This window comes from Scyliorhinus torazame, chromosome 8 (assembly GCF_047496885.1).
Source record: "Scyliorhinus torazame isolate Kashiwa2021f chromosome 8, sScyTor2.1, whole genome shotgun sequence".
NCBI lineage: Eukaryota > Metazoa > Chordata > Chondrichthyes > Carcharhiniformes > Scyliorhinidae > Scyliorhinus > Scyliorhinus torazame.
This window is the reverse complement of record NC_092714.1, coordinates 267209410-267325244: the sequence shown is the minus strand read 5'-3', so window position 1 is coordinate 267325244 and position 115835 is coordinate 267209410. Positions and strand designations below refer to the sequence as shown.

General features: G+C 46.1%; 1 protein-coding gene across 1 annotated transcript; it reads right to left on the bottom strand.

The window, feature by feature from the left end:
* Positions 1–13062: 13062 nt before the first annotated feature.
* uqcc1 (ubiquinol-cytochrome c reductase complex assembly factor 1) lies at positions 13063–109147 on the bottom strand. The gene is made up of 8 exons (XM_072515561.1): positions 108932–109147; positions 106889–106996; positions 100809–100881; positions 94434–94491; positions 75367–75475; positions 33812–33889; positions 29513–29626; positions 13063–14828 (listed from the first exon to the last, which is right to left on the bottom strand). The coding sequence occupies exons 1-8, from the start codon at positions 109145–109147 to the stop codon at positions 14694–14696; spliced, it is 891 nt and encodes a 296-aa protein (XP_072371662.1). The 3' UTR covers positions 13063–14693.
* Between the last annotated feature and the right edge of the window lie 6688 nt (positions 109148–115835).

Genomic DNA, 115835 nt, shown 5'->3' with positions numbered 1-115835 from the left:
CCTAGCCTTTTAGCCCTGACAAATGCCTCCTTTTTCTTTTTCATAGAATTTACAGTGCAGAAGGAGGCCATTCGGCCCATCGAGTCTGCACTGGCTCTTGGAAAGAGCACCCTACCCAAGGTCAACACCTCCACCCTATCCCCATAACCCAGTAACCCCACCCAACCCTAAGGGCAATTTTGGACACTAAGGGCAAGTTATCATGGCCAATCCACCTAACCTGCACATCTTTGGACTGTGGGAGGAAACCGGAGCACCCGGAGGAAACCCACGCACACACGGGGAGGATGTGCAGGCTCCGCACAGACAGTGACCCAAGCCGGAATCGAACCTGGGACCCTGGAGCTGTGAAGCAATTGTGCTATCCACAATGCTACCGCGCTGACCATTTTTGACAAGGCCCACAATATCTCTCGTTATCCAAGGTTCCTGAAAATTGCCGTATTTATCTTTCTTCCTGACAGGAACATGCCGGTCCTGAATTCCTTTCAACTGACATTTGAAAGCCTCCCACATGTCAGATGTTGATTTACCCTCAAACATCCGCCCCCAATTTAGGTTCTTCAGTTCCCGCCTAATATTGTTATAATTAGCCTTCCCCCAATTTAGCACATTCACCCGAGGACCACTCTTATCCTTGTCCACCAGCACTTTAAAACTTACTGAATTGTGGTCACTGTTCCCGAATTGCTCCCCTACTGAAACTTCTACCACCTGGCCGGGCTCATTCCCCAATACCAGGTCCAGTACAGCCCCTTCCCTAGTTGGACTGTCTACATATTGTTTTAAGAAGCCCTCCTGGATGCTCCTTACAAACTCTGCCCCGTCTAAGCCCCTGGCACTAAGTGAGCCCCAGTCAATATTGGGGAAGTTGAAGTCTCCCATCACAACAACCCTGTTGTTTTTACTCTTTTCCAAAATCTGTCTACCTATCTTCATCCTTTATCTCCTGCTGGCTGTTGGGAGGACCGTAGTAAACCCTCAACATTGTGACTGCACCCTTCTTTTTCCTGATCTCTACCCATATAGCCTCACTGCCCTCTGAGGTTCCTCCCGTAGTACAGCTGTGATATTCTCCCTAACCAGTAGCGCAACTCCGCTACCCCTTTTACATCCCCCTCTATCCCACCTGAAACATCTAAATCCTGGAACGTTTAGCTGCCAATCCTGCCCTTCCCTCAACCAGGTCTCTGTAATGGCAACATCATAGTTCCAAGTACTAATCCAAGCTCTAAGTTCATCTGCCTTACCCGTAATACTTCTTGCATTAAAACATATGCACTTCAGGCCACCAGACCCGCTGTGTTCAGCAACTTCTCCCTGTCTGCTCTGCCTCATAGCCATACTGGTCCTATTCCCTAGTTTTCACTGTACCTCGGTACACGTGACAATAAACAAATCCTGTTTTCCCCTGATAGGCTATCCCCCCGATAGTATCCAAAGGGGTATACCTGTTCGAGAGGGGGACAACCACAGGGGATTCCTGCACTGACTGCCTGCCCTTTCTGGTGGTCACCCATTTCTCTGCCTGCACCTTGGGTGTGACCACATTTATATAAATGCTATCTATGACGCTTTCTTCCACCTGCATTCTCCTAACTGCATCCAACTGCTGCTCCAACCGAACCATGCGGTCTGTGAGGAGCTCCAGTTGGATGCACTTTCTGCAGATGAAGCCACCCAGGACGCTGGAAGCCTCCCGGACCTGCCACATCTCACAGTCAGAGCACTGCACCCCTCTAATTGACACTGCGTCAATTCATTAATAAATTAAATTTAAACGTTTTTAGAAAAAAGTTACTGTTAACTATATGTTTCCTAGCACTAGATTTCTACTATAAATGTGAAAGCTAAATACAGTACTCTCTGATCTCTGGCTTTGATACCCCTCTGAATTATAATAAAGTAATTATGTTTAATTAGTTTAACAATGCTTAATTTTTTTAATTTAGTGTAGATTCCCAACCAGCCAATCAAGTCACAGCTTTTCTGTGATGTCACTTCAGTTTCCCCCCCCCACCCCCTACACACAATTTGTAAAGGTAATAAAAGTAAAAATGAATAAAAATCACTTACTTACCTTCCGAGGGTCTCAGATGCTCTCTGGTTCTCTCCCTGTAGATTAAAAGTTACAGGCCAGAAGAAAGAGAGAGAACAAAACAGTAGGGAAAAAGCACCTTCTCCCACTGCACCGAATTACCTCACTGCACCAAATTACCAAGTTCCAAATTCCCACTCTGGATATGTCTCACTCCGGCTGTGTCTCCTTCACTTGCGCAAAGCTAGTTCGAGGGCGTACCTGCCCCGTGTTCCGTTTACTTCTGTGCGACAAGTCCCCATCCTCAGCACGCACTACAAAATCTTCACTAAGGTGATGTCTTCACGCCTTGGCACCATGCTGGGCCACATAATCCACCCTGACCAGTCCCACACAGCCCTGGGACAAACAATCCATGACAACATCCATCTGGTCCGGGACCTGGTCCATCATTCCCAGAGGGCTGGTCTGTCGAGCATTTCCTGTCCCTTGATCAGGAGAAGGCGTTCGACAGGGTGGATCACAAATATTTATTCAGGACTGGACAAGCATTCGGGTTCGGGACGCATTTCGTTACCCAGATCCGACTTCTGTACACTGCCGCATAGTGTTTCGTTAAGGTTAATGGGTCCCTGATGATGCCCCTACGCTTTGGGAGAGGAGTTCATCAGGGCTGCTCCTTGTCTGGCCAACTCTATTCCACTTGCATGGAGCCTTTCTTGCGCCTCCTGCAGAGGAGCAATGAAGGTTTACCAGATTAATTCCTGGGCTGGTGGGATTATCCTATGAGGAGAGATTGACGAGACTGGGCCTATATTCTCTAGAGTTTACAAGAATGAGAGATGATCTCAATGAAACATAAAACATTCTTATCGTGCTCAACAAAGAGGTGGCGCGGTGGCACAGTGGTTAGCACTGCTGCCTCACAGCGACAGGGACCTGGGTTCAATTCCAGCCTTGGGTGACTGTCTGCGTGGGATCCCTCTGGGTGCTCCGGTATCCTCCCCTGGTCCATAGATGTGCAGGTTATGTGGATTGACCATGACCTATGCATGGGGTGATAGGCTGGAGAAAGGGGCTCAGTGCTCTTTCGGAGGGTCAATGGGCCAATTGATCTCCTTCTGCACTGTAGATATTCTGTGGAGAGATGATGTAGGAAGGATGTGTTCCTGACTGGGGGTGGGTGGGAAGTCTACAAGATTATGAGGGAGCATGGACAGAGGTGGATAGTCAGAAGCTTTTTCTCAGGGTGGAAAAATCCATTACTAGGGGACATAGGTTTAAGGTGCGAGGGCCAAAGTTTAGAGGAGATGTGCGAGGGAAGTTTTTTTTACACAGAGGGTGGTGGGTGCCTGGAACTCGCTGCCGCAGGAGGTGGTGAAGTAGGTACGATAGCGACGTTTAAGAGGCATCTTGACAAATACATGAACAGGATGGGAATACAGCGATACCGACCCCGGAAGTGTAGGTTTTAGGTTAGACGGGCAGCATGGTCGGCACAGGCTAGGAGGGCCGAAGGGCCTGTTCCTGTGCTGCACCTTTCTTTGTAAGTTTTCCCCCCTTTTCCCTTTGAGTTCGCAAATAAGCTCATTGAATATGTTCAAGGCAGAGATCACTAGATATTAAAGGCACCAAAGGATTAATGGATTGTGTGGGAGGTAGGTCAGCCATGATCTAATTGAACAGCAGAGCAGCTGTGAGGGGCTGAATGGCCTACTCCTATTCGGATGTAATTCAATCCAAACATTCTCTCAGTTTCTCTTTTCAGTACAAGCCGGTCCCTTCTAGATTATCTATGTCAGTGGTGTAATTAGCATTTATGCCAATTGAATATCAAGAATTTAGAAGGATTCCATCAGTTCTTCACTGAGCCTCTCTACTGCTCGTCCCCACCTCCATTATGAACATCTCCAGCCTCTCCTTATAGTTAAATTACCAACTCCAAGTAAATATCTGCTGAAACAGGAGGATCACCAGACGTAATGTGACCATCGACTGCGCTCATTGTGCGCCTCCCTGGTGGAAGACGAGGAAGAGAAAGCTGACCAAGTATCGCCATCCTGTACAATAGTTAACTAACCTCCCACCCTGGTGACCAGTCACACATCATGTTCACTGTTATTTTTTCGCAAGTTCGGTTAAGATGGGGCAGTAATGATACCTCTCGATGATACTATCTGCGTTCCTCCAACTCCTAACTCTTGACCGTCCTACTGTTCCTTGCTCCAACACTGGTGGTCATGTTTGTCGCCTTCTTGGCCCTAAACTCTAGAATTCCCTCAATGCCTCCTCTTAAAGATAGTCTCGAGGCACTGAATTGGGAACGAGAGGCACATTTCTGACCGCTTCTGAATTCATTTCTTTGTTGATTAAGTCTGGTGCATGAAATACAGAATAAATTTTTCCGAAGGGGTTAGCTGACAAATGGGAGTGTGATTGTTGCGCAATCAGCTTTTTTCCCCCTAAGTGTTTAAGTTGCTTTGTGAAACTGATGGGGATTTATGGAAGCCCACTAGCCCATTCTGCTGGCAGAAAACGTGTACTTCATCACTTACGGTGAGGAAGATAATTTGCCTGTTTTAGATATTATGTTAGTCCAAAACCTTTTCCATTCCTGTAAGTAAAAGGCAGAATAGAATGCAGACAAATTACATTTTCAGATTCCTGGGGCAGCACGGTGGTTAGCACTGTTGCTTCACAGCTCCAGGGATTCGGGTTCGATTCCCGGCTTGGGTCACTGTCTGTGCGGAGTCTGCACGTTCTCCCCGTGTCTGTGTGGGTTTCCTCCGGGTGCTCCGGTTTCCTCCCACAATCCAAAGATGTGCAGGTTAGGTGGATCGGTCACGCTAAATTGCCCTGTAATGTCCAAATGTTAGGTGGAATTTCTGGGTTACGGGGATAGGGTGGAGGTGTGGGCTTGGGTAGGGTGCTCTTTCAAGAGCCAGTCTACACTCAGTGGGCCGAATGGCTGCCTTCTGCAGTATAAATTCAATGAAGTGGAACAAAGTTGGAATTTTAAAAATCCTAAGAGTTAAAATTTTGGCAAAATATCCAGAAAGGAGCACAGGGTTGGAAGATTTGGGCCATAGTTTTATTCATGAAGGATTTGGAACATTTTTATTTGAATAGGTGGTGGAAGATTATTGCATTAATATTTTTAAGATGTGTTTCGACCGTTGCTTGAGGATGATGAACAAAAAGCCCTTTTCCCCTGCTGCAGGTTTATACGAATCTAGAACCCTACAGACATTTTCTGAGGATGAGTTGGTTTCTACCGTATTGGAGAATGCCTTTTTTTTTTGCAATGGTGAATCCGGAGGTCAATTCATTGCACTGTCTAAATTTTCAAAATTAAAAATCTACAGGATCTGAGGATCATTTTGTTCTCAAACAGGTTGCTGGATGGAGTTTACAACAGAAGAGGAACAAAGTATTGAGTTTCATTCTGCAGCAGGAGCTCAGCAGAGTACTGAGCCACACTGTTGCAGTGCTGTCTTTCGCCTAGACATTAAACAGGGTTCGGTGGATTGGCTATGCTAAATTGCCCTTAGTGTCCAAAAAGATTAAATGGGGTTGCTGGGCTAGGGTGCAGGTGTGGGCTTGGGTGGGGTGCTCTTTCCAAGGGCCAGTGCAGACTCGATGGGCCGAATGGCCTCCTTCAGCACTGTAAATTCTATGACATCTATGATCAACAGATGACCCTTTGATAGTCCACCCTCCCAGGTGTATGTAAAAGACCTCCCGGCCATTATTTTGAAGAACAAAAATCTGGCAATTATCATGTTTTTGACACACACCTGGCTGTGTGCACTTGTTGCAATGGCGAAGACACTTCCAAGTACTTAATGGGCTGTTGAGCATTTTGGGACACCCTGATGTTGTGATAGAAATGCAAGTTACTTCTTACAATCGACCAGGTATGACATGCAAAACACCCACCAACATTTAAAGCAACTTCCTCTCATTGCTACATAAGTATGTTTCCTGCCCACATTGTTGTGACTCCTCAAAACTCCTGCATTTCCACACCAACTGCTGACTGACGGGGAACCTGTCTAGCTTCATTACTCTCTGGAATCCCCCTGGGTGTGTCTAAATCATACAACATGGGGCATGCAGCCCATTCAACAAAAGTTAAATATGGTAATAACAGAATGCGCAGGCTGGTCAACAGAGTCTAAAAATTAGACTTGTGTTTATATATCCTCAAAACATTCCCCTTTATCCAAGATTTTTGTCATCTGTTCTAATATCCCTTGTATGTGCTTTGGTGTCAAATTCTGTCTGTCTATGCATCTGTGATGCAGTCTGGGACATTTTACATTAAAGTTGCCGGGTCCTTAAGGGGGAGGGGGAGCAGCCCCAAGTCGTGGTCCACATTGGCACTAACGACATAGGTAGGAAAGGGGATAAGGATGTCAGGCAGGCTTTCAGGGAGCTAGGATGGAAGCTCAGAACTAGAACAAACAGAGTTGTTATCTCTGGGTTGTTGCCCGTGCCACGTGATAGTGAGATGAGGAATAGGGAGAGAGAGCAATTAAACACGTGGCTACAGGGATGGTGCAGGTGGGAGGGATTCAGATTTCTGGATAACTGGGGCGCTTTCTGGGGAAGGTGGGACCTCTACAGACAGGATGGTCTACATCTGAACCTGCGGGGCACAAATATCCTGGGGGGGAGATTTGTTAGTGCTCTTTGGGGGGGTTTAAACTAATGCAGCAGGGGCATGGGAACCTGGATTGTAGTTTTAGGGTAAGGGAGAATGAGAGTATAGAGGTCAGGAGCACAGATTTGACGTCGGAGGAGGGGGCCAGTGTTCAGGTAGGTGGTTTGAAGTGTGTCTACTTCAATGCCAGGAGTATACGAAATAAGGTAGGGGAACTGGCAGCATGGGTTGGTACCTGGGACTTCGATGTTGTGGCCATTTCGGAGACGTGGATAGAGCAGGGACAGGAATGGATGTTGCAGGTTCCGGGGTTTAGGTGTTTTAGTAAGCTCAGGGAAGGAGGCAAAAGAGGGGGAGGTGTGGCGCTGCTAGTCAAGAGCAGTATTACGGTGGCGGAGAGGATGCTAGATGGGGACTCGTCTTCCGAGGTAGTATGGGCTGAGGTTAGAAACAGGAAAGGAGAGGTCACCCTGTTGGGAGTTTTCTATAGGCCTCCAAATAGTTCTAGGGATGTAGAGGAAAGGATGGCGAAGATGATCCTGGATATGAGCGAAAGTAACAGGGTAGTTATTATGGGAGACTTTAACTTTCCAAATATTGACTGGAAAAGATATAGTTCGAGTACATTAGATGGGTCGTTTTTTGTTCAGTGTGTGCAGGAGGGTTTCCTGACACAGTTTGTTGACAGGCCAACAAGAGGTGAGGCCACATTGGATTTGGTTTTGGGTAATGAACCAGGCCAGGTGTTGGATTTGGAGGTAGGTGAGCACTTTGGGGACAGTGACCACAATTCGGTGACGTTTACGTTAAGGATGGAAAGGGATAAGTATACACCGCAGGGCAAGAGTTATAGCTGGGGGAAGGGAAATTATGATGCCATTAGACGTGACTTGGGGGGGATAAGGTGGAGAAGTAGGCTGCAAGTTTTGGACACACTGGATAAGTGGAGCTTGTTCAAGGATCAGCTATTGCGTGTTCTTGATAAGTATGTACCGGTCAGGCAGGGAGGAAGGTGCCGAGCGAGGGAACCGTGGTTTACCAAAGAAGTGGAATCTCTTGTTAAGAGGAAGAAGGAGGCCTATGTGAAGATGAGGTGTGAAGTTTCAGTTGGGGCGATGGATAGTTACAAGGTAGCGAGGAAGGATCTAAAGAGAGAGCTAAGACGAGCAAGGAGGGGACATGAGAAGTATTTGGCAGGAAGGATCAAGGAAAACCCAAAAGCTTTCTATAGGTATGTCAGGAATAAGCGAATGACTAGGGACAGAGTAGGACCAGTCAAGGACAGGGATGGGAAGTTGTGTGTAGAGTCTGAAGAGATAGGCGAGATACTAAATGAATATTTTTCGTCAGTATTCACTCAGGAAAAAGATAATGTTGTGGAGGAGAATGCTGAGCTCCAGGTAAATAGATTAGATGGCATTGAGGTAAGTAGGGAAGAGGTGTTGGCAATTCTGGACAGGCTGAAAATAGATAAGTCCCCGGGGCCTGATGGGATTTATCCTAGGATTCTCTGGGAGGCCAGGGAAGAGATTGCTGGACCATTGGCTTTGATTTTTATGTCATCATTGGATACAGGAATAGTGCCAGAGGACTGGAGGATAGCAAATGTGGTCCCTTTGTTCAAAAAGGGGAGCAGAGACAACCCCGGCAACTATAGACCGGTGAGCCTCACGTCTGTAGTGGGTAAAGTCTTGGAGGGCATTATAAGAGACAAGATTTATAATCATCTAGATAGGAATAATATGATCAGGGATAGTCAGCATGGCTTTGTGAAGGGTAGGTCATGCCTCACAAACCTTATCGAGTTCTTTGAGAAGGTGACTGAACAGGTAGACGAGGGTAGATCAGTTGATGTGGTGTATATGGATTTCAGCAAAGCGTTTGATAAGGTTCCCCACGGTAGGCTCTTGCAGAAAATACGGAGGCTGGGGATTGAGGGTGATTTAGAGATGTGGATCAGAAATTGGCTAGCTGAAAGAAGACAGAGGGTGGTGGTTGATGGGAAATGTTCAGAATGGAGTTCTGTCACAAGTGGAGTACCACAAGGATCTGTTCTGGGGCCGTTGCTGTTTGTCATTTTTATCAATGACCTAGAGGAAGGCGCAGAAGGGTGGGTGAGTAAATTTGCAGACGATACTAAAGTCGGTGGTGTTGTCGATAGTGAGGAAGGAAGTAGCAGGTTACAGAGGGATATAGATAAGCTGCAGTGCTGGGCTGAGAGGTGGCAAATGGAGTTTAATGTAGAGAAGTGTGAGGTGATTCACTTTGGAAGGAAAAACAGGAATGTGGAATATGTGGCTAATGGAAAAGTTCTTGAAAGTGTGGATGAGCAGAGGGATCTAGGTGTCCATGTACATAGATCCCTGAAAGTTGCCACCCAGGTTGATAGGGTGGTGAAGAAGGCCTATGGAGTGTTGGCCTTTATTGGTAGAGGGATTGAGTTCCGGAGTCAGGAGGTCATGTTGCAGCTGTACAGAACTCTGGTACGGCCGCATTTGGAGTATTGCGTACAGTTCTGGTCACCGCATTATAGGAAGGACGTGGAGGCTTTGGAACGGGTGCAGAGGAGATTTACCAGGATGTTGCCTGGTATGGAGGGAAAATCTTATGAGGAAAGGCTGATGGACTTGAGGTTGTTTTCGTTAGAGAGAAGAAGGTTAAGAGGAGACTTAATAGAGGCATACAAAATGATCAGGGGGTTAGATAGGGTGGACAGTGAGAGCCTTCTCCCGCGGATGGAAATGGCTAGCACGAGGGGACATAGCCTTAAACTGAGGGGTAATAGATATAGGACAGAGGTCAGGGGTAGGTTCTTTACGCAAAGAGTAGTGAGGCCGTGGAATGCCCTACCTGCTACAGTAGTGAACTCGCCAACATTAAGGGCATTTAAAAGTTTATTGGATAAACATATGGATGATAATGGTATAGTGTAGGTTAGATGGCTTTTGTTTCGGTGCAACATCGTGGGCCGAAGGGCCTGTACTGCGCTGTATTGTTCTATGTTCTATGTTCTATAAGTGCAAGTTGTTGTTGCTGCTTGTCGCACCTTTCCGAAACTCCTCAAGGCACTTCATTAGTTACTGAGTGGTGACTCATGTCACAAAGAAAGTAGTAAACAGCAAAGAGGTAAGTGGCCAGTTACGTTCCGGGTGTTTGAGGGAAGAATGTTGGCCAGGAAAAGTGCCAAAAGATTGGCACTCTCGTCAGTTCCAGGCAATTCAATTCACAAAGGATATATTTGCATTGAGCGTAGTTTCGTCAGAATACACCTGCAATAAAAGATTAGTTATGAGGACAGGCTGTATGGGCAAGGTTTCGATTCCGTTGAAACAGAAGATTAAAGGGCGCCCTAATTATACTTCTTTTAATGCTCCTCTCCTAGCTGATCTTGTCCATGAGGCCCACCTCCTGTTCCCTTGATCTATTCCCACTAAACTGATCAGCAAACATCCCCTCCTGACCTCCATGTTACCTGATATTTTGAACTGTTCTCTCTCTTCAGGTGTTGTTGCTCTCTCTAAAATTCCTGAAACAAATGAATCCTCGACTCCACCCGTCCTTGCAAATTACCTTCCCATCTTTAACCTCCCTTTGTCCTTGAGTGTGTTCCGCCTCCCAAATCCATTCTCATCTTTCCTGGTACTCCATGTTTGAATCCCTCCAATCAGATTTCCTGTCCCTACCACAACACTCAAATGGTTCTTATCGGAGTCACTGAAATCCTACGTGACTCATCTATCCCCACTAGTCTGTCGCCTTTGGCACAGTTGACCACACTATCCTCCTCTAATGTTGTCCTAGTAGTGAGACCCTATAAAAGGTCTAATGTTGTCTTGATGGGTGGGAGTACTCTTGTGATATCCAATCGTAGCCAGAGAATCACTTGCAATGACCTCCCATTCCAAATTGTTATCCTTGGCCCCTCCTTTATCTGACAACAAAGACTTGGCATTCATTTTCACACACACTGAGAAGACCAGGCTCTACCTCACCATCATTCTCAGCAGCTCCTCTCTTGTTGCTAAATTATCAGACTGTTTATTCAACATCCAGGACTGGGTGAACAGAAATCTCCTCTGAACTTCCGAGCTACCGACTCCATGCTTCTGAGATTAAGCGGGTCTGTTTGCAACCTTCCGGTCACATTTAATCCCAGGAAGAGCCCCCGACCTCAAATTCATACCGTCAGAATGTGCACCTATTTCCACCCATGCAGCTTTGTCCTATTTCAGCTCAACTGCTGTCAAAACCCTCACCAATGCCTTCATAACCTCTCGATTTGACTGTTCCAATGTCCTCCTGGCTGGTCTCTCACATTCTACGCTACGTGAACTTGGTCATCCAAACCTCTGCTGCCCTTGTCTTAACACACAAGTCCCCTTCTCCTGTCATCCCGGTGCTCACTGACATACATTGAATCCCAGTCAAGGAACATTTTGATTTTTAAATTCTCACCCTGGCTTTTAAATGCCTCCATGGCCTCGCCCCTTCCCATCTCTGCAATCTGGGAGGGGCAGCACGGTGGCGCAGTGGGCTAGCCCTGCTGCCTCACGGCGCCGAGGTCCCAGGTTCGATCCCGGCTCTTGGTCACTATCCGTGTGGAGGTTGCACATTCTCCCAGTGTTTGCGTGGGTTTCGCCCCCACAACCCAAAGATGTGCATGCTAGGTGGATTGGCTACACTAAATTGCCCCTTAATTGGAAAAAATGAATTGGGTACTCTAAATTTATTTTAAAAAAGAAAATAAATAAATCTCTGCAATCTGCCCCAACCCCACAGCCCTCAGAGATATCTGCACCCTCTAATTCTGGCCTCTTGTATCCCCAATTTTAATTGCCCCATCCTTAAGTTGCCTTGGCCCCAAACTCTTGAATCCCTCCCTTCTCGACTCTGGGTCTTCACCTCACTTTCCTCTTGTAAGATGGTTCGTTGAAGCCTATTCTTTTGACCAAGCTTTTGGAGATATGACATCAAGTCGGGCTCAGTTAGCATGGCGCCATACTTTGTTTCAGGACAACAATCCTGTGAAGCACCTTGGGGGAAACGCAATTGTTAAAAGACATTACAAATATAAGCTGTTGTTGAGGCTCTTAATCAAATGGATCTGACAAGGTAGAGCAAAACTATTTTCTCTCAATGGTTGAGCATGGGGGGGGGGGGGGGGGAGATAATCTTCAACTTCGAGTCAGGCTGTTCAGGAAGCATTTCATCACAGAAAGAACGGTGGAAAATTAGAACTCTCTCCCCCAAAGAAACTGTGTGCATGTGTGTGTGTGCATGTTGGGGAGGGGCAGGGAGATTGGGGGGGGGGGGGGGGGGGGGAATTGAAAATGTCAAAACTAAGATTGACAGATTTCAGTTATGTAAGAGAGTTAAGGAACCAAGGTGGTACACATGGAATGAAGTTACAGATCAGTCATAATCTCATTGAATGGAAAAAGGCTTGAAGAGCTGTATGGCCTTTTCTTGACTCTACACTCAAAACTGTTAAAGCTCTCAACTTCTTCCAGTGAAAGGATATCAACTTCAAGCGTTAACTGCTCCTCTCTCCATAGACACTATCCTGCTTGCTGAGTATTCCCACCATTTTCTGTTTCCCTGCAGCTTCACATTATAAAAGTTTGCTGGTCACATGGTAAATTGTATGGCTCAGTAGAAGTGAAGTGCATTTATGTAGCACCTCTCAGGACGTCCCAAAGTGCTTTACAACTAGTCAATGGTGCAGTCCAAGTAATTCAGCGGCCAACTGCGCACAGCAAGTTCTCACAAACAGCATTGTGGTCACGAGCAGAAATCCTTTTTAGCAATGTTGATTTGAGGGACAAATATTGGCTAGGTCACAGAGGAGAATTGTCTTTTCTTGACAAGAGTGCCATGGGATTTTCTGTGCTACCTGATAAGGGAGGGGGGCCTTGGTTAAACACCTCATCAGAAAGACAGCACCCTGACAGCGCGGCACTCCCTCAGTACTGCACCAATATTGTCAGCCTTGATTCAGTGCTCAGGTCCCTGGAGTGGGGCTTCTGAGTTTCCACACTCTACTGAGCCAAAGCTGATACCAAATGTTGGCAGCAACAGGTTAACCTGCACACAAAGTGATCACTTCACTTTAAAATGTACACCTGCTTCCGAATTTGAGCTCCAGAAATTTCCGAGGCAAATCTGGCTACTGAATTTTCAACACAAATTGGACACCTCCATTCTCAAAAGCAGCCGTGTGGAGTGAATTGTGGAGACAGAGAGAGAGGAGGGCGCAGGTACACACGGGCAGTTTTACAACTTCAATTAGCACAGGGTACGGTCCAAACTGCAAACAAATTGAAAATGGGAATGGAAAACTTACATTTAAAACAGCAAGCATGTTGAAAACCGCAACAGGAATCACTTTAATTTGAAGAATGCGACAGGTGTCAAAACATATCTTTTTAAACATACAGGATTCCCAGTCAGGAAAGAAACATTCCACAGCTAACTCAGTACAGATCAGGGGTAGAACCTGCATGGCCTTCTCCTCAGTTCGTGGCAATGTCTCATACGGGTCATCAGTCAACCCTGTTCTATTGGTTCACAGAGATTCACCCCTTCTGCACTATGAAGTTAAAAGTGGATAAAGTATCGTACAACCCAATGAAACAGCAAGAAAGAAATAGCAAGTGTGAAATCAAGGACCAACAGTCAACAGACTGCAATTAAAATGCAGTAAAGCATGCAAGGGGTTTGGACAAACCCCAAGTACAAGGCCTGAAAGACTTGTAATCTGAGGTACTCGAGTACGTCTTGGTAGTTGGTCCCAAAATATGTATTTAATTCAACTTCAGGCTCTTTTGCTTCATGTCACAGGCCTCCCACTTGCTAAGAGAATTTGTGTTTCTGTGGGACCTTTCATGACCTCAAGGGGATCAGGGGTTATGGGGAGAAGACAGGAGAATGGGGATGAGAAAATATCAGCCATGATTGAATGGCGGAGCAGATTCGATGGGCCGAGTGGCCTAATTCTGCTCCAATGTCTTATAATATCCCAAAGTGCTTTTCAGCCATTGAAGTACTTTAGGAACGTTGTTGAATGACTGCTGCTTGCAATGGCAGATTAGAAAGGGAAGATCCCCGTGGCCATTGTACAACAGACTGACATACATCGATCGCGTGACTGGGGAGGGGGACCAACATGAGAAATAAAACATTACTGATATGTCTGTTGAGTAAAAAGACTACTGTGTTCTTGCTGAAACAATGGATTTCTCTCACACATGTCCCTTTTGACTTTCTTCCTGGGATTTAAGGTTGCACACATGTACACAGAAATAATACAAATTACAGGACCTCCCACGGGTGTGTTGTATTAATACTCTTTGTTCTATTCGCATTGGAAGTCAATTGTCCCACTTCAGATTGTTCTTTTTGTTGCTCAGATTTCACAATACATTTGAACCTCGGGCCCATTCACAAAGTCCCACTGAGGCCAGGCCACCTGATTAGGTTATCAATTCTATGGAAAAAGATTAACAGACTTCATTTCAATTCATCCGCCAATGACTATCCGCAGTCATCGGCAAATGCTCGAGGTATCTTTCCTCTGAAGCCTGACTGCTACGATACCCAGAGCTTGTGCAGTTTTGTTGGTCAAATGTGCCCATAATGCTGCAAACACCACACAAAGCCTTTATGGAAGGTCCCGTCAGTAAACCTGACAACACCATCGAAGACCCATCGACCCTCAGGCAGGGAACTATTTTGGCTTCGACCTATAGGTAAGTTTACCTGAAATTGGAAAATGCTGAAAATGGAGACTATTTCCGCCGAGGCAAATCAAGATTATATTGCTAACAGAAAGTGAGAGGGGGTATGAAGAAACAAACAAAAACTACAAAATGGGATCCATTAAGGTCTTGAGATGTCCTGCTCAAGCGTACGATTGTCATCAAACTCTTCTGCGCCCCTGGCCTGTGCACATCTGGGAATTTTGGCTCTGTCTTCACATCTGGTCTTTGCTCAGAGCCCCTCATCATTGTAAGCCGGGGAGATGGGCTTCACAATACTCTGTGGGTTGTCCTCCAGCAGTGGTCGCCAATTCACCTCCCCAGTCAGCAGCAAGTCCTCTCCACTCAGCGAGTCCAGGTACTGGATCTGAATGGAAAAACAGACAAGAGCTTCAATCAAAGCAGAAGCCACTGCTCAAACCCCATACCCACTTTTACTGGGAGAAGAACGGATGAAGCAGTATGAAGTCACCAGAACCGAGAAGGTATATCCATCAGGAAAGATCAAAGAGGCTGGGATTCTCCGCTCTCGAGAAGGCCGACCTGGCAGAGGTCTTTTAAGGTTATGAATGGGTTTGATAAGGGTGGATGTTGAGAAGATTTTGCACTTGTGGGGGAGAACAAAACTAAGGGTCATAAATACAATAAATAGAATAAGAAATACACAGGCCAACAAATGTGGGATTTTCTACAAGAAGTATTTGAGGCAAATAGCACAGGTGCATTTAAACCTCTCACAAATATAACTTGCGACAAGTGTTTAAAACTATGACGAGATACATAATTAGTAAGAAGTCTTACAACACCAGGTTAAAGTCCAACAGGTTTGTTTCGATGTCACTAGCTTTCGGAGCGCTGCTCCTTCCTCAGGTGAATGAAGAGGTCTGTTCCAGAAACATATATATAGACAGAATCAAAGATGCCAGACAATGCTTGGAATGCGAGCATTAGCAGGTGATTAAATCTTTACAGATCCATACAGATTGGAGCAGCGCTCCGAAAGCTAGTGACATCGAAACAAACCTGTTGGACTTTAACCTGGTGTTGTAAGACTTCTTACTGTGCTCACCCCAGTCCAACGCCGGCATCTCCACATCATACATAATTAGAGTATGCATTTTTTAGACCAGAAGCTAATGTGGATCAGTGCACAGAGGAGTGATGAGTGAATAAGGATTTGGTACAAGCACTGCAGAGTTTTGTATGGCATTGAGTTTATAGAGGGTAGAATGTAGAGGCCACCCTGGAGTACTTTGGAATAGCCAAGTCTCAAGGTAACAATGGCATATAGGAGGGTTACACCAGCTGATAAACTGAAACAGGGGCAGAGTCACATAAAGATAAAACTCATCACAATACTCAAATGTACAAACAGCACCTTGTTCCAGCAATGTACAATGCTCTTGGACTGACTGAAACTTACTTCACGACAGTATACCACTGCTCCTCTCATGGAGACAGTATAAAGTGAACTCTTTGCAATAAAACTGTCTTATTGATGTCTGAAAATAGACTGATGTGAATTAAATCTGAACCCTTTGCTGCATTAAAGTGCCCATGCCTCAATGCAATGGAGCATGGTCCACTGTTGATGAAAGGTATGATTATTGAGCAATCCAAATAGTTATTCCTGGCACTCAACAGTGAGCGATAATTGACAGACTCTTTATATTGTGCATAATGTAGGAAATCAAATGGACTTGATCTTGGCAGCCTTGCCAAATTCATATTTATCAACCCAGTGACAATAGAATGCATCAAATTCAGGAATTAAAGGTGAAAAATAGCAATGCTTGCGTTGAAAATGTTCGAGAATCCAGATGACAGTGATGGAAAATGCTCATTCCAAGGCAGCTCCAAACTGGATGGAGGCACGTCGGTAACCACATCATTGGCTAAAACTGGAGCACCAGTTGGTTCAACATTCTTCAGTGTAGGGGGCTACTGGATTGGATTATTGTCACGTGTACCGAGGTAGAGTGAAAAGTATTGTTCTGCGAGCAGCTCCAACAGATCATTTAGTACATAAAAATAAAATAAAATAAGAAAATATACAATAGGGCAGCACAAGACAAGGTACACAATGTAAATATATAGACACCGGCAGCGGGTGAAGCATACAGGGTGTAGTGTTAATAAGGTCAGTCCATAAGACGGTCGTTTAGGAGTCTGATGACAGTGGGGAAGAAGCTGTTTTTGAGTCTGTTCGTGCGTGTTCTCAGACTTCTGTATCTCCTGCCCGATGGAAGAAGTTGGAAGAGTGAGTAAGCCAGGAGGGAGGGGTCTTTGATTATGCTGCCCGCTTTCCCCAGGCAGCGGGAGGTGTAGATGGAGTCAATGGATGGGAGGCAGGTTTGTGTGATGGACTGGGCTGTGGTCATGACTTTGCACTGTAGATTCTATGACTCTCTGAAGTTTCAGTCGGACATAACACTGCAGCTGAACATGTGGAAAATCAAGGAAGGAATCGACAGCAATCTGCCAGGAGTAAATGTCTGAGTGATTTGAAATGGAATATCCCACTTGATTCTGACTTCACATTAACCAACGTTACACAGCTGTCAGGTGCAAATCAGTTGTGGGGAGTGAAGGGGACTCTCGCATCTTTCTCAGACACTCCAGAAGCTTTAGGAAAACGGGAAGCTACATTGTCAGTGGTGGTGTTGTTTTTGGGTGAGATGTTAAACCAAGACACAGACAGACAGGGGCAGAGACAGAGGCAGAGAGGGGCAGAGACAGAGGCAGAGGGGCAGAGACAGAGGCAGAGGGGCAGAGACAGAGGCAGAGGGGCAGAGACAGAGGCAGAGGGGCAGAGACAGAGGCAGAGGGGCAGAGACGGGCAGAGACGGGCAGAGGACGGGCGGGGGGCGGAGACGGGCGGGGGGCGGAGACGGGCGGGGGGCGGAGACGGGCAGGGGGCGGAGACGGGCAGGGGGCGGAGACGGGCAGGGGGCGGAGACGGGCAGGGGGGCGGAGACGGGCAGGGGGGCGGAGACGGGCAGGGGGGCGGAGACGGGCAGGGGGCGGAGACGGGCAGGGGGCGGAGACGGGCAGGGGGCGGAGACGGGCAGGGGGCGGAGACGGGCAGGGGGCGGAGACGGGCAGGGGGGCGGAGACGGGCAGGGGGGCGGAGACGGGCAGGGGGGCGGAGACGGGCAGGGGGGCGGAGACGGGCAGGGGGGCGGAGACAGGCAGGGGGGCGGAGACAGGCAGGGGGGCGGGCAGGCAGGGGGGCGGGCAGGCAGGGGGGCGGGCAGGCAGGGGGGCGGGCAGGCAGGGGGGCGGGCAGGCAGGGGGGCGGGCAGGCAGGGGGGCGGGCAGGCAGGGGGGCGGGCAGGCAGGGGGGCGGGCAGGCAGGGGGGCGGGCAGGCAGGGGGGCGGGCAGGCAGGGGGGCGGGCAGGCAGGGGGGCGGGCAGGCAGGGGGCGGGCAGGCAGGGGGCGGGCAGGCAGAGGGGCGGGCAGGCAGAGGGGCGGGCAGGCAGAGGGGCGGGCAGGCAGAGGGGCGGGCAGGCAGAGGGGCGGGCAGGCAGAGGGGCGGGCAGGCAGAGGGGCGGGCAGGCAGAGGGGCGGGCAGGCAGAGGGGCGGGCAGGCAGAGGGGCGGGCAGGCAGAGGGGCGGGCAGGCAGAGGGGCGGGCAGGCAGAGGGGCGGGCAGGCAGAGGGGCGGGCAGGCAGAGGGGCGGGCAGGCAGAGGGGCGGGCAGGCAGAGGGGCGGGCAGGCAGAGGGGCGGGCAGGCAGAGGGGCGGGCAGGCAGAGGGGCGGGCAGGCAGAGGGGCGGGCAGGCAGAGGGGCGGGCAGGCAGAGGGGCGGGCAGGCAGAGGGGCGGGCAGGCAGAGAGGCGCACAGACAGAGAGGCGCACAGACAGAGAGGCGCACAGACAGAGAGGCGCACAGACAGAGAGGCGCACAGACAGAGAGGCGCACACACAGAGAGGCGCACACACAGAGAGGCGCACACACAGAGAGGCGCACACACAGAGAGGCGCACACACAGAGAGGCGCACACACAGAGAGGCGCACACACAGAGAGGCGCACACACAGAGAGGCGCACACACAGAGAGGCGCACACACAGAGAGGCGCACACACAGAGAGGCGCACACACAGAGAGGCGCACACACAGAGAGGCGCACACACAGAGAGGCGCACACACAGAGAGGCGCACACACAGAGAGGCGCACACACAGAGAGGCGCACACACAGAGAGGCGCACACACAGAGAGGCGCACACACAGAGAGGCGCACACACAGAGAGGCGCACACACAGAGAGGCGCACACACAGAGAGGCGCACACACAGAGAGGCGCACACACAGAGAGGCGCACAGACAGAGAGGCGCACAGACAGAGAGGCGCACACACAGAGAGGCGCACACACAGAGAGGCGCACAGACAGAGAGGCGCACAGGCAGAGAGGCGCACAGGCAGAGAGGCGCACAGGCAGAGAGGCGCACAGGCAGAGAGGCGCACAGGCAGAGAGGCGCACAGGCAGAGAGGCGCACAGGCAGAGAGGCGCACAGGCAGAGAGGCGCACAGGCAGAGAGGCGCACAGGCAGAGAGGCGCACAGGCAGAGAGGCGCACAGGCAGAGAGGCGCACAGGCAGAGAGGCGCACAGGCAGAGAGGCGCACAGGCAGAGAGGCGCACAGGCAGAGAGGCGCACAGACAGAGAGGCGCACAGACAGAGAGGCGCACAGACAGAGAGGCGCACAGACAGAGAGGCGCACAGACAGAGAGGCGCACAGACAGAGAGGCGCACAGACAGAGAGGCGCACAGACAGAGAGGCGCACAGACAGAGAGGCGCACAGACAGAGAGGCGCACAGACAGAGAGGCGCACAGACAGAGAGGCGCACAGACAGAGAGGCGCACAGACACAGATACAGACACACAGACAGACAAATCTAAAGCAGTGCCTCAGGATAAAAGGCCAATCACTTAGGGCTGAGCTGTGGAGAAAGCTTTTCACTCAAAGGGCTGTGAATCCCTGGAATGCCCGACCCCAGAGGGTTGTGGATGCTCCATTGTTGAATAGATTTAAGGCTGCTATCGACAGATATTTGATATCTCTGGGAATCAGGGAGAATCAGGCAGGAAAATGGAGTTGAAGGCCAAGATCAACAATGATCTTATGGAATTGTGAAGCAGGCTCGATAGGCCACATGGTTGATTTCTGCTCCTTTTACTTGTGTTATCGAACCTCAGGTGTTGCTGTTTCAGAGAAGAGGGGAGTTGTCCTCAGTTTCCTCACCAATATTTATTCCTCAACCATGATCACAGGTTACCTGGTCATTTATTTCACTGTTTGCGGGAGCTTGCTCTCATGCTTCATACATTAGAACAGTGACCGACTAAAATTGTAAAGCCTATTTGGACATCCGAGGATTGTAAAAGGTGCAGGATCTCAGGATCGCTCAGTTAAATGTACGCTGTGGAAACTTCATAAATCATACGACCGAAGTTAAGCTTACTGGCCTATAAGTACCCGCTTTCTGCCGACCTTTTTTAAACAGTGGTGTCAGGTTTGCTACTTTCCAATCCTCTGGAACCACCCCAGAGTCTAGTAAATTTTGATAAATTATCACTAGTGCGTTTACAATTTCCCTAGCCATCTCTTTTAACACTCTGGGATGCATCCCATCAGGGCCAGGAGACTTGTCTACCTTTAGCCCCATTAGCTTGCCCAATACTGCCTCCTTAGTGCTTACAATCATCTCAAGGTCCTCACCTATCATATCTTTATTTCCATCAGTCACTGGCATGTTATGTGTCCTCCACTGTGAAGACTGACCCAAAAAACCTGTTCAGCTCCTCAGCCATTTCCCCGTCTCCTATTATTAAATCTCCCTTCTCATCTTCCAAAGGACCAATATTTACCTTAGCCACTCTTTTTTGTCTTATATATTTGTAGAAGCTTTTCCTATCTGCTTTTATGTTCTGAGCCAGTTTACTTTCATAGTCTACCTTACTCTTCTTTATGGCTTTTTTAGTAGCTTTCTGTTGTCCCCTAAAGACTTCCCAGTCCTCTAGTCTCCCACTAATTTTTGCCACTTTGTATGTTTTTTCCTTCAATTTGATACTCTCCCTCACCTCCTTAGATATCCACGGTCGATTTTCCCCCTTTCTACCGTCTTTCTTTTTTGTCGGTATGAACCTTTTCTGAACACTGTGAAAGATCGCTCGGAAGGTTCTCCACTGTTCCTCAACTGCTTCACCATGAAGTCTTTGCTCCCAGTCTACCTTAGCTAGTTCTTCTCTCATCCCATTGTAATCACCTTTGTTTAAGCACAAAACACTAGTGTTTGATTTTACCTTGTCATCCTCCAACTGTATTTAAAATTCCACCATATTGTGGTCGCTCCTTCCAAGAGGATCCCGAACTATGAGATCATTAATCAATCCTGCCTCATTACACAGGACCAGATCTAGGACCGCTTGTTCCCTTGTAGGTTCCATTACATACTGTTCCAGGAAATTATCCCAGGCACATTCTATAAACTCCTCCTCAAGGCTGCCTTTACCAACCTGGTTAAACCAATCGATATGCAGATTAAAATCTCCCATAATAACTGCTGTACCATTTCTACATGCATCCGTTATTTCTTTGCTTATTGCCTGCCCTACCATCCTGTTACTATTTGGTGGCCTATAGACTACTCCAACAGTGACCTTTTCGCCTTACTATTCCTGATTTCCACCCAAATTGATTCAACCTTGTCCTCCATAGCAATATCATCCCTTACTATTGCCCGGATGCCATCCTTAAACAACAAAGCTACACCACCGCCCTTACCATCCATTCTATCCTTTCATATAGTCTGATACCCTTGGATATTTAACTCCCAGTCGTGACCAGCTTTTAACCATGTTTCAGTAATTGCCACTAAATCATAGTCATTCACGATGATTTGCGCCATCAACTCATTTACCTTATTTCGTATACTACGAGCATTCAGGTAAAGTACACTTATGCTGTTTTTTATGTCTTTGTTATGAATCCTAACACCTTGATCAGTAACTTTTCGCAATTTATTTTTCCTCTTACCCTTTCTCCTAATTTTCCTCGTCTTTGAACCCATATCTCTACATAATAACCTGTCACGTAACCTGCTGCCTTGATCTCCATTAACCATTATACTGTCCATAGCTTTACACTTCCCTTCCCCCATCTTACTAGTTTAAAGTCCTTGTGACCAACCTATTTATCCTATTCGCTAGAACACTGGTCCCAGAATGGTTCAGGTGAAGACCGTCCCAACGGTACAGGTCCCTCCTGCCCCAGTACTGATGCCAATGCCCCATGAAATGGAATCCCTCTTTCCCGCACCACTCCTTTAGCCACGTGTTAACTTCCCTAATTTTCTCAATCCTATGCCAATTGGCACGTGGCTCGGGTAGTAATCCAGAGATTATAACCCTGGAGGACCTGTTCTTTAATTTAGTCCCTAGTGTTTGATAATCCCCAAACAGGTCCCCTTTCCTAGTCTTACCTATGTTGTTAGTCCCAACGTGGACCACAACAACTGGATCCTTCCCCTCCCTCTCCAAAATCCTTTCAAGCCGATCAGAGATGTCCCTCACCCAGGCACCGGGCAGGCAACATACCATGCGGGACTCTCGATCTGGCTTACAAAGGATGCCATCAATCCCCCTAATTATAGAATCCCCTACAACTACCACTTGTCTTTTTGCTCCCCCCTCTTGAATGGCTTCCTGTACCACGGTGCAGTGGTCAGTCAATGCATCCTCCCTACAGCCTTCTTCCTCATTCACACAGGGAGCAAGTACCTCATACCTGTTGGACAAGGTCAAGGGCTGAGGCTCCTCAACTCAGGATCCCCCTACCTGCCTCCCTTGCAGTCACACCACTCTGTCCCTGACCACTGTCCGAATTAACAGTACTTATTCTACCGTGTGTGACTGCCTCCTGAAAAAAAGCATCCAGGTAATCTTCCCCCTCCCTGATGTGCCGCAGTGTGTGCAGCTCGGTCTCCAGCTCATCAATTCTGAGCCGAAGTTCCTCGAGCAGCCAACACTTGCTGCAGATGTGGTCACTGGCGGTCTCAATGGGATTCACCAGTTCCATCATCATACAGCAACAGCACATCACCTGTCCAGCCATATTCAACCAGTTAATTAATTTAAATAATTAAAAAACATTTAAAAAAAATATATAACCTCAAGGATAAACCCGAACACCAACAAAAACACAGCCCTCTCTCGCCACTACACTACACTTACCCACATTTATGCAATTAGATAATTGGTGATTAGACTCATTTGTAAAGCATTTTCTAATTGGGGACATTGCCACAGCGTTTAATGGAAGGTTAATGATCAGTTATATCATGTTAGTATAATCAAAATATGTGATGACAGGTTTATCACAATCCTTTGCTTTGTGCAGTAAAGATATAGCAGATTGAATTATTCCAATTGGTCAATTATTAGAATACCGTTATATTGAATTAATGCCAGTACAAGTTCACAGAGGAATAGCACAACATCAGGATGATATTGTGGATGTAGAAAGGATACAGACACTGTATGGGTGCTATGATTTAACAAATACTTGATAGAATTTAAGAGGATAACAGTGAGCATAAACTGAAAATAGAATGGAGAGGGAGACTTGCATTTATCAAATGGCTCTCACAGCCTCAAGATGTCCCAAAGAACAAAGAAAAATTACAGCACAGGAACAGGCCCTTCAGCCCTCCAAGCCTGCGCCGATTCAGATCCTCTATCTAAAACTGTTGCCCATTTTCTAAGGATCTGTATCCCTCTGCTCCCTGCCCATTCATGTATCTGTCTAGATACCTCTTAAATGACGCTATCGTGCCCGCCTCTACCACCTCTGCCGGCAATGCGTTCCAGGAACCCACCACCCTCTGCGTAAAGAACTTTCCATGCATATCTCCCTTAAACTTTTCCCCTCTCACCTTGAACTCGTAACCCCTAGTAATTGAGTCCCCCACTCTGGGAAAAAGTTTCTTGCTATCCATCCTGTCTATACCTCTCATGATCTTGTAGACCTCAATGAGGTCCCCCCTCAACCTTCGTCTTTCTAATGAAAATAATCCTAATCTACTCAACCTTTCTTCATAGCTAGCGCCCACCATACCAGGCAACATCCTGGTGAACCTCCTCTGCACCTTCTCCAAAGCATCCACATCCTTTTGGTAATGTGGCGACCAGAACTGTACGCAGTATTCTAAATGTGGCCGAACCAAAGTCTTATACAACTGTAACATGACCTGCCAACTCTTGTACTCAATACCCCTTCCGATGAAGGAAAGCATGCCATATGCCTCCCTGACCACTGTATCGACCTGCGCAGCCACCTTCAGGGTACAATGGACCTGAACACCCAGATCTCTCTGTACATCAATTTTCCCCAGGGCTTTTTCATTTACCGTATAGTTCGCTCTTGAATTGGATCTTCCAAAATGCATCACCTCGCATTTGCTCGGATTGAACTCCATCTGCCATTTCTCCGCCCAACTCTCCAATCTATCTATATTCTGCTGTATTCTCTGACAGTCCCCTTCACTATCTGCTACTCCACCAATCTTAGTGTCATCTGCAAACTTGCTAATCAGACCACCTGCACCTTCCTCCAGATCATTTGTGTATATCACAAACAACAGTGGTCCCAGCACGGATCCCTGTGGAACACCACTGGTCACAGTTCTCCATTTTGAGAAACTCCCTTCCACTACTACTCTCCGTCTCCTGTTGCCCAGCCAGTTCTTTATCCATCTAGCTAGTACACCCTGGACCCCATGGACTTTCTCCATCAGCCTACCATGGGGAACCTTATCAAATGCCTTACTGAAGTCCATGTATATGACATCTACAGCCCTTCCCTCATTAATCAGCTTTGTCATTTCCTCAAAGAATTCTATTAAGTTGGTAAGACATGAACTTCGCTGCACAAAACCATGTTGCCTATCACTGATAAGCCCATTTTCTTCCAAATGGGAATAGATCCTATCCCTCAGCATCTTCTCCAGCAGCTTCCATACCACTGACGTCAGGCTCACCGGTCTATAATTACCTGGATTTTCCCTGCTACCCTTCTTAAACAAGGGGACAACATTAGCAATTCTCCAGTCCTCCGGTACCTTACCCGTGTTCAAGGATGCTGCAAAGAGATCTGTTAAGGCCACAGCTATTTCATCTCTCACTTCCCTCAGTCACCTGGGATAGATCCCATCCGGACCTGGGGACTTGTCCATCTTAATGCCTTTTAGAATACCCAACACATCCTCCCTCCTTATGCCGACTTGACCTAGAGTAATCATACATCTATCCCTAACCTCAACATCCGTCATGTCCCTCTCCTTGGTGAATACCGATGCAAAGTACTCGTTAAGAATCTCACCCATTTTCTGACTCCACGCATAACTTTCCTCCTTTGTCCTTGAGCGGGCCAACACTTTCTCTAGTTACCCTCTTGCTCCTTATATATGAATAAAAGGCTTTGGGATTTTCCTTAACCCTGTTTGCTAAAGATATTTCATGATCTCTTTTAGCCCTCTTGATTCCTCGTTTCAGATTGGTCCTACATTCCCGATATTCTTCAGAAGCTTCGTCTGTCTTCAGTCGCCTAGACCTTATGTATGCTTCCTTTTTCCTCTTAGCTAGTCTCACAATTTCACCTGTCATCCATGGTTCCCTAATCTTTCCATTTCTATCCCTCATTTTCACAGGGACATGTCTGTCCTGCACTCTAATCAACCTCTCTTTAAAAGCCTCCCACTTATCAAATGTGGTCTCAAAGTGCTTCATGAAGTACTTCTGAAGTGCCGTCACTGCTGTAATGTAGGAAACACAGCAGCCAACTGGCACACAGTAACCTCCCACAAACAGCAATCTCACACTGACTAGTGTATGATCCCTGTTGCGGATTCCCTTATTTTCCATTGCTTTTATTTTGTCGTTATAATTTTTGATCCATGGATGTTTAATGGACATATGCCTTAAGTCGAGCAGAGGAACTGAAAAAGTTACAAAGTAGTACACCGTGCCGACTTCCGAACAGCAGAACCCAAGACCTTTTGGCACCCGAGCGATTGAAGGGAGTTGGTTCGATTGGTTAGCTGGCGGCCAACGAATTGGCCAAAAGAGTATTCTGCCCGGTAACAGGCATTGATTGGGTCCTACCCAAGTGAGATGGTTTTCAGAGAACCAAGGAAAGGACAGTCGGGTCCTGGATGCTCAGAGAAGCTGTGCGAATCTCTCTCTCTCTTTCTCCAGAGAATGTACAGAAAACCTAGATGAATCTACAGTTTTTTGAGGGTGGGGGTATGTTAAAGAGGGGGGTTAGAAATTAGATAATACTTAACCAGCTGTATTTGCTGCCTATTTAATTATAGTAAGAAGTTTTACAACACCAGGTTAAAGTCCAACAGGTTTGTTTCAAATCACTAGCTTTCGGAGCACTGCTCCTGCCTCGGGTGAATCACCAGGTGGATTCACCCTGAGGAAGGAGCAGCGCTCCGAAAGCTAGTGATTTTAAACAAACCTGTTGGACTTTAACCTGGTGTTGTAAGACTTTTTACTGTGCTCACCCCAGTCCAACGCCGGCATCGCCACATCAAATTTAATTATAGTTACACTGGCTAATAAAATTGTTTAAATTGACAAATTTGGTGACTGTGTTTATTGGGCAGCCAAGGGCCAAAGACTCTGGGTTTATTTCTGAGAACTATTTGTCAATTTCAATTGTGTTGTGACTCCGGTCAAGTGGGTCTGGGATTGACCGTGCATTAGCCCAGGGGCTGTAACACCAGATGATGTGTTTCCTTTGTGTGATGTTGATTGAGAGGTAAATATTGGCTAGGACACTGTTCCACTTCAAAAGAGAGCCAATGGAGCTCTCTCATCCATCAGCGGGGCAGAGGGCACCTCAGTTTAATATTTCATCTGAAAGACGGCACCACCAACAGTGCAGCTTTAGTACTGCACTGGAATGCCAGCCTAGATTTTGATGTTCAGGTTCCCGGAGTAGGACTTAAACCCACAATCCTCTGACTCAGGAGGTGAAAAAGCTAACACAATGCCACTAACAGAAATATCCTGTGTTTCTGTTCTCTCCAGTGCATTTATGTTGGGCTCTGTGGGGCAGCTCATGTCGGGCTTCAACCCTTACAAGTGAAGTACCCCAGTGAGTGAGCATTGTGTCAAGGTCTTAGCTCTTGCTCGTTTGCTGACTGGGCTATCCTAAGCCACAGATCAGCATAATCGCAATTTAAAGCTTACAGTTGCGTTGGCCTGTTCTCCGCTGAATCAACAGCAACAAATCATTGGTTAGGGCAATTAGAATAGCGTGTCCAGATAGGCACAACTTACTTTAGGATATGAACACCATGTCAGGAGAGCAGAAGAGAATAACTTAGATAATACCAGGGAGGAAATGCTTTAGTTGTAATAAGGGAAATTGTGGCTCTTTTTGTTTAGGGGTATGGCAGTACAGTGGTTATGTTGTTGGGCTCGCAAACCAGAGACCTAGCCGCATGATCTAGAGGTACGAGTTCAAATCCCACCATTGTAGTTACAAAATTAAATGAATCCAGCATAAAAAAAACTAGCATCAGCAATGGTAACCATGAAACTATTGGATTAAAAAACAAACATCTGTTTGACTAATGTTCTTCAGTTATGTTCATAAAGGTAGTTCACCACCATCTTCCCAAGGGCAACTCGCGATGGGCAATGAATGATGACCTTCCCAGCATTGCCCATATTCCATCAATGAACTTAAAAATTAGAGTAAAGAAGGTTGAGAGGAGATCGGATAAAGAAATTAAGGGGTTTTGATAAAAAATAAACCAAGAGCCATTTTCATTGGCCGTGAAATGGTAACTAGAGGGCATCAATTTAAGATTACCCCTAAAAGAATATTAGAAGAGGTCGAGAACTTGGCTTTCATATACAGCAGGCTGTTAAGACCTGAAGCAGAATCGATAATGGCTATTGAAAAAAAAGAAAACAAAAGATTTTACGAGTTTGGGGCAAGGACAGGGAAGTGGGGCTATGCAGATAACTCTTTCAGGAAGTTTGCACAGGAGCAATATGTCGAATGAACTCCTCCCATGAAGCAGGAGGAGTAAACCCCACAGCGTCTCAAGCCTGCTCCACCATTCAATACAATCACTCGCTCATCTTCTGCCTCAATTGCCTTTCTTGCCTGCTCCCCATATCCTACACCAAAAATCTCGCTGAATACAAAATTAATTTAGACTACCCAATTATTTTTCTTCCCAATTAAGGGGCAATTTAGCGTGGCCAATCCACCCAACCAGCACATCTTTGGGTTGTGGGGGTGAAACCCACACAGACAAGGGGAGAATGTGCAAACTCCACACGGACAGGGACCCAGGGCCGGGATCGAATCCAGATCTTCAGTGCAGTAGGCAGCAGTGCTAACCGCTGCGCCACCGTGCTGGCCTACCCTGAATATATTTCATGATGGAGCACACACAATCATCTGGGCCAGATAATTCCAAACCTTCTTAGTGAAGAAATTTCCCCTCATTTCAGTCCTAGGTGATTGCCCCTTACCCTGTGACTGCACCTCTATGTTCTGGATTCCCCAGCTAGCAGAAACAAATTCTCAGCATCTATCCTGTCAAGCCTCTGCACAATCTTGTATGTTTTGTTGCAAACGTGAAACTTTATAAAATGGTCAGGTTTTTAAAATGCTTCCTTTAATTTAAAGTGGAATAGAATGTCCTACGTAAGGGGATGCAAGGTTATATTAAACACTGCCCAGAGACTGGCCTCTGTGATTTGGTTGACATGGGGAAAGCGACTCAGGTTGAAACCTATTGAAAATCAAGGGCCAATTTTCACAACTTGACACAAAAGAGGGGAGGTTGGCTTTCTGGAGACAGGCACAGAGACTAGGCGAGGGAGACCAAAACAATTGCTGCTGCGAAAAGCAGAAGAAAAGACTGCTTAGTGTTAACCACCAAGCAGAATGCTGGTGGGAGCTGGTTCTCTGTTCAAAGAGAAGGGTCTTGGGGAGACTTAAGAAACAAGGAGTCATCCGAGTGGGAAGCTGGTTCGGGGATACTCAGAAGACTGAGAAAACCAACTTTCAAAAGGGACATTTGAAGACTCGCCCTGATGTGGGCTGAAAAGTCAGAGAAGTGTAGGAGAAAATCTTCAAGACTGTAATGCTGTTGGGAGCATATCGTAACATACAAATGGCTCGTACAGTATTTCAGTTGTGTTAGTAATGGGGCATACCTTTTCTTTAGTTTGATGTATCAGTTCATAGAATCATAGAATTTACAGAGCAGAAGGAGACCATTCGGCTATCGAGTCTGCACCGGCTCTTGGAAAGAGCACCCCATTTAAGCCCACACTTCTAACCTATCCCCGTAACCCCACCTAACCTTTTTGGACTCTAAGGGCAATTTAGCATGGCCAATCCACCTAACCTGCACATCTTTGCACTGTGGGAGGAAACCAACGCAGACATGGGGAGGACGTGCAGACTCCGCACAGACAGTGACCCAAGCCGGGAGTCGAACCTGGGATTCTGGAGCTGTGGAGCAACTGCGCTAACCACTGTGCTACCGTGCCGCTAGTTGTTTGTTAAGTAATTTTTAGTTTGTTGTTTTTGACTTGTAAAATCTCACGTGATTCTTTCTGTCGTTCCTGGGAAACATACGTCTCTTTTAAAAATATGGGGATCGTATTAGTTTCAAACAGATCACCTCTCATTCTGCTAAACACCAGAGAATACAGGCCCAATTTACTCAGCCCTAACCATAAACTATCCTTTCATCTCAGTAACCAATCTAAGTGAGCCTTTGCTGTATCGCCAGCAAGGCCATAAGACCTTAAGGCACAGGAGCAGAATTGGGCCACTTGGCCCATCGAGGCTAGTATAGCCTTCCTTAGATCTGGGGACCGAAACCGTGCACGTATTCCAGCTGCGGTTTCATCAACACCCGATAAAGTTACACGAGCAGTGTAAAATTCGGATTCTGTAAAAAGTCCAGGTTACTAGATCAATTTTGTTTCACTATTGCTGACCTGTTTGCGTACATATTCCACCATCATCTCCAACTGTCCCGGTTCCTCGCACTGTTTATTGAAGAGGTGTCGCCATAGTGATGCAGCTAACACATGGTCATCTGATAGAATTCCCTGAAAAGGAACAAAACCAAAAGAATGTCTCTCAGTGACAACATACGGCAGGGAAAACAATTCAGCGACTTTTTCTTTCAACCAATAAACATTTGAGAAAGGGATGACTATTGGCTGATAGGATATTGCAGCCATGCTTGGGCCCCCATCTCTGGAATATAATTTATATCAGAGCACATATAACCTAATAAACCTCAATATTTGCATACCATCTCATCACTTTTCTTGAAATATCTCAAATTGTTTCATGCAATGTGGTTGACTCTTAACTGCTCTCAAGGGCGATTGAGAGATGGGAAACAAATGCTGGCCTTGCCAGTGACGCCCACGTAACATTTTGAATGTTGTAATCGTTACCTCAACAAAGAGCAAGGAAACGAATGATGAATGGTCGGTTTTTTGGGTAGGATTCATTGAGGCTGGAATGTTGGTTGGATGTATCCCATCCAAGCACTGATTCTTCCAATAAGTGTTTCAGAGGGTGGATTATCATGGAGGGAATCAGTCAGCCCATCAAGTCTGCTCCACCATTCAATGAGATCATGACCGATCTGATATAATCCTCAAACCCACTTTCCTGCCTCATCCCCATACCCCTCGATTCCCTATCTGATTGAAAATCTGTCTATCTCAGCCTTGAACATAGTGAACGACCCAGCCTCTACAGCTCTCTGCGGTAAAGAATTCCACTGATTCACAACCCTCTGTTATGGGCCAGGGTTTAAGAGGACCCCAAAGTGTATCATGGAGTTCACCTGACCCACGACTTTTACTAGATTGTCGTATGGGGAGCACACGGCCCACTCTACAGGTGTGGTACAGCAGAAATCGAAAAGTTTTTTTTTTTAAAGCAGAACTCAAGTTAACATTTTTCAAACATACAGTGAACATCTTAGCAACCATCAATTCAAATACAACCCCCAAAGAATACAACACTAAGTAATCCTTACTTTCCCTTTAACATCCATAAGACATTTAAAAAAAACTTTTAACAGAAGCACATCAGGTTTAAATTCACTACTGAGAGCAGTTATCACTCTGGATTCACCAAATGATCAAGAGATAGTCTTTACATGGCAGAGAGATCAACATTACACCTTCTCTGGCTGGCTGCAGCTCCAACACTGAAACGAAACAAAAAAAAAAACAGACACACCCAAGCTTTTCTCCAAGTGAAACTAAAAAACAGAGCCAGAGCTCAGCTCCACCCAGACTCTGACATCACTGCAGTAACATGAGCAGACAAACATTTCTTAAAGTGACATTCTCATGACACCTCAGAGAATAAATTCCTCCTTTTCTCTGTCTTAAATGGGTGACCCTTTACTCTGAGATGATGCCCTCTGGTCCTAGACTCTCCCACAAGAGGAAACATCCTCTCAGCATCCACCCTGTCAAACCCCCTGAGAATCCACATGTCTCAATGAGGTCGCCTCACATTCTTCTAAACTCCAATGAGTACATAAACAATTTACTCAACCTCGCATATGAAAATCCCTCCATACGCGGGATCAGCCTAATGAACCTTCTCTGGACAGCCTCCAATGCCAGGATATATTTCCTTAGATATGGGGACCAAAACTGTTCACAGTATTCCAGGTCTGGTCTAACGACAGCCTTATATAGTTTTAGCAGGATTTAGCTATTTTTATATTCCATTCCCTTTGAAATAAAGGTCAATATTCCATTTGCCTTGCCAATGACCTGCTGAACTTGCACGTTAGCTTTTTGAGATTTATGCACGAGGGCCGGACTCGAAGAATACCCTAGTTTTCAAATACTGCCTCACGAATAACATTAATTTTTCTTTTTTTACTAAATTAAATTAGAGTACCCAATTCTCTTCCACCCACCCCCCCCCCCAATAATTAAGGGGCAATATCGTGTGGCCGATCCACCTACCCTGCACATCTTTGGGTTGTGGGAGTGAGACCCGCACAGACACGGGGAGAATGTGCAAACTCCGCACGGACAGTGACCCGGGGCCGGGATCGAACCCGGGTCCTCAGTGCCGCGAGGCGGCAGTGCTATCCGCTGCGCCACCTTGCCATCCTACGAATAACATTCATTTAAGGCATGAGCTGTGACACAAACACAAGTCTGAAGATTGTAGATCTAAGGGTATGTTGAGCACAGAGTTAGTCTTGATACTTCCAGTGCAGCACTGAGGGAGGTGAAACGTTAAACTATAGCCCCATCTGCCTTCTCAAGATTCCCAGGAAGTGCAGGGGAGTTCTCCGCAGTGCCATGGCCAACACTGATCCCTCAACCAACCTTTAAAACAGACCAACTGGCCATTATCTATTTGTTGTTACTGCAGGCTTGTGGGTGTCCACTGACTACTGCATCATCTCCATTACAACACCAAAAAAATACTTAATTGACTGATAAGCGCCCCACGATACCCTGAGACTATGAACCCGCAGCCGTCTCACTCAGACAGAGCCATCGCTGAGCCAAGGCTGACATATAAATAATGAAAAAAGGAATTGAAAAATATATTCCACGCATAAAAATGGAGAAATACACTCAATGTCCAGCAGATGGCATAAGCTCCATTGCACCATCCTAATCCTGAGAAAGATTATCATGTGCATAATATTTCCATTGATAGAACAAAATAACTGGCCCAAAGCCCAAAATGATACCATTTTGTGCAGCGAAGCCGTCCGACGGGGAAGTCAGAACACCTCTCAAACACATTCAGTGGCCACAAAGAGAATAGGACCCACGGAATGGGATCAGGATCCACTCAATTTTTCTCCGCATTTCTTGGCTCAGTGAAGCAATAAAAAAAGTGTAAAGAAAGCAAGGAAATGTATAAGTGGTATTTCATGAGATTACTTCCAAATAAGACAAACCCATGCCAAATGATTTTGGTTTAGAAACACAGTGTAGGTTTGTTCTGACTCGAGCTTTTTGATGGGGGCTGTATTATTTTAGTACTTTGCAGTGAAAGCACACATGAAGATTAGAGGGCGAGAGAGAGAGGAGGTCATACAGGTCACATCAGGAGTGAACATCCATAGTCGCCAGGGCATAAACCGAACCAGGGGCCATCAGTACAAGATAGTTATTAATACATCCAATAGGCAGTTTAACAGAGACATCTTTACCCAGGGAGTGGTTATAATATAGAATTCTACACACTGAATAGTTCAGATGTATTAAGAAACAGATGAGGGAGGAAGTACTAGAAGGATGTGCTGATAGGATGAGATGAGGGAAGGTTGAAGGAGGTTTGCATAGAGCATAAAGACCTGCTGTTAAATTTCTACACTGTGAATACTTTGTAGCCAGCCATATTATAGCAGCTCATTGCACTGTGCAATAAATCCTGCAAAGCATAAAAAGCAACCGCAGCATCTCAACCTCTAGAGTGATGGGGGTTCGGCTGTGCCGATATGACAGGCCAAGTGGCCTCCTTCTGCGCCAAAAGCTTTCTCTGATTTTTAAATAAACTAGATATGAAGTCTATACGCCACAGACATTTCCAATCCACCACTTGCCTTGCCTCCTTCATAGGAGCTCTAACTTGCTGGTTAAAATATATTCGCACTGGGTATCTCATTTAGGGGCTGGTTTAGCACACTGGGCTAAATCAGACCAAGGCAGGCCAGCAGCACGGTTCAATTCCCGTACCAGCCTCCCCGAACAGGCGCCGGAATGTGGCGACTAGGGGCTTTTCACAGTAACTTCATTTGAAGTCTACTTGTGACAATAAGCGATTTTCATTTTCATTTAATTTAATTTAAGTGGCTCCTCTTCAGTTGAGAGTTTGGGCAGAACGTTACGTAGGAACAGGAGGTTTATAAGCCTCTCAGGCCTGTTAAGAGTATTCAATTGGATTTATGATGATCTGCATCTCAACTCCATTTATCCACTTTGGTTCCATAACACAATACCCCTCCTTGCCCATCAAACATCTGCCAATCTCAACTGTGACATTTTCAATTGACTTCTCCTAACCTCAGCAGCATTTTGGAAGCGAGAATTCGACATTCCCACTAACCTTTGTATAAGGAAGTGCTTCCCGGTATCAGCCCTCAAATTATCCAGCTCGAATATTAAGGTGAGAAACATACTGTCACCACCTGATGCACGCAGTGAACTTACAAATCTTCATCTTAAAAAGTCTTTCCACCTTTCCAGGAGGCGAGAACTTCAAGGAAATTCAACACTCACCTCATCATATCCAAAAATAGCTGCGTAGAAGTTTTCAGTCATAACTCTCATATTCTCCTTCAGCACAACAGATTCGATCTGAGGGACATAAATGGTACCATGGATGAATGTTTGGCAAGTCATTAATTACACTTCAAAGATGATCAGGTTAGAAGTAAATAGACATCAGGATATTGCCAAATCCAGTGTCACTCAAGAGTAGACAACAGCAGCTTCTAAGCGTGTCCCTCATGGCAGACTGGTACAGAAGGTGAAGTCACACAGGATCAGAGGTGAGCTGGCAAGGTGGATACAGAACTGGCTAGGTTATAGAAGCCAGAGGGTAGCAATGGAAGGGTGCCTTTTTTGAATGGCGGGCTGTGACTAATGGTGTTCCGCAGGGATCAGTGCTGGGACCATTGCTGTTTGTAGTTATATATAAATGATTTGGAGGGAAATGTAGCCGGTCTGATTAGTAATTTGCGGACGACACAAAGGTTGGTGGAATTGCGGATAGCGATGACTGTCAGAGGATACAACAGCATATAGATCGGTTAGAGACTTGGGCGGAGAGATGGCAGATGGAGTTTATTACCGGACAAATGTGAGGTAACGCATTTGGGAAGGTCTAATACAGGTGGGAAATAAACCGTAAATGGCAGAATCCGTAAGAATTTGTCAGGCAGAGGGATCTGGGTGTACAGGTCCACAGGTCATTGAAAGGGGCAACACAGGTGGAGACTGTACTGAAGAAGACAAACGGCATTCTTTCCTTCATCGGACGGGACACTGAGTATAAAAATTGGCAAGTCATGCTGCAGCTGTACAGAACCTTAGTTAGGCTGCACTTGAAATATAGTGTTCCAAGGAATATAGTCGCCACACTACCAGAAGAATGTGGAGGTTTTGGACAGGGTACAGAAGAGGTTTACTAAGATGTTGCCTGGTATGGAGGCCATTAGCTATGAGGAGAGGTTGGATAAACTAGATTTGTTCTCACTGAAACTTCGGAGGTTGAGGGGCGACCTGATAGAGGTCTACAAAATTATGAGGGCATGGACAGAGTGGATAGTCAGAAGCCTTTTCCCAGGGTGGAAGAGTCAATTACTAGCGGACATCGGTTTAAGGTGAGAGTGGTAAAGTTTAGAGATGTGCGAGGGGAATTTTTTATTTATTTTTTAAACACATTAGAGGGTAGTGGGTGCCTGGAAATCACTGCCAGAGGAGGTGGTGGAAACAGATACGATTGTGACGGCTAAGGGGCCTCTTGACAAATACATGAATAACATGCGAGTAGAGGGATATGGGCCCCAGAAGTGTAAAAGGTTTTAGGTTAGATGGGCAGCATGTTTGGCGCAGGCTTGGAGTGCTGAAGGGCCTGTTTGTGTGCATGTGCTGTTCTTTGTTGTTCTTTGAAATGCGTATCAATAACTAGTTGGCTTACCCTAAGTACTGCTCGAGTGTAGGATTAATGCCGGCAAGGAGTGGAGGGTCTGAATAGCCTGTTTCTATCCTGCATATTCTGTATAATACATTTTCCTCTTAATTGCAGCTTTGCAGCATTCACCAGTCTCTCGATTTTATCCTGCCCTCTTCTCCATAAGTATTAACAAAGGCACGCTGCATTTTACTGGGTGAAGTGGAGTGGTAACTCAGAGGGTCAGATGCATAGGAATATGGAGTAAACCCAGCTTGCAGTTATTTCAGATATGGGCAGATGTTCTTCCCTGAAAGGTGATATTCATAGATGAGGATTAACATCTTCACAGTGAACGACCAGACCAACACTACTGTGATGGGTCAGGGTTTAGAGAATCCCAAAGTGTATCATGGAGTTCAACTGACCCACAACTTTTAATAGATTGTGGTATGGGGAGCACACGGCCCACACTACAGGTATGGTACAGCAGAAAATACACCAGGGGTTTTTAAAACAAAACAATATTTATTCCACGAACTCAAGTTAACCTTTTTAAAACAAAGTGAATATCTTAGCAACCAGTAAATCAAATACACCCCCCCCCCAAAGAATACAACACTAAGTAACCTGTATGCTGTCCTTTTATCATCCAAAATACTTAACAAACCTTCAAACAGGAACACATTAGGTTTGCATTTAATACCGAGACCGTTTTACAATTTTGAGTTTGCCAAATGATCCATAGATAGTCTTTGGATGGCAGAGATCAACAGCAGTGCAGCTCACTGAAAAAACACCAGACGCACCCAAACTTTTCTCAAACTGAAAACTAAAAAGCAGAAATAGAGCTCAGCTCCACCCACACTCTGACATCACTCCAGTAACATGAGCAGCTCCATTTCTTAAAGGTACATTTCTTAAACACCCATTTCTTAAAGGGTACTCTCACATGACACTACTGCAAGGTGATGCGCCTAACCAAATTGCCTCGTGTACAGAAAAATAATGTCAATCCTCTTACTCCCCACATCAGTTCCAAATCTGACCAACCGCATTTCTCAACTTTAGCTACAGACCTTCCATTTTACATTTCTTTCACATTTGAAGCATTGTATGGTTGGGACAATGCTCAGGGAAAGGGATTAACAATGCTGGTAGCTTTAGAATGTTGGCTGCTCATTTCTGCAAATATGACCAGGCGATCTTCGCTACCTAATTCCTCTCTTCTAAATGTATCAACTCCCGCTAGGGAGTGTGCCAGGGTGGAAGAGTCAATTATGCAGTGAGTGGAGGCACATCAGAGCTGGACCTGACCAATGTTTTACTCAATGTTAGTTTCCAACCCCAGGCATCACTGAGGCCTTTCTGTCTATTTTTATTAAGGGGTTTTGATCCCTACCCACTGTGCAAAGGAGGGATGATCCCTACCCACTGGGCAAATGGAGGGGTGATCCCTACCCACTGGGCAAATGGAGGGGTGATCCCTACCCACTGGGCAAATGGGGGGTTGATCACTACCCACTGGACAAATGGGGGGTTGATCCCTACCCACTGGGCAAATGGGGGGGGGTGATCATTACCCACTGGGCAAATGGGGGGTTGATCATTACCCACTGGGCAAATGGGGGGTTGATCATTACCCACTGGGCAAATGGGGGGTTGATCCCTACCCACTGGGCAAATGGGGGGGGGGGGTGATCACTACCCACTGGGCAAATGGAGGGGTGATCACTACCCACTGGGCAAATGGGGGGTTGATCTCTACCCACTGGGCAAATGGGGGGGGTGATCCCTACCCACTGGGCAAATGGGGGGTTGATCACTACCCACTGGGCAAATGGGGGGTTGATCACTACCCACTGGGCAAATGGGGGGGGGGGGGTGATCACTACCCACTGGGCAAATGGAGGGGTGATCACTACACACTGGGCAAATGGAGGGGTGATCACTACCCACTGGGCAAATGGGGGGTTGATCCCTACCCACTGGGCAAATGGGGGGTTGATCACTACCCACTGGGCAAATGGGGGGGTGATCACTACCCACTGGGCAAATGGAGGGGTGATCACTACCCACTGGGCAAATGGGGGGGGGGGGTGATCACTACCCACTGGGCAAATGAGGGGTTGATCCCTACCCACTGGGCAAATGGGGGGTTGATCACTACCCACTGGGCAAATGGGGGGGGTGATCACTACCCACTGGGCAAATGGAGGGTTGATCACTACCCACTGGGCAAATGGAGGGGTGATCACTACCCACTGGGCAAATGGAGGGGTGATCACTACCCACTGGGCAAATGGGGGGTTGATCCCTACCCACTGGGCAAATGGGGGGTTGATCACTACCCACTGGGCAAATGGGGGGGTGATCACTACCCACTGGGCAAATGGAGGGGTGATCACTACCCACTGGGCAAATGGGGGGGGGGTGATCACTACCCACTGGGCAAATGGGGGGTTGATCCCTACCCACTGGGCAAATGGGGGGTTGATCACTACCCACTGGGCAAATGGGGGGGGGGTGATCACTACCCACTGGGCAAATGGAGGGTTGATCACTACCCACTGGGCAAATGGGGGGTGATCACTACCCACTGGGCAAATGGAGGGTTGATCACTACCCACTGGGCAAATGGAGGGGTGATCACTACCCACTGGGCAAATGGAGGGGTGATCACTACCCACTGGGCAAATGGGGGGTTGATCCCTACCCACTGGGCAAATGGGGGGTTGATCACTACCCACTGGGCAAATGGGGGGGTGATCACTACCCACTGGGCAAATGGAGGGGTGATCACTACCCACTGGGCAAATGGGGGGGGGGTGATCACTACCCACTGGGCAAATGGGGGGTTGATCCCTACCCACTGGGCAAATGGGGGGTTGATCACTACCCACTGGGCAAATGGGGGGGGTGATCACTACCCACTGGGCAAATGGAGGGTTGATCACTACCCACTGGGCAAATGGAGGGGTGATCACTACCCACTGGGCAAATGGAGGGGTGATCACTACCCACTGGGCAAATGGGGGGGGGGTTGATCCCTACCCACTGGGCAAATGGGGGGTTGATCCCTACCCACTGGGCAAATGGGGGGGGGGTGATCCCTACCCACTGGGCAAATGGGGGGTTGATCACTACCCACTGGGCAAATGGAGGGTTGATCCCTACCCATTGGGCAAATGGAGGATTACCACCCACTGGGCAAATGGGGGGGTTGATCCCTACCCACTGGGCAAATGGAGGATTACCACCCACTGGGCAAATGGGGGGTTGATCACTACCCATTGGGCAAATGGGGGGTTGATCCCTACCCACTGGGCAAATGGGGGGGGGGGGGTGATCACTACCCATTGGGCAAATGGAGGATTGATTACCACCCACTGGGCAAATGGGGGGTTGATCCCTACCCACTGGGCAAATGGAGGGTTGATTACCCACTGGGCAAATGGGGGGGGGGGGTGATCACTACCCATTGGGCAAATGGAGGATTGATTACCACCCACTGGGCAAATGGGGGGTTGATCCCTACCCACTGGGCAAATGGAGGGTTGATTACCCACTGGGCAAATGGGGGGGGGGTGATCACTACCCATTGGGCAAATGGAGGATTGATTACCACCCACTGGGCAAATGGGGGGTTGATCCCTACCCACTGGGCAAATGGGGGGTTGATCCCTACCCACTGGGCAAATGGAGGGTTGATCACTACCCATTGGGCAAATAGGGGGGTTGATCACTACCCACTGGGCAAAGGGAGTTTTTCCAACCACAGAACAAATGCAGTGCCCCCAGCTACTGTAAAACAGCGAGGAGGTGGGACCCTGCCTTGCGGTGAGAGGGAAAGCTGGTAAAAAGAATGTAGATTTTCAAGTGCAATATTCAGAGGTTCCACTTTACTCATTTAACAAATCCTTAATATTGTTTGTGAGGTCCAGGTAGAGAAAGGCTACAGCCACTGGTAGCTAAAAAGATAGACACAAAAATCTGAAACCCGGGGAAACATTTGCTAGTCACCTTAAGGCAAATGCAGCAAAGCCATAGAACACAGTGAGTTCCCTGATAAGTTAATATTTCTGCTACATTAATATTCACGGAAAAGCCAAACCATTTGCTATCTAAACTGGTTCTATTCCTTCCTGTTAACTCAGTACTATCCTTGTGTAAATTTCTAGTGCAGTTAAACAAACAGCTCAGCAGTGGATTACACATCATACCACTGTTTCATGTCTGACTGTTTGTCCTAGAACATATCCCGCGTGGCTGTTGAAATATGTATATTTCTGGCATCCCACCAATACATGACAAGTTAAAATTTTACATAAAAAGATGTCGGAAATTGGACTTTTCATTGGACTTTAAAAATGTGTACCAGAGTTAGCCGTGGACGGATTGCAAACTTAGCGCTTCAGCGTAATCACACCGGTAAATCTCTTTGCCCTGAAATGGTGGCTTTGCTCATTGGCTTACAGGAACAGCGCAGGCAACTTGTGTTACTGTAAGTCCGCAGCAGCCTGCCTGAAATACACCAGAGTTTAAAAACTCCATGGGCCAGCGCCTTAAACGAGCACAAGCAGCTGCCAATTAAAAGATATCCCAAACATCCAAGGAGCCTTAAAACCCCCCTGGCCTTCTTGATGGCTGCCATGCCCTCCGACGCTAATAGCAGCAGCTTTATTGGTGCAGCCTTTCTCCTTTGTGAGTGAAACAGACTCTCTCCCCCCCCCCGATGTCCCTTGGAGCAAGGGGCGAGTGGTGCAGAAGGCAGGCTGGAATACATTAAGTGTTGAATCCTAGTGTAGCTGGAGTGCCAATCCCCAACAAGGAGGGAAAACATTGCCTCATTAAATAAACTGACAAAATAAAAGAGCAGAAATAAAACACAGAGCACCAGCTCTGAAAGAAAGCACAATTAAGTGCAAGAGAGAGAAAAAAAAATGAAACGAAAATCGCTTGTCACAAGTAGGCTTCAAATGAAGTTACTATGGAATGCCCATAGTCGCCACATTCCGGCGCCTGTTCGGGGAGGCTGATACGGCCTTTTAACCCTGTGATAATTTGTTCAAACGGTTTACTCTTGTGGAACATTCCACAGAAACATTGGGCAGGATCTTCAAATGCCCCTGTCGGTGAGGTCAGGTGCGCTTTAAAAATAACACTCCCGGAAGGCACGTCAGGAAGGGGGATGTGCGGAGGAGCCAGCAATCTGTTGGTTAACTGTCCGTTAAACCCGCGGAAGAGCTCGTTAATGGGCTGAAGATGAGAATCTTTTTTTCAAATCAGTGAACAGGAAGAGCAAACGGTCAGGTCCACATCGAGAGCCATCATGTCAAATAAAAACAGAAAGTGTAAAGGTTCAGTCGGTCTGTCAGCATCTGTGAAGGGAGAAAGAGAGTGGACGTTTCAATGGCAATATGATTCTCTTCTGGAAGATCTTGGTCTCCTAAAACTTGCAAAGATCCTCAATGAAATAGGTTCAGATTCATTAGAATCGCATGTTGCCAGACCCGCTGAGATTTTCCAGCACTTTTTATTTCACGGCTCCAGCATCCTCAGCCTTTTCTTTAATTTTAGTGCCATTATGTGGTGTTGCTGCTGGATTAAAGTGCTAGGAATAAAACAGGGTTGTTCAAACTGCTCAAGCAGTGGCACTAAGTTGCCACTGCTTGAGCAGAGAGTGTCAAGTACCTTCTGATTAACCATTTAACTACTTGTATGCACCATGAGGCTGCTGTCTTTGAGCATTGAGCTCCAGCTCCAGACCCTTCTTCCAGGCGGAGACCCCTCCTCCGGGCCCAGGCCCTTCCTCCGGACCCAGGCCCTTCCTCCGGACCCAGGCCCTTCCTCCGGACCCAGGCCCTTCCTCCGGACCCAGGCCCTTCCTCCGGACCCAGGCCCTTCCTCCGGACCCAGGCCAAGATCATTCCCTCCAGGCCCAGACCCTTCCTCCAGGCCCAGACCCTTCCTCCAGGCCCAGACCCTTCCTCCAGGCCCAGACCCTTCCTCCAGGCCCAGGTCCTTCCTCCAGGCCCAGGTCCTTCCTCCAGGCCCAGGTCCTTCCTCCAGGCCCAGGTCCTTCCTCCAGGCCCAGGTCCTTCCTCCAGGCCCAGGTCCTTCCTCCAGGCCCAGGTCCTTCCTCCAGGCCCAGGTCCTTCCTCCAGGCCCAGGTCCTTCCTCCAGGCCCAGGTCCTTCCTCCAGGCCCAGGTCCTTCCTCCAGGCCCAGGCAATGCCATGGCACTAACTAGCTACCAGGACAATTAAAGGCTTTGCATATTGAAATAGCATCACAGCGCCGAACCAGACAAGGGGCGTGGATCGGGACCTGAAAATAATCAGGCCCCAGATTGAAAATTCAGTCCATTGTCTAAATTGTGACGTTTGCACGTTCTCCCAGTGTCTGCCTGGGTTTCCTCCGGGTGCTCCGCTTTCCTCCCACCATCCAAAGATGTGCCGGTTAGGTGGATTGGCCATGCTAAATTTCCCTTTAGTGTCCAAGAGTTAGATAGGCTTATGGGGATAGAGTGGGGAAATGGGCCTGGATAGGGCAGAGGGTTGGTGCCGATGGACTGAATGACCTCCTTCTGCACTGTAGGGATTTGATTACCCAAAGGGAAACATCAATAACAATTCATCACCCACAGAATTGTTACAATTTTGAGCTCTTTAGACTTTGTAGGAGAATGAAGGGGTAAAACACATCTTTGTTCAGATGAGTTTTGTTGGAAAAGAAACACTGTAAACTTGCAAGTTTAACCCTTTACTGGCAGAATTCTTGGAGAAGAAACTTGCATTCATATAGCACCTATCCAGATTTCACGAGGCACTCTAGAGCCAGTGAATTGTTTGAACGTGCGGTTAAAGAGTTATAGTCACACACAGAATTATCCCTCAACAACACAGGTCAAGAGGGACTTCAGTTATATGGCGAGATTGGAGAAGTTGGCATCGTTTGTCTTAAAACAGCGAACGTTAAGGGGAGATTTAATAGAGGTATTCAAAAACCATGAGGAGCTTTGAAAGAGTAAACAGGGTGACCTTTTTCTATTGGCAAGAGCATTGGCAACTATAGGATACAGATTTAAATCAATTAGAACATAGAAAAATACAGCACAGAACAGGCCCTTCGGCCCACGATGTTGTGCCGAACTTTTGTCCTAGATTAAGAACAGATTAATCTACACCCCATCATTCTACCGTGATCCATGTACCTATCCAATAGCCTCTTGAAGGTCCCTAATGTTTCCGACTCAACTACTTCCACAGGCAGTGCATTCCATGCCCCCACTACTCTCTGGGTAAAGAACCTACCTCTGACATCCCTCCTATATCTTCCACCATTCACCTTAAATTTATGTCCCCTTGTAATGGTTTGTTCCACCCGGGGAAAAAGTCTCTGACTGTCTACTCTATCTATTCCCCTGATCATCTTATAAACCTCTATCAAGTCGCCCCTCATCCTTCTCCGTTCTGATGAGAAAAGGCCTAGCACCCTCAACCTTTCCTCGTAAGACCTACTCTCCATTCCAGGCAACATCCTGGTAAATCTCCTTTGCACCTTTTCCAAAGCTTCCACATCCTTCCTAAAATGAGACAACCAGAACTGCACACACTACTCCAAATGCGGCCGTACAGCTGCATCATCACCTCACGGCTCTTAAATTCAATCCCTCTGCTAATGAACGCTAGCACACCATAGGCCTTCTTCACAGCTCTATCCACTTGAGTGGCAACTTTCAAAGATCTATGAACATAGACCCCAAGATCTCTCTGCTCCTCCACATTGCCAAGAACCCTACCGTTAACCCTGTATTCCGCATTCATACTTGTCCTTCCAAAATGGACAACCTCACACTTTTCAGGGTTAAACTCCATCTGCCACTTCTCAGCCCAGCTCTGCATCCTATCTATGTCTCTTTGCAGCCAACAACAGCCCTCCTCACTATCCAAAACTCCACCAATCTTCGTATCGTCTGCAAATTTACTGACCCACTCTTCAACTCCCTCATCCAAGTCATTAATGAAAATCACAAACAGCAGAAGACCCAGAACTGATCCCTGCGGTACACCACTGGTAACTGGGCTCCAGGCTGAATATTTGCCATCCACCACCACTCTGACTTCTATCGGTTAGCCAGTTTGTTATCCAACTGGCCAGATTTCCCACTATCCCATGCCTCCTTACTTCCTGCATAAGCCTACCATGGGGAACCTTATCAAATGCCTTACTAAAATCCATGTACACTACATCCACTGCTTTACCTTCATCCACATGCTTGGTCACCTCCTCAAAGAATTCAATAAGACTTGTGAGGCAAGTCCTACCCCTCAGAAATCTGTGCTGACTATCCCTAATCAAGCAGTGTCTTTCCTGATGCTCAGAAATCCTATCCCTCAGTACCCTTTCCATTACTTTGCCTACCACCGAAGTAAGACTAACTGGCCTGTAATTCCCAGGGTTATCCCTATTCCCTTTTTTGAACAGAGGCACGACATTCGCCACTCTCCAATCCCCTTGTACCACCCTTGTTGACAGTGAGGACGAAACGATCATTGCCAACGGCTCTGCAATTTCATCTCTTGCTTCCCATAGAATCCTTGGTATCCCGTCAGGCCCGGGGACTTGTCTATCCTCAAGTTTTTCAAAATGCCCAACACATCTTCCTTCCTAACAAGTATCTCCTCGGGCTTACCAGTCTGTTTCACACTGTCCTCTCCAACAATATGGCCCCTCTCATTCGTAAATACTGAAGAAAAGTACTCATTCAAGACCTCGCCTATCTCTTCAGACTCAATACACAATCTCCTGCTCCTTGATCGGACCTACCCTCGCTCTAGTCATTCTCATATTTCTCACATATGTGTAAAAGGCCTTGGGGTTTTCCTTGATCCTACCCGCCAAAGATTGTTCATGCCCTCTCTTAGCTCTCCTAATCCCTTTCTTCAGTTCCCTCCTGGCTATCTTGTATCCCTCCAATGCCCTGTCTGAACCTTGTTTCCTCAGCCTTACGTAAGTCTCCTTTTTCCTCTTAACAAGACATTCAACCTCTCTTGTCAACCATGGTTCCCTCACTCGACCATCTCTTCCCTGCCTGACAGGGACATACATATCAAGGACAAAAGATTCAGAGTGGATGGGAGTAGGATATTTTTTAAGTAGTGAGTTATGATGATTTGCCTGAAACGGCGGTGATTTCAGATTCAACAGCAACTTTGTGGAGAAAATATGCTGAGCTATGGGGGCAGAGCAGGGGAGTGGGACTAATTGGGTAGCACTTTCTAAGAGCCAACACAGGCATGATGGGAAGAATGGCCTCCCATCTGTGCAGTGTGATCCTATAAATAAGAGAAGTGACAATTAATCTGTTTTGGCGATAGACATTTGGGGGGGGGGGGGGAAATGTTGGTCAAGGCTTTGGAGAACATCGCACTCTTTCAGCGTGGCTTTTACATCCACCTGCACAGCGAATCCAACACCCCCTGCACCAGATACTCCAACCATGTACACGCACTGAAACATCAGCCTATTTATGTGCTCAAGTTGAACTTGAACCTACTGCCTTCTGGTTCAGTGTGTGTGACGTTACCAATAAGCCATTCAACATGGATGGGAAGTACACATCGAGCTTGAACGGTACACGATAAAGCAATCTGATAGGACTGAGCAGCGATGACGAGGACTCTGCAGGAGGTTGAGAAGTGCAAAAGACGGGGGGTATCTATAGATCAACAATCAATCTTCCAGGAGGCAAAATGGTGGATTGGGCTGACAGGTCCTTGTGGAAGCGATGCACTGTATAGGAAGTTCTAGTTAGAGGTTTGAAACAGAATCACACATTGGAGGCTGGCGGACCCAACAACTGAATGTATTAAAAAGATTTTAAGCCCGAGGAGTTAAAATAATCATGACAAGTTTACAAGGGAGTGTTAGAAACAAAAGCCTCTATAAAAACAATCTAGATAAATGACATGCAGTTATTCTCAAGTCTTGATCAATCTATCAGCTGTAAAAAAAAATTCTACTTATGAAACTTGACTAGAACAGTTGAAAGCGCTGAGGTCAGGAGCTCTTTGTGTTGTTTATACAGCTGTGTCAATTTTTGATTCCCTAACTTTGCCGACAAGTTTGGCTGAAGCCTTCTTGATTAACTAAGAGACGGGCTTGAAAAAGAGGGGTGCCTCTCACTAACAGCTTTGCTAAGAGTTTAGTTCGCGCCTCAAATCTCAGAATTCGATGACCTAAATTCAAACAAACATTAGACATCTAATAATGGTTGCCATGTGTCTACACTTGCGCTGCCATCTGTATCGGGACGAGGGCTTATTACCAGAACGTTTTAGAAAAAAAGCAATATGGAATTTTTCTTCTGACTTGCTTTTACTGAACTCCATGCTGAGCCTTGACGAGAGTTCCTTGCGCATTTGCCATTCTGCTCTGCCACCCAGAAATGGAGTCAGACAACAATCATTTGCATTCATATAGTGCCTTTAATGTTGCAAAAATCCCAAGGCAATTCACAGGAGAGTTGACAAATACTTGCATGAGGAGATATTCGGGCAGGTGACCAAACTCTTATTGGTCAAAGAGACCGGTTTTAAGAAGGAGCTTAAAGGAGGAGAGAGGGCTAAAGAGATGGAACGGTTTAGGGAGGTAATTTCAGTGTTTAATAATATAATAATAATATTTATTATTGTCGCAGGTAGACTGCAATGAAGTTAATGTGAAAATCCCCTAGTCCCCACACTCCGGCGCCTGTTCGGGTATAGAGGGAGAATTTAGAATGTCCAATTCACCTAACAAGCATGACTTTCGGGAGGAAACTGGAGCACCCGGAGGAAACCCACGCAGACACGGGGAGAACATGCAGACTCTGCATAGACAGTGACCCAGGCGGGAATCGAGCCTGGGACCCTGGCGCTGTGAAGCCACAGTGATAACCACTGTGCTACCGTGATGCTGCGCGACAAATGAAAGCATGGTTGCCAACAATGGAATGATGAAAATCGGGAAGCTCAAGAGGCCAGAATTGGAATGGTGCTGAGATGGAGAGCTCTGTGGTTAGGTGAGGAAAATACTTGCATTTATTGTGTGGAACCTTTCTAAACTAAAGGATGCTCCAAAATGCTTAACTAACAAAGTACTTTTTGTTTTTTAAGTGTAGTCATTTATGCAATATTAAAAAAGTGGCAACTGATTTGTGTAGTGAGCTCTCACAAACAAAGTGATAACAGCGAGATAATCTGTTTCAAGAATAAGTATTGGCCAGGATGACGCGGAGGTTAGGAAAACCAACGGATTTGTATTTGTATTGGTAAACATTAGAAATAAGGTATAGTTTTAAGCGGGTTTAATTTAATGTTTTTGTGCCTGGCAGGATAAAACCTGTGGGGAATTCATACTAGACAAAGGTGTATCTATATTTGGGGGTTGGTCAAGTTCCAACTGTCTTTCTATTGTGGTTAGAGAGGGCTGCAGCATGAAGTAAAAATAGTGGCAACAGGGGCGTTGCTTGGCAACAGGAGGCCACCTTCCTTTGTTATTCATTTTAACTAGAAGCCAGAGCAGTCGGAGACAGGATCTCAGGGACATCTCTCAACTCTGCCAGAAGACTGGATAGAACTGGAGCTGCAAAGAGGCAGGATTCCTAAAGTACAAGTCACAGTCCAGATAACCAGGGAATTGGGACAGAAAGTGTGTTTAAGGCGGCTGGAGTTAACTGAACAGAAACCAAGATATTGTTCAGAAGAATTCAAGGAAGAATAAACAAAGTGTTCTGAGTTAGAGACACAATTGCAGCAACTTGATTTAAATGGGACAGCAGATTTCAGGGGTAGATGAAACGTTTGGTGTCATTTAAATACCGTCTGGGAATCGTAAAAGCATTTTGAGCAGTTTGCACAGCAGTCAAGACAAAGAAATCCTGGACTGGATTCTCTGCTAGCAGAGTGGAAGCTTTGTTTGAAAGTGCCATCTGTAAAATCGGGACTGGAGTTCAGAATGCAAACCTCCAAGGGAAAACATTATTTTGAGAGAAGGGATTAAAGCTTGCTTTTGAGAGTGGAGTATGGAAACCCTCACGTGACAATCATCTGGAAGGATACGGAGGAGAAACCCACGGACTGTAACTTGGGTTCAGAGCAGAGTGTGTACTTGGCCACCGTCATCCCGTGTGCTCAAAAGGGACTTTTTGAATTAATGAGACCACTGTAGCTTAAGATGTACTTTGTAATCCATGTTAATCTTTAAATCTGTGTGTATTTGTTAAACTAAGGGGGAGTAAAGGAGTATTGCATTATAATCCAATTATTCATGTTATTAAAAGAGAAATTACTGCGGATGCTGGAATCTGAAACGAAAGAGAAAATGCTGGAAAATCTCAGCAAGTCTGGCAGCATCTATAGGGAGAGAAAAGAGCTAACGTTTCGAGTCCGATGACTCTTTGTCAAAGCTTTGACAAAGAGTCATCGGACTCGAAACGTTAGCTCTTTTCTATCCCTACAGATGCTGCCAGACTTGCTGAGATTTTCCAGCATTTTCTCTTTCGTTTTCATGTTATTATTTTTGTTAAAACTAATTGGTGGTTCTGTGACTCCATTCCTCCACGTTTTATAAAAAAAAAAGGTAAAAGTTACGATCTATTGAGTCAGGATTCCATTCTAGAATCTTCCCGTCCAATTATAACACCAACTACGATTGTAACTCAGGAAAATTCCCTTGCTCTTCTTCTTCAGAATAAATGGAAATCTTTACCAGCAACCAAAGAAGGCAGATGCGGTCTTAATATAAAGTATCCTCTGAAAGACGGCACCTCCAACCCTCCAGCACTCCCTCAGTACTGCACTGGAGGGTGAGCTTTGATTTTCATGTTCAAGTCCTGGAGCAGAACTTGAACTCACAACTTTAGTTAAGAGTGCGAGTAACTGGGCTGACACTGGAGGTAGGAAGGGTGAAGGCATGGGGGGGGGATTCTGAAAAAGAGGATAAGAATTTTCAAATGGTGTTGTCACCAGACTGGGAGCCAATGTAGGTCAGTGGGCATTGGAGTGATGAGGACATGGCATTTGCTGCAACGTGGGCTGAGTTTTTGACGTGCCCATGTTTGCAAAGGTCAGCCAGGAGATCATTGCTTTGAATCATCCATCACCCCCTCCACTGAGATGCAGCTGACCAGTTATGTTTAACTTTACAGAGAATGGGCCAGACTGAGGACATAACCCACAGTAGGAGAGCGCTTACTTGGAAATGCTTAGAAGCTGACTGGGTTTGTCTTAATAACAAATGTTCCTCCAGGAGCTGACACAAGCAGCAGAAATGTGTGTTTTCAGGGGCCAATTAGCACAACAAGTGAAAACATTCCTTTCGCGTTTGAGACAATGACTCATAACCAGCCCAGACCAGGATTGAAAATACCCCTCTGGGAACCACAGGAAATTGAATTGAAAGGAGCTGGAAAGGCAATCCTCAATCCAGCTCCTGTTGGGCATCAGTCCACAAGCCTAACTTGCCCGCAATTTGGCACCAATTGGCGGATTCGCTTAGTGAGGAGATAAGACATTCGCTGTGGGACCTGGAAATTTTCAGCATCTTCTTTTGCATTAGGTGCATTGCTGAGGAGTGGAGGGAACTTGCAATCTTAAGCTAACTTGTACTTGAGCAGCGCTGGGAAATGCTCGCTCTGAAAATGGAAAAGTATTCCACTCTGCAACACTAGGCTGAATGGTACCAAAAATAAATCCTAACAGGTTCACTGCCATTCTGCAGTAAGGTCCATTGCCAAGTTGGCAGTGCAAACATAAACTGCCACGTTAATGTGGTCATAAATACTCCCATTTTAAAACAAAGCCACACTGTTTAGTGTGCTACAGGCAAGCAACTCTGGAATATCTTGGTCTATATACAGTTAATGGCAGGGATGTTATAACTGGTCTCTGTTATTTTCTGACCAACATCATACCATGATTTTGAGCATATCCAGCCTTTGTAAATGTATATGATACACTTCCTGCTCAACACCCATGGATATGTTTGGTATATATTACCCAGATTTCATTTCTCCAATATCATTGGTGTGACTTCATAGAATTTACAGTGCAGAAGGAGGCAATTCGGCCCATCGAGTCTGCACCGGCTCTTGGAAAGAGCACCCTACCCAAGGTCCACACCTCCACCCTATCCCCATATCCCAGTAACCCCACCCAACACTAAGAGGCTGGTTTAGCACAAGGCTAAATCTCTGGCTTTGAAAGCAGACCAAGGCAGGCCAGCAGCGCGGTTCAATTCCCGTACCAGCCTCCCCGAACAGGCGCCGGAATGTGGCGACTAGGGGCTTCTCACAGTAACTTCATTGGAAGCCTACTTGTGACAATAAGCAATTTTCATTTCATTCATTTCATTAGGGCAATTTTGGACACTAAGGGCAATTTATCATGGCCAATCCACCTAACCTGCACATCTTTGGATTGTGGGAGGAAACCGGAGCACCCGGAGGAAACCCACGCACACACGGGGAGGATGTGCAGACTCCGCACAGACAGTGACCCAAGCCGGAATCGAACCTGGGACCCTGGAGCTGTGAAACAATTGTGCTATCCACAATGCTACTGTGCTGCCCAAAGAGAGGAAGACTTGCATTTACATAGCATCTTTCACACTCAAGTCCTTTACAACCAATGATCTACTTTTTGAGGAACAGTCACTGTCGCAGCGTAGACAACACTGCACCCAATTTGCACACATCAAACTTCCATAAACCTCAATGTGACATCGACGAGGTAATCTAGGAATGAAATATTGTCCAGGATGCAGGGGGGGAATGCCCTGCTCTTTCTCGAAATAGTATCATGGCATCTTTTACAACCACTTGCCTTGGTTTCAGCCTCACCTGAAAGGCAGCACACCTTCAGCCGCTTCCCACTCCCTCAGATCGGCTCTGGAACGTGAGCCTTGGTTATTGTGGAGTGGGAGGAACTCACAACCTTCTAATTCAGAGTCTTATCCATTGAGCTGCGGCTGGTGCAAGCAATTCTCATTCATCAGTCTTTGATTCTTAACCTATAAAGACTCCCAATTCATTACTTCAGAGGGATAGGTGCGTGCAACAGGGCAAGGTTTACAATTGGGGGAAGGGTAAATACGATGTTGTCAGACAAGAATTGAAGTGCATAAGTTGGGAACATAGGCCGTCAGGGAAGGACACAAGTGAAATGTGGAACTTGTTCAAGGAACAGGTACTACGTGTCCTTGATATGTATGTCCCTGTCAGGCAGGGAAGAGATGGTCGAGTGAGGGAACCATGGTTGACAAGAGAGGTTGAATGTCTTGGTAAGAGGAAAAAGGAGACTTATGTAAGGCTGAGGAAACAAGGTTCAGACAGGGCGCTGGAGGGATACAAGATAGCCAGGAGGGAACTGAAGAAAGGGATTAGGAGAGCTAAGAGAGGGCATGAACAATCTTTGGCGGGTAGGATCAAGGAAAACCCCAAGGCCTTTTACACATATGTGAGAAATATGAGAATGACTAGAGCGAGGGTACGTCCGACAAAGGACAGTAGCGGGAGATTGTGTATTGAGTCTGAAGAGATAGGCGAGGTCTTGAATGAGTACTTTTCTTCTGTATTTACAAATGAGAGGGGCCATATTGTTGGAGAGGACAGTGTGAAACAGACTGGTAAGCTTGAGGAAATACTTGTTAGGAAGGAAGATGTATTGGGCATTTTGAAAAACTTGAGGATAGATAAATCCCCCGGGCCTGACGGGATATATCCAAGGATTCTATGGGAAGCAAGAGATGAAATTGCAGAGCCGTTGGCAATGATCTTTTCGTCCTCACTGTCACCAGGGGTGGTACCAGGGGATTGGAGAGTGGCGAATGTCATGCCCCTGTTCAAAAAAGGGATTAAGGATAACCCTGGGAATTACAGGCCAGTTAGTCTTACTTCAGTGGTAGGCAAAGTAACGGAAAGGGTACTGAGGGATAGGATTTCTGAGCATCTGGAAAGACACTGCTTGATTAGGAATAGTTAGCACGGATTTGTGAGGGGTAGGTCTTGCCTCACAAGTCTTATTGAATTCTTTGAGGAGGTGACCAAGCATGTGGATGAAGGTAAAGCAGTGGATGTAGTGCACATGGATTTTAGTAAGGCATTTGATAAGGTTCCCCATGGTAGGCTTATGCAGAAAGTAAGGAGGCATGGGATAGTGGCAAATTTGGCCAGTTGGATAACGAACTGGCTAACCGATAGAAGTCAGAGAGTGGTGGTGGATGGCAAATATTCAGCCTGGATCCCAGTTACCAGTGGCGTACCGCAGGGATCATTTCTGGGTCCTCTGCTGTTTGTGATTTTCATGAATGACTTGGATGAGGGAGTTGAAGGGTGGGTCAGTAGATTTGCAGATGATACGAAGATTGGTGGAGTTGTGGATAGTGAGGAGGGCTGTTGTCGGCTGCAACGAGACATAGATAGGATGCAGAGCTGGGCTGAGAAGTGGCAGATGGAGTTTAACCCTGAAAAGTGTGAGGTTGTCCATTTTGGAAGGACAAATATGAATGCGGAATACAGGGTTAACGGTAGAGTTCTTGGCAATGTGGAGGAGCAGAGAGATCTTGGGGTCTATGTTCATACATCTTTGAAAGTTGCCACTCAAGTGTATAGAGCTGTGAAGAAGGCCTATGGTATGCTAGCGTTCATTAACAGAGGGATTGAACAGAACAGAGACAAATCATTACAAGGGGACATAAATTTAAGGCGAATGGTGGTAGATATAGGGGGGATGTCAGAGGTAGGTTCTTTACCCAGAGAGTAGTGGGGGCATGGAATGCACTGCCTGTGGAAGTAGTTGAGTCAGAAACATTAGGGACCTTCAAGCAGCTATTGGATAGGTACATGGATTACGGTAGAATGATATAGTGTAGATTAATTTGTTCTTAAGGGCAGCACGGAAGCATTGTGGATAGCCCAATTGCTTCACAGCTCCAGGGTCCCAGGTTCGATTCCGGCTTTGGTCACTGTCTTTGCGGAGTCTGCACATCCCCCCGTGTGTGCGTGGGTTTCCTCCGGGTGCTCCGGTTTCCTCCCACAGTCCAAAGATGGGCAGGTTAGGTGGACTGGTCATGATAAATTGCCCTTGGTGTCCAAAATTGCCCTTAGTGTTGGGTGGAGGTGCTGACCTTGGGTAGGGTTCTCTTTCCAAGAGCCGGTGCAGACTCAATGGGCCGAATGGCACTGTAAATTCTATGATAATCTATGATAATCTATGATTAATCTAGGACAAAGGTTCGGCACAACATCGTGGGCCGAAGGGCCTGTTCTGTGCTGTATTTTTCTATGTTCTATGTTCACGCCGGCAGTGACCAGGTGTGGACGGCGCCGCCGGGACAAGGCCGTTTACGCGCGGCCGCTTGGCCCATCCGGGCCGGAGAATCGGCGCTCGCCGTTTGCGGCGATTCTCCGAGCGGCCTGGCACGATTCGCGTGGCGCTGGTTTCGGGGGTTGGGAGAATCGCGTGCGGGGGTCGGGGCGGCGTGGCGCGATTCGCGCAGCTCCCAGGCGATTCTCCCACCCGGCGGGGGAGAGAGAATACCGCCCTATAAATATTACTATGATAAGAGCAAACAAAGGAGAAAATAATTCAATCCTGTGACCTGGATTAGATAAAAGAAATGTCAAGCCAGCAACAATTATCATCTCATTCATTTAGCTTAATATCTGTGCGATGGCAAGAATTAGGAGCAGACTACATGACCGCATTCTCGGTCATTCAATAAGATCATGCTGGATCTTTTATCTCAAATACACTTTGCTGCATGATGCACATATCCCTCGTCTCGAAAGGTCCATCAATCTCTATCTTAAATATAACCAATGACTGAGCATTCACACCTCTCTGGGGTAGAGAATCCCAATGGTTCACAATCCTCAAAGTGACTAAATTTCTCACCTTGGTCCGAAATGTCTGACTCCTTATTCTGAAGCCACAACTCCTAGTTCCAGATTTCCCGGGAAGGGGAGGCTGCCCCTTCAACACCTACCTCATCAAGCCCTCTCAGACTTTATGTTTCACTGAGACCATCTCACTCTGCAAACGGCTAGGGAATAAAGGCCTAGAATATCTTTGAGGGACAGCCTTTTCATCGAAAATAAAGAAACTTACCCAGATGAGTGGTTTTCCTTGGCTTCAACAAAACGACTTCCAATTATCCTCAAACATTGGTGTTAAAACATCTTTCTTGCTATGCCCTTCAACAGAAGCTAGTACGTTTACAGCCTTCCTGTTTCAAGAAGACTGTCTTTCTAAATCACTTCAAAAACTGGCTCTTGCAGCATAATGGGTGGCCAATTAAATAAACTAAATCAACTGTTTTTTCCAATTAAGGGGCAATTTAGTGTGGCCAATTCACCCATCATAGAATTTACAGTGGAGGCCATTCGGCCCATCGAGTCTGCACCGGCCCTTACAATGGGCACCCTACTGAACCCACGTATCTACCCTATCTCTATAACCCATTAACCCCCACTTAACATGTTTTGGACACTAAGGGCAATTTATCATGGCCAATCCACCTAACCCGCAGGTTTGGACTGTGGGAAGAAACAGGAGCACCCTGAAGAAACCCACGCAGACACGGTGAGAACGTGCAGACTCCACACAGACAGTGGTCCAGCCTGGAATCGAACCTGGGACCCTGGAGCAGTGAAGCAACTGTGCTAACCATTATGCTACTGTGCTGCCCACCTATCTGGCACATCTTTTTGGGGTTGAGGGGGTGAGACCCACCCAGACACGGGGAGAATGTGCAAACTCCACATAGACAGTAACCCAGGGCCAGGATTGAACCGGAGTCCTTGGCGTCGTGAGACAGCAGTGCTAACCACTGCGCCGCCGTGCTGTTCCAGGATGTCTTTTTTTTACTAAAAGGTATGACAACACACACTGCTTTAAGAATACCAACACCAAAGTAACCCGTTATCCTAATTATATCCTTCATCAATCTCAGTTTTAACATTTTCAATTAACCCCCAACAACGTTTGGGTGGGGAGGTGGGTGTTTGAGATTTCCATCATCCTTTGTGTGAAGAAGTGCTTCCTGTCATCACCCAGTTTTAATCTTCGGATTATTCCTCCCCCCCCCCCCCCCCCCCTTTCTGCAAAATACCTGGCTCCAGGCAGGCAGAAAGTGATGATCTCATAAACCCTAGGGAATCTGCTGAACATTCATGAGCCAAGGTTTAAAAAAAAAAGCAAATCCTATTAAGGCAGCCAGGCACACTTGCTCCTGGTCCCTGGCAATGAACGCTAAAATCCAAGAGGTGTACTTTATTCTCAGAGCGAATGTCAGTTAACGACAAGGTGTGCAACTGCCTTTATAAGCATTTGCAAACAAGTGCTTAAAGTAGAATGCCATAATCAGTGTGTGCAAAGATATATCTGATAAAGGTACCGGCAAGTGAATTCTGCCTGGTCTGTATTACAAAGTAATTACAGCAGAGAAACAGGTCGTTCAACACAACTGGTCCATACTGGTGTCTATGCTCGACAATCGCCTCCTCACTTTATCCCATATCTTATTTCATTCTCTTTCATTCATACGTTTATCTACCTTCCCCTTTCATGCATCAATGCTATTCACCTTAACTACTCCACATGATGACGAGGCCCTCATCCTAGCCACTCTCAGGCTTTTCTACTTAATTCCCGATTGGATTTATTGATTATTTTATATTTATACCCCTAATTCTGGGCTCACCCACAAGTGGAAAAATCTTCTCAATCTTTTATAATTTAGATGACACCTTGGCATCTCTGTTCAAGCTTTCTTCATGGACATAAGTTTGTAGTTTTTTTGGATCACTCTAGTATATTTTTTTCAACATTGTGTCTCTCTATCCTTTTTATAATATGGAGACCAGTTCAGAGCACTCCCGGTGGGCTACTCAAGGTTCTTTACAAGTTTAACCTAACTTCTCTGCTTTTCAATTATATCCCTCTTCATAAATCAGTCCCGCCATCTGAGGAATCTCTGCACTCCCTCCAAAGCAAGAACATCCTTCCCTCAGATAAGGAGACCAAAACACCACACACAATATCCCAGGCAAGAAATCCCTGTTCCTGTACTCTAAGCCTCTCGCTATGAAGGCCAACACACCATTTGCTTTCTTTACCGCCTGCTGTACCTGCATGCTTACTTTCAGATACTGGTATTCAAGGACACCCAGGTCTCATTTCTCAATCTATCGCCATTCAGATAATAATCTACTTTCCTGTTTTTGCTATCAAAGTGGATAGCTTCACATTTATCCACATTATACTGCATCTGCCATGCACTGTCCCAGTCACTCAACTTGTCCAAATCACACCGAAGCATCTCTGTATCCTCCTCACAGCTCAACCTCCCACCCAGCTTTGCGTCATCTGGAAATTTAGAAATATTGCATTTAGTACCCTCATCTAAATCATGAATATACATGGTGGATAGCTGGGGTCCAGGCACTGAACCCTGCAGTATCCCACTGGTCACTGCTTGCCATTTGTAAATTCCTACTCTTGGGTTTCCTGTCTGCCAACTAGTTTTCTATCCATCTCCATCCCAATCCCAATCCCACGTGCTTAAATTTTACACGTTAATCTCGTGTGGGATATTGTCGAAAGCCTTCTGAAAGTCCAAATAAACCACATCCACTGGCTTCCTCTCATCAACTCTACTAATTACATCCTCAAAAAATTGCAGTAGATTTTGCAAGCATGCTTTCCCTTTTATAAATCCATGCTGACTCAGTCCGATCCTGCCACTGTTTTCCAAGTGCTCTGCTATTAAATCTTTTATAATGGAGTCTAGAATTTTCCACACGAGCTAGAATTCCATTCCTTTGACATTCCCCGTACTTGGTTGGGTGGGGTGACAACTGAATGCTTTTCCTGTGCAATTACCAGGTTATAAAGGTTATGTGCACTGTGATTGTCCACAATGGCATTCCAAATACTTAGCTCATGGACTGGAAACGCAGAAGCAAATCTCGGTTAGAGGAGAAAATGCGTTTATTGCACAATCAACTAAATTGCTATGCAGTTAGGAAAACAGCAGCACGGTCATGAAGAATCTCCGAGTCAGATGTAAAGCTGAACATCACGTACTGGCATGGCTGCGTGAGGTTACTGGCAAACCAGGCAGCAACGGTGAAAGAAATCACTAAAACAAGGTTTAGTTTGCACTGGCCGATTTGGTTTGAGTTTTACAGACCACACTTCAGAACGCTTGTGTTAGTGAAGGATGCCTATTGTGCTGCCATTTTTTGGAAACACACACTTTAAAGAAAGCAGATTGGACGAGGCGACCTGGATTGAGTAATCATTGGGAATGGTTTCATGGAAAACTGGCTTCCAATTTATAACTGCTCTTTTCAGTCCAGTATGAACCAATGGCAATTGAGACTTTAAGCCGATATCAGTTTAAAAATTCTACTTTTGAAACAAATACCTAAATATTAAGCGGAGAGCGAAAAATGTGGAACATGCCACCTGAAATGATGGTGGAAGCGGATTCCTGTAATCATTTTGAAAGAGATTTGGGCACGGTTGAGGAACTTAGCAGGGATACAAGGCAGATAAAAAGTGAGACTAAGCCCGACTGCTCTTTCAAAGAGATAGTATGGGGTGATAGGTTGAGTGACCTTCTGTCAAGTTGTAAGTTTCTACACTCAGACAAAGCGAGCAGGAAGCTGAGGTTTTTAAAAAAAAAAAACATTTTATTGAGGTATTTTCGGTATTGTAACAACAACAAAATAAACAATGTGCATGAAACTATAAACATAGCACAAAAGCCGTCTCCCTTCCTTACAGGTCCCACCTTTATTAACCCCCTATTCTAAGCTGAACTAACTTTCTGCTGCTGATTAATTTTCCGCGGAGAAGTGGACGAACGGTTGCCACCTCCGGGCACATCCTAACAGTGACCCTCTCAAAGCGAACTTGATTTTCTCTAAACAGAGAAAGCTAGTTATGTCCAATAGCCAGGTCTCCGACTTCAGGGGCTTTGAGTCCCTCCAAGCTAATAGTATCCGTCTCCTGGCTACCAGGGAAGCAAAGGCTAGAACGTCTGCCGCTTTCTCCTCCTGGATTCCCGGGTCTTCCGACACCCCGAAAATCGCCATCTCTGGACTCCGTGCCACCCTTGTTTTTAACACCGTGGACGTGACATCTGCAAACCCCTGCCAAAATCCCCTAAGCTTCAGACATGCCCAGAATATGTGGACATGGTTCGCTGGTCCTCGCGCACATTTTGCACACCAGTCTACCACCCCAAAGAATCTGCTCATCCGGGCCACTGTCATGTGAGCTCGATGAACGACCTTGAATTGTATTAGGCTGAGCCTGGCACATGTTGCGGACGCATCGACTCTACTCAACGCGTCCGCCCATAGACCATCCTCTATCTCTCCTCCCAGTTCCTCCTCCCACTTGCGCTTCAGCACCTCGGTCTGCGTCTCCTCCAACCCCATAAGTTCCTTGTAAATGTCAGAGACACTCCCTTCTCCTACCCACCCTCTGAAAACTACCCCGTCCTGAATTCCCCTTAGTGCTAGGAGCGGGAAGGTTGACACCTGTTTACGTAGGAAGTCCAGCACTTGCCGATACCTGATTTTGTTTCCCCTCGCCAACCCTAACTTCTCCTCCAGCACCCTCATACTCAGAAAGCTCCCCTCTATAAACATATCCCCCATCCTCTCAATCCCTGCTCTCCGCCATATCCGGAACCCCCCGTCCATACTTCCTGGGGCAAACCGGTGATTATTACGGATTGGGGGCCAGACCTCTGCTCCCTCTGCTCCCACATGTCTCCTCCATTCCCCCCAGACTCTCAGGGCCCCCACCACCACGGGGTTGGTGGAGTACCGTGCCGGCGGGAACGGCAGAGGTGCAGTTACCAACGCCCCCAGATTGGTGCCCTTGCATGAAGCCGCCTCCATACGCTCCCATGCCGACCCCTCCCCCATCACCCACTTCCTGATCATGGCTATATCCGCCGCCCAGTAATAGTTACTAAAATTTGGCAGCGCCAGTCCGCCCTCTCCCCGATTCCGCTCATGCATCACGTTCCTTATCCACGGGGTCTTGCCCGTCCAAACGAAGCCAGTGATCACTTTGTTGACCCGTTTAAAAAAGGACCGCGGAATAAAGATGGGGAGACATTGAAATACAACCAGGAACCTCGGGAGGACCGTCATCTCCACCGTCTGCACCCTCCCAGCCAGTGACAACGGAAGCGTGTCCCATCTCCGAAAATAGTCCTTCACTTGGTCTTCTAGTCGGGCCAAATTTAATTTATGCAGCCGGTCCCATTCCCACGCCACTTGAATGCCTAGGTACCTAAAACTTCACCCTACTAATCTAAACGGCAGCTCCCCCAATCGCCTCTCCTGTCCCCTCGCCTGGACCGCAAACATCTCACTTTTCCCCATATTTAGTTTATATCCCGAAAACCGGCCAAATTCCCTTAGAATCCTCATGATTTCTTCCATCCCCTCTATTGGGTCCGATACATACAGAAGCAGGTCGTCTGCATAGAGCGAGACTCTGTGCTCTCCCCCCCCTTCCCCAGACCAGACCCTTGAGGCTCTCCGAGCAATTGCCAATGGCTCTATAGCTAGTGCGAATAACAGTGGGGCGAGGGGGCATCCCTGTCTCGTTCCCGGTGCAGCCTAAAATAGCCCGATGTTGTCCTAATCGTCCGTACAGGAGCCTGATACAGCAAACTGACCCAGTCAATAAAGCCCCGCCCAAATCCGAACCATCCCAGTACCGCCCAGAGATAATCCCATTCTACCCGATCAAAAGCCTTTTCTGCATCCATTGCGATCACTACCTCCACCTCCCTACCTTCCGGGGGCATCATGATCACGTTTAACAACCTTCTTACATTGGCCACCAACTGCCTACCCTCAACAACTCCCGTCTGGTCCTCCCCAATAATGTCCGGAACACAATCGTCAATCCTGGAGGACAAATTTTTGGCCAGCAATTTGGCATCTACATTCAACAGGGATATCGGCCTGTAGGACCTTGTCCCGCTTCAGAATCAGCAAAATCGAGGCCTGAGACATCGTCGGGGGCAGCACCCCTCTTTCCCTTGCCTCATTGAATATCCTCATCAACACCGGCCCCAATATCCTAGAGAACTTTTTATAAAACTCCAGTGGGTACCCATCCGGCCCCGGGGTTTTACCCGACTGCATGGCCTTCAGACCCCCCACTATCTCTTCCAGCCTGATTGGGGCATCCAGCCCTTCTACCAGCTCCCCGTCCACCTTTGGGAAATTCAGCCCCTCCAAAAAGTGCCTCATCCCCTCCGGCCCCGTAGGGTTCCGACCTGTACAGCCTACTGTAGAAATCCCGAAACTCCTTATTCACTCCTGCTGAATTTCCAACCAGGTTCCCATCTCCGTCATTTACTTTCCCCATCTCCCTGGCTGCCTCCCTCTTTCTAAGCTGCTGTGCAAGCATTCTGCTGGCCTTCTCTCCATGCTCACAGATCACCCCCCCTCACCTTTCTCAGCTGCTCCACCACCCTCCCTGTGGTTAACAAGCCAAACTCCGCCTGTAGCCTCCGCCGTTGGAAGCTGTAGAGTTGGCATAAACCCCAACTGGTCCACTACTGAGCTTTAGGGAAGGAAAACAGCCATTCTTTACCTGCTCCAGCCTACATCTGAGTCAGCTGCCACACAATGTAGTTGACTCTTAACTGCCTGATATGAGCGATCAAGCTGTTCTGAATTGCCACTTTCTCTGGGTAATAAATCCAGCATTTCAACACTGCATTTTTTCATTTCACCACAACAAGCACTAGCATTTGTGCTGCACCTGTATACACAATGTTACAAGACACTTCACTGGATTATTAAACAAAAAAAACAGATGCCGAATTATGCATGGCGAAGTTAGGTGACGGAAAGGTTTGGAGGTCGGTTTTAATGGAGAAGGCTGTAAGAGAGACAAAAGATGTAGGGATAAGGCTCAAAGGTTAGGGCCTAAGAAACTGAAGGCACAGTCACCATTGATGGGACGATTAAAATGTGGGGGGGGGCAAGGGGCCAGAATTAGAGCACCGAATCCCGTCGAGGTAGGGAGGCGTCGGATGCGAGCTTTGAAAACAGGGATGAGAATTTTTAAATGGAGACATTGCAGGACCAGCAGCTAATGTGAGTACACAGATGATGGACGAATGAGACTTGGAGCAAATTAGGAAATGGGCAGAATTCTGGATGAGTTCAGCAGGACAGAGGGTGCAAGGAGTACAGGACAGAGGGTGCAAGGAGTGAGGCTGGCTTGAGAACTTTGAAACCGTGATTTCAAATAAGGAACAATACAGTATGATGTTCGGCAGTCTGGGCTAAAGGCAACAGCTTCCTCGTGGCAGGAAAGGACATGTTTAACTGCCATGCACAGAAACTGTGTTTTGCTGAGTGACCTCCTGGCTGCAAAGATATGGCGGTGGTACCAAACAGACATTGTGTTATCAAAGTCCTCGGATAATTATTTCCTCTTCTTTTCTTAAAATCATCAATACAAATATTGGCACCTGACCTGAACAGCAGAGATAACACCAAAGGGTGGCACGGCGGCACAGTGGTTGGCACTGCTGTCTCAGCTCCAGGGACCTAGGTTCAATTCCGGCCTCAGGTGACTGTCTGCGTGGAGTTTGCACGTTCTCCCCGTGTGTGCGTGGGTTTCCTCCGGGTGCTCCGGTTTCCTCCCACAGTCCAAAGATGTGCAGGTTAGGTGGATTCGCCGTGATAAATTGCCCTTTAAGTGTCCAAAAGGTTAGATGGGGTTACTGGGATAGGGTGGAGGCGTGGGTTTAAGTAGGGTGCTCTTTCCAAGGGCCGGTGCAGACTTGACGGGCAGGATGGCCTCCTTCTGCAATGTAAATTGTATGATTCTAATGAACTGGAAGCCGGCATACCAGAGGACTGAGGAAGCTCAATCACCGAATATGTTCAGGACTGAAATTGATAAGATTTTTGGACATTAAGGGAATCGAAGGACATGCTGGGAGTGCAACTTGAGGTTGAAGATCAGCCTTGATCCTAGCGAATGGCCAAACAGGCTTGAGGGGCTGTGTAGCTTAAGCTAGTTTCAATTTCTAATGCAAGAGGTTTTAGCTAAATCCGAGCCTCAATAAGACTGAAACATGGATTTTTGAATTTTCATTGCTAACATTCCACCCTCCCAGGCTTGCTAAAAGTAGTTGGACATCACAAAAAGCTCCAACACAATCATCTTAATTTCCCTCTCTGTATAATCACCTAATTATTGCAAATGGATTACAGTCGACCTGCGTTGTACAATAATGGGTAACACACGATTGCCGTTACTGTGTTAGAATAGATCGACCATAACACCACTTGGCCCAATTTCTTTTATTCGTTTGCTCATGGGATGTGGTACATATTTTATATTTTTTATTTTCTTGTGAAAATAGATCATTTGGCAGAGTTCCTGCAATTTCACAAGAAACCTCTCCAAAACCTCCTCTCACCTTCCTGGGCTGGTCACCGCTTCCCCCAAACACTGCAGAAACTTCCCCCAAACACTGCAGAAACTTCCCCCAAACACTGCAGAAACTTCCCCCAAACACTGCAGAAACTTTCCCCAAACACTGCAGAAACTTTCCCCAAACACTGCAGAAACTTTCCCCAAACACTGCAGAAACTTCCCCCAAACACTGCAGAAACTTCCCCCAAACACTGCAGAAACTTCCCCCAAACACTGCAGAAACTTCCCCCAAACACTGCAGAAACTTCCCCCAAACACTGCAGAAACTTCCCCCAAACACTGCAGAAACTTCCCCCAAACACTGCAGAAACTTCCCACAAACACTGCAGAAACTTCCCCCAAACTCTGCAGAAACTTCCCCCAAACTCTGCAGAAACTTCCCCCAAACACTGCAGAAACAAGTGGAAATATGGCAGACTACTGCAATCCTCGGACATGCGCCAACAAAACTCCGGGAAAAAAATCTACTCGGTTTTTGGCCGCTCAAAGCCACAGAAAAACATGGGCTGCAAGCTAATTTATATTGTATGAACATCCTCCACTCTCTGCATTTTGCTGAAGAAATCAACCTCTTTATAATTGGAAGACTTTGCTGTAGATTTTGTCATTAAGTTCCATTTCCTGTTGAGCATCATTTCCGCCCCGTCTCTATCACAGTGATGTTCATACCCACGTTGAGTGTTTCCCATGACAGAATGGTCAATATAATGATGTTTGTCGTTTGTAATGTGTGTTAAGCCACACGCTGAAATGAAAGGTCAGACAGCACCATTTGAACCAGTATTCACACATACTATAGCCAGAAAGGGAGGTTGCTCTCAACTCGCTGTAAACCAATTTGGAATAAACAAGTGAACTGGGCTAGTAAATTAGTTTTAAATGATGAGTTTTAACTCCGGCCATACCCTGCTGCAAATAAATCCCCAGGCTCATTCAGAAGTACATGCAGGATAGGCAGAAACGCCAATTTTCTTTTTAAATGCATTGAGTATACATGAAGTGCAGAAGAGTGAGCTTTTGTGCAAAGTATGTGATGCGGTGGAGTGCTCACCCTTCGCGTTCACTAGGGTTTTATGCTGCTGTGCTTGCCAGTCCACGATGACTCTCTCTGCCTCCATTCAAGTCACTGGGCAGAAACTAAGAGTCCAGAAACAGAAAGCTCCAGCCAGTAGCTTTCTGACTGGCTGATAAATAACTCACTGACAGATGACAAATCTCAGCTACGAACTATGAACCAGAAAAAATAAACACAGAAAATGAACAGATGCAGAAGTCAAACAACAAAAATAAATCATGGTAGTTTACTGCACTTACAAATCGCGCTTCCTAAACTAAACGGCTTGAAACTTGGGCACGTAATCGAGTGGAACAGCTTCCAGATGAAATTGGACTTATTTGAGAATTTCCACTTACCCAGCCAGTCAATCAACTATCAGAGCAGAAATGACCCACATAAACCTTAATAAAAGATCCCAATTATACCCCGGGATTACACTGACAGCTGAACTTGTATACAAGATCAAGTAGAGGCATTTAAAATTGTTCAGGGGTTTGATGGGGTAGATGTAAAGGCGTTTCTATATGTTGGTTGGTGGCTGGGTGGGGCGGTGAAGTACAATACTTCGGGCTATCAATAAAGAGTAATCACTGATAAATCGATCATAGAATCCCTACAGTGCAGAAGGGCCATAGAGTCTGCACCGACCCTCTGAAAGAGCCAATCCCCGTAACCCATCTAACCTGCACATCTTTGGGCTGTGGGAGGAAACTGGAGCACCCGGAGGAAACCCACGCAGACACGGGGAGAAAGTGCAGAGTATCCGCACAGTCACCTCAGGCCCGAATTGAACCCGGGCCCCTGGCACCATGAGGCAGCAGTGCTAACCACTGTGCCAACATGCCGCCCGATACGGAACTCAGGAGAAATGTCTTTACCCGGAGTGCTTAGAATGCAGAATTGGCTACCATGAATAGTTGGGGTGAATAACTTAAGGAGTCTGAAAGGGGAAGCTGCACAAGCACAAGGTAGAGAAAGGAACAGTAAAATTACACCTCCAGGGTTTGATGAAATAAGGTGGGAGGAGGCTCATTTAGAATACCAACACCAGCGTGGACATGACAGGGTTGACACAGATGCTGCTTCCCCTGCTGGGGAATCTACAACATGGGCCACAATTTCAGAGATTGGGGTCGATCAATTAAGACCGAGATAAGGAGAAATTTCTTCAAGCAAAGGGTTGTGAAACTTTGGAATTCCCAACTAGCCAAACAACTTCTTCCATCTAGGACAAGAGCAACCGATACCTGGGAACCCCACCATCTTGAGGTTACCCTCCAAGTCACTCACCACCCTGACTTGGAAATATATCGCTGTTCCTTCACTGTCACTCTGTCAAAATACTGGAACTCCATCCTTAACAGCAGTGTGTGTACCTACACCTCATGGACTGCAGCGGTCCAAGGTGACAGCTCACCACCATCTTCTCAAGGGTCTACTAGGGATGAGCAATAAATTCTGGCTTAGTTAGCGATGCCCACATCCCGTAAATACATTTTTAAAAAAATCCCAGTAGGCTATGGCTGCTCCATGTTGAGTTGTATTTAAAGTTGAGATGGACAGAACTCGGAACTCTCCACAGAATTCAGGGATCCGGACAGCGGGTGAGGAAATGGAGCTGAAGCAAACGATCAGCAATTATCGTACTGAATGTCAGAACAAGTTAGAGAGGCTGAATCCATAGAATCCCTGCAGTGCAGGAGGAGGCCATTTGGCACATGGAGTCTGCACCAACCTTCCGAAAGAGCATGCTATCTCGGCCCGCTCCCCAGCCCTAGCCCGGTAACCGTCAATGCATGGTGCATTGACCATGGCCAATCCAGCTCACCTGCACACCTACCCCAGCTCCTATTTATGTTCTTATGGGCCTGATAGGTGCAGTAAATTCTATCTAATTCTATATAAAAGGATTACATTGTAGGAATTGCTCACAATAGGTTCAAATAGAGGCAAAACAAAGCCAGTCTGAAGAGTTATGTTGACACTTATGTTTGTGCATTCAATACAAAGCAACTCCCATGTTACATTTTTTCCTGACAGTCTGACAATCCCAAAGTTCTCCCAGTGGCTGGAGGGTCACTAACCAGAGGACACAGATTGAAGGTAATTGCCAAAAGAACCAGAAGAAACAGTTCTTTACACAGTGGGTTGTGATTTGGACCATGCTGAGGGTGTAACGCAGATTCAACGGTGACTAACAAAAGGAAATTGGATAAATCCGTTTGAAGGTGAAAAATTTTAGAGCAATGGAGAAACCAAATATGCTTCCAGGGATGAGGAGATTTAGCTACATTGGCTCGGTTGCAGAAGCAGACGTTGTTCTCCTTGGAGTGAAGGAGATTCAAGGGAGATTTGATAAAGGTGCACAAGATTAGGGCAGATTTGGATCAGGTTGACAAAAAAATGTTGCACCAATTAGCTGATAGTACAGGGACTGGGGAGACTAGGATTACAGTTTTGAGCAAGAGATGCCAGGGTTTATGCAGTAAGTGGTAATGGCCTGGAACTCGCTACTTACAAGGTAGGTAGAAGTGGAAATAATTAATGATGTCGAAAGGGAATAGAATGAGCAATTGATGTAGTGCTATAGGGATAGGGTGGGAGAAAGGCATGGATACGATTGCTCTTGGGAGCCGGCTTGGATCAGAGGCCGGAATTTCCCAGCCGTTCTCTCTGGCGGGATCTTAGAATTATAGAATCACGACAATGCAGGAAGCGGCCATTCGGCCCACTGAGTCTGCACCGACCTTTCAAATGAGCACGCTACCCATGTTCACACCCAGTCCACTCCACCGTAACCCCATAACCTAACCTGCGCATCCCTGGGCACTAAGGGGCAAGTTAGCATGGCCGATCCATCTAACATGCACAGCTTTGGACTGTGGGAGGAAACCGGAGCACCCGGAGGAAACTCACGCAGACACAGGGAGCGCTTCCAAACTTCACACAGTCACCCAAGGCCGGAATTGAACCCAGGTCTCTGGAGCTGTGCGACAGCAATGCTAACCACCGTGCCACCACAATCCCGTGGTCTTCTGGTTCCTCAGATGGCGAACCCCCGCTACAGGTTTCCCGGCGGCAGGAAGGGGTGCACTGGACCGGGGTGGGCCCCTTCCACCGCCACAAAATATGCCATGGGGGCGCACAGAAAATCCTACCCAATGAGCTGAATGTCCTCCGTCCGTGCTTGAAGGACTCGATGAGGGACAGGGTGGGATTAATTTGATGTCCCCACCAAGGAGGAATGGGACTAATGGCTTCCCCTTATGCTTTATTTATCATTCTATGATTCCAATTAGCTGTGCCCAACTTGACCCTCCAACCTTTTATTTTTTGTGCGCGCAGCTGATCTATTTAAATGCATGGCCCTTTATTTTGTTTTTGCGTGACCCTGCAAAAGCAGTAATATAACAAGGCTGCCTTTGCAGGGACGCTAAAGGTGGATGCGTCCAGGTAGCTTAAATATAAAGAAAAAAGACTGACACTTTTCAAGGCCAACAAGTCTCATGGCGCCTTAGTGCCAGCGAACGTCAGCAAGCTGCCACAAACAGCAATTTTATGACCACCAGATAATCTGTGACACTGACTGAGGGATAAGTATTGCCCAGGACACAGAGGTGAATTCCCTGTCCTTCAGAACAGTATCAAGAATCTTTTATCTCCACCACAGCAGGCAAATTGGTTTAAATTGTCATCTGAACGACAGCATCTCTGACTGACAGTGCAGCACTCCCTCAGTTTCAACCTCGATTTTTGCGCTCCAGTCCTAGATTGAGAATTGGACCCAGAATGTAGTGATTCAGCAGCGAAAGTGCGAACAGCTGAGCCATGGCCGACAATGCAGCTTGAACATTGCTTGAAAACCAACATTAGTTTGTTTGTCCAACTGGACAAAAGTGACTTACAATTTGAAGGGACGTTAACACAGGATACGAATGAGACTGCAATTGGAAGCTGATAGCAATATGTAGGAGTGGTTGAGTGATTTTAATTGTGCACGATCACTCTTCCTCCTAGATTAAGAAACGCATAGCTTTCCTTACCCACATCAGCACTTGATAGACACTTAATAAAAATGTTAATTTCTTTTTTTAAACCAGGGACCACAGAAGAACAAGAATCAGAAGATCGAGGAGCCACTAAAACAGCATGAAGTTTGTGTTCAGAAATGGACATCGGAGAATATGATTTTTAGTGGTTGCTGCCTTGAACCCCAGGATATGTCGTCAAAGACTGCAAATTTTATGGGGTTAGTTCGATCACTTTTTTCAGTGTGCAAACGTTCTTTGAGGTGAATGCCAACTGCGAGTATATTCTGGGTACACGGCACCTGATCACTGGATTAATGATTGTATGCCATCACGAGATTGAGCATTTTTGTTGTTTTTTCAAAATTGTACGACACACTGTACAACGCCATTATTTGCGATGAATGTATGCTCCACAATTCCAATGGTGGACGGGTGTCTTCCACTGCTTCCCACAATAATCTCTAATTCCAGGTCTGCCTTCACCACTCAATTTCTTTCTTATTCGCTCTCATCTCTGCACTCCAATCTGCATTTCTCCCTATCCTTCCCTTCCTGATCTCTCTTGCGGTCATTCCCTTTCTGTCCTTCCCCCTCAAAGTCTCTGTCCTACTGATGGCTGTCTTTCTGGAAACATGCAGCCACACCAGTCAGTCAGTCATACTGGAGTAGCTTGGATGTATATTGCTACATTACAATACTGACTACACTGCAACAGTGCTTCATCAGCTGTAAAGCACTTTGGCACTTCCTCAGGCTTTTCGATTGCACACTTTGTTCCCTCAATACAGTTAAGGGGAAGTTACAAGGAGAAAAAGGAGTGGAAGGATGTGCTGATAGGGTGAGATGAAGGAAGATGGGAAGAGGTTTGTGTGGAGCATAGACCAGTTTGGCCAAAAGGCTATTTCTGTGCTGTCTAATTTGAAACCCTGGGTTTCCTGCCTAACATTTTGGGAGCACCATCATCCAAGGGCTGCAGCAGTACACGGTGAAAGCCAATTACTACCATCTCAGGGTGGCTCAGGATGGGTAATAAATCATCAGGTCTTTGAGAGAGAGTAAACAGTGAACTACAAGCCAGTTAGGCTAACAATAGTTGTTGGGAAAATACTGGAATCTATTAAGGAAGTCTCAACAATGGACCTAGAAAAACATAGTATTATGAGAACAAGTCAATATGATTTTACTAGATAGAAATCTTGTTTGACAAATTTATTAGTTTTTGTGGATGTAACAAGATAATGTAACAAAGAGGGTGGATAAAGAGGAACCAGTAGATATAGTATATCTGGATTTCCAAAAGGTTAATAGGCAAGATAAAGGCTCATGGAGTTGAAAACAATATATTAGCAAGGCTAGAGGATTAGTTAATGGATAGAAAGAAAAATGGGCAAAAATGGGGCTTTTTCAAGTTAGCAGGTCGCAAATAGTGGAGTGCTGCAAGGATCACTGCTGGGGCCTCAGCTATTTACAATCTATATTAATAACTTAGATGAAGAGACAGAGAGTAATATAACTATGTTGCTGATGATACCAAGATAGGTAGAAAGGTACGCTGTGGGGAGGACACAGAGAGGCTGCAAAGAGATTTGGACAAGTTAAGTGAGTGGAGAACAAGGTGGCAGATCAGATACTTTAGCACGTGTGAAGTTATTCACTTTGGTCGTAATAATAAAAAAGAATATTTTTTTTTAAAGGTGAGCAACTTAGAAGTGTTGATATTCAAAAAGGCTTTGGTGTGCTTGTACAAGGAATGGAGAAAGTTTGTGCTGTAGATGGAGGCAAAAACTCCACGAGAGGCCAGGCTGACAGGGTACAACTCACTTTATTCCACACTCGTCACAATAATCTCTCCTCTCCACATTCCACTCCCCGCAGCGTCTCCTTCCCCGAACTGCTGCCAGGTTGGTATTCTGTGGGGAGATCCTCCAATTAGGAGGGAGCTTCGCCCCGTAGTCACCCGAGTAGCTCATTCTCAGGTGTGTAGGAGGGGGAAGCAGATGTTTTACAGTGCTGTCCCTGTAGGGGGTCGTAACAGTTAGCAAGTAGGTGCAGCAAGCATTTAGGAAGGCAAATTGCATGTTGGTCTTTATTGCAAGACAATTGTATACAAAAATAAAGAAGTCTTGCTACAGTTGTACAGGTTTTGGTTGGTATGCACCTGGAATATTCGTTATTCAAGAAGGGAGGAAGGGATAAACCAGGAAACTACAGGCCAGTTAGTCTAACCTCAAGTGGTGGGGAAAGTATTGGAAGCAATTCTGAGACACAGAATTAATCGGCATTCAGAGAGGCAGGGATTAATCAAGAACAGTCAGCATGGTTTTGTTAAGGAGAGGTTACTTGATTGAATTTTTCAAAGAGGTGACCAGGTGTGTAGATGAGGGAAGTGCACTTGACGTAGTCTACTTGGACTTCGGCAAGCCTTTTGATAACGTCCCACATGGGAGGCTGAAAGCAAAGATAAGAGCCCATGGGATTCAAGGAAATTTGGCAAATTGGATCCAGAATGGCAGGTAGGGTGATGTTCGAGGGGTATTTTTCTGACTGAAGGCCTGTGACCAGTGGAGTCCCGCTGCAAATGGTGTTGGGACCCTTGCTGTTTGTGATTTATTTAAAATGATTTAGACATGAATGAAAGAGGGTTAATCAGTAAGTTTGCCGGGATACGAAAATTGGTGGAGAGATCAATAGCGAGGAGGATAGCCTGATTACAGGAGAGAAATGGGCTGATCAGTAGCAAATGGAATTTAATCCGGATAAGCGTGAGATGATGCACTTGGGCAGGACAAACAAGGCAAGGGAATGCATGATAAATGGCAGGACCCTGGAAGCACCGAGGATCAGAGGGACCTTGGTGTGCATGTACGCTGGTCCCTTTAGGTAGTAGAGCAGGTGGATACAGTGATTAAGGAGGCATATGGTACACATCCCTTTAGTAGCCTAGTTTTAAGCGTAGTGTGGTTATGCTGGAACTGTATAAAACGTTGGTTAGACTACGCTTGGAGTGTTGTGTGCAGTTCGGGAATCCACATTATAGGAGGGATGGGACAGCACTTAAAAAAGGTGCGAGGAGATTTACCAGGATGTTGCCTGGGCTGGAGACTTTTAGCTATGAAGAGATTGGATAGACTGGGGTTGTTTTCCTCGGAGCAGAGGAGACTGAGGGGGGACATGAGAGAGATGTATAAAATGAGGGGCATGGATAAAGTAGACAGGAAGAAACCTTTCCCCTTGATGGAGGGATCAATGATCAGGTGGCTAAATTTAAGGTAAGGGACAGGAAGTCTAGAGGGGACGTGAGAAAAAGCTTTTCACCCAGAGGAGGTCCTGATTCCCAGTAATTCCAGTTTCGCTCGGGCTCCTTGATGCCATACTCGGTCAAACGCTGCCTTGATGTCAAGGGCAGTCACTCCCACCTCACCTCTGGCATTCAGCTCTTTTGTCCATGCTTGAACCAAGGCTGTAATGAGGTCAGGAGCTGAGTGACCCTGGCGGAACCCAAACTGAAAGTCCGTGAGCAGGTTATTGCTGAGTAAGTGCCGCTTGATAGCACGGTTGGTGATTCCTTCCAACACTTTGCTGATGGAGGAGAGTCGACTGATAGGGCGGTAATTGGTTGGATTGGATTTGTCCTATTTCTTGTGTACAGGACACACCTGGGCAATTTTCCACATTGCTGGGTAGATGCCCAGTGTTGTACCTGTACTGGAACAGCTCGGCTAGGGGTGCGGAAAATCTGGAGCACAAGTCTTCAGTACTATTGCCGGAATATTGTCGGGGCCCATAGTCTTCGCAGTATCCAGTGCCTTCAGCCGTTTCTTGATATCACGTGGAGTGAATCGTGTTGGCTGAAGACTGGCAACTGTGATGCTGGGGACCTCTGGAGGAAACAGAGATGGATCATTCACTCGGCACTTCTGGCTGAAGGTTGTTGCGAATTCTTCAGCCTTATCTTTTGTGCTAGTCTCCAACTGGATGTGGCAGGGCTGCAGAACTTAGATCTGATGCGTTTGTTGTGGAATTGCTGAGCTCTGTCTATTACTTGCTGCTTATGCTGTTTGGCACACGGGTAATCCTGTGCTTCATCAGGGGTTGACATCTCATTTACTGGTATGGCTGGTGTTGCTCCTGGCATGCTCTCCTGCACTCTCCATTGAACCAGGGTTGATCCCCTGGCTTGGTGGTAATGGTGGAGTGGGGCATATGCCAGGCCATGAGGTTGCAGATTGTGGTTGATACAATTCTGCTGCTGTTGATGGCCCACAGCGCCGCGTGGATGTCCAACCTTGAGTTGCTAGATCTGTTCGAAGTGTAATCCATTTAGCACAGTAGTAGTACCACACAACATGATGGGAGGCCATCCTCAATGTGAAGAAGTGACTTTGTCTCCACAAGGACTGTGCAATGGTCACTTCTACCGATACTGTCATGGACAGATGTATCAGGTTGATGACAGGCAGGTTGGTGAGGAGGAGGTCAAGTATGTTTTTCCCTTTTGTTGGTTCCCTCACCACCTGCTGCAGTCCCAATCTTGCAGCTATGCCATTTAGGACCCAGCCAGCTCAGTCTGTGGTGGCATTACCGAGCCACTCTTGGTGATGGACACTGAAGTCCCCAACCAGAGCATATTCTGCGCCCTTGCCGCCCTCCGTGCTTCTCCCAAGTGGTGTTCAACATGGAGGGGTGCTGATTCATCAGCTCAGGGGTGGATGGTATGTGGTAATCAGCAGGAGGTTTCCTTGCCATGAGACTTCAGGGGTCTAGAGTTGATGTTGACGACTCCTGGGGCAACTTCCTCCTGACTGTACACCACCGTGCCGTCACCTCTGCTGGGTCTGTCTTGCCAGTGAGACAGGAGATTCCCATGAATGGTGATAATGGTGTCTGGGACATCGTCTGTAAGGTATGATTCTGAGAGTATGACTGTATCAGGCAGTTCCTTGACTAGTCTGTGAGGCAGCTCTCCCAATTTTGGCACAAGCCCCCAGATGTTAGTCAGGAGGACCTTGCAGGGTCGGCAGGGCTGGGTTTGCCGTTGTCGTTTCTGGTTCCTGGTTTGATGCCGGCTGGTCCGTCCGGTCTCATTCCTTTTTTGTGTTTTTGTAGTGGTTGAATTCAGCTGAATGGCTTGCTGGGCCATTTCAGAGTCAACCACATTGCTGTGGGTCTGGAGTCACATGTAGGCCAGACCGGGTAAGGATGGCAGGTTTCCTTCCCCAATCGACATTAGTGAACCAGATGAGTTTTTACGACAATCGTAAACTGTTTCATGGTCGTTAGACTTTTAATTCCAGATATTTTATTGAGTTTAAATTCCACCACCTAGAAGCGGAAGGTGCAGTGGGCTGGAGCTGGTATACGTATTTACCAGGACTTAACCATGGAGTTGGCAAGGAGACGGGCGGCCATCGGCCGAATGGATGGCACTGCATAACAGCGGGATGCGATTCGGCATAGTGTACCCAGCTAAGGTGAGGGTGACCAACAACTCCAGATGTTATTTTGAGATGTTGGAAGTGGCGGTGGCATTTGTGAAGGCAGAAGGACTGGGGCAGAAGTGAGAAATGGGACTGAGGGTTGATCTTGGACTGAGGGTGGGGGTGCGGAAGATTGTATATAGTTCTATTTTTTATTACATGTTGTTAAATGTGTTAAATGGGGTGAAGCTGCCTATTTGGTCAAGATGTGATTTTTTACAATGATGGGTTTGTGTGTTTGCACTGGGTTTGTGTGTTTGAAGGGGATTTCGTTGTTTTCCTCGGACCAGGTAGGAGAGGGGAGTGAGGCCTGGGCAGGGGCCTTCACACTAGCTAGCTCAAGCAGGCTAGTGAACGGGAATGTGGTGGGGGGGGCTGTGGTCATTGGAGCTTGGTCGAACAGGTTTCGATGGGCCTAGGAGGTGTGAAAAGTGGGGGGAGGGGACTGATACTGGGTGAGGTGTTTTCGAGAGGAAGTGGATGAGGGGGTTCTGGGAAGGGGGTTGAGGTATTCGATGGCAACAAAGTGACGGGGCAGCCTAAGCTCATGAGCAAGGCCCGGAGTTGATGATGATGGCGGATTGGAGGAGCGGGGAGGGCGAGAGACGCCTGGTTAGGATAGTTACGTGGAATGTCAGGGGTGTATTGAAGGGAGGTTTCAGGGTCATCTCGGGGGTAGTGCTCGTGAACTTGGAACCAGGGCCCCAAGAAACCATTTTCGGGATGGTGGACCGGCTCGTGCTGCAGGTGGCTGCGAGGACAGATGTTTTAGCCTTCGCCCGGAGGTGGGTCCTGTTGGGGTGAAAGTCAGCTTATCCACCCTGTGCCTCGCCTTGGCGGGGGGGACCTACTGGAATTTATTTTGACTCTAGAGAAGAAGTTTGAGCTGAGGGGGATGAGGAAAGGGTTCTACAATTGATGAGGACTGTTTATTATCCACTTTCGAGAATTGGGTGCCATTGAACATTAGGGGACGGGGGAAGGGGGTGGGTATTGTTGTCTTTGATTACATTGTTTACTGATTATGAGGGGCATAGACAGAGTGGATAGTCAGAGGCTTTTCCCCGGGGTAGAGGGGTCAATTGCTAGGGGGCATAGGTTTAAGGTGAGAGGGGCAAGGTTTAGAGTAGATGTACGAGGCAAGTTTTTTTACGCAGTGGGTAGTGGGTGCCTGGAACTCGCTACCGGAGGAGGTGGTGGAAGCAGGGACGATAGTGACATTTAAGGGGCATCTTGACAAATACATGAATAGGATGGGAATAGAGGGATACGGACCCAGGAAGTGTAGAAGATTGTAGTTTAGTCGGGCAGCATGGTCGGCACGGGCTTGGAGGGCCGAAGGGCCTGTTCCTGTGCTGTACGTTTCTTTGTTCTTTGATTGACTGTTAATTGTTTCTACCTGGAATGTACAGGTCTGGATATTGAGCAGGGTGCTGTTTGTGCTTGGGGGATTGTTCTTGTATCTGGTTTTTTTTATTTGATTGTTTATTTGATGAAAATGTTGAAAATGAGGAGAATAAAAAGATGTTTAAAATTTTTAAAAAAAATTCCACCACCGCACCCGTGTCCCCATGCTCATTACACTGGATGTATGCATTACTGGTCCAGCGACAATAGACTATTACACTGGATGTATGCATTACTGGTCCAGCGACAATAGACTATTACACTGGGTCTCTGCATTACTGGTCCAGCAACAATAGACTATTACACTGGGTCTCTGCATTACTGGTCCAGCGACAATAGACTATTACACTGGGTCTCTGCATTACTGGTCTAGCGACAATAGACTATTACACTGGGTCCCCATTGTTGAATATACTTAAGGCTGGGATAGACAGATTTTTGGTCTCCCAGGGAATCAAGGGATAAGGGGAGCAGACAGAAAGCCAGGATCAGCCATAATCGTTCAGACTCGACAGGATGTGCGGTCTATTCCTCCTTTTCTGGGATCGTCCACTGTCCAAGCACAAATTTAATAAAGGTAATTGGAGTTGGGGAGTGGACATCTGATCAGGTTGGAAAGCAAACAAGGACAGAACTTGGAGGAAGCTAAATGTCTACGTTTAAGATCTAATAAGCAAATTAAAATCTAAAATACAACATTTAATGTATCTGCAGCCCATGATTGGTATTCTTATTGGCCTGCAGGGGCGAGGGGCTGTGAAAGCATTTGGTCTTGGCAGGAGTGAACAACAAGTTTTCGGTACCGTTTGATAATTGAACTTTCCCCAAATGCAATGTAAGCATGACAATGTGTGCCAAAGAATTGCGACACAGGAACAAATACAATAAGTATTGTTTCATGCGGCTAAACAGGTTCTGAAGGAAGGTCATCAACCTGAAACGTTAATTTTGCTTCCCCCTCCATGGAAGCTTGCTGACCTGCTGAGTATTTCCAGCATTTTCGGTTTACATTTGAGATTTTCAGCGCCCACAGTTCTTCTCCTTGTATTCGTGGCGAATCATTGTCCGGAACGTGGATTCTAACCCACAGCTTCACTGAACGCCAAATGTACAACAGAATGCACAAGCACCCATACTCAGCACATCGCTGAATCATAGAATCTTACAGCATAGAGGAAGGCCAATTAGCCCCCATGCCCGTGTCCGGTCTTTGAAAAAGCTATCCAATTAATTCCCACTCACTTGGTTAGCTTTCCCCATAGCCGTGAATTGGTTTCCTTTTCAAGTAGTTATCCAATTCCCTTCTGAAAGCTATGAGTGAATCTGCTTCCATTGCCCTTTCAGGCAGTGCATTCCATGTTGCAGCCTGCTGCGTCAAAAAAATAAAATCTAACCTCCCTCTGGTGATTTTACCAATCAGCTTAACCGGTCTTATGACCTATCCTCTGCCAAAAACAAACTTCTGAAAAGCAGCATAAGGTTTCAACAAGGAGTAAATGATCCACACATATATATCGTCAAATATTTCTCCTGATTAATCACTCACTGGGGTGACTTGTTCTTGGATAACATATGATAGTTTGCATGTCTACTATTTATCAAGTGAAAACATCTTCCAGATGTGTTACTAACTTACCCCCATTACTTTACCCCGTTGCTCCAGGTCCTCCCACATGGAGTGCACAATGTACTTGCACATATATTTCCCCTCTCGTCCTTCCTGCTTCATACGCACCAGGGCCATCCTGGAAAAACAAAAGCAAGGCTGGGCTAAGAAGCAGAATAACCTTCCTCCTAAAGGACTCTTCTTGGAGAAGGGCTTACATTTCACGCTAGTCAAGTTGAGGGACACAGGTGACAAAAGAATGGAATCCCTTCTATTTCAGACAACATATGGCATCTATATAGAACCTTTAACATAGTGAGACTTCACAAGGCACTTGCTAACAAACATAATTTGACACTGAGCAAAAGAAGGAAATATTAGCACAGATGACCAAAATGTATCACTGTTGGACTGCAGAAACTGCAACAGTCAGTATGTGCATGACAAGGTTCCGCATAAAACGTGATGGCTGGACAATCTGTTTATACTGACTGTTTTGTAAACACCCCATTTTGCTTGTAAAGTTCTACCTGTTGCATGTTTTCTGCCCTATTATTCCCATTTCTGCACACAGTTCCACTCTGAAAACCATCCTTCTGTCACTGACCTTTTCACTGTTACGTTTTATTCCATATCTTCTTCCTGCTCTTGAAGGGCTGAATGAAGCAAGGGAGACCATGTAGCCAAACAATGGCCAAAGCATCAATTCAGAACCGATCAGCAACTCTCGCTGATCGGAAATGCAGCCCTCTTAAAAATTAAATGTTTCTTTGTTTGAAAAGCCGGACTGGGTCACAGAGGGGTATATTTAAACTACACTGGGGAGTACTGACGATATAGAGACCCTGGAGAAGATGCAAAAAAGATTTACAAGGATAATACCAAAACTGAGAGGTTGTATCTATCTGAAAAGGTGGAAGAATATGGAACTTTTTTCTATAGTCTGAGGGCTGACCTGATAGATGTCTTAAGATTTTGAATAATAATCTTTATTAATAATAATCTTTATTATTGTCACAAGCAGGCTTACATTAACACTGCAATGAAGTTACTGTGAAAATCCCCTACTTGCCACACTCCGGCGCCTGTTCGGGTACACGGAGGAGGAATTCAGAATGTCCAATTCACCTGACAGCACGTCTTTCGGGACTTGTGGGAGGAAACCGGAGCACCCGGAGGAAACCCACGCAGATATGGGGAGAAGGTGCAGACAAGACATAGACAGTGACCCAAGCGGGAATTGAACCTGGGACCCTGGTGCTGTGAAGCAACAGTGCTAACCACTGTGCTACCATGCTGCCCCATGCAAAGAAAATGTTTCCACCTGCGAGGCAGACCAGAGCTAAGATCATAATTGAGATAGTCACTGATACATTCAATAGTTAATTAGTGCACAGAAAGCTCCCACAAACATGATAATGATCTGTTTTAATAACACTGGCTGAGGGGTAAACATTGGCCAGGAAAGTATGTAACAAGGAGATGCAAGAGTGTTGAAAAAGAACAATGGGGAATGGCCAATGCATGATGGTGTCACATGTGAGAAGACAACCTCATGTTATACAATATCCCCAGGTTCATACGGCAGCTATACAGTGGATAAAGACATGCATTGCCCAATGGTAGGGGAGTGGGGGGGTGGGGGGGGGGGGGGGGGGGGAGTCTGCTCACAACACCATGGGGAACCTTTTTCCACTGAAGATTGACAGTCACAACATTCTTTCCAGGACTCAAAGCTCAGAATGTCATGGCACACAGCAGTGTGCTGAGGCAATTACACTTTGAGGAATTTTCCAGTTAGTTTTTAGTAGATTGAGCACCTGCATTATGTACTCTTCATGCATTAATTTGAATTTGCAACTGAGAGCTCCAAGACGGTAATTTCTGATGCAGGAAGAGCCTTGCGCCACACGCCATGACTTCATTTCGCAATTCGCTTTTCCAGATTAGGTGGTGAGGTCACCAGCTGGGAGCCTACAGCATGGCCAGGAAGGGTGTACCCTAACCTGCTGGCAGCTTACACACTGGTGAGTTCATATTTTCAATACTTCCATTTAACTTTGATTAATTAAAATGCTTTTAAGTGGAAGAGACTTATGTCAGTTATCATGACTGCGAATTTACCGACACAGTTATTCAAGGGGAGTAAATTCAAACCTAATCCACAGAAACAATGTTTCAGAGGGAAAGTGATCAATATATAGAGCAGGCTCACCAGGGAGTCGGTGAAACAACATTGATTCATTGAAATGCAAATGAGATTTATTTCAGATCATTTTGGGATCCATTCTCCGAGTCATTTGAAACATAACGTGTGGAGAGAGCTTGGGAGGAACAGGTGGCTTTGGACTCATGGTTCTAAAGTTCTCAACTACTAGGGCTTTCCTTGCCTTAAATGGGGATTGATCAATGTGATTTATCAACCATTCCATTGTCCAACTACCATGGTGGCAAAAGGTGAACTAGTTGGATTATTGTCTTTTATAATCCAGCAATTCACATGCTCATGCATGTCTAAAACGCAGATGTACTGAGATATCATCACTGGAGTACCAAGCTGTTAGTGGCTTCATATTCTTTTGTGGATTCTCTCATGACTGAGGAATCCGAAGCGAGATTGGCATGGATGGCCACAGAATTGGCAGCTCGTTTTGTCGCTGTTGGTGCTTAAAGGAAACGTTCTGTTAGCTGTGCCACCTCTGGCCTGCCTCTGGGCATGTTGGGTGTTGAAGCTTGGCATAAATGGGACTCATGATTAACCAAATTGGATTTGATTGAATTTGTTTATTGTCACATGTACCGAGGTACAGTGAAAAGTATTGTTCGGCATACAACAGCCCAAACAGATCATTCCATACATGAAAAAACAACATAGGGCAAACATAAATAATGTAAATACATAGACACAGGCATCGGGCGAAGCATACAGGAGTGTAGTATTACTCAGAAGAGAAGATGTGTGACAAGGTCAGATTAGTCCAGAAGAGGGTCATTTAAGACTCTGGCAACAGCGGGGAAGAAGCTGTTTTTGAATCTGTTAGTGCGTGTTCTTAGACTTTTGTATCTCCTGCCCGATGGAAGAAGTTGGAAGAGTGAATAAGTCGGGTGGGAGGGGTCTTTGATTATGCTGCCCACCTTTCCCAAGGCAGCGGGAGGTGTAGACGGAGCCAATGGATGGGAGGCGGGTTTGCATGATGGACTGGGCTGTGTTCACGACTCTGTAGTTTCTTACGGTCTTGGGACGAGCAGTTGCCATACCAGGCTGTGATGTAGCCAGATAGATGCTTTCTATGGTGCATCTGTAAAAATTGGTAAGAGTCATAGAATTTACAGTGCAGAATGAGGCTATGAGGCCCATCGAGTCTGCACCAGCTCTCGGAAAGGGCACCCTACCTAAATCCACACCTCCACCCTATCCCCGTAACCCCACCTAACCTTTTTGGACACTTTAGGACAATTTTGCGTGGCCAATCCACCTAACCTGCACATCTTTGGACAGTTGGAGGAAACCGGAGCACCCGGAGGAAACCCACGCAGACACGGGGAGAACGTGCAGACTCTGCACAGACAGTGACCCAAGCAGGAATCGAACTTAGGTCACTGGAGCTGTGAAGCAACTGTGCTACCATGCCGCCGCAATGTGGACATGCCAAATTTCCTTAGTTTCCCAAGAAAGCACAGGCGCTCTTTGTTTTCTTGGTCGTAGAGTTGAAGTGGGTGGACCAGGACAGATTGTTGGTGATGTGCACGCCTAGGAATCTGAAGCAGTCAACCATCTCCACCTTAGCTCCATTGATACAGACAGGGGTGCATATGATACTTTGCTTCCTGAAATCAATGACCAGCTCTTCCGCTTTGCTGACATTGAGGGAGAGATTGTTGTCATTACACCACTCCACTAGGATCTCTATATCTCTCCTGTATTCGGACTCATTGTTGTTCCGAGATCCGACCCACCACGGCAGTGTCATCAGCAACCTTGCAGATGGAGTTGGAGCCAAATTTTGCCAGACAGTCGTGTGTGTATAAGGAGTATAGTAGGGGGCTAAGTACGCAGCCTTGCTGGGCCCCGATATTGAGGACTATTCTGTTTATCCTTACGGAGTGTGGTCTATGGGTCAGGAAGCCAAGGATCCAGTTGCAGAGAAAGGAGCCAAATCCTAGGTTTTGGAGCTGTGATAGGAGTTTGGCTGGGATTATGTTGTTGAAGACGGAGCCCTAGTCAATTTTGTCAATTGTCGTGCTTGCCTCCACATGGCCACTCGGTTGCAGTGTCATCCCAAAAGAGTTTACCAACGCAGAGATTTGTGAGCTTTATTTTAGGGCGTCCTGGTATTTGAACTGACCACCTTAACTTTGTTTGAAAACCATGCAGGAGACATGGCCTGCAGTCTAATTTTCTGGAGGGTGGTCTCCATGCTGTTGAACCCAGCACAATGAAAGACCTCATTGTGTGTGATTTTGCCCTGCCATCTATTTCTCATGATGGGCCTCGGGTATCTTTGGTGGTAGCGTTCCAGAGCTTTGATGCATGCACGGAGATCTTCATCAGTAGTGGCATCCCTCGAGAGCACATGGACATCTATCGACTGACCATCATCCAAGGACCACCTATATGTGGGGTGACTGCACCTGTCACTTTGTCCGTTTCCTATCGCCTTAGGAATTGATTGTATGTCTGTAGGTCACACTTTACATCCTAACCCACACGTGTTGCTGCCCCTATTCTCTCAGCGGCTCTTGCAGGATTCCAGTGAAGACGAGGATCCAGGACGTCTGGGCAGCTGCAGTGAATGGCCAGTGTCGGATGCTTCACTACTTTCATCAATTGCCACAATCTACGGTGTGTTATATCCATCAAATGTACCAAATGTTTGAATCTGTCACCTTCATGCCACACTCGACTGTTTTACCCTTTCACCGTCCGTCCTCCAACCACTGTGAGGTGGAGGTTAAAAGGGTCCACCTTGAGAAGGACTTGAAATGAGAGACTGTAGATTCAGAGAGGGCTTTTAACCAGACATCAGTCTTCAGGTTGCTATTGAGGCATTACCTATCTGGTGAACAAAGTCAGAATCTCCTCACAACCTTTGAACCCAAAATCCCTCTCTTGGAAAAAAATAGGTGTTACATTCCTGAAGTTGGTGAAGGAAGAATCCAAAGCCAGTTGTTACTTGGAATAGGTTTATTAAGAGTGAAACATCACAGGTATATGTCTCTTGACTCCATTCCAATCATGTCAGTAAGAGTCTCTTTATATGTGCTCAAATAATCGTCCAATCAATGCCCTACACCTGAAAGGACTTAATTTCAATTGATACAATTAACAAGTATGAACACAAATCCTTTTATGAATTAATCTATGTCATTGATGACCACTAACTAAAACCAACCGTGACCAGTATTTCTTTATCCTCTTTGTTGCCTTTCTGACTGCACTTAAGCTACAACATAATGAAGCTGTGTCGGGGTGAATTTTGCTGCCCATAGTCACTAGAGGGAGCCATACACCATCTGTACCATCATTAAGAGTTAGGTTCAAGGCAAGCATTGCCAGAAGCCATAGTTACATAAAATAATTTATGCTTTGACCAACTGATTTGTTACTATCCCATAATAGACTGAAAATGTAAACCGTGTTCACTGCTGATAAAGATCTGTCAAAAACAAGACAGTGGTCGAATGAGGGCAAAGCATAAAAACGATCATAATCTTAAATCATTTTCCCTTAAAAGCACGCAATTTCCATGCAGAGGTATTCCTGATGGTATAGGCAGTCATAGCAAGCACATTAACTTTAAACATGAGGATTAGCAACAAAAAAATGGTACAAATATGGATGAACAAAGTCCTTCATTGCATCCGTCCTGAAATACCTACCTTCCTCCACCCATCAAGTTTCACCAATGATTCTAAGACTTGTGTTTTTATTTATCTGGAAGTCTGGTTGAGGAATTTAACATTGGTGTCTGCCTTCCTCCAACTCTGGTCCCTGCATCCCACCACAGTCAGCCATGACTTCTGTTGGCCAACCCCAAGCTCTGGAATTCCCTCCCTAAACCTCTCTACCCCCCCTCTCTTCTTTTAAGACACTCCTTTGAGTGTCTTCATCATCAGTCCCAATGTTTCCTTTTTGTAGCTTGATGTCAGAGTATGTATGTGCCTGTGAAGCAGCTTGGGTCATACCACCATAAAGGCACTATATAAATGCAAGTTGTTGCATACTGGTTTGAAGCAGTGTGTCTTTCACAGGGGTTATGAAGAACTTTCGGAGTGCATATTTTCTGTATTAGGTATGGTTTTGGGCATCGGCATGCTCTCAACTCAACCGCCTCAGGAGATTGAAAAGCCAAAGCTTGTCCCAGCTTTCATAGCTGGTCCAGGGAATCCTCCTCCTGATGCAGGGCAGCACGGTAGCATAGAGGGCAGCAGGGTAGCATAGTGGTTAGCACAATTGCTTCACAACTCCAGGGTCCCAGGTTCGATTCCCGGCTTGGGTCACTGTCTGTGTGGAGTCTGCACGTTCCCCCCGTGTCTGCGTGGGTTTCCTCCGGCAGCTCCGGTTTCCTCCCACAGTCCAAAGATGTGCAGGTTAAGTGGATTGGCCACGATCAATTGCCCTTAAGTGTTCAAAATTGACCTTAGTGTTGGGTTGGGTTATGGGGATAGGGTGACGGCGTGGGCTTGGGTAGGGTGCTCTTTCCAAGAGCCGGTGCAGACTCAATGGGCCGAATGGCCTCCTTCTGCACTGTAAATTCTATGATCGGATACTGCAGAGGACAGGGAGCAACAATACAGGACCTATCATAAAATCATACAGCACAGGTGGTCATCATTCGCCACAGGGGGTCATCATTCACCACATCATGCTTTGCCAGGTCTTTGAAAGAGTATCTAGTCAGTCTCAATTTGATGCAAAGACAATGAATAATTACATCCTCCGTCCAGAATGCTATGACGAAGATTTCCAGTTCATTTTCAGTTATTAATAATATACCTTTTTAAAAACAAGGGCTAAAACTTACATTATGAGGACAGGTTGCATCGACTAGGTTGATTTCCCTCAATGCTGGTGGAATCCAGAGAAAGAGGGCATTACCTTAAAATTGCATCTATGTCATGCATGGATGATGTCAGGAAGCACTTCTTCACACAACGCATAATTAAAATCTGTAACTCCCACTCCCAAAAACTGCTGAGGCTGGTTTAACCTCGTACTGTACTAGCAGCTTAACCAAGCTTGGGGACTACCAAAATCAATGTCACAGGAAATTATAGAAGTAGCACGGTGCTGGAGTTACCAGAACATGTGTAGCAGGGAGATACTGCACAGAGTGACTATGATTTAATCAATGTGGATGAAGCTTATTTGATAGTTGTCTGAACTATGAAACATTGATTTCACAGCCTATGGATTCCAGCATTCATATCTTTTTTAATCGTCAATATACCATGGGGTTGTAGGAATTAGTTTTATTTCGATATTGATCCTTTTCTCAGGCTAAGACATGGTGGTATTGATGAATCACACCTTCAATTGATACACGTGCATGTTTTTAAAAAAATCTATTCATGCCATGTGGCTGACACTGACAAGGCTGACATTCATTGCTCATCCTTAGTCACCCAGAGAAGGCTGAGCCTGAACTTTGAACTGCAATGGTTGCCAGAGTGGGAATTCTAGGGTGATGCTGACATATGTTTAAGGCCCAAAGAACACTAGGTTGTACAACAGTTAAAATGGTCAGAGATTAGGGCAGTAGGAATATTGAATACTATCCAAATTTGTTTTCTTTTTGAGATTGTATATCATTTGAATGCTTTGATTCAAGTCTTGGCCTGGCTCAGTGATGGTCCCAAGATCCGTGATTCAAGCCCAACTCGAGTACATAATCAAAAATGACAGGTTTGTGCAGTACAGAAGGAATTTTGCACTGTCAGAGCCATCATCTATCGAATAGGAGGTTAAACCTGGGTCCCATCCGTCTAACCAGATGGATAAAATAGATCTCAAGACAACATTTAAAGAACATTGAGTTCTTAGATCTAAGCCAACAGTCATCTCACAATCAAAACAGATTAACTGGTCATTCATTGCTAGCACGGGCTGAATGGGCCAAATGGCCGCCCGCACTGTATGATTGTACAGTTTCAAAGTTATTGGTGGAATCTTGTTTTGCCCAACTTGACTGTTGTGCTCACCTATGTTACAACTACGCTTTTTAAATATTAATTGATGGGATGTGGACGTCGCTGCAAAGCCAGCATTCATTGCCCATCCGCAACTGTCCCCGAGAAGGTGGCGGTGAACTGACTTCTTGAACCGCTGCAGTCCAGCTGGTGTAGGCACACCTACAGTGCTGTTAGGGAGGGAGTTCCAGGATTTTGATGCAGCAACAGTGAAGGAACATCTGTCAGGCTGGTGTGTGGCTTGAAGGAGGACCTGCAGCTGGTGGTGCCCCCATGCATCTGCTGCCCTTATCCTGGTGTGGTAGAGATTGCGAGTTTCAAAGGTGCTATCGAAGGAGCCTTAATGGATTTCTGCAATGCATCTTGTAGATGGTACACTCTGCTGCCACTGTGCATCAATGGTGGAGGGAGTGAATGGGTGGCGGCAATCTTTTTGAGTGCTTTTGGAGCCATACTCATCCAGGCAATTGGAGACTATTCCATCACACTCCTGACTCATACATTGTAGCCACAGTATTTATACAGCTGGTCCAGTTCAGGTTTGGTCAATGGTAGCCCTGAGGAACTTTGGTAGTAGGGGGTTCAGCGATGATAATACCATTGAATGGCACGGGGTTATGGTTAGATTCTCACTTGTCGGAGATGGTCATTGACTGGCACTTTAAAAGTAATAAATTGGTTATAGAGCACTGTGGGACAGCCAAATGTGACAGGCACTACATAAATGCGAGTTCTTTCTTTAATTGGTACCCTACAATTCACAGCAAGCCATCAAGATTACATTACATGTTGACTTTGGTGTCTATAAAGAGTCGTTGTATGCCCAGTGCCGTCAACCAGATTTTCTTAATATAAACCTGTTGTAACGGCATCATAAATCCCCTTTAATATTCCTGGAGTTTACTACTAAAAGATGCAAAAGAGAGTTGTCGAAATTCAACAGCATTAACAATACAAAAATTATGAATCATCAGATTCAATTGTAGCACAATTACAGATTGATGAGAAAAAAACATTTTTAAATTAATAAGTTATTGCCAATCAGTACATTCCCACAGGAAAATACCAGCTCTCCACTCATAAAGATCTCTAAGCCACCTGATTAGATTACACCCTGTAATCACTCCCAGGTAGCCATCATTCTATCACCAGCAATATTTTTCTTTAAGTTACAAATCTCACCAGCAATCGCCAGCCCTGCTGTGTGAAAGTACTGAAAAGAACCAGAATTTCCCCAAACAATCATTAAAGTACATAGATGATATAAAAGGATGCCTGGGAGGGAGCAGAGAGGATCAGCAATCAATCTACGGGTCCCTGCTAACATGCATAAGCTGATGAAAATTCACAGTCTAGTGCCCTGCCCAGGCTGGAGTGTAATAAGCTGTAACTCACTTGCAGGTGTACGATTTAGGAGATTTAAAAAAAACTTGTGCATTGCTGAAGAAAAGTGGAAACTACTCGGAGAAGTTTAAAAAAACATCGTAGTTTAAAAAAAAATCGGCAAGAGGCAATTATGGGCAGCTCAATGGCCTTTTGACTGTTCTTTAGTTTTGAAGGCTATTTTAAACCAGCAAGGCCTGATATCATTGGAGGAGTGAGCTTGACACTGGCGGAGCTGAAATAACACACTTAAGGTGAGCCCCATTAGATTAATGAGTGTTTCTCGTGTGTTAACTCAGCTCCTTTCCTTTTACAGTCAGACACTTACTCATGCTGGTACCTCCAATGACATCCCTACTCAGGGTTGGTATAAGGCATCCAGAAACGAACATAAGAAAAGAAAATCCTTATTCGGACTATTGCTCTCTAAATAGGATCGGAGTAGAATCTTGCTGTGTGTAATGGGAACCTCTCGAGATTGTGCAAGGTGTGATTTAAATGCAAATTCTTTCAGCCACGGCTCAGTTTGGTTGCACTCTCGCCCGAGTCAGGTTTTGGGTTCAAACCTCACCTTTCGGAAGGAATGTTGAATTGGGGCTCATTTCCCCTCTCTGGTGGATGGAAATGGCACTATTACAAAGAGAGGGGGGGGGAGAAGAGAGATGATGATCATCTGGTCATTGTCACATTGCTGTTTGCGGGAGCTGATGGCGCAAATCAGTATCTGGAGGTTCTTGTACTTTCCAAACAATTAAATGAGCATAGGAGATAGTTATGTTAAAACAAATCTGGAGCCCCCCCTCTCCCCGTTACTATTTGCACTAGCTATAGAACCACGAGCTATGGCGCTGAGAGCCTCGAGGAATTGGTGGGGTGGAACATCGGGTTTCGCTATATGTGGATGATTTGCTCCTGTACATTTCAGACCCTGTGGAGGGGATGGGGGAGGTTCTGCAGATCCGGAGGGATTTTTGTAGTTTTTCAGGGTACAAACTGAACATGGGAAAGAGCGAGTTGTTTGTGACCCAGGCCAAGAGGCAGGAGGAGAGACTGAAAGAGCTGCCGCTCAGGATGGTAGAGAAAAGTTTTTGTTACCTGGGTATACAGGTGGCCAGGAAATGGGATGCCCTGCACAGGCTCAACCTGACCCGGTTGGTGGAGCAAATGGAAGGGGACTTTAAAAAGGTGGGACATGCTCCCGCTGTCACTGGCTGGGAGGGTGCAGACCGTGAAAATGACTGTCCTCCCCAGATTTTTGTTTGTCTTTCAGTGCCTCCCCATCTTCATTTACAAGGCCTTTTTTAAACGGGTGAGTAGGATCATTATGGGCTTTGTATGGGCGAATAAGACCCCGCGAGTAAGGAGATGTCGCCGACCTGTTACTCCACAAGTCCGGTGGTGGTGGCGACACTGCGGATCTGGGGGCAGTGGAGGAGGTACAAGAAGGTGGAGGGAGCGTCGGTCTGGACCCCGATATGTAACAACCACAGGTTTGTCCTGGGTAGGATGGATGGTGGATTCCAGAGCTGGCAGAGGGCAGGCATCAGAAGGATGGGAGACCTGTTCATAGACGGAAGCTTTCCCAGTTTGAAGGCGCTAGAGGACAAATTTAATCTGCCGCCAGGAAACGCCTTTAAATATCTGCAAGTACGAGCCTTCCTGAAAAAACAGGTAGTGGCCTTTCCGACGCTGCCGCCACGGAGGATACAGGACAGGGTGGTCTCCGGCACCAGGGTGGGGGAGGGGACGGTGTCGGATATCTATCAGGAACTACAGGAGGTGGAGGAAACCCGGTGGAGGAGCTCAAGGGCAAGTGGGAGGAGGAGCTAGGTGAGGAGTTGGAAGCGGGTCTGTGGGCAGAGGTCCTGGGCAGGGTTAATTCCTCCTCATCATGTGCCAGGCTCAGTCTAATTCAATTTAAGATGGTCCACCGGGCACCCATGACAGCAGCGAGAATGAGCAAGTTTTTTAGGGTAGAGGACAGTTGTATGAGGTGCAAGGGCAGCCCTGCAAACCATGTCCACATGTTTTGGGCATGCCCGGAGCTTAGAGGGTTCTGGCAAGGGTTCGCGAGGGCAATGTCCAAGGTGCTTAACACATGGGTGGTGCCGAGTCCAGAGGTAGCGATCCTTGGAGTGTCAGAGGACCCGTGAGTTCAGGGGGCCGAAAGAGGCCGACGTTTTGGCCTTTGCCTCCCTGGTAGCCCGGAGACGGATTTTATTAATGTGGGGGGACTCGAAGCCCCCGAGTGTAGAGACCTGGGTTAGTGACATGGCTGGGTTTCTCAGCCTCGAGAAAATAAAGTTTGCCTTACGAGGGTCTACGCTGGGGTTCTCTCGGAGGTGGCAGCCGTTCTTCGACTTTCTCGGGGAAAATTAAAATGTCAGCAGCAATCCGTAGGGGGTGGGTGGGTGCTTCATTGGGATGGTGTGGGAAGACTGGGTTGCGTGGGGTAATGTCTATTTAATTGATGTTGTATATTCTCTTTTTACACTATGTTAATATTCACTCGTTTGTTTTGTTATTATTGTTACTACTGTTTTATTATGAAAAATTCTGCAAAACCTTAATCAAAATACTTTAAAAACAAAAACAAATCTGGAGCCATTAATAAAGCAGACAGTTACAACATTGAAACATCAGTGGTGATAAATGTACTGCTCATGCAATATAATTCACTGACACTGCTGGCGGGAACATCGGCTGTGAATAAATGTGCTGCAGGTTGCAGTAGTCCGATACCATTACAAAGCTAACTGACTGCTTAATTCAAAGCAACCCAAGTTTGTGACAATGATGCAGAAATACTTGTAACAAATCTTTGGGGCTTAATGTTAAAAACATGTGTTTAAACAAATTTACTCCAACGCTGTAATCATTGCTGCAGGTTTGTCAAACAGTTCAATGTCCGGCTCCCGAAGCAGACAGCTTTTGAAAGTGACAACAGGCTGCGTTTCTTGGTTTACGTTGTTTGCAGACAGAAAATGTCAGTTTGTCTCAAAAATAATTTTTATTTAACTGCATCAAGGTTGATTTTCCCAATTAGATTTCACCCTACACAAAATCAGAGTCTGCAGGAGGGAGAGAAATAGGGACACGTAGGAAATGCAAGTAGTAATTATACAGAAATGACCATGGTTGAAATGAGGATTTCATTGCCCTTCTACCTTCTGCACAGATTCCACGAAGCCAAATTTGACCAACAACATAAATGCTATGACTAGAGTAGATCAGAGGTTAGGTATCCTGTAGCGAGTGGCTCACCTCCTAACTTTCCACCTCCTACAATGTGCAAGTCAGGAATGGCTGAGTGGAGTTGCAACAACAAAAAAAAAAACCTGCATTTGTATAGTGTCACTCTCAGGCTGGTAGGCTGAGGGTAGTGGGGGTACCAAAAGGATCAGTGCTCGAGCCCCAGCTATTCGCAATATATATCAACGATTGGATGTGGGGACCAAATGTAACATTTCCAAGTTTGCTGATGACACAAAACGAGCTGGGAATGGGAGTTGTGAGGAGGATGCAAAGAGGCTTCAAGGGACTTTAGACAGAGAGTGAGTGGGCAAGAACATGGCCCATGGATTATAAAGTGGGAAAATGTGACGTTAACCATTTTGGCAGGAAAAATAGTATTTGTTAACTGGTAAGAGATTGGGAAGTGTCCATGTCCATAGAGACCGGAGTGCTCTTGCTCATATGTCACTGAGATTAACACGCAGTTGCAGCAAGCAGTTAAGAAGTCAAATGGTATGTTGGCATTTTTTGCGAGGGGGTTTCAGTACAGGAATAAAGAAGGTTTGTTGCAATCATAGAGAGTCTTTGTGAGACTGCGCCTCTTTTTAAAATGCATTCTTTCATGGGGTATGGGCTTCGCTGGGTAGGCCAGCACTCGCCACCCACCCCTCATTTCCCCGCAGGTGGTGGCGGCAAGTTGCCTCTTGAATTGCTGCAATCCATGAGGTGCAGGCCCACCCACAGTGCTATTCGGCAGCGAGTTCCAGAAATTTGACCCAGTGACGGTGAAGGTACGCAGATATATTTCCAAGTCAGGATGGTGAGTGACTTGAAGGGAGATTTCTGGTGGTGGTGTACACATGTATCTGCTGCCCTTGTCCTTCCAGATGTTAGAGTTTGCAAGTTTGTACGGTGCTGCTGAAGGAGCCTATGTGAGTTGTTGCAGTGCATCTTGTAGATGGTACACGCTGCTGCTACTGTGTGTCAGTGGGGGAGGGTGTGAATGTTGAAGGTGGTGGATGGGGTGTCAATTAAGCAGTCTGTTTTGTTCTGGATGGCATGCGCTTCCTGAGTGTTGTTGGAGCTGCACTCATCTAGGTAAGGGGAGAGTAAATATTCCATTACACTCCTGACTAATGCCTTGCAGATGGTTGGCGAGCATTGGGGGAGTCAGGAGATGAGTTAATCTCTGCAGGTTCCCAGCCTCTGACCTGTTCCTTTGGCCATAGTATTTACATGGCTCGTTCAGTTTTGGGTCAACGGTAATCCCCTAGAATGCTGATCGTGGAGGGATTCAGCAATGGCAGTATCATTGAGAGTCAAGGGACGATGGTTAGATACTCTCTTGTTGGAGATGGTGATTGCCTGCTATTTGTTACGAATGTTACTTGTCACTTCTCAGCCTAAGCCGGATCATCCAGGCCTTGCTGCATTTGGACATGGACTGCTTCAGTATCTGAGGAGACGCGAATGGTGCTGAACATTGTGCAGTCATCAGCGATCAACAGCGAACATCCCCATTTTCGACCTTATGATGGAAGGAAAGTCATCTATGAAGCTGCTGAAGATGGTTGGGCCGTGAGGAACTCCTGCTGTGGTGTCTCAGGACTGAGAAGATTGATCTCCAAAAAACACAACCATCTTCCTTCCTGCCAGGGATGACCCCAGCCAATGGAGCGTTTTCCCCAATTCTCATGGACGTTTTTGTTCGGGCTCCTTGATACCATTTGGTCAAATGTTGCTTTGCGGTCAAGGACAGTCACTCTCATCTCACCTCTTGAGGTCATCTCTTTTATCCATTTTAGGAACAAGGCTGTAATGAGGTGGGTTGTGTGTACTGGAATATTGTGGACAGTTTTAGTCTCCTTACTTAAGATCATGATGTAAAGTTAAAGCACATGGATTGTGGATAGAGTCTAAAGATGGATAGAAAGCTGGTTAGCAGACAGGAAACAGAAAGTTGGAATAAATGGGTCTTTTTCCGATTGACAGGCAATGACTAACGTAGTGATCTGTGCTAGGACCCCCAACTGTTCACAATATATATTTATGATTTGGACAAGGGAACTAAATGTATTATCTCCAAATTTGCAAATGATACAAGTGGGAGGGTGAGCTGTGAGGAGTATGCAGAGATGCTTCAGCGGGATTTGGACAGGCTGAGTGAGTGGGCACATGCATGGCAGATGCAGTATGTGGGTAAATGTGAGGTTATCCACTTTGGTAGCAAAAATAGAAAGGCAGATTATTTGAATGGGTGTAAATGGAGAGACATGGATACTCAGCGAGACCTTGGTGTCCTTGTGCATCAGTCACTGAAAGCAAGCGTGCAGGTACAGCAGGCAGTCAAGAAGGCAATGGTATGATACAAAGATGTGTAGAAGGACAGGTTGTGCTGAGGAAGCAGAGAGGCTGCAGAAGGACAGGCTAAGAGAGTGGGCAAAGAAGTAGCAGATGGAACACAATGCGGACAAATGTGAGGTTATGCACTTTGGTAGGAATAATAGAGGCATAGTCAAAATGGGGAAAGGCTTCAGGAATCTGAAGCACAGTGTGACTTAGGAGTTCTAGTTCAGGATCTTCTTACGATTAACATGCAGGTTTGGCTGTCAGTTAGGAAGGTAGATGCAATGATAGGATTCATGTCAAGAGGGCCTTTCTAGTGAAGTCCATATCCAGAGAGTGAATAAAAATATTTTTCAATGCTGTGATGCATGGAATTCTGAATGTGTCGTCTTCTTCCAAGCGAACTTATTAACTTGCAGTCCAAATGGCCTCTCATCAGACCCCGAATTGCCCACACTTGCATAACCATACACCACTCCTGACCCACTATTGACCTGTATTTGAATAACCGCCTCTCACAGTTGACATTATTCTCTGATCCAGGGTTACAAATGGGAACTTGGCACAAAATGCAGGCCCTTCGAATGGACACACTACAAAATACCAGTGATGGGACATTTCACTACGGTGAAGTAATCGACTCAGAAATTACACCAGGGGCTTCTGTCTTTACTAAATGTAATGGAAAGATTTAAGGAACACTCAAGTCGGCCCCATAGGCTGTTGGTTGAGGAAATTGAGTCCTGTGACCATGAAGCGACTGGGACTGATTCAACCTTGCATTTCTAACAAAACTGTCAAATGCCTGTGGTTTCGGCATCTTTCCCCTTGAGCAATATAAACAGCCAGCCATCTGTAGAAATATCCTTCCTGAACTGTTTGGAGATACAACAACATTATGTAGACTAATGAGCAATGCTAAGACTTCTGTAGCTTTTTAAAAACAAAACACAGGTCAGTCATTTCCACAGCACCCCCCCCAGCCATGTGTATTTCTCAAATAAATCACGTCACTCATTCAAAACTTTCTCACCCACATCAGTCCATCCATTTGACGTATTGGACAGTTTCAGCCTCATTAATCAGCGATTATGGGAGAGTGAGGTAATGGGGTTGGCCAATTTCTTTCAAAGTGCTGCCGTTTATTATGGCGTCTGTCACAGGCTTTTCCTTTGCATTAACCATTTCGCAAACTTAACTCATCACGGTGCTGATTAAAAGAAACATTCACACAGTGGTCAATTGTTATTGAAACCCTCTATTGAAACTGCTGCCTTTCAAAAAAAAAAAAAAAATTGTTAGAACCGTAATCAAAGCCGTTAAAACAACCACAAGAAAACAAATGGCTGCTGATTGACCAAAAATGTTTCATAGACATTGGTATTTGGGCAGAAACTTCCTTTTGGAATTAGTGGTTAATGGCTCAGCCTGATAATACAGCAATGGGTCCTTCAGGGGCTCAATGAACCGTCTTATAAGGGCTCTTTAATGATTTTCTGGTCTAGGTCGAAGCTGGTTGTAGCACAGATGATCCTGTACCCTATTTGATACAAAGGTGATTTTTGTTTCTGCATCACAGTTCCTGCAAAATATACTCCCTTCTCCTCCCACCTACCCCATCCAAAATGCAAGTAAATCTGGCTGTAGTAATATATAATTTTGTTGACCGAGATTATCGTCTGTACTACAACATAAGGCCATTTGACCAGCTTAGTGTGTTTGTTCTCGAGCAATATTTTGATCGTTTTGAAACTCCTGGTTTGAAATTTAGCAATGTGAATATTGGCTGACACGTTTCCCACGTGTGTGGAATTTCCTTTCCGTCCTTTTGGACGAGGTGATGAGCTAATCGAAGTGCATCATTAAAGCAGTGGAGAAGGAATTTCATACCAACGAACAAACCTTGAATGGCACAGCAATTTTCCCAAGAACAGGTATCCTGACCAACATTCATCCCTCAACAACCATTATCAAAAACAACTGTCTCAAATTAGCAGCTACATTCACCTATTTAAAACAAACATTACACTGTAAAAGTACTTTATTGGTTGCAAGTCATAGATGTTTACAGCATGGAAACAGGCTCTTTGGCCCAGCTTATCCGTGCTGCACAGTTTCTATCACTAACCTAGTCCCACTTGCCCGCATTTCGCACATTGGAATTGTTGGAATCTTTTGGCGACAGGCAGTTTAGGTGCTTAACTCTCACCCAAGCCTTTGTTACCTCCAGACTCGACTACTCTAATGCTCCCCTGGCTGCTCTCCCATCTGCTCTGTAATCTTGAGTGCAAGTCCGCTGCCCGTGTTACATCTCTTCAATTCCCCTGACATAGGATTTTTTTTGTTTAGGAGCATAGGAATTAGGAGAAGTCAGCAATTCAGCTCTTCGAGCCTGCCCTGTCATTCAATCAGAGCATAGCTAGTCTCTTCCTGGTCTCAAGTCCACCTCCCGACCTGTTGCCCACATCCCTTTAACCCATTTTTTAAAAAAATCAGAAATATATTTATCTCCTTTTTGAAACCATTTAATGACTCGTCCAACAATCTTGGCTCTTGGTCTGGTAATGTCTCAATTTGAAAACTGTATGGGCAGCACAGTAGCACAGTGGTTAGCATGATCGCTTCACAGCGCCAGGATCCCGGGTTCGATTCCTAACTTGGGTCACTGTCTGTGTGGAGTTTGCATGTTCTCCCCATGTCTGTGTGGGTTTCCTCCAGTTTCCTCCCACAAGTCCCGAAAGAAGGGCTCGTTAGGTGAATTGGACATTCTGAATTTTCCTCTGTGCACCTGAACAGGTGCCAGAGTGTGGCGACTAGGGGATTTTCAGTAACTTCACTACTTGTGACAATAATAAAAATTATTATTAAATTCTCATCATTGGGTGTTCAAGCCTGCCCCTGCCTTTGGAACCGTCTCCAGCCCTACGCATCTCTGATCTCCTCCATATCTTACCTCTTACGCACTGTCAATTATCAGTGCTGCACCAATAGTTGATGTGCTTGCAGCTTCCTCAGCCCTAAAGCTCAGGAATTCCCTCCCTAAACCCCATTGTCTCCCTAATTCTCTCAAACGTTCCTTAGGATTATGATTATTAAAATCTATCTTCTTGCCAAGCTTTCGGTCACCTGTCCCAATATGCCTTTTGTATGGCCCAGAACAAAGCTTTTTTGATAATGTTCCTGTGAAGTTCTGAAGAGCTGAATTTCAAGGCACATGGTTTAATTGTTACCCTCCATGTGCTAAAGCGCCTCTCATTCCCCGTGGAAAGTTAGCTTCAAGACTGTTAGAACACTAGGGCACAGAGAACCAAAATAAATAAATACATTATTCCAAGGCAGCTCCAGACAAGAGAATCGTGACCAATTTAAAAATCAAGTGTCAAAATGTTACCTTTGGTTCAGTTCCAGAGTTCAAAGCAAGACTGGGGTCAGAACAGTCGCAGTAATAAGTGCCTAGTCACTCTAGAGATCTATCGAGGAAAACCAAACCAATTTAACACTGGTCTGGTGCAGGGTGGAATAACCTGCCAAATAACTCATGTCACAGCTGCAGATTTAGCATGGGTTAGATTACTGTCTTGTTGCTCGTCGTCGTCTGCAGAACGTGTTAAAATGGATCCCTGTCTTGCTCTCCCAACCTTGTCTCCCTCTCTCCCTGTGGTGAAAACTAGGCAGCTGAATGGAAACAACACATCCTCTCAAGAGTGAGATCTGAAGCACAGGTGAAAGACAACAGAAGCGGGTTCCTACAACGAAGCTGCATTTGTATTTTCTGGCAGCAAAGTAACTTGGGCACAGGTGGCACTGGCGCACAGCATGTTCAACTGTGCCAGCTCTATACAGCTGCTGGCATTTTCACACAACTCCCATCTAGCAGGCAAACATTTAAAAAAAACTAATTTTTGGATCCTCTCAGAACAACACTTGCAGCTGAGTTTACTCACCAGACGTGGAGCTGGGCAACGAGGAACCAGGAGTTCAGAGTGTCTGACAAATTGCACCCTGCAGACAAGAAACAAGGATTCATTTAGTTTGCCTGCATCAAAAAATAACACGAGAAACCCCAATTTCATGTTGTCCCTTACCCAGAGCCGAAGGACACCCTCCCCAAGAACAAACACATTTTTAAAAAAAAAAACAAGTTATGGCTGACTTTCTGAGCAAAAACTCAGGATGGGTGTTCCCTCACTCTGGCAACGTGGTTTTGGAAAGCAGACTTAGAAGTAACTAATAGCCTCTTTATGCTCGAAAAGAAATTGGAAAAATTACTTTTTTTTTTAAAAAAGAGGAAACCACAAGGGCTGTCACAGCAATTAGTACATATAGCAACGTGCTGGAACTCCAAGAATACTGCCACGTAGGTTAAAACCTCCAGCCTGAGTTACTCAATAGAAGGTCACCGTGTCTCAGCATGAATCTACTGTGGTGGGCAGTGTCAATCTAAGGACCAATATAATAAAAAATACCCTACATTTGTACTAGACGAGGGTATTAAATGTTTCGGAGCCAAGACAGGTTGGATGGATGCAGATGACCCATCGCCTAGCTGAGTGGCAGTCAAGCTCAAGGGCCTTATGGCCTATTAGTGCTCCTAGAATCCCACACCTTAAGTTTCAGAGTTCAGTTTTGCTCTCGTGTGATTCACTGCTCAGACTGTTCTAGATTTAGATGGCTATCAGAAACCTAACACTGAATAGGCAAGGTGGCTGCTTCGGAAAATATCCACATTTCATGGTAAGTAATGCATTCTTCCTTACATATATTAAGCATGAATAAAGAGAGCTCTCTGTGGAACCACACGATCGTGGAGCAGTCCCAGTCATAGCCGCATGCAAAAAAGCCTTCAAAATTAGCTGCAGGTTCTGTAATTGCTCATCCATCCATTTCTGTAAAACCTAGGTTAGAAGATCCACAGTTCAACCTTAGACATTCACTCCCTCCACTGCCAATGCACAGTGGCAGCCGTGTGTACCATCTACAGGATGCATTGCAGCAACTCGCCAAGGCTCCTTTGGCAGCACCTCCCAAACCTGCACCCCCCGCCTACTATCCAGGAAAAGGTTAGCAGGCGCATGGAACGTCAGCGTCTCCAAGTTCCCTTACAAGGCACACCTCAGTGACTTGGAAATAAATCGCTGCTCCTTCATCATCGCTGGGGTCAAATTCCTGGAACCACCACCCAAATAGCACCCACATCACACACACTGGTCCAAAGCAGCGGCTCACCACCATCAGGGGTGGGCAATAAATGCTGGCTTTACCAGTGACGTCCACACTCCACAAATGAATGAGAACAAATTTTGAAGCAAGTGAAAATTGTACAAAGCGTTTCCCCGCAAATCAGAAAGACACGCTTGATTTATTATTAAGTCGCAGAGGTACCAGGTTCAGTCACAAACTTGGGAGTGACAATCCAAAGCAATCATGTATCAGGGCACTCTGCCAGAGTGGCAGTACGAGGGCTATGATTGACTTTTAAACTCCTGGAAGAAACACAAACTACTCAAGGTTCCATATCCACATTCCAATCAGTCACTTGTGACGGATTGTGTTCGCTAGAGTTCAGAAGAATGAGGGGGGATTTCAGACACCTATAAAGGGGGGGGGGGGTTGCGTGCGTCCAGAACCAGGAGTAACAGTCTGAAGATACCGGGTAAACCATTTAGGTCAGAGATGAGGATAAATTTCTTCAGTCTGAGAGTGGTTGACCTGTGGAATTCGTCACCACAGGAAGCAGTTGAGGCCAAAACATTGCATGTTTTCAAGAAGCAGTTAGATGATAGCACTTAGGGCGAAGGGGATTAAAGGATATGGGTGGGGGTGGAAAGAGACCAGGCTGTTGAGTTGGATGTTCAGTCATGACATCATCCGTGACAATATTCTGGCAATAGTACTGAAGACGTGTGCTCCAGAACTTGCCGCATCCCTAGCCAAGCCGTTCCAAAACAGCCACAACACTGGCACCTACTCGGTATCTGTCCAAGTACGGCAGCACGGTAGCGTTGTGGATAGCACAATTGCTTCACAGCTCCAGGGTCCCAGGTTCGATTCCGGCTTGGATCACTGTCTGTGCGGAGTCAGCACATCCTCCCCGTGTGTGCGTGGGTTTCCTCCGGGTGCTCCGGTTTCCTCCCACAGTCCAAAGATGTGCAGGTTAGGTGGATTGGCCATGCTCAATTGCCCTTAGTGTCCAAAATTGCCCATAGTGTTGGTGGGGTTGCTGGATTATGGGGATAGGGTGGAGGTGTGGACCTTAGGTAGGTTGCTCTTTCCAAGAGCCAGTGCAGACTCGATGGGCCGAATGGCCTCCTTCTGCACTGTAAATTCTATGAAATTCTATGAAATCAAGGAGCCCGAGCAAAACTGGAGTCAATGGGAATCAGGGGGAAAACTCTCTGCTGGCTGGAGTCATACCCTGGCACAAAGGAAGATGGTTGTGGTGATTGGAAGTCAATCATCTCAGCTCCAGGATATCACTGTAGGAGTTCCTCAGGGTCGTGTCCTAGGCCCAACCATCTTCAGCTGCTTCATCAATGACCTCCCTTCCATCATAAGGTCAGAAGTGGGGATGTTCACAGATGACTGCACAATGTTTAGCATCACTCATGACTCCTCAGATAATGAAGCAGTCCATGTTCAAATGCAGAAAGACCTGGACAATTTCCAGGCTTGGGCTGACCAGTGGCAAGTTACATTCACGCCACACAAGTGCCAGGCAATGACCATCTCCTACAAAAGAGACCTAACTATCACCCTTGACATTCAATGGCATTACCATTGCTGAATCCCCCACAATCAACATCCTGGGGGTTACTATTGATCAGAAACTGAACTAGTCATATTAATACTGTGAGTACAAGAGCCGGTTAAAGGCTGGGAATTCTATGGCGAGTAACTCACCTCCTGACTCCCCCCAAAGCCTGTCCACCATCTACAAGGCACAAGTGTAATGGTATAATCTCCACTTGCCTGGATGAGTGCAGCGCCAACAAAACTCAAGAAGCTCAACACCATCCAGGGCACAGCACCCTGCTTGATTGTTTTCGCTTCCACAAACATGCACTCTCTTCACCATCGACAAACAGTGACAGCCACGAGTACCATCTATAAGATGCACTGCAGTGACTCACCAAAGTCCTTAGGCAGCACTTTCCAACCCATGACCACTCCCATCTAGAAGGACAAGAGCAGCAGGTACCTGGGAACCCCACCATTTGGAGGGTCTCCTCCAAGTCACTCACCATCCTGACTTGGAAATATATCGACGTTCCTTCACTGTCGCTGGGTCAACATCCTGCAACTCCCTCCCTAACAGCACTGTGGGTGTATCTACACCTCAGACTGCGGCGGTTCAAGAAGTCAGCTCACCACCACCTTCTGAAGGGCAACGAGGGATGGGCAATAATTCCTGGCCTAGCCAGCGATGCCCACACCCCGTAAGAGAATATTATAAAAAATATATAATGAATAGCGGAGCAGGCTCAAAGGGCCCTCCTGTTACTATATTTGAAATGAAATGAAATGAAAATCGCTTATTGTCACAAGTAGGCTTCAAATGAAGTTACTGCGAAAAGCCCCCATTCCGGCGCCTGTTCGGGGACGCTGGTACGGGAATTGAACTCGCGCTGCTGGCCTGCCTGGGTCTGCTTTAAAAGCCAGCGATTTAGCCCTGTGCTAAACCAGCCCCCGTTTCTATTTATGTTTCTATGTGCAATAACCTATTGAGATGTTGGCTGAGGATACACCGTGCATCTGGTGTGATGACCTCCATAGCCAAACAGCCTTCTCATGGTCACTGCAAGAGTCACAGGATTGGCAACTTGGGTGAAGTACTGGAAACATCCAACATGCTTGAGTGAGAGAAAGAGGCAAATTTGATGGTGGTGGGAAATTCTTAAAAACACAGCAAAGAGATTGGGATAATACACGGGGCCAACTTCAAACCATTAAAAAATTAAATGGAGGGTGCTTTTGGATCATAAAAATGTAGTTTGATACAGGGATACATATTCTTACCTAACACAGGAAAAAAATAACATTATCAGGATTTTAATGTAACAAAACATTATACGGAGCATTATATAAAAATGACAAATCGCATAAGGAGATATTAGGTCAGATTACCGAAAGCTTGATCAACGAGGTAGGTTTCAAGGAGCATTTTAAAGGAGGAACGCGAGGGAGAGAGGTGGAGAGAGGGTTTTCCAGAGCGCGGGGCCGAGCAAATAATTACAAACTAACAGTCAAATGGACCACAATACTGCTCACATTTTCTCAACTCTTCATACTAAACACTAGCATTTGGTCTAAGTGTTTTATTTAACGAGAGTAAAAATAACCCTTTCTTTAAAAGGGACCATTCAAAGTCACTGGAATCGGAAAGCTAAAGTTAGTGAAGTTAGCTCCAAAACTAACAACTCTTACTATTATCGCCAGAGGATCTAAGAGATAAACCAGTGCTCTAGAGCTTGATTGGGTGCCAACATCAATCCCAGGTCAGAGCTCACATGGCCCTCACTCAGGACACTGGTAGGGTGCCTGTAATTGACACCATCATGTCCCTAGGCTCGTGAGGGTAACAGGTCAGCAGTCCAAACTCTCAAACTTTAATCCTGTGGCCTGCTAAACGCAGCCACGCGTACTGTGGACCTGGAAGGCACAATGATCCACCCCTCAGTGCAACGCCTCGACACACACTGGAGATTTGCAAACTGGAGATCGGTCACTTAGGTACAATACCAGGGGATAACTAACACCTGCAAAACCAGACCCCGATAAGTAATCAAAACGTTTGAGGACTGGCGGGGTGAAGGAGGAGCCAACAACATTTATGGGGTGTGGAGAGAAGAGCATGGATGTTGAAGAGGGGAAAGTATTGGCTAACAAATAAAACTTCTATGCATTGCCTTTTTACCATTTACAAAGTGTACATCAAAAGGAGAGAACTGCATGACTCGTCCCATCGGGTGCACTCCCATCAGATGTACAAGGATTTATAGAAGGGGAGCTGTTGGTATCCAAAGAGCTCAAAACCCACAACCCAAATTCTCAGGAGTCCCACCAAACGCTTTCAATGCTACAAAGAAACTCCAAAAAAGGAAAAGGAAGTTTAAGTGACTTTTCCTGACCTTATTTTCATTGCCCGGCTGGCTGCTCCGCAGCTCTCTCCTGGGATTCTATCTCATAAGAAACATTCAGAACAGGAAAAGGCGATTAGGCCCAACACGCCAGTTCTCTTTCCTGAGTCAAATGTACTGATCTGCCAGAACACCCAGTAGCTCAATACCTTATTTCTTCTTTCATGGGATGTGGGCATCACTGGCAAAGCCAGCATTTATTGTCCATTCCGTATTGCCCTTGAATCGAGCGGCTGGCGAGACCGCTTCAGAGGGCAGTTGAGACACAATCACATTTTTGTGGGTCTGGAGTCACATGTAGGTCAGACCAGGTGGAACGGCAGATTTCCTTCCCTAAAGGGCATTAGTGAACCAAATAGGTTCAAATATGTACGTGATCTCCATATGCAACCTCTGCATGCAAAACAGCCGGTTCAGGCATCCATCCAGTCATGTGGAATTTGTATAAACCCAAAATCTCATTTGTTGACAGGAACTGTCTTAGATCCGTCTCAAAACCCATTAAAGCTGCTCGCTCCATCACTTTATTCTTCCCTCCCTTTTAGGAAACAGTCCTTCTGCAATTTCCATTTTCTCTCAATGTCCTAAATTTGAAAATGTGGTGGATTAATTGAGTGATGCTCAATCTGGGTTCAATTTACATCTCAAAAAGTATAATTAGGCTCCAAATCATCTTGACAGTGGTCTTAATCCTGCATTGCAATTAGGGTGGTACAGCAGCACAATGGTTAGCACTGTTGCTTCACAGCTTCAGAGTCCCAGGTTTGATTCCGGCTTGGGTCACTGTCTGTGTGGAGTGTGCACTTTCTCCCTGTGTCTGCGTGGATTTCCTCCGGGTGCTCCAGTTTCCTCCCACAGTCCAAAGATGTGCAGGTTAGGCGAATTGGACATTCGGAATTCTCCCTCAGTGTACCCGAACAGGCACCGGAGTTTGGCCACTAGGGGATTTTCACAGTAACGTCATTACAGCACTAATGTAAGCCTACTTGTGACAATAATAAAGATTATTATTTAACAGCAGACTCTCTGCTGTGATGGATAGACTTTGGACCTGCAGTTAATTTTACCAAAATACAAAGTTGTAATCTCCACTTTAAAGTAACGGGTGAAACGTTCAAAGAATAAATGCATGAAATGCGACACAAATGGAACAAATTGCAGAGAAACCTCGACGGTACGTACTTTCAAACAAGTCATCATAGCTGATTCTCTCCACACAGCAGGTGTACATGCGTAAGCCAGCAATCTTAATTTTCTGCAACAAAAACAGCGATAAATGTTATGTTATGACAGGAACCTACAAGAGGGGAAACATGCAAGATGAATTACAACTTCTAGAAATCACTATCACCAGTAAACCTGTACACTATAACAAAAACATCACTCTGAGCTGAGCAAATGTTCATGCTGTGCAAACGGCTTGTGCAACATTTGCTACATTGAATTGTTCCCATTTGTGATGTACTTTTAACACAGCATTATGTAGACATCAAAATGCCGACTTCACTGCGCCGACGCGCCCCCCCCCCCCCGCCCCCAAAACAAAGAGCAATATAGGAGGGCAAATTATAGCCGTGCCTCTTACTCAAGTATTCTAGTTCTACTAGACGTAGCCTGAACTTTTCACACACTCATGTGTCCCTGCAACAGAAGTAGCTAAAGAAAGGCGGCAGCCACAAATGAACAAAACATCCTCTTCAGAAACATGAAACTATTTTCTCTTCTGGCAGAGTCGAGAAGAAGGGACATAACATTCAAATTAGAGCTAGACAGCTCAGCTTCAGGCCTTAAGAGTTTTGAAGTATTCTCCACGCACTGGACTGCGCTTGGATTATTTTGACTTCAGTGGTCGTGTGTCAAATGCATTGGACCACAAAAGGACACAATCGTTGAAGACCGCCCCGACCCCTGGTTCAAATCTAGCCTAACACAGCAGCTGTTAACACATTCTCTCTGGCTTCTTCGGAACATCAGGTTTAGCGTCATCAAGACTCCAGGTAGGATCGCTTCCCTTCCTATAACATTCACTGTAAGAAAGGCTCGACAGCAAACAGCATGGGACACAGGCTTAGGCCACAATGGGATCGATCAATCCTAAAGCAAAAAGTGCAGAGGATACTGGAAGTCTGCAGAGGGATTTGGATAGGCTAAGTGAATGGGCTAGGGTCTGGCAGATGGAATACAATGTTGTCAAATGTGAGGTTATCCATTTTGGTAGGAATAACAGCAAAAGGGATTATTATTTAAATGATAAAATATTAAAACATGCTGCTGTGCAGAGAGACCTGGGTGTGCTAGTGCATGAGTCGCAAAAAGTTGGTTTTCAGGTGCAACAGGTGATTAAGAAGGCAAATAGAATTCTGTCCTTCATTGCTAGAGGGATGGAGTTTAAGACTAGGGAGGTTCTGCTGCAATTGTATAAGGTGTTAGTGAGACCACACCTGGAGTAGTGTGTTCAGTTTTGGTCTCCTTACTTGAGAAAGGACGTACTGGCACTGGAGGGTGTGCAGAGGAGATTCACTAGGTTAATCCCAGAGCTGAAGGGGTTGGATTACGAGGAGAGGTTGAGTAGACTGGGACTGTACTCGTTGGAATTTAGAAGGATGAGGGAGGATCTTATAGAAACATATATTATGAAGGGAATAGATAGGATAGATGCGGGCAGGTTGTTTCCACTGGCGGGTGAAAGCAGAACTAGGGGGCATAGCCTCAAAATAAGGGGAAGTAGATTTAGGACTGAGTTTAGGAGGAACTTCTTCACCCAAAGGGGTGTGAATCTATGGAATTCCTTGCCCAGTGAAGCAGTAGAGGCTCCTTCATTAAATGTTTTTAAGATAAAGATCGATAGTTTTTTGAAGAATAAAGGGATTAAGGGTTATGGTGTTCGGGCCGGAAAGTGGAGCTGAGTCCACAAAAGATCAGTCATGATCTCATTGAATGGTGGAGCAGGCTCGAGGGGCCAGATGGCCTACTCCTGCTCCTAGTTCTTATGTTCTTATGTTCTAAACTGCCTGCCTCCAGGAACCACACAAAGAGCTGGGAGTGTAAATTACCCAGATTGTAGAATGCTTGAACAGCAGAGTGTTATAATCCAGAGAGTCAGATGGTAAAGCCGAGACCAATCTTTACACACTTTCATAATTATTAATTTACAGAGATACACATTAGAAACATGTACCTCCTAACCCAACAACCAGTGTTACGGTCGGTTTCTATTTATAGTAGCAGAAGTAAATCCCCAGTTAATGCCTACCACCTGCACATAATTAAATACAATTGCAATTAACAGCCATGAAGCCAATCCGCAATTAGTAACCCTGCCGATCTGGAATTTCATCCATAAACGTCATCAGTGATCCTTTAGAAAGAATAAAACATTTGTTGAAAACCACAAAGGGCTTCTTTCACCACCACCCCTTTGCTCACTATTATTATTATTAAAGTGGCTGGACAGAACCCAAAAATAGCTTGGGATGAAACGGGAGTGTGGGTTATCTCCATCTTTCTTCGAGAGGTGGCAAGCACTTAGTACTTATGTCCAATCTGGACCCACTTTCGCTATGATGCAAGTCTTGTGAGAAACCAAGGGCAATAATCCACATTCTAACCTTTTGAGGTGCATAGGTTTCTGTTTTCCAACTTCGTACTAGGAACATCAATACCAAACACAGCATTTTATACTTTGATACTCAGCACTAGCACCATATAATAATAACTTATTGTCACAAGTAGGCTTCAATGAAGTTACTGTGAAAAGCCCCTAGTCGCCACATTCCGGCGCCTGTTCGGGGAGGCCGATACGGGAATTGAACCCACGCTGCTGGCATTGTTCTGCATTACAAGCCAGCTGTTTAACCCACTGTGCTAAACCTAATACTCCCAGAACACAGGTCTATTTGTAGGATAAGGTTAATAATAATTAATAATAATCTTTATTGTCACAAGTAGGCTCACATTAACACTGCAATGAAGTTACTGTGAAAATCCCCTAGTCACCACACTCCGGCGCCTGTTCGGGTACGCAGAGGTAAAATTCAGAATGTCCAATTCACCTAACAAGCACTTTATTCTTCAAAAAACTATTTATCTTTATCTTGAAAACATTTAATGAAGGAGCCTCTACTGCTTCGCGGGGCAGGGAATTCCATAGATTCACAACCCTTTGGGCAAAGAAGTTCCTCTAAGCTCAGTCCTAAATCTACTTCCCCTTATTTTGAGGCTATACCCCCTAGTTCTGCTTTCACCCACCAGTGGAAACAACCTGCCCGCATCTATCCTATCTATTCCCTTCATAATTTTATATGTTTCTATAAGATCCCCCTGCATCCTTCTAAATTCCAACGAGTACAGTCCCAGTCCACTCAACCTCTCCTCATAATCCAACCCCTTCAGCTCTGGGATTAACCTAGTGAATCTCCTCTGCACCCCCTCCAGTGCCAGTTCTTTCTCAGGTAAGGAGACCAAAACTGAACACAATACTCCAGGTGTGGCCTCACTAACACCATATACAGTCGCAGCATAACCTCCCTAGTCTGAAACTCCATCTCTCTAGCAATAAAGGACAAAACTCCATTTGCCACCTTAATCACCTGTTGCACCTGTAAACCCAACTTTTTGCGACTCATGCACTAGGACACCCAGGTCTCTCTGCACAGCAGCATGTTTTAATATTTTATCATTTAAATAATAATCTCTTTTGCTGTTATTCCTACCAAAATGGCTAACCTCACATTTGTCAATATTGTATTCCATCTGCCAGACCCTAGCCCATTCACTTAGCCTATCCAAATCCCTCTGCAGACTTCCAGTATCATCTGCACTTTTTGCTTTACCACTCATCTTAGTGTCGTCTGCAAACTTGGACACATTGCACTTGGTCCCCAATTCTAAATCATCTGCACTTGATCCCCCAACTCCAAATCATTAAATCCCGGCGAAGCCGCTGATGGGTCGTCATTTGCGGAACCAACTGAGTCTGATCTTCCTCCCGAATTTGCTGGAGAGGGTGGAGTCCAGGCACGATCTCCAAGAAAGGAACCATGACTCGTTGAGAACCGAGAGAATATTTGAATAAACAACCCGGTTTTGATAAGGAACTTTGGAAAAGGATCTAGCTGGGTTATAGACAAGGCAGGCCGGTGTCATATGAGGTTCAGACCCAGGGCAAGATCCTGCGGAACCATTTGGATCATTTGAGAAGAGAGCCTTCACTAGAGGCGGGAATCCTCTTCAGCATCCAACCTACCCATGGTTAGTAACGATCAGGGGCTCAAAGTGGCCGAACAGGCCGTCACAACCAGAACCTGTGGCCACTGGGCAAGGAGTGGCAGAGATGAAGGAGTTACCAGTACCCACAAGAGAAATTGAATAATTGAATATCTCCAGTACGGGGGGGGGGGGGGGGGGGGGGGGGGGGAAAGAGGCCACGTGATGTCCAGCCTATCAGGGCAAAGCTGCATGATTCCAGCAGGCTGGGGACCTTTAGAACCTGCAGTATCCGAGCTTTCAAACCAATGAAATATATAAAGAAAGACTTGCATTTACATCGGCACTTGTCATGACCATCGGACATCTCAAAGCACTTTACAGCCAATGGGGTATTTGCTGAGGTGTAGTCACTGTTGTAATGTCGGAAACATGGCAGCTAATTTTTGCACAGCAAGCTCTCACAAAAAGCAATGTGATAATTAGCAGATAACCTGTATTTTTTTTTGAAGTGATGTGGTTTAAGATGTCAATAAAGACCCATATTCACAATTGGCAGAACAACAATTGCCTATGTAACGGAGATAAATCAGTGAATTTATATATCCTGCAGTTAAAAAAAAACCCAGATTGAAATAGTTGACTCATTTTCTGTACAGACCTCCTGAGAAACCCAGTTTGCTAATTCCATTAGTGGCTCTTAGCACCAGCACTCGCTCGCCTTGGGCTTGCTGTCTTGCAAGGAAAAATTATGTTACAAATGCATGCCTTCAAAGTTTGAGCCTCCAATAGATTTGGCAAAAACTCATTTTATTTGTGTTCGTTTGCAGCTGCCTCATGTCTTTCCCATATTACTGCTCCTCACCACACAGTAGGTAAAACACTGCTTCCCTCAAGGCTGTGTTGAGTGTTCTAAATGTGCAATAAGAAAGATTTTTTGAGGGTTGAAAATGAATGGCCAAGTTTCTGTTCGGCGAGTTACCAATTCAGCCACACCACAGCACTGGGAGGGAGACAGCAATCTTTGTGTTGCCCCGTAAAAGTAAATTTTCCAACCTGAAAACCAGTAAACAAATGCTGTCAAGGAGGCAACCAAATCTAAGCCATGAGGCTCCTGATCCAAGCAGGAAAAACTCACTGGAAAATGGATTCTCTCAGGGGCAACAAAGCTGAGAAACAGGAACGTTTGCCGTAAGAGGACCATTCCTGGTGGAATCATAACCATTCGCACTGTATCAGCTGAAACCGTTGAACACATTATTAACCTTGACATGAAACTATAATTGCTGCCTGCCTCAACCTTAAAAATGAAAAGCACCACAGCACTAGATTAGTCTAACTGACAAATCAGCCCTGGCTCAATGCATAGCACTCACACCCAAGTCAGAAGGTGGTGGATTCAAGTCTCACTCTATGCAACTTAACAACAAAGTTTGGGCATAGCACTCCCAGTGGCAGTACTGAAGGAGTGCTGCACTATCGGAGGTACCATCTTTCAGATGAGATGTTAAACAGAGGCCTTGTCTACCTCTGCAGGAAGCCATGAAAGATTCCGTGACATTATTTTGAAGACTAGCAGGGAGTTCCTCTCCATTGTTTTGGTCAAGATTTATCCCTCAACTAAAATCATTATACACAAATTGGCTGCTGCATGTCCTACATTACAATAGTGACTATACTTCAAAAAGTACTTCCTTGCCTGTAAAGGCTCTTTAGGATGTCTTGAGGTCACAAAAGGCGCTAAAACAAATGAACAATCTGTCTCTTTTTGTTTTAAACTCTAAGACTATCTGGCGTGGGAGAGAGAAAAATAGCGCACTGTTGTAGCAGGATTGTTCTCGCTTGCATTGGTGTTAAAGAGGATCTTTTTTTGGTGGGAAGGAGAGTGAAAGAGGGAAGTAGGAGGGAAGCTGTGAAATAGGCTTAAATTTGTAGCTCACACAAGCAATAAAAGACCTGGGAATCCTGACCAGCATGGCAACACTATTCCATTTCACCAGAAGAGACGGTGCCATCAGCCCATCCACTGTCATTTTCATTAGTACAAACCAAAATACCCATTTGCTGTACTTCAGAGGCCCTGTGAATCCCAGGGCTTCGATCAGTTTGGTAAAGGGGCCCAGTTCTTCCTCATCAGGCTGAGTTGTACCTTTCACGTTGGAAAGCTGTCAATACAAATGAGAACAAAATGTCAGTCACAAAACACCAGAGAATTCATGATTTTACAAAGACTGCAATCAAATACTTGAGGATACACTAGCGATATGAACCGCTCATGTAAATGTTCCACAGGAGCATCATCACAAAAATAAATCACCAAGCCAAATAAGGAGATACAAGGACAGGTGACCAAAGCTTGGTTAAAGTATAGGTTTTAGGGAATGTAGCGGTGCAGAAAGATGGGAGGTAACCCCGGAGTTTAGGGCCTAGGCAGCTGAAAGCACGGCTGCTAATGAGCAATGAAAACTGGGGATTAGGGGACATAGGGATCTAAAAGGGCGCAGGAGGTAACAGAGATAAGGAGGTATAAGGTCATGGAGGGACTTGAAAATGAGGAAGCAAATTTTAAAATGGAGGTCACCCCGAACTGGGGGCCAATGTTGGCAAGCAAGCAGAGGGAGGTGATGGGTGAACATGACTTTGGTGCAAGTATTATTGAGGCATAGAATTTCTAAAATGCAGGAGGCCATTCAGCCCATCGAGTCTGCACCAACCCTCTGAAAGAGCACCCTGCCCGCCCTACCCCCACCTAACCTGCGTATCTTTCGGCACGAAGGGGCAATTTAGCGTGGCCAATCCGTCTAAGCTTCAATCTTTAGACTGTGGTAGGAAACCGGAGCACCCGGAGTAAACCCATGCAGACACGGGGAGAACGTGCAAACTCCACACAGACCGTCACCCGAGGCCGGAATCGAACCCATAAAATTCCAATTAAAACATTAGCCCTGCATTTGGTTAAAGACGAGAACTCCTGTCTCTACTATCACCATGGTTTTTATGTTAGCCTTGCCGAACACTTTCAGATGGTGGAACCTTGAAGCGCATGGGTATTCAGCAGTAAGATTCCAAACAGCCAAAGCAGGCAGGGAGCATAGTGGCTGCCGTCAGCTCAAAGCAACAATCTGCCATAACTGAAAACTCCAGTCTCAGCCGTAGACAGACATATGGCAAATGAAGCCACAAGTTACTTTTCTTAAAAAAACATAAATTAAGGTTAAACCTAACCCCGGTCCTTTGGCCTGCTTGGTCAACAGACCCAATTATCTCAGTGGTTCAGCCTGATTTGTGAAGGATTCGAACGGCGTTCTGGTTGGTCAAACATTAAACATACTTAGGACAGTACAATGCTGATTTATCTTTAGACCGGTCACTATGGTGGGGGCAATCAATCATTTCCCCCTTTTCAAAATACACAGAGGTTTCTATTAACAGTCAACACAATTCAAAGTAAAAACAAACACAAGTTCCGAAAGAGGAGCCAGAATGGACGGAACATTGACTCTGTTTCTTTCTCCACGGATGCCACCAGTCCTGCTGAGCTTTTCCAGCACTTTGTTTTCATTTCAGATCTCCGGCATCCGCATTCGCACCATGAATAGTTTCAGTGTGAAGAAGTTTGCCCGAGAGGCGGTGGTGAGGGGGGAGGGTGGGGAAGCGGAGATACGGAGGCTGCGCGTGGTTTGTATATAGAGAATCTTTTTCAATTTTTATGTGCAGTTTAATGTGCAATTTTTATGTCAATCGTTTGGGCAGCACGGTAGCATAGTGATTAGCACAATTGCTTCACAGTTCCAGGGTCCCAGGTTCGATTCCCGGCTCGGGTCACTGTCTGTGAGGAGTCTGCATGTTCTCCCAGTGTGTGTGGGTTTCCTCCGGGTGCTCCGGTTTCCTCCCACAGTCCAAAGATGTGCAGGATAGGCACAATTGCCCTGAGTGTCCAAAATTGCCCTTAGTGTTGGGTGGGGTTACTGGGTTATGGGGATAGAGGGGAGCTGTGGGCTTGGATAGGGTGCTCTTTCCAAGAGCTGGTGCAGACACGATGGGCCGAATGGCCACCTTCTGCACTGTAAATTCTATATATTCTAATTTCCAGAACCCACCTTTGGTGTGATGTGAACTGCTCGGCACGGAGGTGCCGGTGAGAGTAAAGTGTGTGGTAACCCGGTGCATGAGGCAGGCCCATATGCCCTGGACAGCTGGGCTCCAATCAGCACACTTCGCCACACAGAACGGAGCTGAAAGGTAAAAAGACATTTCAGATCTAGTTGGTACGCAAATATCACAACATTGCAGATCAGTGGAGATAATGGATCCATGGCCCCATCTCTAGTTACCTGCTGTTTATATAGCCATGGTCATAAAGCAGAAACATTGACAGTGGGTTTAATCTAACAGGTAAGATACAGTGTGGTTAAGAAGCACAGCATTGCAGCACTTAAAATCTTCCCCATGCTGTGAAGTGAGCGAGAAACTAGGAGCAGGCATGGGCCATTCGGCCCTTCGAGCCTGCTCCACCGTTCGATATGATGATGGCCGTTCCTCTATCTCAATGCCATATTCCCAGTTTCTCCCCATACCCATTGTTGCCATTAAAATCTAAAAATGATCTCTCTCTTTCTTGAATACAGTCAGTGTTTTGGCCTCCGCAGCTTCTGGTAGAGAATTCCACAGATTCCCTGCCCTCTGAGTGAAGAATTTTAAAAATAAAATAATCTTTGTAGTGTCACAAGTAGTCTTACATTCACACTGCAATGAAGTTACTGTGAAACTCCCCTAGTCGCCACATTCCGGCACCCGTTCGGGTACACAGAGGAAGAATTCAGAATGTCCGATTCACCTAACAAGCACGTCTTTCGGGACTTGTGGGAGGAAATGGGAGCACCCGGAGGAAACCCACGCAGACACGGGGAGAATGTGCAGACTCCACACAGACAGTGACCCAAGCCGGGAATCGAACCTGGGACCCTGGCACTGTGAAGCAACAGTGCTACCCACTGTGCCTTCTAGGGACCCTACCACTGTGCCACAAGACCTTCTTGGCAATGTCTTGACCAGTGTCATCCTGCCTGGTTTGAATTTAACTGAAAGCCAGTTAGCTGGTGAATTTGCCATGGCAATGTTCCACCAATCACTGTCCACTTGCCAACCAATCTTAGAATTTAGAGTGCAGAGGCCATTCAGCCCATCGAGTCTGCACGGCCCTTGGAAAGAGCAGCCTACTTAAGCCCATGCCTCCACCTTATCCCCGTAACCCTACCTAACCTTTTCGGACACCAAGGACAATTTGACCACTTACCTGTTTTCACAAGAAAAGTGGCAGAACTTTGGAAATATCCCACCAGCTTCAGCAAAAACTACACTGGATCTCACAATGGAAATGTTACTAACTCAGTTGTCGTAAATCTTTGTTCCTTGTATATCCTTAGCATTCCCAAAAATCACATTAGTATTCTTCTCCAAGCTCTGATAACACAGTAACTTCACTGCTCCAAACCTGTATCATTTCCAGTTCTGTTCTTAAATGTCATCTGCATGGTTTTCATTTTACTGAGACCATTGTGTATCTGCACATATAATAACAATAATTATTAATGCCACAAGTAGGCTTAAATTAACACTGCGATGAAATTACTGTGAAAAGCCCCTAGTCGCCACACTCCGACACCTGTTCGGGTACACAGAGGGAGAATTCAGAATGTCCAATTCACCTAACAAGCACGTCTTTCGGGACTTGTGGGAGGAAACCAGTGAACCCGGAGGAAACCCACGCAGACACGGGGAGAACGTGCAGACTCTGCACAGTCAGTGACCCAAGCGGGAATTGAATTTGGGATCCGGGCGCTGCGAAGCAACTGCTATGCTACCTTGTCACCATTTTTAAGAACTACAGAGTAGAAAGGATTAGTAGAGCCACAATTGAGAAATTCCACCATAAGACTATAAGACATAGGAGCAGAATTAGGCCACTCGGCCCATCGAGTCAGATCCACCATTCAATCATGGCTGATATTTTCACATCCCCATTCTCCTGCCTTATCCCCATAACCCTTGATCCCCTTATTAATCAAGAACCTATCTCTCTCGGTCTTAAAGACACTCAGTGATTTGGCCTCCAAAGACTTCTGCGGCAAAGTGTTCCACAGATTCACCACCCTCTGGCTGAAGAAATTCCTCCTCATCTCTGTTTTAAAGGATCTCCCTTTAGTCTGAGATGGTGTCCTCTGGTTCTAGTTTTTCCTACAAGTGGAAACATCCTCTCCACGTCCACTCTATCCAGGCCTCGCAGTATCTTGTAAGTTTCAATAAGATCCCCCCTCCTCCGTCTAAACTCCAACGAGTACAGACCCAGAGTCCTCAACCGTTCCTCATACAACAAGCTCTTCATTCCAGGGATCATTCTTGCGAACCTCCTCTGGATCCTTTCCAAGGCCAGCACATCCTTCCTTAGATACGGAGCCCAAAACTGCTCACAATATTGCAAATGGGGTCTGACCAGAGCCTTATCCAGCCTCAGTAGTACATCCCTGGTCTTGTATTAGCCCTCTCGACATGAATGTTAACATTGCATTTGCCTTTCTAACTGCCGACTGAACCTGCACGTTACCCTTAAGAGAATCATGAACAAGGACTCCCAAGTCCCTTTGTGCTGATTTCCTAAGCATTTCCCCATTTAGAAAATAATCTATGCCTAAATTCCTCCTTCCAAAGTGCATAACCTCACATTATTCCACATTATATTTCATTTGCCACTTCATTACCCACTCTCCTACCCTGTCCCAATCCTTCTGCAGCCCCCTTGCTTCCTCAATACTACCTGTCCCTCTACAGATCTTTGTATCGTCTGCAAACTTAGCAACAGTGCCTTCAGTTCCTTCTTCCGGATCATTCATGTATATTGTGAAAAGTTGTGGTCCCAGCACAGACCCCTGAGGCACACCACTAGTCACCGGCTGCCATATTGAAAAAGACCCCTTTAGCCCCACTCTCTGCCTTCTGCCAGTCAGCCAATCCTCTATCCATGCCAGGATCTTACCTTTAACACCATGAGCTCTTAACTTATTTAACAATCACCTATGCTGCACCTTGTCAAAGGCCTTCTGGAAATCTAAATAAATCACGTCGACTGGTTCTCCTTTGTCTAACTTCCTTGTTGCCTCCTCAAAGAACTCTAACAGATTTGTCAGACGTGACCAACCTTTGACAAAGCCGTGCTGACTCAGTCCTACTTTATAATGCACTTCCAAGTGCTCCGCAATCTCATCTTTAATAACGGACTCTAAAATCTTAACAATGACCGAAGAAATCCCTCAAACGTACGCTCCTATTGCACATTCCGGCCACTGAGCTCAGTATACCAATGCCACAATAATTTCTAACCCAGGTACTGCATTTCCATCTCTTAAAGGGAGAAACTTTGAGACCTTATTTAAAAGCTACCGTTCAACAAAAATCAATGGTGAGCTTTAATCAAATGCAGTTTTGAAATGAAAAACCTCCAGTAATTGTCGTCGAGCAATGCCAGAAAAATAAACTGGCTGGGAACAGCATGTGACTTGCATGTGATAAAACGCCTCATCACATCAGTAAGCACTTTGAGAACCAGTCTTTTGGATGAACGGAGGCCCTTTCTGCCCAGTGAAATAGATGCAAACAATCCCACTGCGCTATCTGAAGAAGAGCAAGGGGTTTTCCTGGATACTTATTTCTCAAATAATATTACCAAAACAAATTATCTGGTAATTACCGCATTGCTGTTTTGGGGATCTTGCTGGGCACACACTTAGCTACCACATTTGCTACGTTACATTGACTCCACTTCATAATTAGTTTATTGGCTGAGGTTCTGAAAAGTGCGATGTACATGCGGGTACGAGGAACTATTTTGGACTGCAGTGGTTTATGTCGGCAAACCCAACAGCAAGGTATCGCTGCCATCTGTTTCTGCGGGTTTTAGTTGGGTATGTTGGTCCAGACACCAGAACTCCCTCCCTCTTTTTTCCCAGAAGTGCCACGGAATATTTTAGCGCCCAGCTGAATCCAGCAGACGGGACGGTATCCAAAATGTCAGCACCTCCAGACAGGTGGCACTCCTTCCATACTGTGGACGGTCAGCATCGATGGCATGTTTGAAGTGGAAGTTGAAATGCCAAACTCTCTGACTCACAGGGGGCAGTAATGCCAAATGGATCCAGCTGCCCAAGTTACAGAGTGTGGGGCAATTATCAGTGGAGGCAGAACGCACCAGGAAAGGAATGTCATCTATGGTGCTATGTGTCAACTTACCACATAAATATGAGTTACTCCTCCCGGGTCCCCCTAGTTCCGAGCCCATTTTTTTTTTGCTGACTGAGACACTCAATGCCGAGGCTGACGGACAGACAGTGCCACTTCTGTTAATGCGAAATTCCATCTCAAAAGCTCAAAGTGGATAAATATACAACATTAAAAAAAAAAACACATCCTGTTTGTTTGTGTGTATGAATGATATGCGGGAAGTGTTTCTGGCTTGCTTCCCGCCACCCCACCCCCCGCCACTCAGCATTAGTTTCCTTAAAATTGGCAAAAGAACCAGAGGCGAGAATCAGGAGAAATGTTTTTACACAGCGAGTTGTTGTGATCTGGAATGTGATGCCTGGAAGGGCGTTCGTTGGAAGCAGATTCAGTAGGAACTTTCAAAAGGGAATTGAAGGGGAAATATTTGCAGGGCTTTGGGGAAAGGGCAGGGAAGTGGGATTAATCAGTTAGCTCTTTCAAAGAGCCGGAGCTGGCAGCCTGGCCCAGTGGCCTCTCTCTCACCGCGTTGAACAGGAGTTTGAAATAGAGCCCGGTTAAGGACATCAGCTTGCGCAAGAAACGCAAATATCTAAGCCTAACTGATCACCATAGTTAACACTCAACTATTGATGCACCAGAATGACACTGTAGGTTCAGATTGGTGAATTATGAAGGCAAGCTGCAGAAATGTAGCTTTATTCCGGTGAAGAAGATTGAGGGGACACATGAACAAGTTGTTTAAAATATTAAATGGATGATAGAGCGAGAGAGAAACAATTTCCTCTGGAGGAGGAAATCAGGAACGACAGAGCATAATCTGAAAATTCACGCAAAGTTATTTAGGAGCAAAATTACTGAGCACTCCCTCAAAAGGTAGTGGAAATCTGCAACTCTCCCCAGAGGTCGTAATGAAGTGCTTCAAGAGGTTGGTCATTGAAGCACATCACCTCCATACTCCCAGAACGGCTTGATCCACTGCAATTCGCATACCGCCACAACCGGTCCACATCAGTTGCCATCTCCCTGGCCCTACACTCATCCCTAGAGCATCTCGACAACAAGGACTCCTCCATCAGACTCCTATTTATTGACTACATCTCCGCCTTCAACACCATAATCCTAGCCAAGCTCACAGCAAAGCTCCAAAACCTAGGACTTGGCTCCTCACTCTGGATCCTCAACTTTCTGACCCACAGACCACAATCATTAAGAATAAATAACAGCACCCCCTCCACAATAGTCCTCAATACCGGGACCCCGCAAGGCTGCATACTTAGCCCCCTACACACACATGATTGCGTGACAAAATTTGGTTCCAACTTCATCTACAAGTTTGCTGACGATACGACCATAGTGGGCCGGATTTTGAATAACGAGTCAGAATACAGGAGTGAGATAGAGAACCTAGTGGAGTGGTGCAGCGACAACAATCTCTCCCTCAATGCCAGCAAAACCAAAGAGCTGGTCATTGACTTCAGGAAGCAAAGTACTGTACACACCCCTGTCAGCATCAACGGGGCCGAGGTGGAGATGGTTAGCAGCTTCACATTCCTCGGGTACACATCTCCAAAAATCTGTCCTGGTCCACCCACGTCGACGCGACCACCAAGAAAGCACAACAGTGCCTATACATCCTCAGAAAACTACGGAATTTGGCATGTCCACTTAATGCTTACCAATTTTTACAGGTGCACCATAGAAAGCATCCTATCTGGCTGCATCACAGCCTGGTATGGCAACTGCTCGGCCAAGACCACAAGAATCTTCAGAGTCGTGAACATCGCCCAGTCCATCACACGAACCTGCCTCCCATCCATTGACTCCATCTACACCTTCCGCTGCCTGGGGAAAGCGGGCAGCATAATCAAAGATCCCTCCCACCCTGCTTACTCACTCTTCCAACTTCTTCCATCGGGCAGGAGATACAAAAGTCTGAGAACACGCACGAACAGACTCAAAAACAGCTTCTTCCCCGCTGTCACCAGACTCCTAAACGACCCTCTTATGGACTGACCTCATTAACACTACACCCTGTATGCTTCATCCGATGCCGGTGCTTATGGAGTTACATTATGTACCTTGTGTTGTCCTATTATGTATTTTCTTTTATTTTATTTTCATGTACTTAATAATTTGTTGAGCTGCTCGCAGAAAAATACTTTTCACTGTACCTCGGTACACGTGACAATAAACAAAATCTTATCCAGGTCTGTGATGCTTCAGTACTAACTTTCAAAACGGGGATTGAAAGGCAAGTATTTGCAGGGCTATGGGGAAAGAGCAGAGAAGTCGGGTTGATTAGTAAGCTCTTTCAAAGAGCCGGGAAACGGTACGCTGTTTGAGTGTTCAAGATCCAAATTGGCAGACAAGTTTTGTTGGGTTATGATACCAAGAGATGTAGAGCTAGGTTGGGTACACAAGGTTGAGGTACAGACCGGCCACATTCTAACAAAGGTAGAGTAGGCTCAAGGGGACAAATGGCCTCCTCCTATCCCTGTGCTGATCAGTGCTACTCAGTAAAGTGCTTTGAAGAGCTCATTTCATCAGCTGCGAACTTCTCAACACCCAGAGTGAATCAATACGTTGGTTTTAATCAGAAACAAATTCAGTCTTTTATATTGAAAGGAGAGAAAGAAAATCACCAGCATGTGTTTGACAATACACCATACACATGTGTGGAGTGCTATCAATTGCAGGCCTATAAACACCAATAACTCCACTATATAGTTT

Coding starts and splice junctions, on each gene's coding strand:
- uqcc1 (XM_072515561.1), bottom strand. CDS start 109,147: ATGGATCCATTATCTCCACTGATCTGCAATGTTGTGATATTTGCGTAC. Junction 106,997..108,931: donor CAGTTCACATCACACCAAAG/GTGGGTTCTGGA, acceptor TTGTATTGACAG/CTTTCCAACGTGAAAGGTAC. Junction 75,476..94,433: donor GTTGCCCAGCTCCACGTCTG/GTGAGTAAACTC, acceptor TTGTTTTTCCAG/GATGGCCCTGGTGCGTATGA.